The sequence below is a fragment of the Dipodomys spectabilis genome, unplaced genomic scaffold (assembly GCF_019054845.1).
Source record: "Dipodomys spectabilis isolate Male_0828 unplaced genomic scaffold, ASM1905484v1 ptg000098l, whole genome shotgun sequence".
Taxonomy (NCBI): domain Eukaryota; kingdom Metazoa; phylum Chordata; class Mammalia; order Rodentia; family Heteromyidae; genus Dipodomys; species Dipodomys spectabilis.
In genome coordinates this window covers 824,393-950,527 of record NW_024870775.1, presented here as the reverse complement: position 1 = coordinate 950,527, position 126,135 = coordinate 824,393, and the positions used below count along the sequence as shown (strand labels likewise).

The following is a 126,135-nucleotide window of genomic DNA, read 5'->3' as shown; positions in this document are numbered from 1 at the left end:
TTTAACGTAGCATCTAAAAGGATAAGATGCTGGGAGGGGAGTTTCAGTTCTCTTTCTCGTTGTAGTTTCTGATCTAGTTTTCATATTTATTATTTTTAATTTCTCTGTTGCCTCATCTAGCTATCTATGACCAGGACAGCCTATAACTCACTGCGTAGGCAGGCTGGCCTCCAACTCACGATCCTCGTGCTTTGCCTCCAGATATTCAGATTATAGACATGTGCCATCATGATTAGCTCCTGGCCATTCTGTGTGGGTTTTATGTTTCCTTTTCTATACAAGTTAAATATAGCTAATCCAAAAATGAATGGGATGAGAAAATTTTGAGATTTCAGATTTTTTTTCCAGATTTTGGAGCACTTTCCAATATGTAATACGATATTTGGGGTCATGAGAGCCAAGTCTCATGATTTTAAACATTAAATTCATATATTCTTCATATAGATCTTCTATATATTCCCTGTATGAGAAAAAGCAAATTTTCTATCAAAGTAGTCTGCTTCCTTTACATTAATCTTTTTTTTTTTTTGGTTGGTCGTGGGGCTTGAACTCTGGGCTTGGGTGCTGTCCCTCAGCTCTTCAGCTCAAGGTGAACACTCTACCAATTGAGCCACAGTGCCACTTCCAGTTTTTGAGTGGTTTATTGGAGATAAGAGTCTCACGGACTTTCCTTCCCGGGCTGTCTTTGAACCATGATCCTCAGATCTCAGTCTCCTGAGCAGCTAGGATTACAGGCGTGAGCCACCAGCGCCTGGCTCTTTACATTAATCTTGAAAGGATGGTTTTCCTGAGGGGTTCCTGCTTTGGCCAGGTGGCTTGGCCCTTGTTAATTACAGATGAATTATATATATCCTCTTCTTGAGAACTTTTTAAGAATCCTGTTAGAATTTTAGTTACATTCTGTCAATTAAGCCACATCCTTACAGCAAAGGACATAGCTAACAAGATAAAAAGAAAGCCCACAGAAGGGGAGAAGATTTTTACCAGCTATACATCAGACAGGGCTTCATATCTAAAATATACTGAAGAGTGTGAAAAATTCACCCCCCCCCCCAAAAATAAACCCTCAAAAACTCAAAAACCCAGTCAATGAATGAGCTAAAGACTGAGAGAGTTCTCAAAGGAAGAAGACACATCAATGTCTCTGACCATGAAAGAAATGTAATCAAAACATTGAGATTCTGCCTCACCCCAGTTAGAATGGCCATTATCAAGAAAAGTAACAAATGCAGGCAGGGATGTGTCCAAAAAGGAACTCTATTACACTGTTGGTGAGAATGTAAACTTGTTCAACCACTCTGGAAAGCAGTATTGAGGTGCCTCAGAAGACTAAACATGGATCTACCCTACAACCATTCCTGTGCACTTATCTAGTAGAACAGGACTACCACCACACTAAAGCAACCAGCACATCTATGTTCATTTTAGCATTATTTACTATAGCCAGGATATGGAATAAACCCAGATGCCCCTCAGTGGATGAATGGATTTAAAAAATGTGGTATGCGGAAGTGGTGCTGTGGCTCAAGCAGTAGAGCACTCGCCTTGAGCTGAAGAGCCCAAGGACAGTGCCCAAGCCCATAGTTCAAGCTCCACGACTGACCAAATAAATAAATACATAAATAAATACATAAATGTGGTATGAAGTCAGGCACCAGTGGCTCACACCTGTAATCCTAGCTATTCAGGAGGCTGAGATCTGAGGATGGAAGTTCAAAACCAGCCAGGGCAGGAAAGTCAGTGAGACTCTTATCTACAATAAACCATCAGAAAAAAAATGGAAGTGGTTCTGTGGCTGAGTGTTAGAGGGCTAGCCTTGAGCTGAAGAGATGAGGGACAGCACTCAGGCCCAGAGTTCAAGCCCCACGACCAACAAAAATAAAAAATGTGGTATATATACACAATGGGATTCTACTCATCCATGAGAAAAAATGATATTGTGCCATTCATAAGGAAAAGGAAAGACTTGGAAAAAAATTATATTAAGGAAAGTAAGCCAGAGCCAAAGACATATAGTTTGCAAAGCTTCCCTCATTTGTGGTAGCTAGAATGTGCCTATAAATCTATAAGTAAACACATTGGATGATTAAAGCACACACACAGATATAATAAATTATATAGATCTCTAGACATTCACACAGTGAGGCCAAAGGAAGATATGCATAGGAGCAGAACAAAAAGGTCCAATAGCTATGTGCATATGATCATATAAAATAGTATTTTATGAAATGAACTCTAAGAAAAGGAAACGAGGGTTTTTTGTTGTTGCTGTTTTTATTTTCTTTTCCTTTTGTCTTGTTTGTTTGTTTGTCTCTGGGAGGGCAAGGGGATAAACAGAAAAGGTGGAACAAAGGATGAACAAATACAACAGTGGTACTCACTAGACACTGTGGAAAATGAACTATACATCTTTTGGGTAGGGACTGGAGGGAAAAACTGGAGGAGAGTGGGGGGAGGGGAGACATGGTTCAGAAAGAATTGTACTCATTACCTGACTCATGTAACTGTAATCCCTCTCTATATCACCTCTACAATAACAATAAAATATTTTTTTAAAACTGCATACTTTTATAGATTGTAAAAACCTGAGCTCAGCCAATGTGAACAGAGGGGCAGGGCCTGCTATGTTATGGATAAAAAGGGAGCAGCCTGCCTGCTCTGGGTGTTTTTGCTTGCCAGATTTGGCTGATAGTGTGACCTTCTGCAGAAGTAAACTTTGTCGTGTGGAGTTCCTTTAAGTTGGTATCTTTATCTTTACATGGCACCCCAACATTCTGAGTGATTTCTAACACCCAAAAGTAATTTTATACAATGTTTTTTAGTGTACTTATATTTTGACTACTAATAGTTGGATGAAGCCAAGTATGGAATTCTCCACTTCTGTTATGTCAACACTTAGAATATTTTGTATTTGAGAGTACTTCTGATTTGAGATTTGTGAATTAAGGTACTCAATCTATATTATCTATGTGTGTGTATGTGTGTGTATGTCTTAAATTCTGTTTAAACAGACATTAAGTCTTGCTATTTTATGTGTTCCATCTTTACTCATTAACTGTCTCTTCAAATGTGTCTGATCATTATTAATTAACTCATTGTGGGCTTTATTTGAATGATGTTGATTTTTCATTTCTCAAAGTTCTTTTTCTTCTTTTTTAGATCTGGGCCTTTTTTTTTTAACTTTTTCTTTCTTTCTTTCTTTCTTTTTTGGTTGGTTGTGGGGCTTGAACTCTGGGACTGCGTGCTGTCCCTCAGCAATTCAGCTCAAAGCTACCACTCTACCACTTGAGCCACAGCACCATTTTTCTATTTATATGGTGCTGAGGAATTGAACCCAGGGTCTCATACATGCTAAGCAAGCACTCTATCACTGAGCCACCTTCCCAACCCCCAGTGAAATAATATTTTATTTTTTATTTTTATTTTTTGTTGGTTGTGGGGTTTGAACTCTGGGCCTGGACACTGTCCCTCAGATCTTCAGCTCAAGGTTAGTGCTCTATCACTTGAGCCACAGCACCACTTGCTGGGCCTTTTTTTCTTATAATGAGAGTCTAAAATTATAATCTACTTTGGACTTGTCCTTTATTCCCTCCCTTTTGCTCTTCTTTCTAATGCTTTTGATAAAGTGAGGCCCCACTTAAATTATTGAGCTATTAATCACTAAGCCTTGCTTGTGATTCACACAGTCCAGAATATCTGCCAGCTGGCGAAGGCTCCCTCCTTAGTTTTCTTCTTCTAAAAAATAGTACATATACAGCCAGGCACCAGTGGCTCACACCTGTAATTCTAGCTACACAGGAGGCTGAGATCTGAGGAGCACAGTTCAAAGCCAGACAGGGCCAGGAAAGGCCATGAGACTCTTATCTCCAATAATCCACCAGAAACCCAGAAGTGGCACTGTGGCTCACACGGTAGAGCACTCGCCTTGAGCTGAAGAGCCGAGGGATAGTGCCCAAGCCCAGAGTTCAAGCCCCACAACCAACAACAAAAAAAAAGTACACACACATCTATCTATCTATATGTATATGTGTATGTCTTTAAGTAGTTGTACAAAGGAATTTTAATTTAATACATTAGCTTTTGAGTACAACACATCCTGATCAATGTCACCGCTTCCATCTTAACTCTTTAATGTTTAGTTAACAGTCTGAAGAAGGTTGGAGTCCAAAGAGAGGATAGTGTACTTGGGTGACAAAGACTCAGCATGTATCATTCATGCTCAGCTCCTCCTTTCCCCCCATAAAAGCCCTTTTCAGCCATGAGCCTTTCTCCCTCCCTCCTCAAGAAGAACTTAATGGCAAGAGTCTCACTTCTTATTGAGTCAGCTTTTTCAAATAAAGTCCCCTTCCTTCAGTATCTTCTCTCTCTCTCTCTCTCTCTCTCTCTCTCTTTCTTTCTTTTTTTTTTTTTTTTTGGTCAGTTATGGGGCTTGAACTCTAGGCTTGGGCGCTATCCCTCAGCTCTTCAGCTCAAGGTGAACGCTCTACCGCTTGAGCCACAGCGCCACTTCCGGTTTTCTGGTGGTTTATTGGAGATAAGAGTTTCACGGCTGGGAAGGTGGCTCAGTGGTAGAGTGCTTGCCTTGCATGCCTGAGGTCCTGGGTTCGATTCCTCAGCACCACATAAGCATAAAGAAAAAAGCTTGAAGTGGCGCTGTCGCTCAAGTGGTAGAGCACTAGCCTTGAGCTGAAGAGCTGAGGGACAGTGCCCAGGCCCAGAGTTCAGGCCCCACGACCGGACCCCCAAAAAAATTTAAAAAATAAAAAATAAATAAAAATAAAAATAAGAGTTTCACAGACTTTCCTGCCCGAGCTGGCTTTGAACTGTCATTCTCAGATCTCAGCCTCCTCAGTAGCTAGGATTACAGGCGTGAGCCACCAGCACTGGGCTGTATCTTCTCTCTTGATTTCTTTTGTTGACCAATGAAGAGCAGCTGAAGTTTTAATTCTGGTAATAATAATCTGAAATCTGTTGCTTTCTCTTGTTCAGGTAGTTTCCATTCATGGTACCTTCTTTCCTTATGTGCTTGGTTGTTTTTACCTGTATATGTCTTACTTTGCTTGGAAATGTCTGTGTATGGTTTCGTGATGAGGCTATGTTCCCTAAGGAGGATCTGAATTTTCTTTCACTACATAGTGTTATCCTGTCCTAATCTTGTACTGCCCACTTGGCCTACTAGAATTGCCATTCAAATGATATTCTTTGTGCCTTTAAGGACAGGATACCAAAAGTAGATAGCTGAAACAAGTAGAATCTAAGATCTCTGCCACTGTGACTGCCAGACTTTCTCTATGTGACAATCTTCTGGCTTGACAGTTTTTTGGCTTGAGTGCCTTGAAAAGCTCATGAAATCTCTCCTGACATGTAAGGTTATCTGCTGGGAAGTCTGCTGTCTGCCAAGTTGGGACTCCTCTGTGTGTTATTTGTTTGTTCTTTTCCCTTGCAACTCTGAGTATTATTTTGCTATCTTAAATCTTTTCGTTTCTTGTTTTTTTTTTTTTTTATTAGCATGTATTAAGTATACAAAATAAGTAAATTTTGGGCTAGGAAGGTGGCTCAGTGGTAGAGCCCTTGCCTTGCAGGCATGGGGCCCTGGGTTCGATTCCTCAGCACTTCATAAGCAAAAAGAAAAAAGCCGGAAGTGGCAATGTGGCTCAAGTGGTAGAGCCCTAGCCTTGAGCTGAAGAGCTGAGGGACAGCGCTCAGGCCCAGAGTTCAGGCCCCACGACCAGACCCAAAAATAAATAAATAAATAAATAAATTTTATTATAACTTTTTTGTTGTTGTTGTTGGTTGTGGGGCTTGAACTCTGGGCCTGGGCACTATCCCTCAGCTCTTCAGCTCAAGGCTAGTGCTCTACCACTTGAGCCACAGCACCACTTCTGGTTTTCTGGTGGTTAATTGGAGGTAAGAGTCTCACGGACTTTCCTGCCTAGGCTGGCTTTGAACTGTGCTCCTAAGATCTCAGCCTCCTGAGTAGCTAGGATTACAGGCATGAGCCACCAGCACCCGGCTATATTTTACTATATGTATATAATGTACTTTGATCATATTTATACACTATTACATTCTCTTACAAAATGTCTCCTTTTTACTTTTATGTCTGTCTGTGTGTGTGTGTGTGTGTGCGCACACGCGTGTGAACACACCAGTACTGGGGCTTGAAATCAGTACCTGGGTACTGTCCTTGGGCTTTTATGCTCTAGACTAACACTCTACCTCTTGAGCCAGAGCTCCACTTCTGGCTTTTGGGATGGGGAAGAAGGAGGGAGTTAAGGAGATAAGAATCTCACAGACTTTCCTGTCTGTGCTGGCTTTGAACCTCAATTCTCAGATTTCAGCCTCTCAAATAGCTAGGATTACAGTTATTAGCTACTACCATTTGGCTTTATGTCACTGAAAACTCTAGTTTCTACAAATGAGAGAAAACATTCAATATTCATTTTTCTGAGCAGGTCTATTTTACTTAACATGATGGTCACCAGTTTCATCCATTTCCTCAAAAATAACATGACTTCTTTTTGCTTTTTAAGTTCAAAACCAGGACTTGACTTCAATACCTGACACTTTCATTCACTGGTTAGTGCTCTACCAATTGAACCACATCTCCAGCCCCTTCTTTCTTCTTTATGGCTGAATAAAATATTACATGCATATACATGTGTGTGTCACATTTTTTTCATCAATTCTTCTATAGTTGAGCACCTACGCGGATTACATAACTTGGCTATCCTATCTAGCCATACTGATTTGATATTTGAAGGAATCAAAGTCACCATACAATAGAGACACCTGAGGACCCATATTTATGTATATGCTACAACAATTGAATAGAATATTCTATAGGTATCTGTCAAACCACTTGATGTATAAAGCAACTTAACTCTGAGGTTTCTTTGCGAATATTTCTGTCTAGATGCTGTATCTATTGATGAGAGAGTGGGGATTGAAAATACCTAATATTATTGTATCTGCCCCTTCATATCCAGTAAAGTTTGTTTAATGTATATATATAAATATCTATAACGTATATTTATAATAGTTACATCCTCTTGATGGGTTGTGCCTTTTATTATTATGCAGTAACCTTTTATGTCCCTTCTAACTAATTTGTCAAGTGTGAACGTAGCTAGTCCTACCTGCTTTCAGGTTCTACTTGTTTAGAACATAATTTTCCATTCAGTCCATGTGTCCCTTTCCAGTGAGATGAGAGAGCAATATCTTGTATCTTACATACATGATGCTGTTCTTTAACCTACTCATCCAATTTACATCTTTTAATTGAAGAGTTAGGACCATTTTGTCATTTGTGGTAATCATTGAAAGGTAAGTACGAATCTTCCTCTCCTTTTCTTTTTATCTGAGAGCTTTACTGGTGTGCCGAGTTGATGCATGATTCTTTTCTAATCATCAGTTGTTCAACAGTCCTATGGAGATTTATACGTTTCCTTAGCTCTTGTGCTTGTGCATGTATAGCTTTTTTTTCTATGTATAGTATTCTTAAAGTATCTTCTGCAGTACTTCCTTTGTCATCATGAATTGTTTTAGTTCATGCTTATAATAGGAGGTCTTTATTTCTCCTTTGATTATAAAGAATAACTTTACTGAATATACTTAGTCAGCAGTTATTTTGTTTCAGGAATTAAAATACATCTGACCTTCAGGGTTTCTGTTGAGAGGTCTGCTATTACTCTGATAGGCAGAACTTGGTACTTTTCTCTTGCAGTTTTCAGAAATCTTCCATGGTTCTGTCATCTTGGTGTTTTAACTATAACATGATATGAGAGGTTCTTTTCTAGTAATATGTACGTGGGATTTGAAGTGACTCCTGTATTTAGATGCCCATTTCTTTCCCTAGAACTGAAGAAATCTTTGCTAAAATTCCATCGAAAGAGCTTTTACTAACCTTTGCTTTGTATCTACACCACAGATTCATAGTATTAATTTCATAATTATAACACAGAGAACTTGCATGTTGATTTTGATTATTTATTTTTTCTTTATTATTATCAGAATATAATACTTGACTTCATCCTTACCCTGATATTCTTTCTCTGTCTCTTTTACTATCAGTGCCTCTCTGTCTCTCTCACTCAGATTTCTTATGTACCTTGGGCTTCCCTAGAATGTTCTAGAAATGCCTCAAACTGGCTTTAAACTCAACACACCTGCTTTAGTCTCCCAAGTGTTGAGATGTACAGGTATGTGCCATCATACTTACCTGTATCTCTCTTTGCTGAATTTCCTTCCAAATTTTGAGTGAACCTTTCTATTTCATTCATCTGTTTATTTGAATTCCCTTTGAGAGTATTGGTTATTTTTTTAATTATCAAAGCTTATTGTTGGAGTCAGTTCCTATCACTAGGGAATACAACTATATCTTGTGTGCTATAGGAATTCTAGGTGAACAGCCTTTCTGCAAAACAGTTGCATAAGGGCTGTTAGGCATAGATCATAGTAAGGGAATGGAAGAGTGAGCCCAGAAGACCCTGACAGCAAAGCCATCACTCTAGGAAAGTTCCAGTGCTATGCAACCTATAAGGCATTATCTCTCAGCTGACAATGAGACTTGAGGTGATGTGGAATGAAACAGGAGTCAAACCCATTTTCTACTATTCTGGGCAAGACAACTGTGGCTCCCATGTAGGAACCTTAAATTAGATTTCATGACATCTTTTAAGCTCCCACTGCAAGAGAAATGACATGAAAAAGAAAGGGCTAGAAAGGACGCCAGTGGGAAGAAAAATTAAATAGAAATGGAATGGAAAATAATAAGGTTTAAATGCCACTTCTGGATGACCAAAGGCATTATAGGTAAAAAAAAAAAAAAAAAGCAAAGAGGGACTTAAATCAAACACTGAACAGCATTCAGACTCTAGAAGTGAAATTGCCCACCTTGTGTGTGACTGTGCAACTGGATTAAAAAGATCAGAAAAGGACCAACAGGAAAATGAGTACCTGAGTAGAAATAGGTGTTTTAGGAAGCCAAAAACATCTTATAAAATGTATGAGTCCAGTGTACAGGAAGGAGAAGTGGTTTTTGGAATGTTAATTCTAGCAATGGCTTTGTCTTTGAGGTTCTGATATACATTTTTTTTTGTAGCACAGACAGCTTTGAAGAAATGTTCTCAAATACTCAAATTATGTGGGAATGCATGTAATGCATGTAAAAATCCAATGGCCTCCTGTTCTTGGAGGTTAGTCATGAAACAGCTGGGGCTAAAACCTTCCACTGTCTCTGTGACACGAACGTTACAGAAATTAAAACAAGTATCAGATGAGCCAAAGGGCCTTATACCATGGAGACAAAAGAGAGTTCAGTGACTTCTGCAGGCAGCTTGAAAAACAGGACTTCAGTACTAAGTGCTTGCCTTATCATCAAATACAACAATGAAAAAAATAGGGCCATTAAACAAGACCCTAAAACTCTAGCTGCCAACCAGATTTGGAAGATAAGTAAAACAGCATTATTTGTGTGAATTCCATCTTCCACAGTACTGTTGTTTGTCTATAGAAAAGCCATCTTCTGGCACCAGGCCAGTGTGTGTTGATTTTATAGTTATCCTTAGTAAATCAGTTTCTCAAAAGGAAATGTGTAAGTAGCAGGTGTGCATAAGTGACATTTGTACAAAATCTTTTCTGTAGTCTTGATCCATGTAGGGGCAGGTTCTACTTTTGGAAGCATTTTCAAAGGCAGAGTATTGAGTTTGTTTGTTTGTTTGTTTTTACCAAAGGACACCACTAGAGCTGTATCCATAAGATGTCTCTTGGTGGTGGTGAACAGATGGTCTCTTCTCCAGCCTACATCTTTGCTGGGTAGTATTTACACATTTCTTTGATGGACAGATGGAGTCAGCTCCAAAAGAAGACAGGGGCCAAGTTTCATTTCTGTTTTAGTCTCTGGTGTGCCTAAAGGTCCGAGATTTTGCTGACATTTCACGGGCAGGGCATGAGGGGCTGTGCCCTGGGACGTGCTGGCTGCTGGTGGATCTTGACTGTTCTGAGCCCCACACTGCCTCTTCTGGAGCTCCCTGGGAATCCATACTTTCAAGAATGATCTTGAGGATTTTCCCCAACTGTTTCGACCATAGTGTCATTTGCTTGGTCCTTCAGTTGCCCTCAGTCATGCTCTCAGTATCACATTCTTTCGGTGGTTCTCCTCCTCCTGGCAACTCACTTTTGATTTCCCACAGTTCGTCATCTTCCTCCTCCAAGTTGCTGGAGATGTGGCACTTGAACCCTTGGACAATGGATTCACTTGAGATGCCGTTCCATGCCACCATGACCCATTCCAGGAAGAGACCCAGGGGTGACTTCTTGGCATTCCCAGTGGGGCTGAGCGCCAGGTTCCCAGCCAGAAGCCAGTTATAGTACTGGGCACGCACACTGTCATTCAGTGGCTTGTAGACCACCACATCCAGCATCTGCAGCTGTGGGGTTAGGCTCCTGGGGATGATCATGATCACCATGTCCGTGTTCAGACTCTCCATGGAGCTCTTCACAGAATCAGTGGCATGACCCCGGAAGCCATTCAGGATCAGCATCCCTCGTTGCCTGGGAAATGCTCCTGTCCTGCGTTTCCACACCACTTTCCAACCAGTCCTGCATCAAGTCTTCAGTCATCCACCCATAGCAATGGCAACGGATTTCCATCCCGCTGGGGAACTTTCCCGGGGGAATGTAGGTTCCCCTCAAAATGATATACGGAGGTAACTTCTTCCCATCAGCCAAGACACCAAGCATGGCCATGATCCTTAGTTTCTCCCTGCCTGGAGTCTTGACCAACACAGGCTTTTCACCCTGGTTGTCAACAGTAACCCTGGATGGCACCTCCAAGCAGATGGGTGTCTCGTCTGCATTCCCCATCTGTGTCACCTCCTAGTCATGCGCCCTGCGCAGAGATAGCACAGTCCGCTGGTAAGTGATGAGCTTCTCAGTCAGGTCTTCAGGCAGGTGCTGGGGTACAGGTACTTTGTGCCTCAGAGACAGGTCATACCTTCTCATCATTCTTTGACACCAACCCAAGCTTGCTTTGAACCCTTTCTCTGGAATGTTCATTTCTTGGGCAATTTCAAGAGCTTTCAGCTGCATTGCCTCCCTGGTTATGGGGTCCTCTTTGGCCTGCATGTATCTGACATTCTCAGCCACTAGTTGGTCCACCAGAGCAAACCTGCCATTCTTGGGGCCTCGGAATGCCCGTCGCGTGGCATGGGCATTCTGCAGCTGTGGCTTCACCTTGCGCCAGTCTCAAACTTTTTTTCGAATACTCCAAACTGCTTGGCAGCCTGGCAGTTGTTGGTGCTCTCGGCATACTCTACCACCATCAACTTGAATCCTGCGTCATAACTGCGGCACATCCCCGGCTGAACTGAAACTTCCCAGCTATGTCATCAGCCGAGAGGTCATATCCCGGGAAGCCCATGGCCATGCAGAAGGGATACCCCTCACTCCATTCAGGCAGCTCAGTGATGTCCCGAGGCAGGTGCAGGCCAAAGCTGTCAAGATGCTGAGGCAGAGGGGAGTGGGAGGTGGTATTCATTGGGGTTGCCCAATCTGGAGGCTTTACATCAGATTCTTCATTTTCTGTAACGGGTCCTCTTGTAGCTGCCACTAGTCAGAATTATGAGACTCTTCCTCCCGTTCCAAACGAGTGATCATGTCTGGCTTAGGAAATGGGAATTCCAGGGACAGAACAGTTTCATAATTCATCCTCATGACTTCCCGGTAGAGGACCTTTTGTTGGTCCGTCAAAACTTCCCACTCCTCATCAGAAAAATATATGGCCACCTCATCAAATAGGGCTGGAGGGTGGCCACTTCACATCCTCTCCAAAGCCTGAATCCAAATCCTGGGTCTGGGGATCCATTGTTTGTTTTGTTTTTGTTTTTGTTTCTCATCCCATCCACCTTCTGAGCAGATTCGTACTTTTTGCATATCGGTTGGGCCATCCTTCAGTTCCCGGCACTGAATCTCTTCTTCTTCCTCTTCTTCTTTCAGGGTCAAATTGAGAGGGTAGGTTGTAGACTCCATTTCTGCCAGGGGTGGAGAACCGGCGCTGCCCTCCGCCCGCCTCCCCAGGCGAGCTTGCAACAAAGGCAGCCGTGGCCGGCAGCTGCAACCCCGCCCCCCCCCCCCATTGGTTATTTTTTAAACTAATGTTTTGGATTTCTTTTAGCATTTCAGCTATTTCAATATCTTTGTATTCAATTATTGAAAAATGAATTTTTTGAGGCATCATGTTGTCTTGCTTCTCCATATTTCTTGTGTTTCAGTGTTAAAATATGTGTGGCTATTAGGATGGATATGTCTTCTACTTTTAGTGAGTAGCCTTCTCTTAAAGGCTCACTCTCCAGTATCTACATAAAACAAGTCAGATATAGGAATACAATAAAAATCATTAAAGACAAATACGACCCATAGTCATAGAAAAGTTACAGTATAGAGCCAGGTGCTGGTGGTTCATACCTGTAATCTTAGCTACTCAGGGGGTGGAGATCTAAGGATCGCGGTTCAAAGCCAGCCCAGGCAGGAAAGTCCATGAGACTCTTACCTCCAATAAACCACCAGAAAACTGGAAGTGGCGCTGTGGCTCAAGTGGTAGAGTGTTAGCCTTGAGCTGAAGAGCTGAGGGACAGCGCCCAGGCCCAGAGTCCAAACTCCACCACCCACCAAGAAAAAGAGAGAAAGAAAGACAAGTAACAGGATAAAAGTAATGTAATATTATGAAGTTAAAAAAAGTTAATAAAGGCAAAAGTAATAATAAATCATACCAGTCAGTTACTTCTGTAATCCTAGCTACTTAGATGACAGAGATTGGGATGATTGCAGTTTGAGGCCAAATCAATCAAGAAGTTTATGAAATCCCATCCCAATCAATGAAATATGGAGTATAAACAGTGTTACATGCCTGGTCCTCTCATGCTATATGTCATCAATTAATGCTACATGGGAAGCATTAATAGGAGACTTGCAGTCCGGGCTCATCCAGACATAAATGTGAGATTCTATTTGACAAATAATGAAGGTGAAATGGGTTTGGGGCAAAGTTTAAGACTTAGAGTGTCTGCCTAAAAAGCTCAGAGTCCTGGGGAGTTCAAACCTCAAAAGAAAACTGCAAAAGAAAAAACTTGAGTGAAACAAAGGAGGATAAAATAAGAAGTAGGGAAAGAGAAAAAAAGAAGTAAAGGAAAAGAACATGAAAACTAGTAAGAGATAAGTTATCCAATTATAAAGAAAACGTGCATATAATGAAACAAAAATTGGGATTCTTAGAATTATGTTAAACATTCAACTCATTTACAGTTTTTTTTCAGCATCTCCTTATGTTTTCTAAGTTCAAAAAGTATATTTTTCAGAAACTATTTCTTCTTTTTAACTTTGAAACTTACATTAATAAAAGAAGTAGAACTTCATGTGCTATTTTTGTTAAAATAGTTTTTTGTTTGTTTGTTTGTTTTTGGTCTGTCGTGGGGCTTGAACTCTGGGCCTGGGCGCTGTCCCTTAGCACTTCAGCTCAAGGCTAGTGCTCTACCACTTGAAAACCACAGCGCCACTTCCGGCTTTTTTTTTTTCCTGCTTATGTGGTGCTGAGGAATCAAACCCAGGACCTCATGCATGCAAGGCAAGCACTCTACCACTGAGCCACCTTCCCAGCCCATTAAAATAGTTTTTAGGGAAAATCCTTTAAAATGAATATGGAAATGGTCATGCATTATTCAAAATAGTCCAAAGGAGAGACAACTTAAATGTTTCATGAATGAATGAACACGATGTACTGCATCCATGCAATGGAATATTATTCAGCAATATAAAAGAAAGGTATCTCAGACATACAGTAGTTATTGCAAGTAAGGGAAACCATGGGACCTATGTTTCTTTGGGCCTAGCTTACTTCACCTAATATAATTTTTTCCAAGTCTTTTGATGTTGGTATAAGTTGTGGAGGGGAAGGAAAAAAACAAATTGTTTAAAGAGGGATTCAGGTGGACCCATTGCAACAATGAGATGTACAAGACGTTATGTCAAAAAACAAACTTTACAACTTTGGTGCAGGATGGGGAGAGGGAACTGGGGGGGGGGGCAGTAGGAAGGGATGGTAAGGGGAAAAACAAAGGAGGAGGCAAGGCTTGATAAGAAATGTACTCATTACCTTGCTCATGTAATTGTAACCCCTCTGTATGGTATTTTCACAATAAAATCTCTATTAAAAAAAGAAAACATGCATAAATATAATTAGATAAATCCAAGAAGAATAATTAAAAATAATCACATTAAACATTTGGGAACGCTTTGTCTCACATCTGTAATCCCAGCTCCTCAGGAGACAGAGATTGGGAAGATTGTGGTTTGAGGCCATCCTGTACAAAAAAAAAGTTAGAAAGATTCCCATCTCAACCAGTAAGTCAAACATATCTTTAATATTAGCAACATGGAAGGCATAGGTAAGAGGATCACAGTCTAAGGCCAATTTCAGGCAAAATGTAACCCCTATCTGAAAAATAACTAAAGTAAAAGGGGTTGAAGGCATTGTTCATGTTGTAGAGAGCTTATTAACAAATAGAAAGCCTTAGTTCAAACCCCAGTGCTGCCTAAATATATAAGTTTAAAAAGGAGTACTTAAGAATACAGTAGCTGGGCTGGGAAGGTGGGTCAGTGGTAGAGCGCTTGCCTTGCATGCCTGAGGCCCTGGGTTCGATTCCTCAGCACCACATAAGCAAAAAGAAAAAAAAAAGCCGGAAGTGGTGCTATGGCTCAAGTGGTAGAGCGCTAGCCTTGAGCTGAAGAGCTAAGGGACAGCGCCCAGGCCCCGAGTTCAGGCCCCACAACCGGATGCCCCCCCCCCCCAAAAGAATACAGTAGCTGGGTGCTGGTGGCTCATGCCTGTAATCTTAGCTACTCAGGAGGCTGAGATTTGAGGATCACAGTTCAAAGTCACCCCAGGCAGGTGAGACTCTTATCTCCAATTAACCACTAGAAAATCAGGAGTAGCACTGTGGCTCAAGTGGTAGAGCTCTGGTCTTGAGCTGAATTGCTCAGGGACAATGCCCAGGCCTAGATTTCAAGCCCCGTGACTGACAAAAAAGAACAAAAAGAATACAGTAAAAGAAGTAAGGTAAATAAAAGTAAAACAAAGAACAAAGGCAAAAAAAAAAAATTCAGAAACTTCATTCTAGGTCCTCTATGGTCCTCTAGTATTAGAATCTGGCAGGACCTGGGTAGAGGTAGTGGGTCATGTCTAGTGTCTATTGTAGTTCCCACATCAGAAAGTGGGAAAACCAGAAAAAGGAGTCTGCACTGGAGGGGACTTGGTACAAGGCTTGTCAATTTCAGCACTTCCAGATGCTATCCTGTTGCCTGCTGGGTTTTTGGTGTGTGTATGTGTGTGTGTGTGTGTGTGTGTGTGTGAGGGGTGGGTGGGTGTGGGTGTGTGGGTACTGTTGCTTGAACCCAGGGTTTGGGCACCGTTTCTTATTTTCACTCAAGGCTGGCACTTTACCACTTGACTGATAGCTCCTCTTCTGGGTTTCTGGTGGTTAATTGGAAATAAGAGCCTTACAGAGTTTCCTTCCCAGACTGATTTTGAAATAAAGATCCTCAGATCTCAGCCTACTGAGTAGCTAGGATTACAGGTATTAGCCACTTGGTGCTTGGCTTGTTGCCTGCTTTTATGGGTCACATTTTTATACACTACTGTTTCTTTGAGTCTCTTGGAATTTCTTGTTGAAACTAGCTGTTAGGCACTAGACCCCTCTTCACCTGGTGGTGGAGAAACAACAGTCTGTGTTGTTTATTGGCTTCCTGGAGCTGTATGACTTTAAGTGTCTCATTTAGGCAAAACAGGCACAAAGTCCCTAAGAAGAAAAGAGTGACAAAACATTCCATGGAATTTGTTTTGTGTCTTAGCTATATGCTAGACTGTTTTAGTAAAGTCTTTTCCCTCGGGTCTGGGAGTTGGACAGTGACACACTCTGTGATTGCCTACTTCCCTGATTTTTATTTTACACAACCTGGCTTTAGTTACCAGATAATTTGCTCCATTGTTTTTGATGATGCATAAATTGCTCATCAGAATGATCCTGTTAATTCAGGCAAATTATCTTCAGTTAATCAACTGAGGCCAATTCATTTTGACACTGAAACTCTTAGTTGTGCCTTTCCCTGGTTCCTTCTGGTAAACTACTTGGGCCTATGGTTTAGCTTAGTGCTTTGAAGAAAGTGTGAGTTTTCTTCATATTCTGGTTTAAATGAAGTGGGTTTAGCATCATCTTATATGGTCATATGTACATAGCTTTTGACCTTTTCTGCTTGTCCTAGACATATACTAGTTATTGAAGATAAGGGAAATCATGGGACCTATGTTTCTTTTGGCCTGGCTTACTTCACTTAATATAATTTTTTCTAAGTCTTTCCATTTCCTAACAAATGGGGTGGTGTTGTTGATCCCCAAGATAGGGACACAAGAAGTTTTATCTTTGTTGCTGCTGTTTTTAATGTACTTATAATGTACTATGTAATTTTTTATTTCTTTTGTATGTTCTTCCCCCATGGTATAACCCTTGTTTTCACTGTATTTGATTCCAGTGCCATGAATCTTATAGACATTTTTCTAATTTGGGGAGGAGAAGGGAAATAACAAAATGCTGAAAGAAGGATACAGGTTGAGCCATTGTAACAATGAGATGTACAAGACATTATGTTGAAAACGAACTTTACAACTTTGGGGTGGGGGAGGGAGGAGTTGGGGAGGAGGGGAGGGAAGGAATGGTAGGAGAAAAACAAAGGAGGGAGTAACAATGCTCGATAGGAAATGTACTCATTACCTTACTCATGTAACTGTAACCCCTCTGTACAATATCTTTATAATAAAAATATATATTAAAAAATGAAATGGGTTACTTTTCTTTTCCCTTCCTTCCTTCCTTCCTTCCTTCCTTCCTTCCTTCCTTCCTTCCTTCCTTCCTTCCTTCCTTCCTTCCTTCCTTCCTTCCTTCCTTCTTTCTTCCTTTCTTCCTTTTTTTGTCTGTAGTGGAGCTTGAAGTCAGGGCTTGGCTGTCTCTGAGCTTTTTCCCTCAAGGCTAATACCCTATCACTTTGAGCTACAGTGCCACTTCTGGTTTTCTAGTGATTAATTGAAGATAAGAGTTTCAAGGACTCTTAAGCCTGCCAATGCTCTGTTTCCCTTTACAACATCTTGGATTCCAGGGAAGACAAGTGTTATGAATAAACATATTGTGACAAAATTGGAGTCTATACCCCAGTAGCCAACAACACTTGACAAGTTTCTAACTGACCAATCCTGAGACAAGGAGCAATCACACCACTTACAATTTTAACTGAGTGAGACTATTTTATGATACAGTCCTTTCACCCCTGCCCCAATTCTTCTTTCCTTCCTTCCTTTCCTTCCTTCCTTCCTTCCTTCCTACTTTCTTTCTCTCTCTCTTTCTTTCTTTCTCTCTTTCTTTCTTTCTCTTTCTGTCTTCTTTCTTTCTTTCTTTCTCTCTTTCTTCCTTTCTTTCTGTCTTTCTTTCTTTCTGTCTTCTTTCTGTTTTTCTTCTTTCTTTCTCCTTCCTTCCTTCCTTTCTTTCTCTTTCTTTCTTTCTTTTTTTCTTTCTTTCTTCTTTGCCAGTCTTGGGGTTTGAACTCAGTGTCTGGGTGCTCTTTGTATTCAAAGCCAGCACTCTACCATTTGAACCACAGAACCGCTTCCAGCTTTTTCTGAGTACTTTATTGGAGATGAGTCCCACAGACTTCTCTACCCAGGTTGTCTTTGAACCATCCTCAGATCTCAGCCTCCTGAGTAGCTAGGATTACGGGCCTGAGCCACCAGTGCCTGGCTACTATTAGTCTCTTTATTTGGAGTAATTGGGATGAGTAGCTAGACCTGACATGGTGAAACTCATAGAGCTGAGTCTCTGGCCTAGAACTCTCATTACAACTTTGACAAGCCAGAGTCTGGAGAAAATCTGCCCTTTAGTCTTTAGGCCATCCATGACCAGCTGACCCTGGAGGGCAGAAAAGAAGGTTCCCTCTCAGAGAGGCAGCTGCCAAAATCACATTTATTTAGGAATTTATTTCTTGTTTTTTTTTTTGTTTTTTTTTTTTTTTACCACCACTTGCTGAGGCAGAGAAGTGAATACATAGACTCCACAGGCCTGAAGTCTGACCTTTAGTTAAACTTTTCCTCCCAACCAGTGCACCTGCACCTCAGGCTTGCTCTTCCTTTTCCTTGTCGTTTGGGACCTCTTCTCAATTATTTGGGAACTTTTGAAGTAACTAGGCGTTTTGCCATTTGACAGGTAACTGTGGGATTCCTTGTGGTTTGGCAGGTTTTTCTGAGCCAGTTAGGTTCATCTGAACTAATTTGGGTTTCTTGTTGTTGGGGGGGGGGGGGGGGGGAGGGGAAGTCAGTGGTGTTACTTTACTAACATAAATCTAAGTTTTGTTTCAAAAAGAAAAACTAAATTAGCAATTTAGCTGTGATACCCATTTTGTCTGGGTCTTTTGGATGTTAAATGTTTTCTTATGTTTCTTATGATACCCATTTTGTCTGGGTCTTTTGGATGTTAAATGTTTCTTATGTTAGAATGCAAATCTTGGCAGAATACTTTGCCAGAGCTGTGGCATTCAAACTAAAACTGTTAGTGGTGCTAACATTTTTAGGTCCATATTCCTAGTGATCCTAACTGTCATCTTTAAACACAGAGAATTAGACATGCTCATATTCCTAGTGATCCTATCATCTTTAAACACAGAGAATTAGACATGCCCAAACTCTGAATTCTAGGCACCCAAATAATTAAAATAATTGTGTATTGGACACCTAAAGGGTAGATGTGTAGACAAGTACATTCTACTTGAATTATTTTTTTCATTTATTCTCATTTTCTTTATTATTTCTATTTTTAGTGGTACTGGAGTTTTGAACTCAGGGCCTTATGCTTTCTGGACAAGCACTCTACTCCTGAGCCATACTTCCAGCCCTCATTTATTATTAAAAGTCAAATGGGGATTAAGTGGGAGTTTGTACATAAAAGTAACCTTTCATTGAACGTGTGTGTATGTGTGTGTGTGTGTGTGTGTGTGTGTGTGTGTGTGTGTGTGTGTGTGTGTAGAGTCATTCCTTACACTGAAATTTTAAGTGTATCTTTAAGAAAATGAGGATGATGCCGGGCACCAGTGGCTCACGCCTGTAATCCTAGCTACTCAGGAGGCTGAGATCTGAGGATTGAGGTTCAAAGCCAGCCCAGGCAGGAAAGTCCGTGAAACTCTCATCTCCAATAAACCACCAGAAAATGGGAAGTGGCATTGTAACTCAAGTGCTAGAGCACTAGCCTTGAGCTGAAGAGCTGATGGACGGATGGCACTCAAGCCCAGAGTTCAAGCCCCACAACCGACAAAAAAAAAAAAAGAAAAGAAAGAAAATGAGGATGGCTTGATGGTCCTGACATAATGGTATCAGTCATAACTATTATCCTAAAATTATGTATGCAATAGACAAACTAGGCTGTTTGGGCAATTGCTAAACTTCCTTCAAAATTCTAACTTTTTTAAGTACTAGGATTTGAACTCAGGGCTTTGGGCTTGCTGGGTGTGTGCTCCACTACTAAGCCATGACTCCATGACTTTGTTCAAAGTCTTTTTTCATCCTCAGTGTTAATCCTTTTCTTTAAAAAAAATTTTTTTTTGCCAGTCCTGGAGCTTGAAACTCAGGCCTGGGCACTGTCTCTGAGCCTCTCTGTGCTCAGGCTAGCACTTTACCACAGGTCACAGCACACTTCCAGCCTTTTCTGTTTATATGGTACAGAAGAAGCAAACCTATGGCTTCATGAATGCTAGGCAAGCACTCTACCACTAAGCCACATTCCCAGTCCCAGTTTTGATCCTTAAGCAATTATAATCAGATTTATGGCAAATGCCTCTAATAAATACTTTTCAAACTAATTTCAACTTTTTTCATGTTAATTTTCTTTTGGATTTTTCTTATAAAACTTTGTAGCTATTTTCTGCAGTATAATCTAACAAGGCAGCCTGAATACTATTTTAAGAATGTCAAAACAAACAAAATTAAACTTAAAAAAAATGGACTCCATGATAGCCAGGCTCCAGTGGTTCTCACCTATAGTCCTAACTACTTAGGAGGCTGAGATCAGAGGATCAGGGTTCAAAGCCAGACAAATCCAAGACACTCTTTCCTGCAACTAACCAGCAAAAAGGTGGAAGCAGTAGCTCGAATGAGAAAGTACTAGCTTTGAATGAAAAAGAAAAGGGAAGCACCTAAATCCTGAGTTCAAGCCCCTATACCAGAAGAAAAGAACCCACAGAAGCTAGTTTATCCTTAGCCAGAATACCTTCAAATTGACCAACACAATAACTAATCTTGAGGTAATGAACAACCAGACTACAACTTTGACCAGTAATTATGCATATCTTGCATCCTCTGCCCCAATCCTTTCTGTATTTCATCCTAAAACTTATGTCCATAACCTGCAGATGAGTCTCCCTCTGCCCTCATGTGAAGTTAATAATGCCTTCTAGGGTTTAGGCTCATTTTCTCTGCTGATTAAAGAATTAAAGGGCAGAAACGTGTTTAAAGCGGAATAGAGCAGATTTGTTTGGAAGAAAAAGAAGCAACAAAATGGAATCCTTGTGCAAGGAGAGGTCCTGGAGCCAGGTTTCTACAGTTTCTCTCCCAGTTTCTACAGTTTCTCTCATCCCACTATATGTGATGTGCCTGACTCACACTCCCAGGAGGTACCCAGGAATGGCTTAGGCATTTCTAGCTTCATGCTACTAACAGACATAGGCTTTTCTTTAGCATCTGAAAACAGAAGGGAAACTTCCATGGAATCTTCTGTTTCCTGAGAGGTACCACACAGCAGCTACTTCTGATTAGGTTAGTTTTTGGCCCTTGGCAAGTTCCAGCTGCCCAAATACATTAGCAAATAAATACACATGTCCATTCACAGAAAATGATCCCCAAGTCCAGGTAACCAAGCCACAAGAGTGAAAAAGACAAGGCAAAAGGAAAAGTAACTAACTAAATTATTAATAATTGTACCTTTGCTATTTTCCTGATGGTACAGAAAATATGTTTAAAAGAACTCTTTTCTAAACTAGGGCCTGTCCATAAGCAATAACCTCGGCTGTCAAAACAGCTACTATTTCTGTACTTGTGATACATTTAATGTATAGAAACAAAATTAAGAGTTACTTGCAATACCTTATATTTACATAATTCTGGCAAAAGTATACAAAATATCAAGAAATTAAATAAATTCTCTTTGCCCCTTCAAGTATTTTTGGTGTTCTGAGCTTGTTGTTTTTGTGCCAATATTGGGGCTTGAACCCAGGGTCTGGGTACTGTATTTTACCTTTTTCTCTCAAGGCTAGCACTCTACCACTTGATCCTCAGCTCCACTTCCAGCTTTTTTGGTGCATAATTGGAAATAAGAGCCTCATGAACTGCCCCAGCTGTCTTGAAACCAAGATCCTCAGATCTCAGCCTCCTGAGCAGCTAGGATTATAGGTGTGAGCCACCAGTACCCAGCCAAGTGTTTATGTTTTTAATGAAAAATAAAATCTAGAACCTTGGATTGCCGTGCATATTTCTTCCTTAGCCTCCTGGAGGCTTATAGATCCTTCTGTCACTGCTCTGCACCCAGCACACTAACTGACCTTAATTCAAAAGCAGGATTGTTACCGTCTATGCAGCTACAAGACTGCTCTTTGGGTGCCCTCTGCTGGCCACAAGTGAAGCAGGAAAAACTAGACTAAGAATTACAAGAAGAAAACTTGGAGCTAAAGGGAACACATTTTGAAAGAAAAACAAAGCTAGTTTTTTGTATTTCCCAGCAATTTTGGTCTCTGAATTTCAGAAAAGATGTTGCTAATAGAACAAAATGTGTTGAAAGTAGTTTGTAGAAGTCCCAATGCAGTGGTTCAGAGAAGTAAAGTGAAGTAATAATAATAATAACAACAACAGCAGCAGCAACAACCACCTAAAACCTAACAGCAACAAAACAAACAATATGATTAAGAAATAGAGAAGGGGGCTGAGCATGGTGTCTCAAGCATGTAACATGGGAAGCTGAGATTGGGGGATCAAGGTTCAAGGCCAGCCTGGGCAAAAAGATTTTTTTTTTGTCAGTCATGGGGCTTGAACTCTGTGCCTGGGTGCAGTTCCTCAGCTTTTCAGCTCAAGGCTAGCACTCTACCACTTGAGCCACAGCACCACTTCCAGTTTTCCCAGGAACATGGGAAATACAAGTAAGAGAACTGAAGTCCACATTGGCCTGGACATAAAGGAAAATACTAACTCAAAAATAACCAACAAATGTAAAGAAACTGGAGGTGTAACTAAGTGGTAGAGTGCCTGCCTAGCATGTACAAGATCCTGAATTTGATCCCCAGTGCTGCAAAAAATAAAACAGATGTTTCTAAAAGGAGATACACAAACGGCTAGAAAGCCCATAAAAAAAAAAAGCTCAACATTACTAGTGGGTAAATTAGGAAGAAGCAAAGCAATAAACAATACCTCATTAGAATGTCTACTAGCAAAAACAAAGACAAAACAGCAAAAACTAATGTTATCAATGGTGTAACAAGAAGTTAGAACTGTTGTTAGGAATGCAAGGTGGAAGCCATTATGGAAACAGTTCTGTATAGAAAGTCCTCAAAATTTAGAAACAGAATGTTCATATTTCTATATGAGTATATATCTTCTGAGTATATATCTAACAATAAACAACAACAACTGATAACTGTGCCTTTTTATTAAAGATAGGGTCTTGATACACAGCCCAAACTAACTTTGAACCTTGAGAACCTCCTACATCAGAGTCCTGAGTGCTGGGATTATAGGAAAGCCCTTGAAAACAGGGTCTGGAAATACCTGTACTCTCATAGTTACACTAGCATTATTCACAAAAATCCCAGTGACCATCAATGGATGAATGAATAGATACACGTGGTCTGTACATATAATACATTTGGACTTTAAAAGGAAGAAAACTTACCAGCTGTGGTAGGTTGTACATACCTATAATCCCAGTGCTCAAGAGGCAAGGGGAAGGAAAAGAAGGAAGGAAGGAAGGAAGGAAGGAAGGAAAGAAGGAAGGAAGGAAGGAAGACAGGCAAGCACTCTACTACTTCAGTCACACCTCCAGTCTTTTTATATTTGTTGGTTATTTTTTTGTTTGGGTTTTTTTGTAAACTGTATTTTTTGTCTTTTCTTTTTTTGGTACTGGGGATTGAACCCAGGACTTTGCACTTGCTAGGCAAGTGTTTTGCCACTGACTTACAACCCAGCTCTGTTGGTTATTTTTGAGGTAGTGCTTTCCTTGCTTTGCTGAGCTCCTTTTTAGTAGGCAGCCTTATTCCTATGTGACACCCCACTATCCAGAGCCATTTCCAACAACAATAAGATATTTATAGACAGGAAAGACCCTGACCATATTCCCCATTATTTTGCAGTTCTTCCTAACTTGAATCTTGAAAAAAGTTATCTAGCAGTTCCTTCAAGGTGGAATTTCTTTCTATACTGTGAATAACTGACTTAGTATTTTCTGCTTGTCTATAACATTACCTCCATAGCATACAGTGGAACAATTATTTATTTCACTCTGATGGTTAAGAAAGGATAGCAACATAGCTTAAGTCAAAGCTAACAAGTAACTACCCTGGCAGTTTTTTTTTAAATTAAAATAAACCAATGTTTATTTCAACTGTTGAACAAAAATGTTCTTGCCTGCACTTAGCTTTGGCTGGGACCTTGGAAATGAAGGCCAAGGTGCTGATGACACAAGTTACCAGTGTAGCATCACCCCCCCCCCCCCCATTCAGCCCCAGGGGACATTGCAGTATGTATAGGAGTACTCAGGACCCTACCAAGCAAGTCCCAATGGGTGGCTTTGAACAAACTGGCTGCTGTCTGGGAAGGCTCCACACAGTAGGTCTCCCAGGTTCCCCAAGGGCTCATGGCGCAGTGGCCTGTGAGGTAGTTCTCTTTGTATCTGAAGGCATCTCGGTGTGTGCTTTGAATGTCCCAAGTGTAAACTTCTGGCTGCACATTCGTGCTGGCCCCAGGCCAGATCTGCAATTCAGCTTCCCATCGAACTCTTCACATCTGCAGGGATATTCTCTTCATCCACCGGCTGCTTAGGTTTTAATTGGCTGCTTAGTGTTAAAAAGGAATATCTCAAACCACCTGCCATACTAGTAAGAGAAAACAAAGAAAGTGCAATTACATAACTGAGATTCCACAAGGTCTACCTGCCGCATTTGTTGATAGTCTTATAAATACAGCTTAATTTGGAGAGCAACATTCAGGCCTCTGCTGTTTTGTCCTCAAGTCAAGATTGTTTAATGAGAAATTTTCCTCTTATTCATAAACATTTAAGGGCAACTCTAAAATGAGCAATTCTAAAATAGAACCTCAGAAAATAAAGACTTAGTTTTTTGTTGTTGCTATTGTTGTTGTTGTTGATGATGAAGATGAAGATGATAGTTTTGATTTGTTTTGTGCCAGAAATGGGGCTTTAACTCAAGGCCTTACACTCTCACACTTGGCTTTCTTGTTTATATCTGCTGCTCTTACCACTTGAGCCATACCTCCAGTCTGGCATTTTGCTGGTTAAGCAGAGTTGGAATTTCCCTAGCTTTTCTTCCTGGGCTGGCTTCAGTGATCTTCCAGATCTCAGTCTCCTGGGAAGCTGGGATTATAAGCATGAGCTACCGGTACCCAGCTTGGGTTTAGTCTTTTGGTTTTTTAAAAAATTGAATAAACTATGTATAATTATCCTCTAAGAGTGTCCTAAAATGTGTTGCAAAAGTAGCCTTATTAATCCTTACAGCATCTAAGGGCACAGCACTTTGAAAGAAAGTTAATGAGACCCACTTGGCAAGAGGAAGACAGATAACTTAGGAGACCTTTGTGTGAAGTTGTGTGAATGGAGTTCAAGTCTTAGACATTCAGATGTTCATGATACATGATCCAGTGGGGCTACCCAGGAAATCGTCATAAAAATAGAGGAAAGGGCATATGCATATGCATACGACCAACCTGATTAAAGTATGATGTATACAGGAGTGAGATTCCATGAAGTAACCCTTTTGAACAAACAACAGACAGATTTTTTTTAACAAAAAATTAATTCCAGGAAGCTGAAACGTGTCTTGACTTAGGTGGATGGGGGCTAAAAGGAAGGAGGCAGACAAATGAAGAAAGGGATGGGGTATGAATTCCATTGGTGTTATCATATTCAAGTACATATGTGAAAATGGAACTAGGAAACTTGAGGAAACAGGTGACAGGATGGATGAGGAGAGAGAAGATGAAGGAGGGACAGACTCTGGTCAAGATGCATTGTATACCTAAACTGACATGTTCAGTTACTGTACCTATTAACTGATTTGTTGAATGGTAACTCCTTTATACAACTACTTGATAAAAACATAATTAAAAAAAACTTTCTACACTATTTGAAAATAATAATAATAATAACAGAAAAGCTGGGCTTATGTCTGGAATCCTAGCTATTCAGAAAGCTGAGAACTGAGGATCATAGTTCAAAGCCAATCTGGCAGACAAATCCAGAGATTATTATCTCCAATTAACGAGCAGAAAGCCAAAAGTAGAGGCATGGCTCAAGTGATGAGTGCTAACCTTAAGCAAAAAAACCAAGCGAGAGTAAACGGCTCTGAATACCACCCCAGCAAGTACCCACTTACTAAGCAAGGTCCCAGAACCAGAGAACGAGTTCCTATTTTGGAAAAAGAGATTATCCACACTATCACTCATTACATAAATACTTCATTTTTTCCCCTAAGAAGAACTGGTCCTGTGGTAGCATAAAAGCAAAATTTAGAAGACCAGAGGAACTAGGGTTGGTGAGGCTCTGCAGCTCAGTGCTTGCCCAACATGGTTATGGCCCTGAGTTCAATCCCAGCAGGGCAAAACTAGAAAATGTAACATCTTTCTTTGTACTTTTATCACTTTCATCAAATGTCTGATTTTCCTAAAATGAGTTCATTTAAACATTTCACTCACCAAATATTTAATCCTACAAAGTTTAACAGGGAGAAAATGTAGTCTCCACCTACTAACATCCCAATGTAGGCAACAGACACATTCTGCAGATAAAGAGAGACAACTTGTCAGTAAAAGGAAAAGGTTTAGGAGACAGCATATCGCATGGTAAAACCTAAAACTGGACATTTTAGTTACATTGCATGGTGAGTTTTAGAAGTTTGTGAAATGCTGAATAAGTAAATGAGAAGCCATTATGGGTAGCTTTCTAATGAAATGAAGTAAACGATGATATAATAACAGAACTCCCAAGCTGGACACTGGTGGCTCATGCCTGTGATCCTAGCTACTCAGGCGGCTGAAATCTAAGGATCATGGTTCAAAGCCAGCCTGGGCAAGAAAGTCTGTGAGACTCTTATCTCCAATAACCTACTCAGAAAACCAGAAGTGGCACTGTGGCTCAAGTGGAGCACTTGCCTTGAGCTGAAGAGCTCAGGGACAGTGCCTAGGCCCAGAGTTCAAGCCCCACAACCGAAAAACAAACAGAAAAATAAAAAAACAGAACTACCCCATTTTCAAGCAAAAACGGCAAAGTTGAGTTGTAATCAGCTTGCCCAATCCCTTCTTTTACTATCATGGGTAGCAAATTTTAATCATATTGACAGTAAACATCTACAGAGTAGAGACATCTAATAAATTCCAATCAGTGCTCGGTCCTATGGAATCTAGAAAGCCACTGGATAGCTGAAGCAAGGTTTTCTTGATCACTCTTGAGTTCACATGACCAGAAAAAGAAAGCTATGAAATGGTATTTGGGATATCTCCACTGTGTATATGTGGGGTGGAGAGGGGCGGATACTGTCTAGTGTGTAGCGTGTACTGTGTACCTGTGTGGTCAGATTACATACACACAAATACCTAACCTACAAGTTGACCACAGGCCTAGCTGAAAACAGTTTGTCACAGTAAGGTGATCATAGATACCATAGATATTTTGGGTCTTTTGTTCTTCTCAGTTTCTACTTCTTTTTCCCAAATAATTCCCTCCCACCCATCCCCAATTTGAAAGTAATAATTTGTCATTCCTTTGGTCCCCCATGTTTTCATGAGCGCATATTAATTGCACACTATGGGGATTCATTGTGATATTTCCATATATGTATATAGGCATTGTGATAGCTCCATGTATGTTTATCTCTCTTTGGTATTGAACTCAGGGCCTGATGTTTGCTAAACAGGCACTTTACCACTTGAGCCATAGCTCCAGCCCAATTTTGCCTTGGTTATTTTTAAAGTAGAATGTCACTTTACGTCCATGAAAACCTGGGCTGCAATCTTGCTACTAGTGCTTTGCTGTGTCACATGCCATAATACCCAGCCATATCGGTTGAGATGGAGTCTTGAAAACTTTTATGCCTCTGCTGGCGCCAATCTCTTGTTCTCCACTTCCCAAGTAGCTAGGATGACAGGCTTGCACCACTGTGCCCAGATACTTTTGATCATGGTTTCCCTCTCCATTATTCTTTTTTATCCCCTCCCCTCCACCCAAGACCTCCCTTTACTTACATATTAGGCTAGAAGAGGTAAGAAGGGGTTTTAGCCCTAGCTAAGATGGACACGTCTCCATTCTTACTTTTTGTTTGTTGACAACCACAATGAAAGCAAACCCAGTTTCTATCTTATAGTTTGGATTTCAGTCCCCCAGGCCTGTTGCTCATCACAAGGCTGTGTCCACTTACCTTGATGGCTCCAACCACTGCTGTGGTCAGGGCAGAATTGTAGTAACTGCACAGAACCGTGGCATACATCAACAGAAACCTGGAGCAACGAAATAGACTTCTGAGTGATCACTAGCCATACTAGATAGGAAGAATAATTAAGAGTGGCCTATGACCCAGTGAGGAAACACACATCATGCAGAAAGATTTCATTACCCAAACTTAAAGATATCTATCCTCATTGGGTTTATCATAGGAACATAGCCCAACTGTACATTAGTCAAACCACCTCACTCAGGTGCCTGGATTTCTCTATGCATTTGCCATTATGTTTTTGCCAAGTGGGTGTGAAAAAATAGTTGGCTTTCCTTTCTGTTAATGCTGTGACAATTGCTTTTTCTGAAAAGTTCCTATTTTGGCCAGGTGGCTTGGCCCTTGTTAATGATATTTTAGGCACCTTGATTTCCTGAGTACTTTAATTATGACATCCTATTAGAAGCTCCTTGAATTTTAGTTACATCCTGTCAATTAAGCCACATCCTTTTGCAGACTGTGGCCCTAAACTCAGCTCATCTGAGCAGAGGGGCTGGTTTGCTGGGTCAGGGAGCAGCCGGCCTGCTGTGGAGGCTTGCTTGCCAGTGTTGACCGATGGCACACCCTTCTGCAGAAGTAATGGTTACCTTGCCAAGTTCCTTTTGAGTTGGTGTCTTTATTCCTATGAGATATTCCATCATCCAGAGCTATTTCTAATATGGGGTAATGAAAAGGATTTTTTTTCTAATGACTTGAAATCCTTCACTGAACAGCTATGGTACAGCAGTGGTGTTTGATCCTCCATGGAGCAGAATGTCCCTCAGTGCCCAGCAAAAGCAAATGGTTTCAGGTGGAGCCCAGCAGTGCATGATATCAACTCCATACATGACTTGAGTGTGCGTAGCCAGCTTGAGGACACAAGTTTTAAAAGGGAAAAATCAGTGAAGGGAAAAATCAGTGAAGCAACTCTGGGCTTTAGACACAGTAATGCATTGCTTGTGTATGGAAGGTACTCCTGTACCCTACCAAAATTTATTCACACATTTAACTTGTCAATAACTACAGAACTCTGACCATGCACTAGACAAGAAAACATATGCACAGAAAAAAAGATGCAGATGCCAGCCAAAGATGGGGAAATGAGGCTAAAGGTGTGGCTCAAATGGTAGAGTTATAGCCATGAGCAAAAAAGCCAAGTGAGACCAAGGCCCTGAGTCCAAGCCCCAGTACTGGCACATACAAAACAAAATAAGAAAGTGAATGAATTCTTACTAATTCTAAAAGAAGTTAGCTGCAACTTAAGAGAGGTGCAAAACCCCACCCATTCAAATCAGGTGATTAAAATGTGGAAAAGATTTATCATTTAAAACAAAAATTGGCTGAGGGTGGCTGGGAATATGGTTCAGTATAAAGCACTTGCCTAACATGCATGGGGATCTGAGTTTGATTTCCATTGGCAATATTAATAATAACAAAAATAACAATAAATGGCCAAGAGTGAAATGTGAAAGACACCCCTTATCTCTTAATTAAATTATCTCAGCTTGCTTTCAGAATAGGTCAATGTGGACCTAAATCTTAGTAGCTGTTACCAGGAGTATGTGGCCCAACATTGCCTCCAACATGGTTGAGCTAAAATAAGAGAACTGTCTCTAACATTCTGGATTGGCTCTACAGGAAGCCCAGTCTTTTTTTTCCCTAACATCACATTATCTGACCTTTTCCACTTGACTCATACATATACTAGATATTGCAAATAAGGGAAACCATGGACGGACCTATGTTTCTTTGGGCCTGGCTTACTTCACTTAATATAATTAGGAAAATGAACCCTTAGATATGTATTTTAATGTTTTTTTCTTTCATGCATTTGTTTCTAACGCATTTATAAGATTATCTCTTTGTTGCTTTGTATGTCCCTCCCCCACAGTATAACCCCTGCTTTCACTATATTTGATGTCAGTATAACTTGTGGAGGAGATGGGGAAAAGCAAGTCGTTTAAAGATACAGGTGGACCTGTTGCAACAATGAGAAGTACAAGTTGTCATGTCGAAAACGAGCTTTACAATGTTGGTGCGGGGGGGGGGGCGGGGGGAAAGGGGGAGGATGGGGGGGAGGATGGAGGGGAGGATGGGGAGGAGGATGGGGGGGAGGATGGGGGGGAGGATGGGGGGGGAGGCTGGGAAAGGATGTGAAGGGTAAACAAAGGAGGAGGCTGCAATGCTTGATAAGAAATGTACGCACTATCCTGTCATGTAATTGTAACCCCTCTGTACAGTATGTTCACAAAAAAATAAATTAAATTAAAAAAAAAGGAAGCCCAGTCTTCAGAGATAGCTGTTAGAAAAGAAGATTGCACTTCTCAAATGCCCACTAGATGTCCTCAGAGAGGCTGGATAAAAACTAAGATCAAAGTGGTATACTCAAGTTATTTTAAAAAGTAATGTCATCTATTCCTATGTGCAAATAAGTACCTGTACATTGAATTGAGTAGGCCAAGACTCTAAACTAAAAAATGCTCCACTCATGCCATACAAGGAAATCCACACCACCTTTAATACCAAAACTACCAATCTCTGTGTCAATAGTTTTGAACTCATAAAATGTCACGGTATTTTTTAAAAAATGCTAAATTCTTACTAAATTTTGCCATGCTGTACTTTTACATTTTTGTTGTTATTAAAAAGGTGATGCAAGAAGAGTAACAATTACATAAGTTGGGTAATGAGTACATTTCTTTCTGTATGTTAAAATCATTATCTCATCTATGCATACTTGAAAAATAATTGCACATATATTTGATGGACATTTATTCACACAAAACTACTAGCTAAACATTCTGGCTTGCTTATAGGGCAAACCAGGGATGGAAGTACCCAGGAACAGATCCCTGGATCAGAACATTTGCTCAAAGTCTTCTTTCTGTTTCTAAATATAGCATCAAAAAGTAGTTGGTTTGCCCAAAGGTTATTTGGCATGGTTGTGGTAGTCACAAGAGACTCAAGTGACTCAGTTAAGTTCATATAACTGATTACAATGCTATATACCAGCACGCCTACAGAGAGGCACACAAGTGTGTATCAAAAAACCATGTTCTTCCCCCCCCCCCCACCTCCCCACCCGTACCACAACAGTGCCATATATGTTTTCATCCTTCATTTCAAGCTCAGAGCTCTCTCACCAGGACAGGATGTGGGAATGAGAGTGAGTTTCTCTTCCCCCAAGGCAGGTTATATACTCAAATCCAGCTCTACCTTTATGTCGTGGATCTGGTCATAGAGAAATTCTCAGGCTTTGAGCTGAGAATGGTGGTATATATGCCTATAATCCCAGCTAGTCCAGAGATAGAGTTCGTGAGATCCCCATTCTCTCCTCCCTCTCCTTCTGATTCTCACTCTCTCCCATTCCTTTTCTTCTCTCTGTCTTCTTTCTGGCTACCATGAGGTGAGTAGCCTCTGCCATGGCTTCTGCTGCCACGATCATTCTACCTCATCTCAAGCCAAAGCAATGGGTCTAGCTGATCTTGGACTCAAACTTCTGAAACCATGAGTCAAAATAAGGATTTCTTCTTTCAACTTGTTTATATTAGGTATTTTGTCACACAAGAGAAAAGCTTACACAAGAATGCCTTCTACAGTAGCCAAGTGTGATAGTGTCTACCTGTAATCAAGCATTCATGAGACACAGCAGCTGGGCACCATGGCTCATACCTATAATCCTAGACTAAGATTAAGAAGATCATGATTAAAGGCAGCCAGGATAAAAGTTTAATGAGACCTCCATTTCAACCAACAAGCCTAGTGTGGTAAAAAACAGATATAGAGATTTAGCTATATAGATATAAAGATGTTACTTATTAGTACTGTTTTATACTGTTATTGTTACTTATTATGTTATTATATATAATACACATATGTTACTTAACATCTGGGATTTCATCTCATTTTCTGTAATCAGGAGATAAGGTTACGTAAGGCCAACTTTATGGGATGTTGAGAATTAAACACAATCACAGACAAACACTTAAGAAGACTTTCAAGGTACAAGAAACTTCAAAAGGTATTAATAAAAAGCCAAGTGCTAGTGGCTCATGCCTACAATCTTAACTACTAAGGAGGTTGAGATCTTAGGATAGTGGTTCAAGGCCAACCCAAACAGGAAAATATATGAAACTCTTATCTCCAATTAACCACCAAAAAAAACCCCAAAACAAAAACAAAACAAACGAACAAACAAAAAACCAGAAGTGGAGCTGTGGCTCAAAGTGGTAGAGCACTAGCCTTGAGCAGAAAAGCTCAGGGACAGCACCCATGCCCTGAGTTCAAGCCTGACAACCAACAACAACAACAAGAAAAAACATCAATAAAACAGTCTAATTCCATTTTGTATTAAATCACTCTCTAGCACATAACCTTGTGTACATTTTAACCTCTCTGGGCTTCATTTCCTTCTCTGTCATGTGAAAATAGTAGAATGCTATCTATTCACTGGGGTTGTAGCAACGATTAAGATTTTAAAAATGCTTTGATGTCAGGTGCCTGTAATCTTAGCTACTCAAGAGGCTGAAATCTGAGGATTGCAGTTCAAAATCCACCCAAGAAGGAAAGCCCATAAACCAGAAGTGGGACTGTGGCTCAAATGGTAGAACACTACCCTTGAGTAACTAAAAGCTTAGGGACAGCACCCAAGTGAATTCAAGCCCCAGGACCAACATCAACGAAAGCTTGGAAATATAAATGTTCATTTAATAAAATGTTTAAATAGAGTTAAAAATATTATTCCTTCCCTGCCAAAAATAGAACAGAAATGCACAGATAGGTCTGGTCCTTTCTATAGAGGTCACATCCTTTCTATCCAGCCACAAAGTTCCATGACTGCCTATCTCTATACAATAAAGTCACTAAAAAAACCCAAAAAGATCAGGTGCTGGTGGTTCACACCTGTAATCCTAACTACTCAGAAGACTGAGATCTGAGGATGGTGGTTTGAAGTCAGCCCTGACAGGAGAGTCTGTGAGACACATCTCCAGTTAACCACAAAAAAAGCCTGTAGTATAACTGTGGTTCAAGTGGTAGAGTGCTAGCCTTGATTACAAAGCTCAGTGACAGTACTCAGGCCCAGAGTTCAAGCTCCAGGAACTAAGTCAGCCACACACTGGAAGCTCACAAATCCTAACTCCTGTGCTTCTCCACTATGTGGTCTCTTCATTTGAGATTATCTGCAGCCTTTAAAATGCCTGGCATGCTAAGATAATGAGCATATAGTGCTCCGTCTTAATTTCCAGAGCCATTCTAGCAAATTCCTCAAACCTGAGAAAGGATCATGAAAACCCTAACTTCTTTAGGTCAGTCAAAAGTCCTGGGCTTGTGACTGGACCTGAGCAGAGCAGTTTTGGGGACAGAGGCCCCCTCAACTTGTGGGATTTGACATCATGTCCACAAAGAGGCTCAAGAGCTGAACTGAACTAGAGGGTGCCCAGCCATTTGCTTAGTATACCTGCCTGCTCCCTGGTGCAGACACCTTCACAGTGCACAGGGGCCATTTGTGTTCTGAGTGTGTAGTAGCAGAAACTGAGTTTCAGTGTTCTGATTGTTTTCCTAAGTAGGACCCAAGCACGTTATTCTCTTAGCATTCCAGATTTCAAAGGATTTAGAGTAACCCAACCTTCTCTATCTCTGGGAAAATCTTGTGCCAACCCCAAGATGCTGTGATGTGCCGGAGATGCCCAAGGTCATGGATAAAATGTGGTACGTGTTCCTGAAGCATCCCTATAGCACTAAGGTCTACATGATGGGGAGGGAATGGTAGGCTTACACGCTTGATTCTGTCACTCTATACTCCAACAGCCAGGAGACTACTGGTCTCTCCTGCTTTTCCAGAAAAGCAGGACTTGAATCTAGGGAAGTTTTTGTTCTGTGAGTTGGGGAATTCAGTATTTTTCTGTTTCCAGTAAAGATTATTTACTGCTTCAATAGGATAAAAGGGCTTATAGCTAAAGCATAAACAAATTAGGATAATCCTTCAAACCTGGGGCACTGTTTCTAATGACTGGAAAACATGAACTAGAACTTGTAATTTCTCAGCAAGGTTAAAAAAAAAGACCTACAGAAGCCAGGCACAGTCCCTCTAATCCTAGTATTTGGGAAGGAGAGATCAGAAGATTCTAATTGGAGGCTAGCTTAGGTAAAAGAAGTTTGCAAGACTTCATCTCAACCTATGGCTAAGTGTAGTGGTACACACCTATCATTCCAGCACAAATGTGGGGAGGCACAAATAGGAGGATCATAGGTAGACAAGAGTATAAAACAAGACCACTAAAAACAAACAGAAAAAGGGCTGCTTGTGTGGCTCAAGTGGTGGAATATCTGCCTAGCAAGGATGAGGCTCTGCGATCAAACCCCAGTACTGAAAAAGAAACTGGCAGAGACAGCCAGCTTTGAATCCTTGCTTGCCAACCTAAATCAAAGTTTATATTTTGTCTCTGATTGTACCTCAGGGCTCATGGCAGGCCCATCCATCCCAGTGCAGGACTCCAAAGGAGTCCTCTGAAGGTAATCAATTTCACAGCTTTTAGGTTTGCGATCTAATCTGCTTTTCCTAACTGACAAACCTCTTTTCTGTATTGAAATAGAATTTTTTAAATGACTACAAAGTCAGTCATCAGTGGCTCACAGCTGTAATCCTAATTACTCAAGAGGCTGAGATCTGAGGATCCCAGTTTGAAGCTAGCTCTGGCAGGAAAATCCATGACTCTTACTTCCAATTAGCCACCACAAAAAAAGAGAAAAAAGTGGGGCTGTGGCTCAAGTGGTAGAGCCCTAGCCTTGAGCACAAACCCAGGGACAATGCCTAGGCCCTGAGTTCAAGCCTCAGGACCAGCCACGAAACAAACAAAACTTATACTTTGGCTGAATGTGGTGGTTATATCTGTAATCCCAGCTTCTCAGAAGAAGGTGACTAGAAGGATAATGATCCAAGGCCAGTCCAAGCAAGAAGTTAGCAAGACCTTCATCTCAACAAATAAGCCAAATGTGGCAGCCCAGGCCGTGGGCCTATGTGAAAGGCCATGGACAGATAGAGATCCAAGCCTCAGTAAGAATTTAAGACCCTGCCTTGTACAAAATAACCTATAAAAGATGAAAGGCATGGCTCAATCACTGGAACACTTGCCTAGCAAGCATAAGGCCCTGAGTTCAAACCCCAGGACTGCCCCCCAGCCAAAAATCGCTACTGATTTAAAAAGTAGACTAAGGAGGGAAGAAGAGAGATGGTGGAGAAACAATAGGGAATCACCCTAGCTCTCTCTAATCAGATATTTAGGGTCCTAACATGCATTTCTCCTCAAAAGATTGACAACAACAAACCATGATGAGCCCTCCCCCAACTCCCCATCCCACACTGGCAGCTCGACAAGCCACAAGAGGAGTCTCACAGGTGCCAGGGACTCCAGGACCTGACCAGAGACACTGCAGCATCCAGAGATCTACCTCAGCACCACTGGTCATCCCACAACCAATTCCAGTATCAGTGAGTACCCTGGGGGGACCTCTCCCCCCGCAGGAAATCAGCGCTGGCAGTGACCCACAGAGCTTCCCTCCTGCTTGAAGAGGACAGAGGCCAGAGCCCTTCCTCACCCCTCCCTACCTACTGGCTTCCAACGGGAGGCCACCACGACTCAAACTGGGTGGGTGTTAGGACCCTGCATCCTCCACAGCCCTGACTATCAGCAGAGAAACCCCAGACTGCTTGAAAACAATACAGACAAAATCCTGTGCATCTGTGCGAGCCTGCCCCTTCAAAACCCCCACGCCCATCCTCGAGGACTGAAGTTAGTCTCCCCAGCCCCCTGTAGCCGCTGCTGGCAGAGAGCTCCCTGGTCCAGACCCACTAAGTGAGCCCATGCACAAGTTAGCAGCCAAGTGCCAGCCTGGTGACAATCAACCCAGGGCTGAAATGCAAACTCCCACATACCCATTCCAAAGCCTCATGTCCATCGTGGAGGTCTTCCCAGGGCCCTATCCCTACCCCCTGCCGGAGATAGTACCAACTGCCTGGCTGCCAGGGGAGAGCTCCCTGGTCCAGAACCAAGGGGAATGTTCACAAGCTGGCTGCCAACTGCCAGCCATCTGCAGGACGAGAACCACCCCAGGCCTAAACACAAACTTCTGTGCACCTGTGGGAACTCACCCTTTCCAAAGAGCACACCCATCCTGCATCTAACTTTCTCAGATTCCACTGCACACTGGACCGAGCTCCTGTCAGCTATCCCAGGGCCAAGCGTGCAGACCAGGGCTTGCTGGCCCTCAGACCCAGTGTGGGTTAGTCCACCCAGTGTGAGCTAGCACAAGCTGCCAGGTTTGCTGTCAGGTATGAAAAGGCCAAGCACATGCCACAACCCTGACAATCCCTCAACCCAAATGTGTAAATCACAATGAAAGATTACAAGATTCATGAACAATAAACCAAATCCAAATGCAACCAACAGTCCAGGAAAGGACCCCAGTGAGAGTGAAGAAGAGATGGAGGACAAAAGAACCATTAAAGAAATAATGACAGAGTTGGTCAATAAAATGATAGGGGAGATGCAAAAACAATTTCAAGAGTACAAAGACAAAGAAGAAATGACAAAGAAAATCCTAAAGTATATGGAGATAAAAATAGAAATACTGCTGGGCGCCAGTGGCTCAGGCCTGTAATCCCAGCTACTCAGGAGGCTGAGATCTGAGGATCACAGTTCAAAGCCAGCTGGGACAGGAAACTTCGTGAGACTCTTATCTCCAATAAGCCACTAGAAAACCGGAAGTGGTGCTGTGGCTCAAGTGGTAGAGTGCTCACCTTGAGCTGAAGAGTGCAGGGACAGGGCCCAAGCCCAGAGTTCAAGCCCCACGACCGATCAAAAAAGAAAAAAAAGGAAAAAGAAATACATCTCATTCAAAGATAAAATTAACACTATGAGAACTGATCTCAGAAGTGTAGAAGTTCAATTTCCACCATGGAAACCACAGCAGAATTCATAGTTAACAGAATAGGTGAAATGGGAAATAGAATATCAAGAGTCAAAGATAAAACAAAGGAGCTAGAACAAAAAGCCAAATAAATAAATGTAATTTACCACATCAACAGAGCCAAGGACAAGAACCACATGATCATCTCAAAAGATGCAGAAAAAGCCTTTGACAAAATACAACACCCATTCATGTTCAAAGCTTTGGAGAAACTAGGAATAGAAGAAACATTCCTTAAAACAATAAAGGCTATATATGATAGACCAACATCCTACTGAATGGGGAAAAACTAAAATCATTTCTTCTAAAATCAGGAACAAGGCAACTCTTCTTCAATATAGTTTTGGAATTCTTAGCCAGAGCAATAAGACAAGCTAAGGACATAAAAGGGGTTCACATAGGGAAAGAAGAAATTAAACAATCCCTATTTGCAGATGACATGATCTTATACCTAAAGGACCCAAAAAACTCCATCCCCAAACTCCTAGGGCTGCTACTTCAGCAAAGTAGCAGAATACAAATTAACCCACAAAAATCAGTGGCCTTTCTATATGCCAACAATGTACAAGCAGAAAAGAAAATCATGAAAACAACTCCATTTACAATAGTTTCAAAACAATACCTAGGAATTAACCTAACCAAAGACATAAAAGATCTTTATAGCTAAAACGATAAAAATCTGAAGAGCTGGGCACCAGTGGCTCATGCCTGTAATTCTAGCTACTCAGGAGGCTGAGATCTGGGGATCTCAGTTCAAAGCCAACCCGGGAAGAAAGTCTGTGAGACTCTTATCTCCAATCAACCACCACAAAACCTGAAGTAGACCTATGGCTCAAGTGGCTAGCACTAGCTAGCCTTGAGCTAAAAAGCTTAGGGACAGTGCACAGGCCCAGAGTTCAAGCCCCACAACTGACCCACACCCCCCAAAAAAATCTGAAGAAAGACATCAAAGATAACACTAGGGAATGAAAAGACCTTCCAAGTTCATGGATAGGTAGAACCAATATTGTGAAAATGCCATACTGCCAAAAAATGATATGCAAATCCAATACAATCCTAAACAAAATCCATCCTAAACAAAAAAACAACAATATTTTTACTCAGATAGAGAAAACAATCCAAAAATTCATAAGAAACAAAAAAGATTTAGAATAGCCAAAGCAATTCTGGGCAAAAAAGAAAAATGTGAGTGGTATCACACTACCAGATTTCAAACTCTACTATAGAGCCATAATAACAAAAACAGCAAACTCCAAAGATATGGAAATAAAGGACTCTTTTCTTAATTTCTACTGCTGATGATTCTGTATTCTTTACCCTAGATACAGTATATTCACATACATATCTGTAGGAGGAGAGAGGGAGGGCACAGAGTCTGAGGAAAAAGAGTGAAAAAGTGCAGCAGTGGAAAGAGAGAGCACTAGACAATGATGAAAGTGAACTATGCAACTTTGTGGGTAGAGCTGGGAGGGAGGGGCTAGGAGAGAATGAGGGAACAGATGACACTGTAGGAAAGGGAATGTACTTACTACCTGATGCATGTAAATGTAACCCCTCTGTCTATCACCCCTATAATAACAATGTCAATTCATAAAAACAAAGTATGCTAGGGACCCATTGGTATAGTAGCAGTTGAAAAAGTAGCAGTTGGGTTTTCTTTTGCATTACTGTGAAGGGCTCAATGTCAGGAAGTAGTTGGCAATGTGGTCAGGAGTTTGCAGACACATTGTGGATGGAGTGAAATGCCTTCAGGAGTGTAAACTGGGTGGGAGTGCAATGAGAATCTAGTGAGATTTTAACAATAAGGTAACTGAGCTGGTAGGTAGTTCATGCCTATAAACTGAGCTTCTCAGGAGGCTGACACCTGAGGATCTCAATTTGAAGTTAACCCAGGGAGAAAAATCTGCAAAACTCTAACTTCCAATTAGCTAACAAAAAAGCCAGAAGTAGAAGTGGGGCTCAAGTGCCAGCCTTGAGGGGCAAAGGCCAAGCGAGAGGGCAAGACACAGAGTTCAAGTCTAAGTATTGGCACTAAAAATAATAATAATAAAGATAACTTAGATGAGGAGAGATTAAGTTGCCCAAGAATCCAGAATTATTTAGTGGCAAAGCTAGGACTCAGACCCAGGCATCTGATTCTAGAATTTAGGCATTCACTGTAGGTTTGATGCTGTGACGTTAGCCCCCACCCCACCCTTCCCTGCAGATGACCTGTTTAAAAAACTGGCCTCTAGTTGGATCTGGTAACTCACATCTATAATCATAATATACACAAGAGGCTGAGATTTGAGGATCGCAGTTCAAAGCCATCCCAGGCAAGGGAAATCTACAAAACTCTTATCTCCAAGTAACCACCACCAAAAGCCAGAAGGGGAACTGTGGCTCAAATGGAGGAGCACAAGCATTGAAAGAGCTAAGGGACATCACCCATCCCTGAGTCCTGAGTTCAAGCTCCAGCACTGGCACAAAAACAAACAAACAAAAACCTGGCCTCTACTTTTTTCTTCTTTAAAGTTGAAAGCCTTGAAGCTTTCTTATGTTTATGATTTTACAATGTTCACTGATTACTTTCCAACGATTGTGTTCTTGTGAGATTTTCATTTACAAAATGACTACTGATCATAAATTGATCTTGTTTTTCAACCAAGAAAATGGAGAGAATGCTGGGACTTGTACACAGACAGGGTCAAGCCCCTGACAAGTCCCCTCCCCCCCCTCCCCCCAGTGACAGTTCCCATCTGGGCTCTCCCTGCCCCCTCACTGTGGAAGACTGACTCCAGATGGCTCATTTCTGGGTTGCCTTCATGGGGTGATTGCATGTATGGAGCATGTGAAACACTGGAAACAAAACTATCACTTCAGCTTTACAATGACATGAGAACAAAAACCTGAACCGCTGCTTAGACAGGAAAGGGGCTGGTCTGAGTTTCTGTGGCTAGGGTTGATTGATTTTTTTTTTTTTAATCAAAGAGAAAGAAAAAAACAGACGGCTTGACAAAGGCTGACTCATAGATGTGGCCTAGATTTCTTTCAAGGTTAAATGTTCTCAGTCAACAAGTGGGAACATAACAAATATTTAACTAAGGCTTCAAAAAACATGTCTAAGCACTGTTCAGGGCCGTCCCACTGCAAGACATCCCATGCCTGGAAAAGATGCCTTACTGGTGACATTTTTGGTCCTGAAAGAGGCACAGGACCCTCCCCCCACCCCAGTCCCTGACTCCCGTAAGACAGGAGGGCAGCCCAGGACAGGGTCACCTAAGGGTGGGGATTGGGTTGGAAGAGCCCTGTCTGGAACCTGAGCCTTGGTCCAAACTCTAGCAGGGAGGGATACTGATCCAGGTCCCCCCAAAGACAAATTTTGCAATCCCTGGCTACGCCCAGAAGCAAAACCAACTTTCCCATGCAGGACAGTTTCTCAGATTCTCAATTTTAAGTCACAGGACTGATGAAGATGAAGTGATACTTTCAAGCACAGGTAACCAAATACAAGAATGCAAACCATCACATACCTGAAACAACAATTTAGCTTTTCAAGAACTAAAGCTATAGGAATAATCAGATATGGCCTATAAGATAGTGTGTGTATATGTGTGTAAGTGTGTGTGTGTGTGTGTGTGTGTGTGTGTGTGTGTGTGTGTGTGTGAATACTGAACTCAGGGCACAATCCCTTAGCTTTCTCACTCAAGGCTAGTGCTCTACCACTTGAGCCATACCTATAACCCCCCACTCCCACCTTTGGGCTTTTTAGTACTCAATTGGAGATGAAAGTTTCACCGAATTTCCTGCCTGGGTTGACTTTGAACCACAACCTTCAGATATAAGCCTCCTGAATAGCTAGGATTACAGGTGTAAGCCACTGCTGCCTGGCTTATATGTGTAACACTTAAGGAAATAAGATACAGCTTGATGAAGTGTCTCATCCTACCTACTCAGGAAGGAGAGATGGGGAAAAAAAGGTGCAAGGTTAGCCTGGGTAAAATGTTCTCCAGACTGCATCTCAACCAATAAAAGCTAAGCATGCTGGTTCATGCCTGTCATTCTAGTGAGGTTGGAAGCCATAATTCCAGCCCTTTTTGCTTTAGGTTATTCTCCAGATAGGGTCTCATTTTTTGTTCAGGTGCAGCCTCGGTCCTCCATATTCTCCCTCTACCTCCTTCTTCCTCTACCATCTTCTCTCTTTCTACCTTACTAGTAGCTGAGATTATTAGGTATGACCCACCACACCTGCTCTCAACTTTTTAGAAGATTTTAAGAGATAGAATTTGGGCCCTGTAATTCTAGCTACTTAGGAAACCCAAAATAAGCAGAAAACATCGCAGGCACACACCAGTGCAAAAACTTGTCCATATCTCAAAAATAACAGTGTAAAAAGAGCTACAGGTGTAGTTCAGTAAGGGTCTAGCAAGCTCAAGGCCCTGAGTTCAACCCCAATACAGAAAAAAAATAGCCAGGTATGGTGGTGCACCCTTGTTATCCCAGGACTAGAAAAGCTGAGGAAGAAGACTGAGTTGAAGGCTAGATATCAGCCAGCTTCATTTCCCATGAAGTCAAGAGGCAACATCATGTGACATTAGCACTAGTTCCAAAACACTGTTGTGCACCTGCTCCTGGCTTTGGGGGCTGAGCTCCCAGGTTTCATGGGTTCCAATCAGAAATACAGTGGCCCCTCCATATCCATGGAGTATTGGGTCCTGGGCCCTACAGACACCCAATTTGTGAATCTTCAATCCTTTATATAAAAGGCATATAGCCCCCCACATCTCCTGGACACTGTAGTTCATCTCTCCCCTTTACTATCTAAGACAATGCAAAGGCTGTGTAAATATTGCTATGTTGAGTCATTTGGGAAATAATGACAAAGAAAAATATCTGCCTGTGTTGGCACTGGCACTTCCGTCCATGTGAGGTTGAATACGCAAATGTGGTAATATGAATAAAGAAGTGACTATACTTCTGGGTCTGAGAACACAGAAAAGAAGACAGAGGTATATTTTGATTTGATTTGACAAGAGAATGGCATCATAAATCAAAGTGTGTCTATCTATCTGTTGTTTCTTACCCCAGAAAACAGGAGAGAAGAAATTGTATGACAAACAGGACATTCTTCCATTGGTTGAATTCAGTAGCCTATAATGAAAAAGAAACTAATGATTAGATTAATAATATTGCAGTTATAGATGGAATGAAGCTGGAGTTCACTGATGACAAGTGCAAAATGATGACTATTGCCGTTAAAGCTCTATAAATCTTTACTAATTTGTAGTCACCAAACCAGAGTTGAGTTGACCTTCTGATACATAATCTTAGAGGAAAGTTTATTGCCAAAGGAATAATATTGGCAAGAAAAGTTTAAGCTTATAAATGATTTCCAAGTTTATGAACATGAACTTTGAAACTTGAACTTTATGAACATGATGTTTATGCAACATGAATAAGCAAATCAGATATTTATTAATTTCAACGCAATTAAGTAGTTGGAGTGGATAAGATATAGATAGAGAAGTTTAAGGTACAGCTGCTCACTGAACATCGTGACTCATGCCTATAATCCCAGCTACTAACGAGGTAAAGACCAGGAAGATAAAAGTTCAGGGCCAACCACAGCAAAATATTAGCAAGCTCTATTTCAGTGAATGAGTTAGGTCCACTGTGGTCATAGCTATACTGGAGACACTGGTAGGAGGATCCTAGTCTGAAGCTAGCCAGAGGTAAAAACACAAGATATTACTTGGAAAATTACTAAATAAAAAATGGGATGGGGGCGTTGTGGTTCAAGTGGGTCAAGTTGCCTATTAGTGTGTGAAGTTCAAATCACAGCACTTTCTAAAACAAAGACTCACTTTCTGCTTTCCAAGAAGTTTATCCTCTTGAAATGGCAGGAAACAGTGAAAAGGAGTATTTTATTGATTGGTCCATTGCTTGCATCCAAATTCTATTTTAAGGTAACAAAAGACTGAATGAAAGTGCTTGCTCAATAATGGGATCAAACCAAAGTTCTTCATGTTTTATAGTAAGCAATACTTTATTAGCCAGCCAAATTTAAGTAATGCTGTACATTTAAAACTACTTAGATCTTTTACAACTCCAAATTTTTAAATAATTAAAATAGAATTCCCTCCTCCAATTAATATAATCTTGCTACATGTTGTTGCCATGGATTCATCAGTAATATTCACTCACTTCTATCAACTGTGTATTAACCAGATAGAGCGGTACATACCTGTAATCCCTGCACTCAGGAGGTGGAGGCAAAAGGATCCAGCCTGGACTACATAGTAAGACTCTGTCTCAAAAAGGAAAAATATGCACACACATATACACACACACATATACATACACACACAGCTATATATATATATATATATATATATATATAGTAATTATACATTGAGTATTGATGATTGTTGGAACTGTTGATGAATACTATTCTCTGTGTTTCTGGTTATATTTAAAATTTTCATCATTAGACATTGTACATGTGAGTGTGTGTGTGTGTGTATTGTAATGAGAACTTGAACACAGGCCTCACACTGTTGCTCAATGTTTTTGCTCACAGATAGTGATCTACCAATTAAGCCATGCCTCCAGTCCAGCATTTGTGCTGGTTAATTGGAGATAAAGTCTCACAGACTTTTCTATCCAGGTTGGCTTCAGACCACAATCTTCAGATCTCAGCCTCCTGAGTAGCTAGGATTGAGGGCTGAAGTGGTAACTGGCATCCTGCTTCTTTTGTTGTTACTTTTTAAAAATAGGATTTTGCTTTCTGTGTAGGCCAGCCTGGACCATATATTTACACTTCCCACATAGCTTTTGTAAATTAATTTTTGTTCCTAATCTATACCAAATGTACTTTGGACCTAGTGCCAGGATTTAAATGATGAAAGTTCACCCACTGAGTATTTTCCAAGGGCCTGACTGCTAAGAAAAGGAGCCGTCATCTCTGGCTTCACTCCAAGGTTAGAATCAAGATACTGCTCCTAACCCACTTCTGTGTAGATCCAAAGTCCAAGTCTGAATTACCAAAGCCATGAGTCACACACATTCCACACACTCTTTGTTCACCCCTGGTCTTCACCAAGCAGGAAAAATGACTCATTCATTTTCTCCTCATATCCATTTTCTTTCTCATAAGAGGGGTGAATATTCAGCTCTCTCATTGCAATTAATCCAAACTTGGCAAGTAACATGCAACTTTATACCAATGTAACTAAATTCACTTCCTTATCACAAGTAGCTCATAATCTAAATTCTACCATGATCAAAAGTGACCAAGGGAGAAAAAAACCATCCTGAGCCAAGGAACATAGAACAATGTGAGGAGGGAAAGTTTCACCATTCTCCTCTTCAGAGCTCCATCTCACATTTGTCTTACTCATTACAGTGTGCATCCTGTATCTGTTAGTATCTCTTGTAATACAAGAAACACAGTCATAGGCAGGCACCAATGGCTCATGTCTATAATTTTACCTATTCAGGAGGCTGAGATCTGAGGACCAGATCTAGTCAAAGCCAACATGGGCAAGAAAGCCCATGAAACTCTTATTTCCAATTAACCAGCAAAAAGATAAAAGTAGAGCTGTGGCTCAAGTAGTAGAGTACTAGCCTTGAGCAAAAAAGCTCAGGGACAGTACTTATGCCCTGAGTTCAAGCCCCAGCAATGGGCACAAAAATAAATTAAGTAAAATATAATAATGTTTTAACTTTGATTTCTGTGGTTTGTTATTTTATAGAAGGCTTTCTCTTATAATTGTAAATGTATTCTTTTTTTCTAATTATGAGTTTCCTTAATAATATATAGATTCATCTGGAATTTTTGTGACTAGAAGTCATCTGAGCTTAAGGTACTTACAGGAAAATCTGTTTGAAATCTTCAGAAACATTCAAGTGGTAGAGATGAAACAGGGTAAACACCGGGATATTCTAGCACCACATAACCAAATAGGAGGATGATATTCTTCCAGAAATTAGGAATTAATAAAGTAAAGTATAGGTGCTCTTTAAAAAAGAGCAGTACTGAGTTTTGAACTCAGGGCCTCACATTTGCTAGGCAAACACTCTACTGTTGAGCCATGTGTCTAGTCCTTTTACTGCACTAGTTATTTTGAGATAAGATCTTGCTTCCTGACTGGGACTTGTAGCTGGATCACAGACCTATTTTATACTTCCCATGTAGATAGAATGACAGGCATATACCATCATGCTTAGCTATTGATTTCAAAGGGGTCTCAAAAACTTTTTGCCCAGGCTGACTTCAACCCACAATCATTCTAATATCAGCCACTCAAGTAGGTGGGAATACTGACATGAATCATAACTGCGCAGCTGGTACAGATGTTCTCTGACTTCAGATAGAGCTACTTTCCAATAAACTGTAAGTTGGAAATACCATATCAAAAATTCAATAGGTATTCATCAAATTGTTACTCTGAGAAAATTTAATCCATGATTTTAGTTCAAATAATTTGTAAGAGCTTCTAGATTTCTTTTTTTTTTTTTTGGGGGGGGGGGGTCTGGTCATGGGGCTTGAACTCTGGGCCTGGGCACTGTCCCTCAGCTCTTCAGCTCAAGGCTAGCGCTCTACCACTTGAGCCACAGTGCCAATTCCGGCTTTTTTCTTTTTGCTTATGTGGTGCTGAGGAATCGAACCCAGGGCCTCATGCATGCAAGGCAAGCACTCTACCACTGAGCCACCTTCCTAGCCCTGAGCTTCTAGATTTCTATTCCTAGTAACTCTTTTTTTTTTTTTTGGTCCAGTTGCGGGGCCTGAACTCTAGGCTTAGGCGCTGTCCCTCAGCTCTTCAGCTCAAGGCTAGCACTCTACCACTTGAGCCACAGTGCCACTTCCGGCTTTTTTCTTTTTGCTTATGTTGTGCTGCAAGGCAAGTGTTCTACCACTGAGCCACCTTCCCAGCCCTATTCCTAGTAACTCTAAGGACAGTTATAGATAGATAGATAGATAGATAGATAGATAGATAGATAGATAGATAGATAGATAGATAGATAGATAGATAGATAGATAGATAGATAGGAAAACATCAGAATTTATGAAGGAATAAATTGTAGTGGTTCAAAAGACAAGGACATTTTTATAATAATGAAACAAGACAAATCAATAGGACCACTTGATTAAGAATATTTTGCTTGTGTCATATTTCTGATGGTCTCAGCTTAAAATGGATGGATAGTAGGTAAAAAATGAAAACTATTTTCATTTGAAAATCTGCCCTGCTCTATCCTATGGTGCTCTGAATTAGTAGTGTTTACACTAACCCGAAACAGAGGGCTCTTCCTACAAATTGGCGCTTCTTGGTGGTTTTTAATAAATACTGGGAATGACTGGAAATGGCCATTCACTCCTGGCAGTGCAACGGCCCAACTTTTTTGCTGTTCCCTCATGCAGGGAAGTATGTACAGATGAGAAAAGGTTGTCTCTACCTTGTTACATAGTGGTTGTACCTGCTGGGTAAACTCAGTCCCATCTGTGGCTCTTGGGATTTGAATACCTGTTACTTCCAGGGGTATTGTTATTGAATGGGGTATTGTTCTTCCTAAAGCTGTACTCTCTAGTTAGTTTGTTAGTTAGTTCATTTGTTAGCTAGCTTGAGACAAGCTCTCCCTTTGTTTCCCAAGCTAGCCTGGAACCCATGATCTTCCTACCTCAACCTCTCAAGTGCTGGCATTACAGGCATGAGTCATCACACTTGGCTTGGAGCACTTCTGATTCTCAGATGAGAGATGATCCACCTATACTAACATATCACTTTAGTTGTCTCTCACGAATGCACAGTAGCCACAGTAAGCAGAGCAAATACTTAAAAAAAATAGCTTCTTGCAATTCAGTTATGGATCCTGGGCTGACAGGTAAAATGGCATGCTGTCCATGACTTCTTTTCAAATGCTCCTGGGGAAGTTGGGGCAGATAGAAACTGATATAATGAGAAGAGCAATACACCAAAAAAGTATTGGGGTAGAGTGAAGGGTTGGACAGTTCACTGGGTTATCCTTGAGAAATCATATATGTTTCAAAATGTCCATTAAAAAAAAAAACAAGAATAAGTCAGTTTTTAAACTACCAAAATTCTCTCTCCAAGCTGGACAGTAGTGACTCACACCTGTAACCCTAGCTACTCAGGAGGCCAAGATCTGAGGATCATGATTTGGAGCCAGCCTAGGCAGGAAAGTCCATGAGACATTTACCTTCAATTAACCACCAAAAAAGCTGGAAGTGGAGCTGTGGCTCAATAATAAAGCACCAGCCTTGAGCAGAAAAAGCCAAGTGAGAGTACAAGGCCTCAAATTCAAGCCCCATTATTGACACAATTTTTTTTTAAGTAACAAATAATCAAAGTAGTCAAAATGCCCTTTCTCCCAAAGTATCTATTTCAGGGTCCTCTCATGAGCACAAAAGCCTCAAACTCAGATTTTGTTTATTGTTTTCCAAAATGTTCTCAAGTTCTTGTCATTACTCTGGCCTCTTCCCATGTGCCTAAAACTAAATGCCAATGTAAGGATGATGCCAAAGGTATGATTAGGGACAGCAAATGTTCCTTTGTTCAAAGTTGTTCTTAAACTCCAGGGCTCAAGCAACCTGGTATCAGTTTCCTAAGTAGCTGAGACTACAGAAGTATGCCACCAGGCCCACTTTGATTTCTAGCACCCATTCCAGCCATCGTCACACTTTCTATTTCAAGTGTGAAGTAGTAAATTCAATTAGCTTAAAGATGGTAAGACTGTACTGCTATGAGCTTACCTGTTGGAGGTCTCCTGTGGAGGCACTAATTATGAAAGTTGGGATAATCATGAAACAGGCATTGTAGAAGAGTACTCCGTATTTTCCAAGCTCCTGCAATAAACAAACAAAACTGCACTGAATTATAGAAATACAAAGCATCAGACTTCCTGGAACTAGTTGCAAACTATGTATTTGTACAAGGTTAGAACATGCATTCTGACCATGAATTCTGGAATATTTTTGGCAAATCTTTGCATGTAAAATGTTTTGCTTCAATCATAGTGTGATTTCAGAATAGACATTTGTCTTACACCAAAATACAACTACCATAGAGAAAAATGGAAGCCTCCAGGGTTCTACTACCTCTAGCATTGTAATTGTTTGAAGTTTTTATTTAAAAGCATAGTATTCAAAATGAGAAATCTGGAACAAAATTAATTAGATCAAATAGGTTAACATAAACAACTCCTTTAAAGCATCTGCTTTTTCATCAAAAAGTAGCAGCATTATATATTTACTTTCATTAAAGCAGTCACACCCTTCTCCACCAAGAAAGGGTGACATATTGTGATTTTTACAAAAGGAAACCAACCTGTTTTTGTAACACTGTCACCATTAAAAAGAAACAAATGGTCCTACTGGCAAAAATAAATAAAATAGCTCATGGAAATAAGCCTGTCTAGTCAGAGAGAACTCCCTCACACAGCACAAAGGACTTGGAACAAAGAACCATATGTTTGGCTCATCCTTGCAGCTTTCGACAACAGCTGGGGATGGGTGAGGGCTTGGGCACTGGGGGCTCCCCATGACAGGAAGCCACATGGAGCAAATCTCATCTACTGCAGTCCTTTGTGCTCAGGAGAGGCTGTTAGTGCTGGAGGAGCTCACAAATGATGCTTGTCATCTCACACCATAGATGAGAAAACAGGTTTGAACATGTAGAGTTCAAAGTCACTATGGCCAGGAAGTCAATAGCCTACATCCCCAGACTCCAGCTCTAGTGTGTCCTCAGAAGAAATATTTGGCCCTCTGGCTTCCATAGTAATTGATGATGCAGGTAAAAGAAAAATATATGCTTTGTAAGATGCAAAGGTCTGGTCAGAATATACCTTATATATAACATATTATATATAATTTACAATATATACAACATAATATACTATATATAACATAAACATATAGCATCATATAATGTATATATTAAATAACATTATATAATATATAACATATAATACATAATCTATAACATTACACAATATAATTTTGTATTATATTACATAATACACATATAATATATTGTATATTATTGTATGTAAAAATGACAGAATAAATATTCATAGATTTATAATATACTATATAATTACATAATAATTGGGTATATAACAATTACATATTACATGATAATATATTAAATGTATCTTTATGTAAACATTATGTGATGTATATATTCTGACTGCATCTACCAGTGACACCTTTTCCCTTCCTAATTTCCACAATTTTGCAAGATTGGAAGTAACAAAGCTAAGAAGAAATTAGTAAATCACATTACATAAGATAAGTTACATGCCAACTACACCATTTTGTTTTTCATTTTTCCTGTCATTTTGGGGTCACATGTGTAAGCTGTGAAACACAGGAAGGAAGGTCTGGTACCTTTGGGTCCATTTTCTGTTTGGTATAAACTCCATTTGCTGCTGTGAAGATGTCATTCAAGAATACAAAAATATAGCCTTCCAAGTTAAAAGCAAGGTCAGAACTGGCAGGGAGAACATAAAAGAAAAAGGATTATTCAGAAACTCACAACTTGGTCTCAAAGCATGTCAGCTTTTCCTCTTCCAAATTATGCTAGGACTAAGGCATCCACCACCCAGCACAAACCAGACCAGCCAAGCAGGTGGCTTCAGCTGGCGTAAGACCTAGACTTGGGGACATTAACTGTCCTTCAACTGAAAATCCCTTTCTGATTAGCAGCATCACAATCCCTGAGCCCTGACTTCTCCAAGGGAAATGACTTACCTGCCCAATCGCACTGCCTCTGCTCACTGTAGTGAACATAAGCTATCGGGTACAGCCCAAGAGGCACAACTGGAGGTGACCAGAACAAGTAGACAATAGGAGACAGTAACAACTGCACCTGGTGCCCAAACAGAACCTGTCCATCAAAAGGGAAAGGCAGATATCCCCAGATAAGGGGCATTGCTCCCTATGATTTTTGGAACACCTCTTCAACTTCCTTCCTTCCTTCCTTCCTTCCTTCCTTCCTTCCTTCCTTCCTTCCTTCCTTCCTTCCTTCCTTCCTTCCTTTTCTTTCCTTTTTCTTCCTTCCTTCATTTTTCCCTCCCTTCCTCCCTGTCTCTCTCTCTCTCCCTCTCTCACTCTTCCCCCCTCTCTCCCCCACTTCCCCTCTCTCTCTCTTTCTCTCTCTCGCTCTCTTTCTGTGCCAGTACTGGGGCTTAGACTCAGGGCCTAACACTCTTACTTGGCTTTCTTTGTTCAAGGCTAGTACTTTGCCATTTGAGCCATACCTCCACTTCTGGCTTTTTGCTGATTAGTTGAAAATATGAGTTTCATAGACTTTTCTGCTTTGGGCAGCTTTTTTTTTTTTTTTTGTGGGTCGTGGGGCTTGAACTCTGGGCTTGGGCACTGTTCTTGTGCTCTTCAGCTCAAAGCGAGCAATCTACCACTTGAGCTACAAGCTACTTCCGGTTTTCTAGTGGTTTATTGGAGATAGAAGTCTCACGGACTTTCCTGCCCGGGCTGGCTTTGAACTGTGATCCTCAGATCTCAGCCTACTGAATAGATATAGGATTACAGGCATGAGCCACCTGCATCCGGCTTTTGGGCTGCTTTTGAATTGTGTTCCTCATTTCTTCAGCCTCCTAAGTAGCTTGTATTACAGGCATGTGCCACCAGTCCCTGGCTCTCAACTCCCATTTTAAATAATACTGGTATAAAAACATTGAGTGAGACAGGACATAGGGTTGAGAGAATCATAACTGATTGACATATAGGTAGTACCAGACCTGTGACATAATTCATAAATACAACTTGTCTTTAATCTACTCTTAGATTCAATAGCTGTAGGTCTAGATTTTTTGGTGGGGCAGGGACGGGGGGGGGGGGGGATTCATTCATTTTTTTTCTTTTGTCTTTCTTCTCTGTCTCTCTCTTTCTCTTTTTTTCCTTTGACAATATCTCACACTACTTTGACCAACATGGACTCCAACTTCTAGGCTTAATTGATTCTCCTGGCTCAACCTCCTTAGCTGCTGGGAATATAGGTATGTACTACCACTTCCATCTAGTTAGGGTCTGCTAACATAACAGACAAAAGACAGATTAGTAGGAGAGAAGGGATACAAACCTCATTAATATTTTGCATGTGCAGGAGATGAGATCATGAGCTATAAAATAACATCTTAATGAAGGAAAAGAGAGATGGTCTCCAGAGACACATAACTCACAGAAAGTGACTAGGAAGCATGTGAAGGAAAACAACAGCAAGGTAATGTTATTTGGGTTTCATTTCAGGGACTAATCACAGTGCCATCTCTGTCTCCAGTGAAAAGAGCTGACCTCCTCTTCCTGGAAGATTTATATCCAGCACTGAGGCAGAGAAGAGACATGCTGCAAACTCTTAGCATCTGTTGATTCTCTGTTGCCTTTAGCTCAAAATAAAACTGATCTCAAAGTAGCATATTTTGGGGTGGTTTATCATTTTTCAATATCAAAAATAACATTATCTCTAGCCAAACAGAATAAGCCAAACTGTATCAAATCTTAATATAAATTAAAACATATTTTTCTTGAGGCTTCCATGTGTGCTTCCTATGCGCGCGCGTGCGCGCACACACACACACACACACTGTATATAGATATATGTGTATTAACATATGTATAACATATAATGCATACATTATACATATTTATAATATATTATATATTGTGTACATACAAATATGTTATGTGTGCATACAACTATATCTACATATATAGAGACAATCTACATAAGAAACTTACAAACTAACAGCCAACCCTAGGAGACAATCCTGCAGACAACTGCAGGAGGCTGATAGCTTCAAATAAGATGTCACCAGAGTCAAGCTGTCCCTGCTTCCACCAACCCCCATTTCCTGCCATTACAATTCTGCCTGCCAAATGCTGCAGGAGGGAGCTCTTGGAGTTTAACCAGGTTCTGTGGCTGCTAGGTTTGGGAATAATTCCTTATCTCAGTGAAGCTCTGTTAAACATACCTTGTCTGCAGTTTTTCTTTTAAGTTTAAATAAACAGAAAAGATCAAGTGGAGAAAAGGTGCCACCCAATCCCTGGGAGTAAGGGTGGAAAATGGAAGGAAAGAAGGAAGGAAGAAAGGAGGGAAGAAGGAAGGAAGGAAGGAAGGAGGGAAGGAAGGAAGAGAGGGAGGGAGAGATGGAGGGAAGGAGGAAGGGAGGAAGGAAGGAAAGGAAAGCAAAGGAAGGAAGAGGAGGAGAGGGAGGAAGAGGAGGAGAGGGAGGGAGGGGAGGAGAAGAAAAGAATAGGAGAATAGAATAGAATAGAGTCCTTCCCTTCTTGGAGATTGCATTCCAGGTGTTAAGTTAGACCAAAATAACCCCAACAAACAACAACAACAAAAAACCCTAAAAAAGTATTTTAAGATGCAGCACACTGATAGTGACAGATGTTAGCAATCCCTCCTCTCCCTTTCTGGTCCTAAGGTTTAAACTCAGAGTCCTGTGATTGTTAGACAGGTGTTCTATCACCCACCTTTTTTTTTTTTTTTTGATTTAGTTATTTTTCAAGTAGAGTCTTATATTTTTGCCTGAAGCTGGGCTCTGGTCACATTCCTCTTAAATATACCTTCTGCAAAGCTAGGATGATAGGCATGTACCACCACTGTCCAGTTTGCTGATTGATATGGGGTCTCACTAACTTTTTGCCTTGGCTCACCTCTACTATCCTCCCTATCTCTGCCTCCTGAGTAGCAGAGATTACAGGTGTGAGCCACAGACCTGCTGTTTATTTTTCTTAACTGTTGGATTCCCAACGCCAGAACAATGCCTGCATGCTAAATGCTCACTGTTCTTGTTGAGCTTGACAATGAACTTGTACCAAGTCCTTGTGTTAATTATCTCAAGAGGGTTTCACAATGCCCCTCTGAGGTGGATGCTATGTTAATTCCAGTATTACAGTCTAAGTAAAAGACACACAGGACGTTTAAAAGCATATCCCTAGTTGTAGAGATATGAATGAGGAAATGAAATAAAAAACAGGCAAACACCTTGGCGTCATAGCCAAACTCTTATTTAATATGCAATGAACAGTCTAGACTGTTGGGTCTGAATGATTTAATAAAACAAGTTAATGTTGAAATTCCTCCAATCTTTGTCCAAACAAACTTATTTTCTATGATCATCCTTATTTTACAGATGAAGAAACTGAAGCACAGAGAAGCTGAGAAATAAGAAGGCAGCAGAGCTAAGCCATAATAGGAGGAAAAGGAGCTACTAATACATTAAGCACCACACTATAAAAGACAGAGTCAGAATGCCTGCTTTCTTGCCCTCATATGTAAATAATTAAGGTAGCAGTCCTAGGTTACAGTGAGGGTTTATATCTAAAATACACAAACATATCTAATGGCAGCATTCCAGCACTGGAAATATCAAATACTAAAGTACTGCAAAATATTTAAACAAATACACAAAAGCTTTATAAATCTGTCATGGGTTTCTGGTACTTGAGGCGTTTGGGTGCTAGGACTTGAACACAGGGCACTGTGCACGCTAAACACACACTCTACCACTGACCTAAGCTCCCAGATCGTATCTGTTATATATATTTTTTTAAATTTTTTTTTGCCAGTCCTGGGGTTTGAACTCAGAGCCCGGGTGCTGTCCCTAAGCTCTTTCACTTAAGGCTAGTTAGCTCTACCACTTGAGCTACAGCTCCACTTCTGGCCTTTTGTGATTAATTGGAGATTAAGACTCTCATGGACTTTTCTGCCCAGGCTGGTTTTGAACCCCAACCCTCCTATCTGAGCCTCCTGGGTAGCTAGGATTGTAGAAGTGTGCCACCAGTGTCCAGTTAGATCTGTTCAATTTTTAATCAAAATTCTTAAGAGCTTCATAAGTAAAAAAACTGAATTGATATACCATAATAACAGTAAGTGGCGCATTGCATTCTGTAAGGCATAGCTACATTCATGTCCACTAACGCTTCTTGCTCTAGCCTCAGGAGTATTCAAGACAATGTGGGACCCAGTCAGGGCCTCAGGCAGATGCCACGGTCTTCAATAGATTATGGGCTCTTTGTTGCCCAATTCTCTCACAATCAGATGGAAAATGGAAAAGCAAGGCTGGGGTGTGGCTATTGTCAAAGACACAAGAAATGTCATTGGGCAGAAACAGTGCAAAGACTCACCCAGCAGCTATGAGGGCCCCAATCACGATGGCAAAGACACTGGTAATGATGCTCAGTGAGTACTGCTTCCTGAAAAAGACAAGTAAGGGAGACAGGAGAGGAGAAAGTTAAAATTATGTCGGGTTTTTTGTTTTCTTTTGTTTTTGGTGCCAGTCCTGGGGCTCGGACTCAGGGCCTGGGCACTGTCCCTGAGGGTTTTTTTTGTTGTTGTTGTTGTTATTGTTTGTTTGTTTGTTGACCAAGGCTAGAGCTCTATCACTTGAAGCACAGCTCCACTTCTAGCTTTTTGTTGGTTGTCTGGAGATAAGAGTCTCACTGACTTTCCTGTCTGGGCTGACTTTGAACTGTGAACCTCAGCTCTCAACCTCCTGAGTAGCTAGGATTATAGGTGTGAGCCACTGGTACCTGTTTAGGAGAATTACAGTTTTAACAGAAACTGACCGTGGACATTGGTGATTTCATTGCTAAAAATCTAACAGCCAATGCTTCATCAAATTTATTTAACTTCTTAAGCAGTTTTCTGCATCTGATTATCAACTGATCTCTCTAATCTCACTAGAGAGATGTCATGTGTGTGTATATGTGTGTGTGTGTGATTTTTTTTCTTCTCTATACCAAAACTACTATATTTTCTATTGAGCTCAGCAAAATACTTTAGATCTGTTAAGAAGTGGTGTTTTTCTCTTTTATAATTTTCTAATTATTAATCTATAATTTTCTAGGAACAGGTGGTATTTGTCTGACTTTAAGTAACAATTTTTTCTTTTACTCCCTTATTAACTCCTTCAGGGACTATGCAAACAGTTAACCACTTTTAAGTAAATGAACTATTTTTCTATTAGGTATTGCCACTGGCAATGTAACTACTATGGTAAGAAGACTAGATTTTAAGTGGAAGAAAATAACACAGTGAGTAGAGTGGGGAGATAAACACATTGGAGGAATGAAGGAAAAACAAGTTACCTGAGGATGATGGTTTCCAGCAGTAAAGTGAGTGGGATGGTGAATTTCCTGAGCACAGTGAACATTGGAAGACTGTCAGGGAAAGATTGGAGCATAGCATCAGAAGCCTAGAATTTGCTAGTATTTTGATTTACACATTATATCAATACAGATCTTATACAGATACAGAGATATGTAATGATCTAGAGATAGATATTTTTGTGTGTGCAGGTACTGGGGCTTGAACTCTGGGCCTGGGCACTGTCCCATAACTTTCGTTTATTAAATACTTTTATTGTTATTATAAAGGTGATGTATGTATAGAGAAGTTACCATTTCATAAGTCAGGTAATAAGTGAATTTTTCTTTTTAGACAGTGTTACCCCATCCTTCGCTCTCTCACAGGTTTTCACTCCTGTCCCTCCCCAGCCAAGTTGTATAGTTTATTTCCAACATAGTGTCTAGTGAGTTCCACTGCTGTATTTGTTCATCCTTTTTCATTTCTGAGCCCCCTTTCCCATGCAAAGATAGAAAAACAAACAAGCAAAACAAAAAGAAAAAATAACTCTTGCATCCATTTCCTGAAGTTCATTTTGGTAAATATTATTTTATATGATTAGGGGCACAGAGGCATTGTGCCTTTGTGTTCCTCCTTTGGTCTCACTATCCCTTAGCTTTTTGCTCAAGGCTGATGATTTATCACTTCAGTTTCACTTCCAGCCTTTATGGTTAGCTGGAAATGAGAATCTCATGGACTTTTCTGCTCATGCTGTTTTGAACCAAAATCCTTAGATCTCAGCCTCTTGAGTAGGTAGGATTACAGGTGTAAGCTATCAGTGCTAGGAGAGTAGGTAGGATTACAGGTATAAGCTATCAGTGCTGGTGTGTTCTATATTTTTAATTAGGCCCAATCACTTTCCAAATTAAATATAAAGCACTAGCCTTTATTATCACATTGACCACGAATAAATTAGATTAAATAATAAAAAGATAAAATAATGTCATACCACAGTCACATATAGATTCAACCTGAAACTTATCCAAATGCCAGTTGGCTTGCTTTGTCTTTCCCTTTGCAGAAACTGACACACTAATTTTCAAAATAAATGTGGAAATTCAAGGAATCCAGAAAACCAAAACAATCTTTCTAATTTCAAACTTACTACAAAACTATGATAATCAAGACTATCCAGCACTAGTTTAATGATAACCTTAAAACTAATGAAATAGAATTAAGAGTCATCAAATAAATTCTTATAATTATTGTCAGTTGGTTTTTCCTTAAGTGGTGGGATTGCACATGTATATCATTATGTCCAGATTTGACCACTTGACTTTTAGCTAGGGTACCAAGACTATACACACAGGAAGGAATAATCTTTTCCATAACTGGTCCTGGGATAAATGAACACTCATAGATAAAAGAAAGGATTGGGACTCCTACTCAAACCATATATGAAAAGTTAACTCAGAATGTATCAAAGACCTAAACGTAAGAACTTAAAACTATGACATTTTTGTAAAGATAGCAGCAAAGGCTCATGACCTTGGGTCAAAAGAAGTCTTCTTGTCTGTTGTATGGCTAGTGAAGATCTTCTCCCAATCCATGGGCTTTTCATTAATCTTGTTTGCTATATCCCCTAACAACAAATCCTCAAAGAAACAACTGCCCGATTAATAAGTGGGCTAAAGACTTGAGAGACTTCTCTGAAGAGGAAATAAGAATGGCCCATAGACACATGAAGAAATGCTCAATCTCTCTAGCCATAAAAGAAATGCAAATCAAAACAACATTGAGATTCTACCTCACCCCAGTAAGAATGGCTATAATCAAGCACTCTATTAACAACAGATGCTGGAGTAGATGTGGCCAAAAGGGAACCCTACTGCAATGTTGGTGGGAATGTAAACTTGTTCAACCACTTTGGAAAGCAGTATAGAGGTTCCTCAAAAGACTCCACATAGAGCTCCCCTATGACCCAGCAATCCCACTTTTAGGCATTTGCCTAAATAATCACAAACAAGGCCACACTAAAGCTACCAGCACAACTGTTTATTGGCAGCATTATTTACCATAGCTAAGATATGGAACCAACTCAGATGCCCCTCAGTAGATGAATGGATCAAGAAAATGTCATACACACACACACACACACACACACACACACACATAATGGAATTCTATGCCTCCATCGGAAAGAATGACATTGCCCCATTTGTTAGGAAATGGAAAGGCTTGGAAAAAAATTATACTAAGTGAAGTAACTCAGACTCAAAGAAACATAGGTCCCATGGTTTCCCTTATCTGCAATAACTAATATAGGTATAGGATAAACAGAAGAGGTCAAAAGCTACGTACATATGACTTGACACTAAGCGAAATGAACCCCAAGACAGAGACACAGATTTTATTTTTCTTGTTGTTCTTTTTAATATACTTTAATGTACTGTGTGATTTTTTTTTGTTTCTTTGTATGATCTTCCTCCATGGTACAACCCCTTTTGTCACTGCATTTGATTTTGATGTCCTGCATCTTGTATATACATTTTTCTAATTTAGGAAGGGGAAGGGAAATAACAAAATGTTGAAATAAGGATACAGGATGACCCATTGTAACAATGAGAGGTACAAGACAGTATGTTGAAAAAAAACTTTACAACTTTGAAGGGGGAGGGAGGAGTTGGGGAGGTGGAGAGGAAAGGGATGGTAGGGGAAAAACAAAGGAGGGGGTAACAATCTCGATAAGAAATGGACTCATTACCTTGCTCAAGTAATTGTAACCCCTCTGTATAGTATCTTTATAATAAAAAAATATTTAATTTTAAAAAAAGAAGTCTTCTTAATTACAATACTGAAAGCACCCTCAACAAAAGAAAAATAGACTGGGGATATAATTTTGTGGTAGAAGGCTTGCCTAGCATTCAAAGACTCTGTGTTTGATTTACTAGCGGGGGTGGGGGAGCACAACTAAAAATAGGTAAACTAGATTTCATAAAAATTAAATTTTTTGGGGGGGAGAGGTCTGGTCATGGGGCCTGAACCCTGGGCCTGGGTGCTGTCCCTCAGCTCTTCAGCTCAAGGCTAGCGTTCTACCACTTGAGCCACAGCACCACTTCCGGCTTTTTTCTTTTTGCTTATGGTGCTGAGGAATTGAACCAGGGCCTCATGCATGCAAAGCAAGCACTCTACCACTGAGCCACCTTTCCAGCCCCAAATTAATTTTTTTTTTTTTTTTTGTCAGTCATGGGCCTGAACTCTGGGCCTGGGCGCTGTCCTTCAGCTCTTCAGCTCAAGGCTAGCACTCGACCACTTGAGCTACAGCACCACTTCCGGCTTTTTCTGCTTATGTGGTGCTGAGGAATTGAACCCAGGGCTTCATGCATGCAAGGCAAGCACTCTACCACTGAGCCACCTTCCCAGCCCCCAAATTAAAAATTTTTTAAAGGCAGACATGATAGCACATGCCAGTAATCCCAGCCCTTGCTTATGGAAGCTCTAGGCCAGCCTGCACATCATTCACATTGTCTCCAAACGAAACAAAACAACTTTCTGAAACAATACAGTGAAGCCCTTTGGTGCAATTGATATGTATTTAAAACAATGAATCACAGACACTGGGTGCTGGTGGCACATACCTGTAATCTTTGAGGTCTAAGAATTGTAGTTTGAAGCCAGCCCAGGCAGAATAGTCTGTGAAACTCTTAGCAAAAATCCTGAAGTGGAGTATGGCTCAACGACTAGATTGCCGGCCTTGAGCGAAAATGCTAAGGGACAGTACCCACATCCTTAGTTCAAGCCCCCATGCTCACTAAAAAAACTTTTTTCTAAAAAAGGAAAAATTAGTTGGGGATTTAGCTCAGGGGCTCAGGGGTTCAACATCTGCCTAGCAATGCAAGGCCTTGAGTTCAGTCCTCAGCTCTTGAAAAGAAAGGGAAAAGAAAAGAAAAGGGAAAAAACTATGGGCTAATAATTTTTTTAAAGCTTAAAAAAGAAACAAAAAGAAAAATTAATGACAGGCTCAGAGGCTCAGGTGGGGAAAATATGAACCAGCAAGAAAGAGAATGCTGAGAAAGAGCTGAGGGACAGTGCCCAGGTCCAGAGTTCAGGCCCCACGACTGGACCCCCCCCCCAAAAAAAAAAAAGGAATGAAATTCTGATACACTCTACTATACAATTGCATTCTCCCTTCCTTTTTCCTACTTTTCAGTCCTATTTGCTGGGTACTCTACTTCTTCAAGAACATACTCTCATGCTCTGAAAAGCTCTCATCTGTGAGCCAGAGGCCTCAAATGCCAAGGCAGGCAGCCATGAGTGTTAACTAGAGCCTCCCTCACAGCTGCAGGTAAACACAGGGGCAGGCAGCACAGCAGCAAGAGAGACAACTACAGCAAGCCCAAATCCAAACCTAAGGTAATTAACCGTCCTAATCCTAGAAGGAAACTGCAAACCAACTAAAGTATATGAACGAAAACAGTATTTAGGATTTTGGTTTTCTAACCTCAATCCCTGTTATCCAAACAAAATAAGAGGCTTAACTTAACCCTCTCCTTTCTCTCTCTCTCTCTCTCTCTCTCCTCTTTCTACTCTCTCTCTGTCTGTCTCTCTCCCACACACACATATACACACATTTCCCATTTTATTTTTTATTTTCTGAACTTCAAAGGGGGGTTACAATTTACATTTCCCATTTTATATTTCCTTCTTTTCTGGTCTGTCTCCTACTGTCACTCTTTCCACAGACTTAATTTCCTCATTCTTTTATTTTTAATGAAGGTTTGAATTCAAGGCCTAGCACTTGCTAGAATGGCACTCTACCACATAAGCCACACCTCCAGCATGGCTTTTTGCTGGTTATTCTGAAGAAGGAGTATAGTAAATGCTCCTGCCTGGGCTGGCCTTGAACTTCTATCTTCCAGATATCATTCACCTGAGTAGCTAGGATTACAGGCATGTGCCACCAAAACAGAAAACTAAGCCCCCAACAATGAGAAAAGACATTTTCACACGTTCCACACACCTTTTCTGACAAACAGAATGTATTTGTTTGGGCTTTCACTGCACTTTTTCACAGTGACTTTCAGTAAAAGTGAATAGAGGCATAATGGGTGGACATGGGCGTTTTTCTGTTGCTGAAATAAAGACAGTTGCAAATTTCAGAAGTACATAGGTCACACTGTCTGTCATTTCTCTTTCTCTGTACCAAACCTAACCTACACCAGGTCTGACAGAATGTTCCTGCTTTTATAAAACTATGAAAATCCTGAGTAATCACTTCATGTTTCACCTTTTATCTCATGAGGATAATCCTTGTTTAGAAAGCTGTTGAGAAACACATTATTAATATTATTAAACAAAGTCTCACCATAAAATATATTATGAAGAAATGAAGTTACCAGAGCAGAATAAAGAAATGATAAAACAGCTATACAATGTGATATTCTGCATTCACTAAATAATGTATATTCTATACCAGCACATAAAAAAGCTTCTTCATTCTTATTTATAATATATGCCTATATATGTCAATATATGCCAATATATTAATAACTGAAAGATAAAAGAGCAAGGACAGAAAAAAGAACCAGAAAGAAGTTACACAGAAACTGTATTCTTATACACAAATGTACCCAGATAAATTCTACTTTCCCTAAGATCTCATATTCTTATGTTGAGACATAAACACATGTAAAACAGAAACATTTTTAAAACATTCCTAAAAATATTTCAAATTAATCTCAGAATTACACTTTACTTCCTTAAGAGTAAATATTTTTGTGTTGTATGTGTAGCACAAGAAGAATTTTTGGAAATCAAACTTGGTCTTTGAACTGCTGAACGCAGATGGGTGATGGACTTCCCATCAGCCATTGCCTTCACGGTACCTTAATTTACTGGTGCTCCATAATCCACTGATATGGTTCCCAACATACAGAAGAGGCAGCGGAAATAGCTTCAATAAAAAGAAAGACAGTATACCTAGTTAGAACACCAATAATGAACATTCCTCCACATACAAAAATGGTGATATACCCCATCAGTAGTCAAAATATTTTGTCCCTTTGCCTGTAATGACTAAATTTTCCAGAGTCCAAACATACCCTTAAGTTTTTCTACATGATCATTATCCTGGGATAGTGGTAGAGGGGTGATAGAATGTGGCTCACATCTATAACCATACCTACTGAGGAGGCTCAGATTTGAGAGTTATGGTTCAAAGCCAGCATGGGCAGGAAAGTCCATGAGACTCATCTCCAATTAACGACCAAAAAGCTGGAAATGGCACTGTGGCTCAAAAGTCATTGAGCACTAGCCTTGAGCACAAAAGTTCAAGGACAATGCCTAGGCCTTAAGCCTGAGTGCAAGCCCCAGGACCAACCCACACGAAAAAGAAACTGAAATCTTGAATTTGCCTACTTTAGTAAAATATTGTTATTGTCCTAAAGAAGTTGACCAGGCACTGGTGGTTCATGCCTTTAATCCTAGCTACTCAGGAAGGAGATTGAGACCTGAGGATTGAGGTTTGAAGCCAGCTTGGGAAAGTCTGTGAGACTTTTATCTCTAATGAACTTCCAAAAAGTGCAAATATTCCAGGACAATGAGCCATGATGTAATGCACAAGGCTCTACAAGTGCAACTACTGCTCAAGGTTATGGTGGTGTGATGTCTAGGGACCTGCATTGGACCTGCACAGGCAGGATGAGGGATGCAGAATGCTATAGAAGGGGACCTCCTCCTAATTGCCTAGCCAGATTGTTTTTCTGCTCTTTTTGTATCTGAAGGGTCCCATATAAGGCTTATTAGATAGAGGAGCCATATTTTCCCCAAGAGGGGGCACATGGCTTCTGTCACCATCCAGGTAGCAGGAGGGGTCTGAGGGTCGGAAGTGAGGTAGATGGGAGCCCAGGTGGATGTGGGCATAGAGGGAGGGGCCAGTTGTATGGCCGGAACTCCAGGGATGGGAAGGGCTCAGGTCTGGGTGGAGCTGAGAACAAAGGTGAGCATAATACTAACAGTATCCTTTCATAAGGAAAGCAGTATGGAGGTTCCTCAAAAGACTCCACATAGAGCTCCCCTATGGCCCAGCAATCCCACTTTTGGGCATTTACCCAAATGATCACAAACAAGACCATACTAAAGCTACCAGCACGACTATGTTTATTACAGCATTATTTACCATAATTAAGATATGGAACCAACCCAGATGCCCCTCAGTAGATGAATGGGTCAAAAAAATGTGGTATATATACACAACGGAATTCTATGCTTCCATCAGAAAGAATGACATTGCCCCATTTGTTAGGAAATGGAAAGACTTGGAAAAAATTACTAACTTTCTCTCTCTCTCTCTCTCTCTTTTTTTTTGTGTTGGTTGTGGGGCTTGAACTCTGGGCTTGGGCACTGTCCCTGCGCTCTTCAGCTCAAGGTGAGTGCTCTACCATTTGAGCCACAGCACCACTTCCAAAATTACTAACTTTTTATTTATTTATTTATGTTTGGTTGGTCATGGGGGCTGAACTCTGGGCCTGGGCACTGTCCCTCAACTCTTCAGCTCAAGGCCAGTGCTCTGCCACTTAAGCCACAGCACCACTTCCAGCTTTTTCTGCTTCTGTGGTACTGAGGAATTGAACTCAGGGCCTTGTGCATGGGAGGCAAGCACTCTACCACTGAGCCAACTTCCCAGTCCCCGACTTGGAAAAAATTATATTAAGTGAAGTAAGCCAGGCCCAAAGAAACATAGGTCCCATGGTTTCCCTTATTTGCAATAACTAGTATATGTCTGAGTCAAGCAAAAAAGGTCAGATAAGTTGATGTTAGGTGAAATGAACCCCAAGATATGTATTCAAATGTCTTTTCTTTCATGCAATTGTTTCTAATATATTTATAAGATGATTTCTTTGTTGCTTTGTATGTCCCTCCCCCACGGTATAACCCCTGCTTTCACTGTATTTGATGCTGGTATACTTTGTGGAGGGGAAGGGAAAAAACAAATCATTTAAATAGGGATACAGGTGGACCCATTGCAAGAATGAGACATACAAGTCGTTATGTTGAAAAATGAACTTTACAACTTTGGAGGTGGAGGATGGGGGTGTGGGGGGTGGGGGTGGGAGATGGGAAGGGATGAGGAGGGGAAACAAAGGAGGAGGCAACAATGCTTGATAAGAAATGTACTCATTATCTTGCCCATGTTATTGTAACCTCTCTCTATGGTATTTTCACAATTAACAACAACAACAACAAAAAAAGGTCATATGATAGCACAAAACTTTTCATTTATTTATGGTTCTGTCGGTCATGGGGCTTGAACTCTGGGCCTGGGTGCTGTCCCTGAGCTCTTCAGTTCAAGGTGAGTGCAAGTAAGCCACAACACCACTTCTAGTTTTCTGGTGTTTAATTGGAGTATCATGGACTTTCCTGCCTGGGCTGGTTTTGAACCACGATCCTCAGATCTCAGCCTCCTGAGTAGCTAGGATTATAGTTGTGAGCCATAGTTACCAAGATGAGCCCAACCTTACTTTCTCCACTGAAAAGAGATTAAGCACACAACTTAGACACTTCATTCTTTAAAGCAGTTTGAGATACTAGTATTATCTACCAAAAAATGGTCAAATTTTATGATCAGATTTGCTGTAATGTGCAGCAATGGTACTTAACTGGATACCATTGGAAATGAACTATACAATTTGTGGGAGGGGAAAATTAGGAGAGTATGAGGAAAGGGGTGACACTATCCAAAAAGAAATGTACTCATCTGATTTACGTAATTAAAACCCCTCTATACCTTACCTTTATAGTAACAATCAAATTTTTTAAAATAAGGATTTGCTGGAATAAGTGGATACAAAGAAGAGAGGATAATGGGCCTGGGACTTGCTCCTTACTTGATAATATTCTTGTTCACAGTCTCTAAATGACTCCATAATAACACAACTGATGCAGTTACAGTTTTAGGGGGGCTAGGTTTCAAAGAGAGCCAGTTGCTCCTATTTCTGCATGTGTATGGTGTATGTGTGGGTGGGTGGAGTGGGTGTATGTATATGTGGTACAGGTAGTCAATGGAATTTTACTCAACTATCAGAAATAGTAATATGCCATTTGAAGGGTAATGGATAGACCTAGGAAAAACTAAGTGAAGTCAGGCTCAAAAGGATAAACATATGTGGATGCTAGATTTAAAATATAAACATAAATCTATGCATATACATACAAAGAAACTGACTAAAGGGATAGCATATTTAAAGGAGGAGTCTGATGTATAAATCCTTAGAACAAATCATTTTAAAAAAATGAATACCAAGAAGCTGAAACATATTCTGGGGAATATGGACCACAGGACAGGAGGGAGGAAGGGTGGAACAAATGCAGACAGAAATCAGATTGGGAAAGATAAAGAACAACTTTGACCAAGATGCATTATACTACTAACTATACCTGACCTCTGGAATTGAAATCCCTTTGTAAATTAATATAAAAAATACTTCTTAGAAAGAACAATGACTTCTAGTTTCTATGAATAGTGAGCTAATTGTTTTATGCTAATCCCTTGCTGAGAACAATCTAGAGTGCTAGATAATGAAACCTTTCCTAAAAGCATGTAAAAATGTCTAGTGAGGAAATACCTGGCCAAAGATAAATGAAAAACAGAAACCCAGAGAGAAACAATGGCAGCCAGAAGACATTAACATTCTGACTCCAAATTGTAGCCAAATTTGAATTTTATGCCTAAAAAACAAAAAAACCCCAACAAAACTGTAAGGTCTGCACAGGGACACCTCCCTCCCTTTTGGCTAAGCTTCCACCTAGTATCTGTTACCTAGGTAACTGAAAGTAGTCACCTCCCCCTCCTGCTAGGTCACATCCTGGGCCACCTCTGGTCACATGCCTCCCATCTGACCCTAGGAGGGTCCCAGACCCTGAGGTCACATCCAGATTCAGTGTGGCCACACCTTTCCCCCACCTGGCCACACCTCTTCCTGTCCCTTGCCTAGATAAGTCCTGGCCCAGAGGTGGGTCACCCCTCTTCTCTCCCCCCCCCACCTTTGCCTTTTCAGCCATGTTTCTCCACCATACACGGCCCAGGCAGCAGTTCGGTAAATAAACTTCTTTTCCTGCCTGAATAGCACATGGCGTTCTCCTCATCGGCTACCTAGTGAAACCTACCTATTTAATATACCTTACACAAACAAACACAAAAACCAGGCTGGGTGCTGGTGACTCACACCTGTAATCCTAGCTACTCAGGAAGCTGAGATCTGAGGATCCAAATTCAAAGCCAGCACTGGCAGATATCTCCATGTGCTTCTAATGTCCAATTAACCACAAAACACAAAAAGCCAGAAGTAGAGCTTTGGCTCAAGTGGTAGAGCACTAGTCTTGAGCACAAAAGCTCAGGGACAACACCTAAACCCAGAGTTCAAGCCTATGACTGGCAAAAAAAAAAAAAAAAAAGATAAAACTGACTTTTGCAGATGTTAAATGACAAAACTACAACAAAACTGGTTTTGCAAATCTTTGTTGGCTTTATTTGGGTACTACAATTGGCAAAAGTCTGTCCTAATGCCTAAGGAAACAGAAACTAGTAGTAAGGTACAGGGATGGCTTGATTGGCTACAGCTCCAAACTACCCTATTTGGACACGGTTTGAGCAGTTATTCACTTGTGATGGGTTGAGACTTAATTACTTATTATAAGAGTCAGTTACAGTCTATTTATATATCATGTTAAATTGCAGAACACAGATAAACCTTCAGGCCAATATGTACAAGGCAACCTTAGGCCAAACTTAATTTTAATTCAACACAGTCAAAGAAAACCTGGGAACTCACTGCAGCCGATCAGCACTAAAAAAAATTTCCAGCCAGATGCCAGTGGTTCACACCTGTAATCCTAGCTACTCAGGAGGCTCAGATCTGAGGATCGAAGTTCAAAGCCAGCCCAGGCAGGAAAGTCTGTGAAACTCTGATCTCCAACAAACAACCAGAAAACTGGAAGTGGTGCTGGAGATCAAGTGGTAGAGCACTCGCCTTGAGCTGAAGAGCTGAGGGACAGCACTCAGGTCCAGAGTTCAAGCCCCATGACCGACCCCCCACCTCCACAAAAATTTCCAAAGGAAGAACTCTAATTAAGGAGAAAATGGAAAGTGTGAAAGGCCAAAAGGGAAGAAAAGCAAATCAAGTAACGATTATAGAGTATTATTTGATGACAAGAAAGTCACAATTGAAAGGAGAGGTCAATGGAATGCAAGTCCCTGTCCAGGGAGGGGGGTTCATTTATTCACCAACTTTAGAATTTGCTAAGGTAGGAATACCTAAAATAAGACCCCAAAAGACCCCAACAAACAAAAAGAAGAAAAAAACTGAGACAGAAGAGGTCTGTCCACTTCATATATAATTCACCCTTTAATTCATCAGGAAGACTTAATTAAAATTTTTAGATATGTAACCATACAATCTATCAATCAGCCAGTGTAGATACATAGATATAGATATATGGATGCAGATATTGATATGGAATAGGGAGAATAGAGATAGAAATAAAGAAAGATGAATATGGATATAGATGATATAGATGTAGATGATGGAGAGAGACAGAGAACTGACAGAAATACCAAGAAACAAATCCACAAACACAGGTACCAGCTGTGATAGCATTTCTATCTACTCTTTCTACAATGTGATTTTGGCATATCCCCCTTTTTTCCCAGATGTGGAGACTGTCTTGTCCCCTGAAGTTGGGTGGGGTTGACTTGACTAATGGAACACAGTAGAAATGATGCCATGTAGCCTCTGAGAAGGACTCAGATAACAAGTTTGAGCTGTCAGAACAAGTTTGCCTGTCAGAACACTCACTCACAAGCCTTCAGCCTCTATGTAACTGTTCCTCACCCGTAACTGCCATTTTGTAAGGAAGTCCAAGTGAGCCTACACTGGTGAGCACAAGTAGAAGTTCTATAGGGGGCAGAAGGGAGAGAGAGAGAGAGAGAGAGAGAGAGAGAGAGAGAGAGAGAGAGAGAGAGAGAGAGAGAGAGAGAGAACAGAGACAGAGACAGAGACAGAGACAGAGGAAAGAGAGAGACAGATAGACAGAGACAGAGGAAAGAGAGAGAACCAAACCCTAGATGCACTAACAAGCCCCTCTCTAATACAGTTCGGCCTCTGTTGTGTCTTCAGCCATGAGAGCCCTAAGGCAGAACTTCCCCCATTGAGCTCTTCTGGAATACCTTGCTGTGGAAGATAATAAAATGGTTATTGTGAGCCACTAAGTTATGCAGTAAAACAGAAATGGAACACCAAGAAAAGGTAGTGACAAGAATCCTACCTTATTATGATTTGCTAAACGATTAACCTTGGAAGCAAAGATACCCAGTATTGCCATTTCTATTGATTTGTGCTTTACAGTCGCTAAGGTGGGAGCATCAGGTATTTGGGCCATATAATAAGTCCTGGGAAACCATTTGACCTGGTCCTGCCAAGGCAGCCACAAGTGGGACTAGAAATTCACAAATCTAGGGCTTTCGTCAAAGTGAAATTGAATAAATCCAGGCCAGTGACTATTATAAATATTCAAATGAAAGAAGAACAAGCTTTCCAGCCTGCAAAAGTGTGAAATAAAGAAAAAATGTTAGAACAAAACTGTAATTTTTTGTAGGTGACCTGACTGTCTACATTAAAAAAAACTCAAAAAGGATATGTTATTAATATTCCATATTTTATAAGCATAAAAACATACAGAAAGAATTATAAAAAGACGTACCTCTGGCTGGGAATGTGGCTTAGTGGTAGAGTGCTTGTGCATGAAGCCCTGGATTCAATTCCTCAGTACCACATACACAGAAAAAGCTGGAAGTAGTGCTGTGGCTCAAGTGGTAGAGTGCTAGCCTTGAGCAAAAGAAGCTCAGGGACAGTGCCCAGGCCCTGAGTCAAGCCCCAGTACTGGCCAAAAAAAAAAAAAAAAGACTTAGCTCTAATTTCAATAATTAGTTTTGAAAGATGCATGCACAAATCTTACAAAGCAGAATAAGTCTAGTGAAAATGCTAGAACTCTACAGAGATGATTATGAAACTTTATTGAAGGTAACCAAAAAAGGGTGTTTTGTGGGTTGAAAAATTCAGTACTTTATAGATATCAATTCTTCCCAAATTGATTTAAAGCTTCAATGCAATCATTACGCATTCACTAGACATTTGAAAACTGGTTTCCACTATGATACAGAAATGTAAAGAGCCAATAATAAGAGAACTCACTTCCCCAGCTATCCAGGTTTTTAAAAAATATAGTAATTAGTGCTTAGTGGTTGAGTGCCCGACTAGCAAACATAGACCCTGAGTTCAAATGTGAATAAAGGTGTAGAAAACAGACAAATGCTAACACAAAACTAGTGCAGAAACAGCCCACACATATATTGTGACATACAATGGATAGTGCTTTTCTTTTTTTTTCTTTCTTTTTCTGTCAGTGCTGGAGCTTAAACTCAGGCCTGGGCACTGTCCCTTTTGCTCAAGGCTAGCACTCTACCACTTGAGACACAGCACCACTTCCAGCTTTTTCTGTGTATGCGGTACTGAGGAATTGAACCTGGGGCTTCATGCATGCTAGATAAGCACCCTACCACTGAGCCACATTCCAAGCCCCTGGCTAGCACTTTTCAATTAAATCTGTGACAAATCTGTCTGGGTAAAATATGAAGTTAGACCCTTACCTTACACCATTCACAAAAATCAATCCCAAGAGGATTTAAAACAAAACAACTAATGCTAAGCCAGCTATAATCCTAGCTACTAAGGAGGCTAAGGTCTGAGGATTGTGGTTTGGAACAAATCTGGACAGAAAAGTCTGTGAGATACTTATCTCCAATTAACCACCAAAGCTGGAAATGGAGCTGTGCTGTGACTCAAGTAGTAAAGTACTAGCAAAAGCACTCAGGGACAGAGCCCAGGCCCTGAGTTCAAGCCTCATTCCTGGTTAAAAAACAAACAAACCAAAAAAACCTTATGTCTCTTTTTCTAGGGAAAAAAAGAATAAAGCTCAGTGTAGGGAAGAATTTCCTAAATAAGAAAATAATTGATTATGCTCCGAGGCTCCAGAAATGGAGCTATGGCTCAAGTGATAGAGTGCTAGCTGTGAGCCAAAAAGCTTAGGGACAGAGCCCAGACCCTACGTTCAAGCCACAGGACTGGTTCCAAAACAAAAGCTAGAAGAGTGGCTTAGGAATATTGTGCCTGCTTACCAAATGCAAAGAACTGAGTTCAATCCTTAGTACTTCCAGGAAGAAAAAGAAAAGAAAGAAAACAAACAACCAAACCAAAATATATATATATATAAGAAAAGAAGCAGGAAATACAGAAATGGATATCTCAGATCAATTCATAGTTCTACAGTATTTGTATCACATACCTTTACAGGAATTTTCTTATCAAAATCAGGGAAGTGAATTAGCTTATTTAGCTTAGACACATACAGTATCATTATGGTGGCTGCCATCTGAAGGAAAGAAAAAAAACTTCAGCAAAATAGGAAGATCCTTGAAGTATGACATCATTAGAAGGAAATATTCTCAAAAAGCATGATAAAAAGAAACATTTTCTAGGTTCAGAAAAAAAAACACATAAGCATTTCATGGAGTATTGACTGCTTTTTCTGCCATTGCACACATTCTGTTGAAAGTGTAGACAAAGTGTCACACCAAATAGACACACACACACACACACACACACACACACACACACACACATACACACATGATCTCAGGGCTCTAGGTAAGGTGGCAGGGACAAAAACGAGTACTGTCCCAAGAATGACCAGAAACACAGGTGAGACTTTGCAGTAAGCCTAGACCATTATGCTCATGTATTAAGCTTAGACTCATGCTCCCCCATTAATGGCTAGCACAGGGAACAACTGAAGAAAAGAAAATCCATACATTAAAAAAAATATGCATAAGATATATTAAGAGAACAAAGACAAAAAAATTTTTTTAAATGGTCTTATTTTTCTCTTCAATCAAACCAGTGTTACAGCAAAGATCTACCATTCAGATCCTATATTACAGCCAGGCACTGGCGGCTCATGTAAATCTACTATAATCTACTCAAGAGGCTGAAATATGAGCATCACAGTTTGAAGCTAGCCCAGACAGAAAAGTGTATAAGACTCTCTTCTCTCCAATTTACTGCCAAAAACCAGAAGTAGAGATGTGGCTAAAGGTGTAGAGCATCAGATTTGAACAGGAAAAATGAAGTATCAGTGTCCAGGCCCTGAATTCAAGTTCCAGTACCAGCATACACACACACACACACACACACACACACACACACACACACACACACACACACACACACACACACACACACACACACACACCTCTTATATTACCCTAGGTAAGTTATATATAGCCAATGTACACTAGTTATGTTAGAAATAGTTTTAGTTAGAAATAGTATTATTATTTTCAAACTTTGGGCATCATTTTTCTATGCAGATTTTAGAAAAAAAATTGCTTCATATGATTGTAATCCTACTTCATGATTCTAATGAGTTTAAAAGGAATTACCTACCCATATGTTTACGTAATTCAGGCCCTTCATAAATTTTAAGTATGAATTATAATACATTATATACATTATAATACAATAATATTATTATTGTAGTTTTGCCTTGTTTTACAGTTCTTAAACTGTGTAATACCATTTATTTAAAATAAATATAATTCAGTCTTAAAATTAAACCTTACTAATCTGTGTGTGTGTGTGTGTGTGTGTGTGTGTGTGTGTGTGTGTGTATGTGTGTAGGTAGGTGGGTGTGTACAAGTATGTGGGTGTGCATACCCACATGCATGTGCAAGTTCCAGTCCCAGGGCTTAATTTAAGAGCCTAGGCTCTATCCCTGCCCTTTTTTTGCTCAAGGACAGCACTCCACCACTTGAGTCCATTTCTGGCTTTGTGGTGGTTAACTGGAGATGAGTTTCAAAGACTTGACTGCCAGACTGGCTTCAAAGGGTGATCCTCAGATCTTAACAACCTGAGTAGCTAGGATTACAGGTGTGAGCTGCTGGTGCCCAGCTGGTAATCTCCTCCTGAACCAGTTACAAATCAGAAAAGTTTATATTTACATAAGCATAACCCAATGGGTTAAAAAATTCAGTAAATTTGGAGATTACCTAGGACACATGATCACATATTCACTGAACTTTGATTATTTTTAAACTGATTCCAGGGAAAGTAAAGACCTCACACTTGTTCAGCTCTCTTGCTTCATTGGCATTCCACCACTTAAGCCATGCCTCCAACCAATGGAGTTTTGCAGACTTTTTTCTCTTGCTGGCTTTGAATCACTATCCTCCAGATCTCAGCCTCCTGAGTGGATAGGATTATAGGCCTATGTCACTTGACAACATCTTTTTTAAAGTGACTTTTATTGTATATATTTTTACATTAAAACCTAAAGATAATGTCTCCTGGTCATAAGGAAACATTCCCTTGTTATAATTTTTTCTTCCCTAAAATAATGTAAAAAGTTATTTCTTAACAGAACATTGAAGCAGAATAATGTTTACAGCCTTTTCTGGATTCACAATTTAAAATGTAGTTACCAGGTGTTGGAGGGTATAGCTCAGTGGTACACTTGATACTTAGCAGGTATTTAGCCAAGACCCTAGGGTTTATTCTTAGCACCAACATAAAAAGAGTTTCAGGAAACAATTTCCATAATTTTAAGCTTTTTGTCCATAAATTAAAACAATACCAAATCCAAAGTTATCTGCTATTCATTACTGTTGGTCTTATGAGCAGCACAAAGCAAAAGAATGAACAAACCATATTCATATTCATGAGAAACTCAGCAACAGTCAAATGGGCTTAGTTTGAAACCCATCCTTCTATTTAAAAGCAAAAAACAATTCAAACTACAGGGAACAAACTGGAAATTTTCTTCTTGATCCACAGAGTTTTATAAAAATCAGAATCACTGTGAGCACTAGCAGGCTCACACCTATGACCCTACTATTTGTGAGGCTGAGATCTGGGGATCCAAGTTCAAAGCCCGTTGAAACAAGAGTCTGTGAGATACTTACCAAAAAGCTGAAAGTAGAGCTGTGACTCAAATAGAACACTAGTCTTAAACAAAAACAAAAAGTTCAGGGACAGCACATAAGTGAGTGTGTGAGAGAGAGAGAGAGACAGACAGACAGACAGACAGACATAGAGAGGGAGGCAGGGAAGGGGAGAGGAAGGAAAACTGAATCCATTGCCAGCATGTACAGATTTGAAACTTTTATATAAAAATTCAAATCCCCTTTTCTCTTGAAAAACTAAAGTATGGTCATCGTGGGTCCATTCTCATCTCCTCAGCTGTTTGCCTATCAGTGCAGTGCCTCAACATAGGTATGTGAAGTAAGCATCTGAGGTAGGACTAGGATTATCGCCAGCCCACCCTGGCCTGAGCACACTCTTTTGTCACCCATTGTCCTTCAGGACTTCGGAGTCTTCTGGACCCTTGCCGTAGAGTAATTCAGTTCAATTCAATTAAAGAACTTAAAATAAGCAGCTGTTCTTCCCAAAATACAATTGTTTGCAGACTGTAGAATGAAATAAAATGCATCAATATTTCATGGATATCTGATCATATGGCCCCCTGCCAGTTGAACCAATTTATCAACCAACGTTTTCAATAAAAACACTTAAAGTATAAGGCACTAGTGGCTCTTGCCTGTCATCCTAGATACTCATCATGCTGAGATGTGAGGATTAAAGTTTGAAGCAAGCCCAGGCAGACAAATTCAAGAGACTCTTATCCCCAACGAACCAGCAAAAAGCTAAAAGTGGAGGTGTGGTTCAAGTGGTAGAACACTAACTAGCCTTGAGCACAAAAGCGAAGCAAGAGCATGAAATTCTAAGTTCATGCTCCAGTACTAGCATAAAACAAACAAAAAACAAACAACAACATTTAAAGTGTCATCATATATACCAATAACTAATTAAGAGACAGGTTTTCTTTTTTCTTACTTACCTGTCCAGTTCCAAGAACAATCGGTGATGGGAAGCTACAAAGAACACAGAATAACAAATCAGTTTAGTAACATATAAAAATTTGAAGAAAATATATAAAACATGATAGGAGACAATGGAAACTTAATGGCAAATTTACTCACTTGTCACTTGTGCATTTCTTTTTCATATTTTTAATTGATCATTGCTAAACTCAGAAATTTTCTTTTGCCCTTTGTGGGCAAAACAGATATGATTATGTATGTAGAAAAAATAATCAGATGATATACTATTAAAATTAATAAAAATAACTTTAGGAAGGATATTGAATATAGAAGAGTATACAAATGTAAAAAACTATAAAATGCATACGTACAGAAAACTATAAATTGATATTAATAAATAAAGGTCACAGGTTAGAAACTTAATAATCTAGTAATGTTTATTATCCTCAAATTGACCTATAAAATTAATCAGTGCAATCTCACAATGGATATTTTATTAAAACAAAACAGTTCATCTTAAAATTGAATGGAAAGGCAAAACCCCAAAACCACCCAAGACAATCTTTTTTTTTTTTTTGTGGGTTGTGGGGCTTGAACTCTGGGCCTGGGCACTGTCCCTCAGCTCCAGCTCAAGGCTAGCATTCTACCACCTGAGCACCACTTCCAGTTTTCTGGAGATAAGAGTCTCACAAACTTTCCTGCCCGGGCTGGCTTTGAACTTCAATCCTCAGATCTCAGCCTCCTAAGTAGCTAGGATTACAGGCGTGACCTACCACAGTCCCACTACCCACGGCAATCTTAACAAAGAACAAAACAGAGCCAGGTGCCAGTGGCTAGCATCTGTAATTCTAGCTACTCAGGAGACAGATCTGAGGATTACAGTTCAAAGCCAACCCAGGCAGAAACGTCCAGAAGATTCTTATCACAAAAAAGCCAAATATAAACCTGTGACTCAAGCCCTGTGTTCAAGCCCCAGGACTGGCACCAAAAAACAGCAGGAGAATTATTCTCCTGGGTATCAGGATTCATTTGCTATAATAAATGAGAGTGGCCAGATGCTGATGGCTCACACCTGTAATCTTAGCTATTCAGGAGGCTGAGATCTGAGGATCATGGTTCAAAGCCAGCCCGGGCAAGAAAGTCCTTGAGACTCTTATCTCTGGAAGGGGTGCTGTGGCTTAAGTGGTAGTGTGCTCGCCTTGACCTGAAGAGCTGAGGGATAGCATTCAAGCTCAGAGTTCAAGCCCCATGACCGACCAAAAAAATAAATAAATGAGAGTGTGTGATACTTGCACAATGACAAGCGAACGGACACCTGATTTAGGATAATGATGACACTGTGATGGGTAAGACAAAGTCATAATGTACACACAGACCCTGGTCCCTACCTCAGTCAACAAGGTCGCAGTTTACCTCAACTGACTTGCCCACTACTCACCCATTCTCAGGCTCCCATACATTCTCTTAGGCTACTGCGAAAAGCTAAAAATATCACCAAAACAGCAAAGAACAAAAGAAATATAGAAAGAGGAACAGGAAGGAAAGAAGGGAGGGAGGGGGAAAAGGGAAGGAGGGAGGAAGGGAGAGAGGGAGGGAGGGAGGAAGGAAGGAAGGAAGGAAGAGAGAGAAGGAGGAAGGGAAAGAAGGAGCAAGGGAGGGAGGGAGGGAAGGAGAGAGGGAAGGAGGGAAGGAAGGAAGGAAAGAGGGAAGTATGTTTTCCTAGAGGATGTTGAAGGAATGACTAGATATTATCACCCTGAGAAGAAAATAAACTCTAGTGGATTCTGGTAGTGCCACCACAAATCTCATTCCTGACCAAAGCACTCCTTCCCCAGATTGAGTGAAGATTGCCTGACAGTAGCATTCCAGCCTCCTAAAGCAGCCTGCATCCAATTACCAATTTATATGAGGCATAAAGGCCAAGACCCCCTCACCCCAGTTCAGGACAATTCCACAAAGCCATCCAGTTGAAGAGTCAATCCCTGGGCTGAGGCCTTTGTTGTGACTGCATCATAGCTCATTCTCTCAATCTTTCCACTCTTATCTCCCAGTAGGTCCATACTATACCACCTATGTTCAGCCTGCCACACTGAGTAAAAATTACAAGATGACCATCCAACAGTGCAACACCAACAACAAAAGGCTTACAGAAGTAAGACTAATATATCCAATAGAAGGAACACTCTCTATTTGCTTCAGTCTACAGAACACATTAGTAAGAACAAGGACAATAAAACAAGAGCACAAAATCAGTTAGAAAAGGGCCAACTGCGATAAAAAGAGAACAAACAGATCTCTGGAAAACCAGAGGGCAAAATGAAAAAATCACCACACAAATAAATACCTTTCAAAACCCAAGGAACTAGATGGCCATTGTTGAAATTGAGCTGCCAACACCAAGGCAAGTACAGTGAATCTGAAGGAGAAGACAAATTCTGAAAGACAAATACAGATAAGAGAGACCAACAACACTGACTTAGCCTGATGGCTTGGTCTGGACTAAATAACTCAACACAGAGAGAAAAGAAGATGGTTCAGCACAAAAGACTAGCTTTTCTGACATGAAGAGGAATCTTCAGAACTCAAAGCACACAGTGTAACAAAAAAAAAATCTGTTGAAGAATGTTCAACGATAGTAAAAGAACAGTCATGAATTCTCCACAAAAACAAAACAAAACAACGCTCTCCCCCCACAAAACCTGATAATGGAATCACAGCTGTGATCTGTGATGAGGGAAAATTATGCAAACTCTCAGGACTGGGGACACTGTGGTAAAAGGGCTTGGTGGTTATTTTATCCATTTAAATATACAACAGATTCAAAGAGCCTGGTGTAACTGGTGCAATCTGTAATCCTACCTATTCTGGAGGCTGAGAGCTGAGTATCTCAGTTCAGTCAACCCTGGGAGGAAAGTCTGTGAACCTCTTACTTCCAATTTAACAATAAAAAACTGGAAGTGAAGTTGTGGCTCAAGTGGTAAAGCTCCAGCCTTGAGTGGAAAAAGCTAAGGGATCTAAGGGAGGGTGTGAGGCCCAGAGTTCAAGCCCCAGTAGTCACTCACACACACACACACACACACACACACACACACACACACACACACACACACACACACATGCACGCACGCACGCACACACACATATACACACACACAAGCTAAGATTACAAAATAGTGCAATACACTATCAAAAAGACATGAAGGGTGGAAAGAGGATGTACTCATCTTCATGTCTCAGAGAAGAGAAGTTATCCATATCCATATACATATCCAAAATTGAAACACAGGTTTAAAATTTACATGGTAAGGTGAGGTTTAACTCAGTGGTCAAACTCTTGCCTACCCATAGACAAGGCCCTGAGCTCCATTCCCAGCACTGCCAAAATAATACTATCAATAGTGATAATAATAATAATGACTATAACTCTTTATGATGACAACTTCTTAACGAAGCTGTCTTGAATTCAGATCCTCCTGCCTCTTCCTGCTGGGATTACATGGCCTGTTTTTGTTTTTAAATGTAGACTTTCAATTCCCACCACTGGAGATACCCATTCAGTAGCTTTTACAGACACCTCCCACCATGATTCAGACTCCCAGGCTTGTTTGGAAGCCTAAAAGTAAACCACAGTGCCCAAATTCCTGTGATGAATCATGAAAGTAAATACACCGGAAATACTGAGCAAATATTTGTTGATCTAAGTGCAACTAAGTCCAATCATTTTATTAAGCATTACTAGTAATGCTTAACTACATTCTTGCACATCAGAGAAAACAGTATTAAAATGGGATAAAGAAAAAGACAAAAATAAAAATCCAATGCAGACCACCTTTGCCATCCTTTTGAGTCTGATTTCAAAGCACCATTAGTGGAATGGACTGGCCACAAACACTGGGATGATGTTGCCTCTTCCCCAGCCGCATCTGGGTCTTGTATTCCACTTCCTTCTTCCTAGTCAGGCAAATCTAACATGACAATGAACTAAAGCCAACAAGTAACTAAGACTACTCAACTAGAAATGAGAAGAGTAAGAGGAAAAAAAAATCCCCTGAGCTACATTCCCAGGACACTATGAATTAAGAAGCTATCAAAAAAAATCACTCCTTCTGTCCTCCAACACAAGATTCTGTGCTCAAACAGCTAATACCAGGATCTGATTTCTAATCATTTATTGTTGTAATTAAATCACCCCAACATCCCTACCTTCAAAAATGTATGCCTCAAGCATTTTGAAATGGGACAATGAACAGTATCCAAGCAGAGCTCTCAAACTACCTAACATATAACATTACAGAAATGTGAAGAAATGTTTATTTATAAGGATTATAAGGATTGGTGCCTTATTGGGCATGCATAAATAAATAAATAAATAAATAAATAAATAAATCAAAAACTTTCATTTCCTCCTTCAACCCTGGAACTCTTTTTCAATGTTAAGGATTGAACCCAGATCTCCCTCATCCTTGGCAAGTACTCTATCACAGAGCTACAGATCCAGCCCTGGAACTGAAATTTTAAAGATGAAAGGATTCATCCCAATGTTTCGTGTTGGGATATTCTTTATCTTTAATGCACTGATCCCTGTCTACTGGTCCCTCTCTAACAAGGAGAAAGTGTATTTAAAGGTATCAAGTATAGTGGCCAACTGTTATTATCAGCCTTCCTATAGCATAAGTACTGACTCCTCCCATGTTCTGTTTCTCCCACCCCCTCCATACCCCCAATACTGGTGCTGTCACTGGAGGCTAGCACTCTACCACCTGATATAAAAGTCTCTTGGACTTTCCTGGGCAGGCAGGTCTGATCTCCTCAGTAGCTAGGATTACAGGTATAAGAAACCAGCACCTGGCTCCTTTTTTTGTCCTTAATTGTAGATGTTGAACCTTTCTTTTTCTTTCATTAGCTTGCACTGTTTTTGCTAAACAGTTCAGACAAGTATAACCTTCTATTTCTCTGATGCAGAATTTATTGTTTGTGAACACCAGGGAGTCTGTTGCAATCCCTGTTGCAGACCTGCAAGTCATTTCTTCCCTCCAGATCCCCTGTCTTCTCTCATTACTCCATACCATCTTTACCTAGGACACTTCAGTGGCACTGGCTAGTCTCCCCAATGCCAATACCATCAGTTCTTCAGTTCTCAGTTCTCCATCCACCCACCACCTAAACATTTTTTTTTTCCCCAGACCTGGGGCTTGAACTTTTTCTTTTACTGTCCCAGAGCTTTTTACTCAAGGCCAGCACTCTACCATTTGAGCCACAGCTCTACTTCCAGACTTTTTTTTAAAAAAGCTTATTGGAGCTAAGAGTCTTATGGACTTGCCTGCCCATCTGGCTTCAAACCTCAATCCTCAGATCTCAGCCTCTTGAGTACCTAGAATTACAAGCGTGGGCCACCAGCACCCAGTCTAAAACTTCTTTTAATCAAAAAACTTATGTTAGCTGGACACCTGTTCAACACCATCCTGGGCAGAAAAGTCCCTGAGACTCTTAGCTCCATTTAACCACCAGAAAACCAAAGTGGCACTGTGGCTCAAGTGGTAGAGCACTAGCTTTGAGCACAAAGAGGCTCAGGGACAGTGCCTGGGCCCTAAGTTCAAGCTCTCATGACTGACCAAAACAACAACAACAACAAAGTCATGTTATGTCACTCCTAAGTTAAAACCTTCCAAGGGACTCCCAATTACACTGAGACCAAAATTAAAACTATTCATTAAGGTCTTCCTACTTCTTCTAATATATGCTCATTGGATGAACCAAAATGATTTAGATACTCTTGCTCCTCAGCTGACACCTCCACCCCAGGGCTCCGACCTCATTCAAAATGGATGCCAAGACCTCACCTAGGTATCATCCCTACCTAAACTCTTCACTTTTCCAATCCTACAAAATATTCTTTTCTCCCTCTCCCAGAGTGGCTCACTCCCTCACCTCTCCACACTAAGTACGGAGGTCTCTGTAAAAACTCCACAGGGTTCAGACCAATTCTGAATAGCTGGACACAGAGATTTCTGGACCATAATGTACCAGAGAGGGAAGTTCTGTGCCCTGTCTCTCATACCACACCCTATCTGTGTCTTCATCCATTAGTACCCCTGGTAATACACTTTGTAATTAACCAGTAAATGACATTTGACATTTGACAAATGCCACACTATCTAAAACTACAAGTCTCTTTCCTGCCTTGTATTTTTCTCCAGAACCCTATAAATGTTACTAGTTTATTATTGTTCCATTAGGAAGAGGGTGGGCTTTTTTCTGTTCTGCTCTGTTCATGCGTTACCCCAGTGCCTGGTACAGAACCTGCTACATTGAGGTTTCAGGGGGAGGTTTATTGGACAATGATCTGATTCTTGCCACCTACCCACTTCTACCTGGGTAGTCTGGCTTACTCCATTCCAGCCAGTGGCTTTCTCTCTACTCCTCCAGCGGGGCAAGCTCATGCCCACTTCAGCACACATTCCTTGTCTGGAATTTTCTGGGGCTAACCCCTTGGTTTCAAGGTATATCTGAAACTGCCTTGCTTGTTCTTGAACCTATAGCAGGTGTTTTGGGCTGTCCACAGCTGGTTCTAGGTGCGCAATAATATCTATTGCACGTATATGGATCTCATGTGAGTCTCAGTTTTCCACTCCCAGCTGTCTCTGGGCTCTTGACAGCACATAGGAAACCCCAGGAGGTCATTCATTAGCAGGCCTGTGATCATACAGTTTTCACACCTGAGGAAAATGCTGACTGTGGAACTAGTTCCGAGTCACAGATCTCTAAACCAGCAGGGCTAGCTTTAATTCTCTTCTTTCAAGACTGTCACGACTCTGGCAGAATTCAACAGTACAGTCCTTACAAATCTGTTCCAGGAAGCCCACATTCGCTAATCTTATACTTTACACTAATTGTTTTCCATGAACATGCTGGTTCCTTAAGAATGAACGGTCAAGGGGTCCAAACCAATCTGTGCGACATCTAGCATTGTTTAGAGAATGGTTCGCTTTAAAACGCACGTTTAAATCACTCTCAGGTGCATATTCAAAGGCATGCACCAAGCAGCTCTCCAGGCAAGGTTGGGCGGCAATAAGGAGTTCAGGGAGAGTGTGACCTGCGGGAAGGGGGGGGAAGGGGGAGACCCGGCTTCCTGGCCCCACTGGCCCCAACAGTCCCACACAGCCTGGACGCACGGAGCGCGGTGCCGTCACCTCACACCCAGGCCCCTCCCCAGGGACCTTCCCCCCCTGCAGACCCCGCCTCACCCATAGGTGGTCAGCAGTGCTTTGTTGACCAGCACGATGAGGAAGGAGCAGATCCCGTAGAAGAGCGCCGACAGCAGCTTGACCGCCCGGGAGGGCAGCCGCGCCGCGTCGAGTTCCGCACCCTCCGCCTGGCCATCGGTCCTCATATCCTCCCCCGGCCCAGCGACTCCCCGGGCCGGCCCCAGCACTGGCTTGGCCCGCGGTGCCCGGCACGGATGGGTCCCCGCCCCCGGCCGGCCCGGGAAGAGGGCGCGGCAGGAACAGGAAGAGCCACCGAGCGAGCCCTAGATGCCGGTCCGCCCCCTGCCAGCGCCCCGAGTGTTTCTGGACCCGAGCCTCGGAAGCACCCCAAGTCTCCGCTGCTCCTCTAACGCTCTGCAAGGGCGTTGGGGAAAGTTCCAGACTGTTCTGCAGGGACGTAAAACTTCATGAAGTTGAGGCTTCATTTTGCTTTTTTTTCTTAAACTTGCAGTTAGCATGCAGTAAATGATGAGAATGTTTCCATCTTTCAAACGTCCCTCTGCGACCCTTGGGGATTAATTCTCCCAGCTCATCATTCTCTGTTCCGTGAGCTGCATTCACCTTTTCCAGAATTTCATGTAAATGTGCAGCTTCTCTCGAATTCAGGTAAAGGGATGCATACTCCCAAGGCTCGTTCCTCACTCGTGGAGGGTTCTGTGTGACCTGGCCGGGGTGAAACGTTAGGAGTCGGTTTGTTTCTACACTCACCAGGGGATTGGCAGATTTGGTGTTGTCAATTTTAGGGCTATTATGAAAATGGCTTTCATGAGTATTGGTGGGCAAATATTTTTGGTGTCATAACTGATAGATTTGTAGGAGTGTACCAGGTAGGGGGTAAGTCTCAGGGCTTTTCTTGTCTCTGGGTGTTTGGGGGTAAGGGGCAGATCTGTTCTCATTTCAGGGCCTTTTTTTTTTTTTTTACCACGATAGCAGTGTAGCAATGAACTGCATACAGTAAGCAGAATCCACCTGCTCTAGCTTTTCTTTCTTTTTCAAGTGAATGTCCCATGTTTTCATCTCAAACTATTTTTAAAATCTGAAATTTAAGCTGTTTAGAAATGCTACAATTTCCAGTTATATGACGTTGAAGCCTAAATACATAGACACCAGGACAAATGTTTTCCTATTTCAAGTCCCAAACAACCAAAGGATGGAAAGAAACACTTTCCACCCTAAAACAGAACTTTTGAAAGCAACTAGCACTAGAAAGGCCAAGAGTCCAAATTACTCAAACAGAAAACAAATGTCCTTGGGCTGGCAGTGTGTCTCAAGTGGTATAGCACCAGCTATGATCAAGCAACCTGATTGAGAATATTAGGCCCTGTTCAAACTCTAGTGAGAGGGAGGAAGAAGGGGGAAGGACATAGGGAGTGGGAGAGAGGGAGAGGAAGAGTGAGAGAGGGAGGAAAGGAAGGAGAAAGAGGGAGAGAAGAAGGGAGGGAAAGAGAGAGAAAGGGAGAGAGGTATCGAGCTGGGTGCTGGTGGCTCATGCCTGTAACCCTAGCTACTCAGGAGACTGAGATCTGAGGATCACGGTTCAAAGTCAGCCGGGGGAAGGAAAGTCCGTGAGTCTCTTATTTCCAATAAACCACTAGAAAGCCAGAAGTGGTGCTGTGGCTCAATCGGTAGAGCACCCACCTTGAGATGAAGAGCACAGGGACAGCGCCCAAGCCCAGAGTTCAAACCCCACAACCAACAACAACAACAAAAAAAGAGAGAGAGAGAGAGAGATCCATTTAAAATAGAAAGTGAATTCATACTGCAAGTTCAGCCAAGAATCTGAATCACTTTGGCTAATTCCCTCCAACAGTTCTATTATTATTTAAAAATACTGCATAGCAGTATTTTTGAAGCCATTTTTATTGCCTTACATACATGAGATCCTAAGCAGTTCCCAGCAACACATACTTTTAGTAGTGGCTTGCTTTCCTTAGTTTCCATTCACTTTAAAAATCCCCATTTTTACACTGGCTTTTTCTTTTTTCTTTTTTTGGTGCTGGTCCTGGGGCTTGAACTCAGGACCTAGGCACTGTCCCTGAGCTTTTTAATGCTCAAAGCTAATGCTCCTCCACTTCAATCACAGCTCTACTTCTGGCTTTTTTTTGTCTGTCCTGGGGCTTGAACTCTGGGCCTGGGTGCTGTCCCTCAGCTCTTCAGCTCAAGGCTAGCTAGCAGTCTACCACTTGAGCCACAGCGCCACTTCCGGTTTTCTGGTGGTTTATTGGAGACAAGAGTCTCCCGGACTTTCTTGCCTGGGCTGGCTTTGAACTGTGATCCTCAGATCTCAACCTCCTGAGTAGCTAGGATTACAGGCATGAGCCACAGGCACCCAGCTTACTTCTGGCTTTTTTTTTTTTTTTGACAGTTTATTGGAGGTAGGAATCTCGGACTTTCTTGCCTAGGGCTGGCTTCAAACATCTTCAGATCTCTGCCTCCTGATAGGATTTACAATGTGCCTTGGATGTTCAGCATTTTTTTTTTCTTTTTCACCATTTAAATCACAACTCACACTAAAAAGATGCTTGGGAATTTTTTGCACAATGAAGATCAGGATGAGAGATAACAGATGGAAAAAGAAAGCCAATTTATAGCAATAGCAAAGGAAACAGGCTCTATCAGTGGATTCTTGGTAAAGTGATTCCAGATTCAATATATGCTGAATGTAAGTGAAGTGAAATTCCAGTTCCTTATTACCTAATTTAAGGTATGGGATAGAGCTGGCAATAATTTAGTATCTACCTACACCAGTGCATTTCTAACACTGTATTGATGAACCAGATAATGAAGTTAAGTATAATTTAAAAGGTTGTAATTTTAAAGGAACTGTAATTCCCAGAAATGAGATGGTAATGAGATGTATCAAAATAATGCTGTTAGAATATAGTAGGTTATGTTTCTTATTACTAATTTTTTTTGGGGGTAGGAGAATTGGGGAGTTCCTGGAATTTGAACTCAGGACCTCATTCTTGCTAGGAAAACATACTGCCACTTAAACCCCACCCCCAGACCTTTTTGCTTCCACTATTTTTTGAATAGGGTCTCACTTTTTGCCGATGCTGGCCTGGATTGTGAGCCTCTTATTTAAGTTCAATAGCTAGGATGACAGTATGCACCGTGTCAGCATTTTATTGGTATGGTAGGGGCTCATATCATGAGCTTTTCACCCAGGGTGGCCTGCAACCATAATCTTCCCAATCTAGCTTTCTGAGACGGTAGGATTACAGCAAGGGCCACAAGCCAGTTTATTTTTTACATATTTCAGATAATATGGTTACTATATTTTTGTAGGAAAATAAATTGCAAAATCTTTAAGAATGATACTTTAAGCTTTAAATTAAAATAAATTTTTATTCAAAGCATCTTTTAAAATTACAGCATATTTATTGATATGCTGCTAACTCTGCCAAACTACAACTTTGCCATATGAAACATAAAACACTTCCAAAATTTGAATGTAAACCACATTTTTAAAACAAAAAGCAGTCTGAACACACCTCAAATTTTAGATGCCAATATATTTTGTCCAAATGTATCTTATATCAAAAATGAACCTCTAAAAATGTATCCATAGTGAAGTTATCATCTCTTTAATTGTTCTAATTATACAAATTTAAAAAAATGTTTCTGAAATAACTAGTGTGGTTGACAAAAGCTGACTGGAAACTAACAAAAACCCTTCCTTTTAGGTCTTAAATTTTATCATCTGGCAAATACTTGCATTTTCAAACTTTGTATTGCCCTTTCTTCCTTAAGTAAAATTTCAGACTTTAAACTTCCCAAGACTGATAAATGTTGCTTTTCAATTCATATATTTATGTTCACTTAAGAGGAAAAATTCAAACAGAAAATTCAGATGCTATGCTCTCTCTCACCACATTTTTAAGTGCTCCAAGTTAAAATTCTATATACCAGATTACAAACAAAATTCTTCGACTATTACAAATATAAATTTTTTTCTTACAATAAACAATCCCTAAATATTTGTAATTTACTGTACAGAGGAATTACATTTTTAAAGTATGTCCTCATCATACACATTATTTGCAACTCTTATATTCAGTTTCATACTTTTGCTTCTTTCAAGACAATTACATACCTCTTCCCCCATGGCTATTCATTTTAAACTACCTGTATACTACAATACATTGGGATTTTTGGATAAAGAAGCCTACATTCTAGATAATGTGTGAACTACATTTGTAGGATACCACCTAAACTCAAAGTAAAAAAGGCTCTGAAGAACCAATCTTTCCTTCTACTACTCTGTGGTTTACTCTAAGCAATTTTTAAATTACCATGCTATGCATGTAATTTATTTCAGCTTATAACTAAAGCTGAAGTAACAGTTTTATGCCTACATTGGGAGGTGGACTGCTCAGATTTTCTTTTTTTTTCTTTAATATATAAGGTGGTGCTTAATAATTTCATTTATTTGGAAAACAAGATTTAAAACCACCACACAAGTCAATACACTTGCAGTTCAAACTATTCCAGATGCCTATATATTTGAGTAGCTAATATTCTTCTGCTGTGTTTAATTGACAGCTAAATTTAGTGAACACAAAATAGTTTGGCATGTTATTCTGAAGTAAAGCAAGAAGGTGGCTTTATGCACTGAAAATATAAATATGGAGGCTTCCATCTGCTAAAAACGCTAAACAAGCAGTACAAATAAAATTTAGTGTTTACTAACAAAAGATCCAAAACATTTCACTATACAATAACCCTGTAGAAGTCCCTTTTATTAATACAAACACAAGTGCCAAATCTCATTACAGGGCCCATAACAGATGTAATTGGTATAGATATATACACCAATTACCATGTTACCTAGACTTTGCAAGATTAATCACTCAATTTCAGCGAATGAGAAATGTGAAATGTGCAAAAATTACCAAGTTAACATGTAAAGGGTGACAAGTGTTTTTCAAACTTAAACATTATAGTGAATTATAAAGCCCCTGAAAGATAAAGACAGACTGATTTTACTCCACTTTTGAAAATTCTGAACTGTGGTGCAGCTTACCAAAATCTTCAACTATCTACTGTTTGACAAGTCCATGACTTAGAGCATCTTCCCATTTTTCCAGCTTATTGGGCATGCTATTTTGCAACTTTGAAACATTTACCTTATACACCCATCTTATATCGTTAAAACATACAAATATACATTGTTAAAAAAGATCTTTCAAATAATCTATTTCAACCTTCTTTGGCTATTTGTACCATTCTTTTTTTTTTCTTTCACACAAATGTCTTATTCAGAAAGTGCCTCCTGTGAGAACTGCTTCCAATGAATGCATTAAACTTGCAAAATCTAGCTTCCCACAATATGTAGTTTTCTACCCTGTACTGTGCAGTCCATATTTACAAAATATTTTAAACTTTACATCAAATCCATTTCCATAGAAAAAAAGTGCAATTCTCTCTCACCCCATATTCTGGAGCAATGACATTCTTCATAAATTTCTACAGAATAGCAGCCTATGACAAGCAAATAAGGTGCTTAGCTTACGCCCAAGGATCTACTTTGTAAGTACGCTGGGCAGTACTTTTGTACAGTGCAGTCTGTGTGCAGCCTACTGGCGGAGTGGCGCCCCAGTCAGATTGGCAAGCTCAATGAGCGCCAGGGCCCCATGCAGGCGTTCCCGCTGCTCTTGTAGCCGGCGCTGGGCACCACTCTTTTCATCTTCTTCCTCATCAGACTGAAGGTATTCCAGAGGGTCCTGCTGCTCCTGATCCGCCTTCTGAACCAGCTTGGCTTTTAAGGTGGGGGCACGCTGCTCTTTCATTTCCCAGTATCTGTGTGAAAGGTGGACACATCAATTATTTGGAACACGTCGAATTCCCAAATACTGACTTTTCTTTTTTTCAAAAAGAAGTTCCTGCTGGGCATCAGTGGCTCACATTTGTAATCCTAGCTACTCAGGAGGCTGAGATCTGACAATCGTGGTTCAAAGCCAGCCCGAGCAGGAGAGTCCGAGAGATTCTTATCTCCACCACTCAGAAAACCGGAAGTGGCACTGTGGCTCAAGTGGTAGAGCACTCGCCTTGTTTTGAAGAGCTGAGGCCCAGGCCCAGAGTTCAAGCCTCATGACTGACAAAAAAAAAAAAAAAGATGTTCCTTAACACAGGATAGCTTTTAAATCATTCCCATTTACAGAGGGTAAAACTCAATCAACCTCAAAGAAGTGAAGACTTCTGTTCAGGCTTCTATAACTAAAACCCAGCAGTTTCAAATTCCATACTCTAATTGTGTGTTTTTGCCATTAAACTTATTGCACTGGGGCTGGGGATTTACATCAGAACTGGAGTGCTTGCCTAACCTACACAAGTCACTGGGTTCAATCTCTATCACTACAAAAGAAAGGGAAGGGAGGGAGAGGAGGGAAGGGGGAAAGGAGAAGGGAAAAGGGAAAAGGAAAAGGAAAGGAAGGAGGAAGGGAGAAATGAACAATGTAATGTACTAAACCACAATGTATTTGAGAGCTATAAAAACAGTACTTATTATTTCATGTAAAAACGTCCATGTAAAAATGTCCATACAGTTTTACATATAAATGTTTATAATTGCTTTATTTGTAGTAGCTTAAAATAACCCAATGTCTGTCAAAAATTGACAAATATCCTCGTAATTGATTACTATCCAGCAATAAGAGGAATGAATTCTTGACACACTCAAAATGGATGAATCTTAAAATAATGATGTTGAATGAAAGAAGCCAAACAGGATACATACTGTTTAACTACATCTATATAAAATTCTAGGAAAAGCCCAGCAGTGGTGACTCATAGCTGTCATACCAGGTATGTGGTTAGTGAGATCATGATTGTGGTTCCAAAGCAGCCTGGGTAGAAAAGTCTGAGAAATTACATCTCAGTGGAAGAAGCTGAGTATAGTAGGATATGCCTGTCATCGAGCTATGGTGGGAAGCAAAAAACAGGAGGATCACAGTCCAAGTGCATGCCCAGGCAGGAAGTGAAATCCTATTTCAAATATAAGGAGGTGTAGCTCAACACCAAAGCCACTTCTGAGCAAGTGCAGGATCCTGAACTTGATCCTAAATGTAGAAACAGCATGTGAAGCTGTGGGAACGCATGACCAGGTGCTGCTGGCTAGTCTACAGCAGGTAAGTTCTTAATGTTTAAGAGAAAAAAAGTTTATATTGACTCCCTCCATTGCAATATGGCATGCAAATTCTTGAAGCATTCTGTATTTTTTCAATGAGTCACAGAAGGCTTTGAAAAAGTTTATTAAGAAGACTTGTGGTTAGGGCACTACTGTAATTTCCTAACACACATTAGAATCTAATGCCACTCAACAATTTCACCGGAAATAAAGGACTTTTCAGGGTTATTTTTACAAAATATGCATAGAAGCAACTTATTTGGAATGAGAGAATCCTCAGTCCCTACCACAACCATAATGCAGACAGGAATCTTCTAAGGCGAGAATAGAGAAAGGACTTACTTTGCCAGCCACTCAGCAGCAGCCTTGTTGTCCACCGCCTGGTGTTTGCTCAGTGTGTCCGTGGGCTCCTCTCTCTTCAGCCTTGCATAAGGGTGCTTTGGACAGTGGCGATTTGCATGGGTGAATCTACTCAGGCAACCTTTAGGACATGGAAGGAAACACTTATGAGAATCCAGCCAGACAGATAGTAAAAATGTTCAGTCTTGTTATTATCCAAGCAAAGTAAATTCAGGTAGAGATTCAACATTTTATAATGAAACAAGCCTCTACATGGTCTTATCAATGTTAATAAAAGGGACAAGAAAATTTTCTAACACAATTTGGTCATCACCAACAAATACAAATGATAAACATGTTCAAAAACTCTGACCTGGGAATTCTGTTCTTGGAGTCAATCATAAAGATACATCTCAAAAGATGAAAAAAGTTCCAGATGTGAACAATATTCCTCTCAGCTTGATTGGTAATGAGCATAATTAAAAACATGCTACATATTCAGTAGCTAATATTTGCTTAAGCAAAAATTAAGTAGAATGAGGAAGTCTGTTGAGCTTCTGCACAGTACAGGAAAGAACATAATGAAAAGACAACTTACAGTGGGAGAATAGCTTTGCTATCTACTCATCAACGAAGATTAATACCCTAAATATATAAAGAACTAAAAAATTACCAAAAGCAACCAAACCAAACAATGGATAAATGATCTGAATCAATTGTATGTTCTTCCTTCAGGGTATAACCCCTGTTATCACTGTATTTGATTATGGTGTCCCGCATCTTGTATATACATTTTTCTAATTTGGGGAGGGAAAGGGAAATAACAAAATGCTGCAAAAAAATAAGGATACAGGATGACCCATTGTAACAATGAGATGTACAAGACAGTATGTTGAAAACAACTTTGCGGGGATTGGGGGGAGAGGGGGGAGGGTAGAGGTGGGGAGGAAAGGGATGGTAGGGGAAAAATAAAGGAGGGGGTAACAATGCTGGATAGGAAATAGACTCATTATCTTGCTCATGTAACTGTAACCCCTCTGTACAGTATCTTTACAATAAAAAATATATATTACAAAAAAGTTTTCAAAAGTGCAAAACATGAAAAATGTTCATTATCTTTAGCCATCAGGGAAATACAAAAGCACAATGAGATCCCATCTCATCCATCACAACAGTAATCACTTAAAAAAAAAAAATCTTGGTGCGGATGTGGAAGAATCTTTATTAATAAGAATGTAAATTACGGCAGCACCTATGAAAAACAGTATTCAGGTTCCTCAAAAACTAAAAATAGAACTATACAACTCTTAATTTAGTCAGCATACAAAAGAAGACACCTGCACACCTATTTACTGTGGTACTGTTCACAAAAGCCAAGGAAGGAGCCAGTCTGAATGCCAGTCAGTAGATAAGTGGATTAAAAAAACTATGGCATTTGCAAATGGAGTGTTATTTAGCCATTAAGAAGACTAAAGTTACATCATTTGCAGAAAAATCAAAGACATCAAGTTAAATAAGCTGGACACAAAAAGGTAAGTATTAGAAGTTTTCTAAATATAAAACTAAATGTTAAAAAAGTCTGTAATCATATGTAACATAATAAAAACTATAAAGTAACAACTGTACTAAATTTTATAAAAAATATAGCAAAAATCTATAAATTGTGATAAAAGATTGGTTAATATGCTTATTTCAGTTTAGTATTTGAAAAGTTTAACCAGACACAATAGCTTCTGCCTCTAATTCCTACTCAGGAGGCAGAAATTGAGGACAGTAGTTCTAGGCCAGCCTGAATGAAAAGTTAGCAAGACCCACATACCAACAAATAAACAAGGAGTGGTGGCTCACACTATAATCCCAGCCATGCAGAAGGTATAAGTTAGAGGACTGTGGTCCAGGACAGCCCCAAGGAGGGGAGGGAGAGATAGTAAGACTCTATCTGAAAAATAATTAAAGCTCCGGATACCTCAAATGGTGAAGTTAACTGCCAAGTAAGCACCAGACTGAGTTCAAACCTCATAACCCCTCCCCCCACAACACACAAAGTTTAAAACTTAAAACCAATGTAAAAGATTACTCTGAAGGTTGTATTTACTTTTATAGATATTTTTATCTCCTCCTCAAAATTAAATGTAGCATTTTGAATTTTCTTTTAAGGCTTTCATATAAAAAGAATAATTTATTTAGAACTCAAGACATTTCCAAGAAATTAAGCATGGATCACAATTAACAAGAAAACGTGGGCCAGGGTGAAGCAGAGTGGTAGGATACCTGTCTAGCATGCATTCATGCCCTAGATTTCATACTCAGCACTTGGGGATAGTGGTGGAAAGCTTATATGGTGTTTTCTAAAATTGTAACCAAAATTTTCTTCCCTGAAAAAAATCCAAGTAAAACACACTTTACCTATGAACTCACTATTTTTCCAGAAACTTAACGTTAAGTACCATACCATTTTCTGAACAAACAAAAGGCTTCTCTCCAGTATGAAGACGCTGATGAGTTTTGAGCTGTCCACTTTGAACAAAGGCTTTTCCACAGTCTGGATAGTCACACAGATAGGGTCTCTCACCTAAAAAGACAGATGTTACATTATACCTGAGACAATAAGGCAACAGATCACAAGTGCACAATAAAACACATCACTGTACACAAAGGGACAAGTGGCAAGGTCCCCAGCATCATGTGGGTGGTATCAAAAGAGGAAACACAGTATCCTCTTTAGGCTATGGGCTGTCGAGAATCCAGGCTTAAATCCTTGAAGTTTTCATATTTACCTTGCCTATATTTTTTATTTCCCATACTTTAAATCCTAAGCTCTTGCTGATTCTTTACAATGTCTACCACTCTTGTTTTCCATGGCTATTTCCTCTACCATGGCCTCCAATACCACCCAACCTGAAGGGACCCTCCCACACCCTCCTAACTGGCCTCTAGACTCTTCTTGCATAGCACTTCCATAGTAGCTGGCATAGAGCTCTGTTTGTCATACCATCTACCTCCCAGATCACCCTAAACTCTACTCCATTCTTTGGACAACTGAAAATTACATGCTGACTTTTATATGTTATGCAATCTTAGCTACTGGAAGGGGTCAGAATTTACCTGTATCTCCCCCAGGACAGACATTCTAGCCTGGAGGCTATTCTTTCTCATCTTTTTTTTTTTGTTTGTTTGTTTTACTTTGATTTAGGAGTGGCCTAATTAATTTTTAAAATATAAGAGTCACCAAAATTAAATTACTTCACAAAGTAATAGTTTTAATAATAGTATCTAAAGTTAACAATGGTAATCTAATATAATAGTTTAATAATGGTATCTAATATATCTAGTAAGCTTACTTTGTAATGATTCCAAATTTAAACTTTACCGCTTTTTAGGGATTTGAATAAGAAGGGTATACTTCTGTAAACACCAAAAGAAAGAAAGAAATAGAAAGCTTGTGTGTGATGGCCCATGCCTGTAAACCTAGCTACTGGGGAGGCAGAAACAGGAGGATCAAGGTCAACCCAGGACAAAGTAGTGAGATCCTGTCTCAAAAATCAGGGCTAAGGACACAGCTCAAGTGTAGATTAATGTTTTACCTTGCACAAGACCTCTAGATTATTAGTTCAAACCCCTGAACTGCAAAAAATTAAAAAACAGGGGTGGAGGGGCTGTCAGTAGACTGAGAGGTAAAAGTGCTATCCAACAAAAATAAACTGTAACAAGTTTCATTAGAAAGGAAAAAGGCAGCCGGTATCAGTGACTTAAATCTATAATCCTAGCTACTCAGGAGGCTGAGATCTGAGGACCATGGTTCAGAGCCAGCCCAAACAGGAAAGTCTGTGAGACTTTTATCTCCAATAAACCACCAGAAAACAGGAAGTGGCACTGTGGCTCAAGTGGTAGAGTGCTAGACTTGAGCTGAAGAGCTGAGGGAAGCACCCACGCACGCTCAGAGCTCAAGCCCCACGACCAACAAAAAATAAAATAAAAGAAAGGAAAAGGGCAGATTCATTTTAGTGTGATTTCAATACATAATAATTACTATTAGTATCAGTCTTATTTATTCTTTTTCACATTAAGTACATTTCACACTTACTGAACATCTTGATTTAGACCTCTACATTCCAAGTGCTAAGCGTCACACATCTGGTCAGTGTAGCTCTCAATTTAAGGGCCAAATACATTGTAATTCAGTGGTAATCCATGTTTTGGCACTTAAGTTTTATGTATAAATTAGAGGAAGACAGGCAATAGTAGCTCACGCTTATAATCCTAGCTACTCAGGAGGCTGAGATCTTCAGATCACAATTTCAAGCCAGCATGGGCAGGAAAGTCCATGAGACTCTTATCTCTAATAAACCACCAAAAAGCTGGAATTGGTGCTGTGCTCAAAGTGTTAAAGCACTCCAGCCTTGAGCAAAAGAGCTCAGAGACAGTCAAGCCCCATGACCAACAATACATACATACATACATACATGCATACATACATACACACAAAAGAACTATAAGGTTCATTCCCCTGGGGCCAACTTTATGGAGAGAAAAATGGTCCTCTATAAATTAAGTTTGGGCTCAGTGCTACATGGAATATTTCTACATACAAATAAAGATGCATGAATAATCTTGGGATAGCTACTTAAACTACATTAATTCTGAAAAATCAGTTAAACATAAAGTTAATGGTTTGGTTAAACACTCTAATGGCATACTGAACACTCTAACTATTCTATTAATAATTGATGATTACTCTGGAAAATATACTTATCTCCAATTGCTCAGCAAACAAGAACAAGAATTGACAGATGAGATTACACCAAATTAGTTTCTGTATGCCAAAATAATGACCACAACCAAGAGACAATAGAGGAAAAAAAATCTTCACCAGCTATTCAATGAAAAATTAATATCCAGAACATAAAAAGAGCTAGGAAAGTTACACAGTGAAAGAACAAAGTAATCTAAGTGCAAATGAGTTGAATACTTTTCTCAGAAGAAATACAAATAGCTAATAAATATGTAAGTGTTCAACATTGTTAACCATAAAGATACAAATTGAAACTGCACTAAGATTTCATCTCATCCCATCAGAAGGACAATCATTAAGAAAACAAAAATAAATGCTGGCAAGGATGGAGAAGGGTTTTATGCACTGTTGGTGAGAATGTAAACTAGTAACAACCACTATGAAAATCAGTATGGAGATTCCTCAAAAAATTAAAACTTACAACTCTACACCACTCTTGGGAATATATCCAAAAGACAGTAACTCAATATATAAAAAACCTGTATATCAATATCCATGTTATCGCAGCTCTATCTATCTATGCCCAGTATAATGAAATCTACCAAAATCCATTTGAATTAGAATATGGCAGAGGACATGAAATTTTTTCAAAGTACTATGTGCACATCTGGAAATACCACAAAACAAAAATATACTATAATATATGCTAATTAAAAATAAAGTGTTAAAAATTAGTGATTGCTGTTTTCATATTTGGCCTACAAATGAGTTTAGTAATTAAGTCATCTTGGGGCTGGGAAGGTGGCTCAGTGGTAGAGCACTTGCCTTGCATGCCTGAGGCCCTGGGTTCAACTCCTCAGCACCACATAAGCAAAAAAAAAAAAAGCTGGAAGTGGCGCTGTGGCTCAAGTGGTAGAGCACTAGCCTTGAGCTGAAGAGCTGAGGGACAGCGCCCAGGCCCAGAGTTCAGGCCCCACAACTGGACCCCCCCACCTCACAAAAAAAAAAAAATTAAGTCATCTTAAGAGCATATCAAGTAAAATTCAGGTAGGCACAGGGTAGAACTCATTTTACAACAATATGACCATGACATCTAGCTTAATTACCACAGTAATTTTGGAGGTCACATGGAACAGATGTTCCAAATAAACTACCTCAACAAAAGGCAACTGACTACACAGTGCTTGTTTTTAAAACTTCAAAAACAACAGTGAACAATGTAAGAAAACTTAAAGGTACCAAAAATTTTTCCACTTACCTGTATGAGTCCTTTTGTGAGCCTGGAGTGATTTCTCCCTTGGAAATACCCTATTACAGATGTTACAACGGATCCTGCTAGATGAATGTTCTCCTTCATTTATTAAATCCCGAACTGTATCCGCTCTGGGTCTACCACGCCGGATTCCATCCTGTAAACAATGTTTACAAATCTTAATATAATTTATATTCACAAAAGCAATATATTATAAAAGATAAAGTAGTCTTTCTTGAGTGACATTAGCAAAAACAGTGGGGTAGATAGTTCCAATAGCCCATCCCTCAATATAAACCATTGAAAAATTTAGGAAAAACTATCCAAATTAGCCCTGCGGATACTCAGCAAATATTGAATAAGGAGAAAGCTTTGCAATTTTTACTAGTCTGTTCTCTTTCCCTTGCCCAGTGTGTCATAACAATGCCTGTATTCCTATTGTAGGAACTTAGTCCCACCTTCCAAAGGAAACAGAGCAGACTTTATTCTGAAATAAGTGTTTACCTAAGAACTCTCCCAGAACATATAATTGATTCTTCAGAGGACAATGCTCAAAAGTCTTGCAAGGCAAATAATCTGATGCCAGATGGGCAGTTAAGAATTGAGACAAAAAGACACATTAAAAGCCTGTACGGAAGAGCGGGGAGAAAGTGGAGAAAGTTTCTTTGAAAAATTAGAGCATTAACAAATGTTCAGGGCTGGGAAGGTGGCTCAATGGTAGAGCGCTTGCCTTGCATGAATGAGGCCCTGGGTTCGATTCCTCAGCACCACATACGCAGAAAAAAAAAGCCGGAGCAGTGCCGTGGCTCACGTGGTAGAGCGCTAGCCTTGCGCTGAAGAGCTGAGGGACAGTACCCAGGCCCAGAGTTCAGGCCCATGACCGGACCCACCCAAAACAAACAAACAAACAAACAAAAAAACCCCACAAATATTCAAATACTTAAAAAGCCACACATGTTTCATTTTCAGGCTAGATAGGATGCTCAGAAAAGCCTTCATAGTCTCTAAAATTTTGCCTCTGCTTGATCTTTAGGCTCAGTACAGCAAAAAAAAAGGAGCATAGTGTGGCTAAGCACTAAAAGTGTGCCCCTAAGCTTATAGCCCAATTGTAGAGTACAGAGCTCAGCTCTTACCACTACCATCATGAAAACAACAACAACAAAAACTATTCTCCAAAGACTTGGAAAATCTCTCTCTTTTTTTGGTTGGAAGGTGGGAGAAGAGAGTTTCAGGATTTAAGGAAATCTCTCAAAATCCTAAATGGGCAGGATGCTGGTGGCTCACATCTGTCAGCTACTCAGGAGGCTGAGATCTGAGGATTGCAGTTTGAAGCCAGCCCAGGCAGAAAGTCTGTGAGACTCTTGTCTCCAATTAACCACCAGAAAACTGAAGTGAATCTGTAGCTCAAAGTGGTAAAACACTAGTATTGAGCAGAAAAGCTTAGGGACAGCACCTAGGCCCTGAGTTCAAGCCCTATGACAACAACAACAAAAAAATATCCTAGATGGACATAAACTATAAAAAAAAAAAAAAAAAAGAAGAAGAACATAAGACTCCAGACTGCCCTCTATAGATCACCTCTGTATAATAATAAAGTAAAAAGTAAAAAAAAAAAAGGACTGGCAGTGTAGCTCAGGAGGTAGAGTTCTAAGGCCTTATTAAGCATGAGACAGTGTTCAATCTCTATCACCAGACAAACAAAAATTTGAGTATACAAATCCTCTGCCATGAAAGGATCACTTTCTCATGGGGGTGGGGGTGGGAGGTCCTGGAGCTTGAACTCAGGGCCTGAGTCCCCCTGCGTTCTTCAGCTCAAGGCGAGTGCTCTACCTCTTGAGCCACAGAACCACTTCTGGTTTTCTAGTGGTTTATTGGAGATCAGAGTCTCACAGACTTTTCTGTCCAGGCTGGCTTTGAACCATGATCCTCAGATCTCAGCCTCCTGAGTAGCTAGGATTACAGATGTGAGCCACTAGCACCCGGCTCCCTGAGTTTTTTAGCTCAAAGCTAGTGCTCTATCACTTGAACCACAGCTCCACTTCCAGCTTCTTTTTTTTAGTGCTTAATTGGAGACAAGAGTCTCATGGACTAAGAAACGTATTTATTGCCTGGCTTATTAAATAGTAACCACTCTATACAACATCTAAACTGTGTGTGTGTGGAAAGAGCGAGAGAGACAGTTTCAGAGCTCTTCCTGCCCAGGCTGGCTTTGAACCACAATCCTACAATCTTAGCCTCCTGAGTGGCTAGGACAATAGGCATGAGCCAACCATCCCTGGCTTTTCTAACATGTTATTGACTCGACTCTATGCAATTCAGAATAACTGATTTGCTATTGAATATTTAAAGAGTTATAAATGAGGTGCCAGTGGCTCATACCTGTAATCCTAGCTACTAAGAAGGCTGAGATCTGAGGATTGAGGTTCAATGCTAGCTAGAGAAGGAAAGTCTTTGGGACTTCTATCTCGAATTAAACACCAAAAAGCCTGAAGTAGTGCTGTGGATCAAGTGGTAGATTACTAGTCTTGAGTAAAAAAGCTTAATGACAGCTCCCAGCACAGATACAGGCACAGGCACACACGCACACAGAAAGATTATATATGTAACATATAAAAAAATATATATAATATATAAAATACATATATATGAAAAAAGCATGTCTAACAGAGAAGAAGACACAAAACATTAACCATACTGCTATATTTCAAATAACACTTCAGTTCTCCACAAGCAAACTAGGTTTTCCAAAGGAGGAAGTGCTGCAAAATACAATACAATACAATACAATACAATACAACACAACATACTGACCACAGACAGGTAAGGTTTCACTAAATACACTCTTTTATCTGAGTCATCTAATGCCCTAAGGAAATGAAGGATCTTTTAACAATACATTTTTAAATAAGCCATACTACTTACTTAAAAAGTACCATTTTCATTTTGCCCCTAACAAAAACAAGAAAACTATGTTTCTAGGCAAGTTTTGACAATTACAGCATGAACTCATCATAAAACAACTGCATCTGTGGCCTAAGGAACAAATCTTACCAAGATTGTTGACAGTTCACAAGAAAAAGATATGCCAGCAAGCAATTTCAAGAAGCATGATTTTTTGCTGGTCGCTCACACCTGTAATCCTAGCTACTCAGGAGGCTGAGATCTGAGGATCTCGGTTCAAAGCCAGCCCGGGCAGGAAAGTCTGTGAAACTCTGATCTCCAATAAACCACTAGAAAACCGGAAGTGGCGCTGTGGCTCAAGAGGTACAGGGCTCACACAGGGACAGCGCCCAAGCCCAGAGTTCAAGCCCCATGACCGACCAAAAAAAAAAAGAGGCATGATTTCATTACCAAAAACTTCTGCATACTTTAGTAAATGTAATTTTTTTTTCTTTTTTTGGTCCAGTCATGGGGCCTGAACTCTGGGCCTGGGTGCTATCCTTCAGCTCTTCAGATCAAGGTTAGTGCTCTACCACTTGAGCCACAGCGCCACTTCCGGCTTTTTTCTTTTTGCTTATGTGGTGCTGAGGAATCGAACCCAGGGCCTCAGGCATGCAAGGCAAGTGCTCTACCACTGAGCCACCTTCTCAGCCCCTAGTAAATGTAATTTGTGTGTACGTGTGTGTGTGTGTGTGTGTGTGTGTGTGTGTGTGTGAGAGAGAGAGAGAGAGAGAGAGAGAGATTGATCCTGGGGCTTGAACTCAGAGTTTAGGCACTAATCCTGATCTTTTTTTTTTTTTCTCCAGGCTACTAGCACTCTACCACTTGGCTTTTTGGTAGTTAATTGGATATAGTCTCGTGAACTTTCCTGGCCAGGGTGACTCTGAACTGCAATTCTCAGATCTCAACCTCTTTGAATAGCTAGGATTACTCAGTGGTGTGAGCCACTGGTGTTCAGCTCCTTTACTAAGTGTAACTTAAAAAAATAATAATTTGTGTATCTCCAGAAGGCAATTAGTAATTTTGAAAATGTTTAGCCATGTGATGACTAAAAAAACTTAATTCCTTGATATTTTTATACAGTGAAATACAAATAAAGGGAATAAACATAACCTAGAAGATAAATTAGATCTTAAAGTATTCATACCTAGATGAGAAAAACTATAATTGATCCTATTTCTCTTCTCTCATTCAGATCTAGATCCAAAATTCCTATAACCTTGTATCTGCCTCCTAACCCTTTCATCTAGATTTATCTTCACAATTTCCCAAATCCTAACGCTAATTTACCTCTGGCATTGTGTATACCCTTGCATAAATCAACTGAAAGTGATATGCTATAATATTTCATACATATTCTATATCAGTTGCTACTAAACAAATTAAAATAACTCCCTTAAAGTCAATTTATAGTCAGGCACTGGGGGCTCACACCTGTCATTCTAGCTACTCAGGATCTTAGGTTTCCAGTTCACAGCCAGTCACAGGAAAGACCATGAGACTCTTATCTCCAATGAACTACCAGAAAACCAGAAGTGGTGTTGTAGCTCAAGTGGTAGAGTGATTGCCTTGAGCTGAAGTTCAGGGATAGCGCCCAGGCCCAGAGTTAAAGCCCCGAAAAAAAAAAAAAGTTCTGGAAGGTTCCTCAGTTCTATCACCTATAAATCTTAATCTCAAAGACTCTTCTCTACTTTCTCCTTCCTCATCATGCAAACAAGATTAAATGAATTTGAAATGTCAAAAATATCCAACACAGAGCCAGGCAGCAGTTTGCTGCTAACATTATGAAGTGCTTACTCCATGTCAGACAGTAAATGGCAGCTACTATGCCACCTGACACAAGGTTTAACATGTTACCAAAAATTAGCATGTACAAATTTCTGTAACTGAGTTGTATGACTACATGCAGTCTAGATGTTATGTTAAAGAAAGAGGACTTGAGAAAGACAGTGGCAGGTTATAAAGGGTGCACAGTACTTAAAAAAGCCTCCACAAAGCAGTATGGAGGTTCCTCAAAAGACTTCACATAGAACTCCCCTATGACCCAGCAATCCCACTTTTGGGCATTTACCCAAATGTTTACAAACAAGACCACACTAAAGCTACCAGCACAACAATGTTTATTGCAGCATTATTTACCATAGCTAAGATATGGAACCAACCCAGATGCCCCCCAGTAGATGAATGGATCAAGAAAATGTGGTATATATACACAATGGAATTCTATGCCTCCATCAGAAAGAATGACATTTCCCCATTTGTTAGGAAATGGAAAAACTTGGAAAAAATTATATTAAGTGAAGTAAGCCAGGCCCAAAGAAACATAGGTCCCATGGTTTCCCTTATTTGCAATATCTAGTATATGTATGAGTCAAGCGGAAAAGGTCAGATAATGTGATGTCAGGAAAATGAACCCTTAGATATGTATTTTAATGTTTTTTTCTTTCATGCGTTTCTAACGCATTTATAAGATTATCTCTTTGTTGCTTTGTATGTCCCTCCCCCACAGTATAACCCCTGCTTTCACTATATTTGATGCCAGTATAACTTGTGAAGGAGATGGGGAAAAACCAGTTGTTTAAGGATACAGGTGGACCTGTTGCAACAATGAGAAGTACAAGTTGACATGTCCAAAACGAGCTTTACAACGTCGGTGGGGGGGGGAAGGGGGGGGAAGGAGAAGGATTGGGATTGGGGGGGAGGGGGGAGGCTGGGAAGGGATGTGAAGGGTAAACCAAAGGAGGAGGCTGCAATGCTTGGTAAGAAATGTACGCATTATTCTGCCCATGTAATTGTAACCCCTCTGTACAGTATGTTCACAAATAAAATAAAATAAATAAAAAAAAAAGCCTCCACAACACAAACATAAAGTCAAGGGCATGGGGAGGCTTGGAGTAATGTTAAACCTGAAGTCTTCTCTCCCAGAATTTTACCAAACAGAAGATATGCTAATATATAATTATACACCAATAGGGGCCCCAGTAAGTTGGCAGATGGATATCCTCCTAGACAAGGGTGGCAGTGTTGGACAGCAACAAACAAAAAGCAAGAGGAAGTTGACACAGGGTTGTAGGCATAGATGTTAACTCCTCCCTTGGGAGCAGTGGCAACAAGACAGTAAGTGAACACAAATGTGCTCAAACCCACAGCTGTCTTGACAGTTACAGCATATGCCTCTAAGAGGCATACTGAAGTCATAGCAGGAGTATGTTACTGGCACTGCCTATATTACAAACCTGCCATCCATCTTCCTAGGAAGATTTAGCATGATTCACAGGATTCAACAATTATCACAAGTATTTTAAAAAAGCAAAACAAAATAAAGGAGTTCAGGACTCCCTCTTAAACCAGCCTACCAATCACAAATCAAACTGGCTTTCTTAAATAAAGATACATTCCAGATCTTTCTCTCTTAGGGTAAGGAGGCTAAATGAATAAACTTCTGTAGCTATATTTGGATTGCTTCACTAAGAAAAAAAAGACAAATTAAAACCAGTATCAGAGTTAAAGGTATAAGAGCATCTCCTAGCAAGCCTAAGCCAAATTCAAACCCTAGTATCACAAAAAAGAAAAGGATGAATCGATTTATGAAAGTTACAGTATGAAAGACTGTAAATCTTAATCTCAAACTCTTCTCTACTTTCTCCTTCCTCATCATGCAAACAAGATTAAATGAATTTGAAATGTCAAAAATACCCAACACAGAGCCATGCAATAGTTTGCTGCTAACATTATGAAGTGCTTACTCCATGCCAGACAGTAAACGACAGCTACTATGCCACCTGACACCTGTGAAAAGGAGAATAAACATAAATAGCCTTTCATTCTACAAGTTCTCTGTAACATCTGGAATATTTTACCTCTGAAAGAGTTGGACAATAGAAATAAAAGTCAAACCTATACTTTGTGCTAACAACATTTATAAAAGATTTGTGTGAAGCCATAAAGAATGTACCTATAGATTTTACTTATCTATAACATTATACTTCTTGGATAATTCAAATTAGATGCAATTAAAATAAAGAATACACAAATACAAAATCTGATAAGTATTTGTGCATGTACACCTCCATATTGCTTAACAATATAATAAAAGGGCCAAAACATGGAAATTATCCAGTTTCCTAAAATATCTACGGCGCATTCTTGGCCACTTATAGCCAGAAACAATTGTCTTCTTCACTAACACCCAATATTATGACTCCTACTGCCTTTCAGTCTGAAGACTTGAAGTGTGTCAAAGCAGTTAATGTTACTTTATAGTTCTTTACACTAGTAACACAGTGTATCAATTTTCTCAACCCAAACAACATGGAGTTTCAACAATCTTGTTACTTTAAGTGAAACGACCAAACTTACTTCAATTTATACAGTACATACCAATACATACTCACTAGTCCACTAGGTGACTTGTTGGCACTTAAGATGAACAAATGCTTACATAGCCACTTAATAACGGCAACCTAGTTATTAACCTTACAACAGCACCGCTAACTCATCAAGAGAATTCTTATGGACTATCTTTATTGAGTATTTACAGAATGTAAAGTACTGAAGTCCAATCGTGACAGACAAAATGGTTTCAGTATTCCTGGAGGTTTACAGGTGAGAAGCATAATGCTTCTCCCACTGGTAGCTCATCTGTCTGTACTGGTAACTTTATATGTCCGTAAACGATGTTATAAATATGCAAATAGCCCTTGGCCCTGCCTCCGAAACAGAGCCGAATTCAGCGCAAAGACACAGTGCAGGGCTAGGGGCCATGAAACCGTGACCAACAGTCCGTTTGCTGTGTGATCGCAGGAAGGTCACTTTATTAGCATCTGTAAGCCAGAGCTGCCTGATCTGTAAAGCACAGGTTTTAACCTGATGGTCACATCCTTCTGGAGTAATTCAGGGTTGTAGGAAACAAGTGCTGCACCTCTGGGTGCGCTTTCCTCACTTAGCAGTGTGCGTACGAATGAAGGGCAGTAGACCCCATTTTCGCTAGGGAAGACGCCCCAACGCCCCTCTTTGCTCTTTGGCTGTCTCTGCCAGGCAGCTGTAGCCGTAACCGGGAGCTTCATAACATGACTGGAAAGACACTGAGCGTCCCCTCCCTTCCCGCACTCCAAGGAACCCGCACAACGTCTCCACTCCTCCGACTTCCCTCACCGGCCAGGCGGTGCAGCAGTAGCCAAGCCGACGGCAGAGGCGGTTAAATTTGGGCTCCCCGGTGCCCCGAGAGCGCGCTCCCGCCCACTGCACCTGCTAGCCAGGCGCCGCTGGGAACTCTGGCCGCCAGTCTGACGCGTGATTCCCTCCCTCCCCCCCCCCCCCCCGCCCCGCCACTCCACCCCACCCCGCGGGGGCCGGTTTTGGCGCGCGACAGTGACGTCAGCGTCCTGTCAGCCGCTGCCCTCGCCGCGGCCAGAACAACCTCGCATTTTAAACTCGGCCCCGCCCTGCCCAGCGCGTCGGCGGGGGCAGCTGGCTGCCGGGCTGCGCCGTTAACGGGCCCCAGAGGCCCCGCGCCCCATCCACCCGCGCTGCTCACCTTCAAGTGGCCGCTGTCCGGGCTGCTCGCTTCTTCCTCGTCCTCACCTCCCGAGGCGGCGGCGACCGAGGCAGCGGGCGGGGGCGCGGCCCGGCCCCGCAACCCCGGGTGCTCCGCTACAACCGGCAGGGAGGCCGAGGCGGCGCCCCCGGCGGCCCCGGGGCTGAGCGTCACGTTGTGCGCGTTCTCGCCCCAGCGCCACGGGTACACCATAAAGTCACTGAAGCCGGGGCTGGTGGGGATGAGCGGCGGCGGTGGCTCCGGCTCCCCTCCGCCGCCGCACGCTGGCTTCATCGGGGTCGTCCTGATGACAGACACCAGCACCCGCTTTGGAGAGTCGTGGCAGAAGATGACCGGCGGTGGCGGGTTGTCCCCCATCGGCGCCTCCACGCCCCGTATCATCACCCGGCCCCGATCCGCAGTTCCGGCAGCCTCGGGCTGCACTCCTTGAGTCCCGGTTTACCCCAAGCTCGCCGGCCCGCGCTGCCCTAGATCTCCAACTCAGGCCAGCCGGCTCATGGCAGGCGGACGTTTCCCGGAATCTTGCGCAGCAGAATACCAAAGAAGCTGAGGGACGCGGCACTGCCGGCTCCCAGCGGGCAGGGTTGAACCCCAACCCTGGGTCGAGCCCTCCCTCCGCTCTTTGTACTCCCTTAGGCAGGTTGCAGTGGCGGGAAGCAGCGGACGGCCTGGTCCTGGCGGTGACTGGAAAACAGGACGTGCGGCGCCAGGCGCCCGAAAATAACAACCTGCCACGGCGGTCCCAGCTCCGACTTTTCCCGCGTTACATTTCGCGCCTGGGCGGAGCCAATCACGGCGAGGTCACAGCCCGCTGGCCACAGCGGAGAGTGACAGGTCGAGTGAGCCAATGGCTAGGCCTGGACTGCTTGCTAGTCGAAAGGGGCGGGGCCATGCCTGCGCGCGGGTCCTTACAGACTTACGATTGGCTGCCTCTTCCCTCCCACCCCCTGCCTCGGGAGCCAACTGTGTTCGAAACTACTATGGAACGCGAGCAGTATATGCCGGCTCAGGCACACCCGCCTGGAGCCACGCCCCAGCCTGGGACGCCGGAGTGAGGCCGAGAAGGGGCCAGAGAAGTTGTTGATTGGAGAAGCTGTGAGAGGGTGGAGCCGGGGGCGGTCGTTGGCCAGCGGTGGCGCGCGCCCCACTCGGCCCCGCCCCGTCCGCTGTGGCTGTTGGGCCGAGGTTCCCGCGCGCTGGAATTTAAAGGGCTATGGCCCTGCAGCCAGCCCCGCCCTCCGATCCCGGAGCTCGGCTCCTTAGAGCGCTTCATTGTGCTGCACCGGGTCCTGGTGGCAGCAGTAGTTTCCTAATGGAGTTCGTCTCCGCAGTTGTTGTGCTCGCTGCGAATTAGACCTAGCTAAAGGTCATCCTCTACCCGCTTCCCTCCACCAGTCTTACGGGGGCCCTGTGAGGCCAAGGCCGTGTTGGGCTACCGCTCCGCTCTTCTGCGACTGGAGGAAAGGGTCTCTAGGGTCTGGGGTGGGCGACTCGCAGCACGGGGACACACAGCTGCCTAAAGGAACCCACCACCCCGCTGTCTGCTTGCTGAGCCTCCGGACGCCCTCCTGCCAGCGAGCACTCGCCTTTTGCCAGCTCGCGCTCCACTCGGGGCCCTTGCCAGGGGCGAACTGCAAAACCTGAGCCGCCCACAGAACCCGGACCAGCCAGGACTCAAGCACACCGCGCGCAAAACAAGCAAAACCCCAAAGCACAGCATCTGGCTCCTCCCTGCCAGGTAGGTGGAGGGACTGTCCATTTATTCTGTGCACTCTCTCCCTGAGCCCAGCGTGACTCATGTTAGGGGATCCATAAATATATGATGAATTAAATGGATAATGGGTGGATGGATGTCCAATGATTAAGGGTTAAAATTGACTATTGCATGACTGCAGAATATGCATAATATCACTTTACATACCCACCTACACCCGCGCAGCTATGCCAAAATTTAGCCACAATTGTTTAAGAACAAGGAAAACTTTGGTACTCATACATTCCAAGGTACACTTTTTCTTTTTTTGGTCAGTCGTGGGGCCTGAACTCTGGGCCTGGGCGCTGTCCCTCAGCTCTTCAGCTCAAGGCTAGCGCTCTACACTTGAGCCACAGAGCCACTTCCGGCTCTTTCTGTTTATGTAGTGCTGAGGAATTGAACCCTGGGTCGCATGCATGCAAGGCAAGAGCTCTACCACTGAGCCACCTTCCCAACCTCCTCCCCCAAAGATACATTTTTAAAGGATAAAACAGGCAATAGCGTGATACTTTTATGTAAAAATTTGTCAGAGGATGCACGTGAATGAGAGTGTGTGTGTTTATGAGGCGTATAGCTAAAAATCAGTAGTTTAAGCTTCATTAGCTTCAGAAAAACAAATGGTAAAAGTTTACATCCAAGAGTGCTTAAAGTTCCTAGGTGCAACTCAAGAAGCTGAGATCTGAGAATCTCCATTCAAAATCACCCAGGCAGGAAAATCTGTGAGACACTTATTTCTAATTAACCACCAAAGAGCCAAAAGTGGAGCTAAAATGGCTCAAGTTGTAGAACACCAACTATGAAAGAAAAAGCCCATGGACAGCACCTAGGTCCTGAGTTCAAGCCTCAGTACTGGGCACAAACACACAGACACATGCAGGCGCTCTCTCTCTCTCTCTCTCTCTCTCTCTCTTTCTCTCTCTCGCTCACTCGTGCACTCTCTCTCTCTTTCATATATACACACACACATGAAAAGAAAGCTGCTTAAAGTTATAACTATAAATATTTGTCTATTCTTGTTTTATAATTCTAGTAATTTCTTCTGATTAAAGATATTAAAGGCTCACTGAAACACAAAAGTTTACAATTTGGCAGGAATGAAAAAGAAATTTAACGTTTTTATGTGTTAATGAAAGGGGAGAAAGTATAGATATGGATTTGAACAGAGTGTTAATGTTGAGAGAGAAGCAAAAATTGAATGCAAGACTTTAAAAGCAGTAGCATACATGGTCTCTGAACAGTAATACCTTGGTCACAGATGAACAAATAGGAAAGCTCTTCTGTGTAAATACACAACATGAAGAAAGAGTAGAGCTGGAAAATGGAGCAGCAGAGTTAGGTAAAGAGCTCTGCTGTCTGGCTGGTTAGAATGGGGGTATCGGCACAACCTCTTCTGAATGCCCCAGAAACCCATAACTTGGCCATGCTCTGTGATACAGGTCTGGGATTATAGTCAAAGCTATGCCCCCTCAGGACTCAGTTGCCTTTGGCACTCATGTATTTCAGATCATGGAGAATATTCTCACTTTTCTGAATAGCTGCTTGAAGCCATGGTTGAGCTTTGGCTCATGTCTCTTAGATATTGACACCAAGTACAGCCTTCTGGGTGCTTTAGGTAAGGGAGTATGGGAGAAACCCCATGATCTTGTTGGAGAAAGAGTTCTGTTTCCTGAGTATGATGTACTCGTGGGTGGGAGGAGGGAGGATTAAAACTAGGGTTGAGGTGGGAAGGGCCCACTGAGAATTTGGTATATAAGAGAAAAATCAGCTCTGGGGCTAAAGCCATCCAGCAGTTTCTATCTGATAGAATAAGTGAATCTGAATTGTACTCATTTCCTTACTTATGTAACTATAACCCTTCTGTACATCACCTTTACAATAAAAAAAGAGTGAATCTGATTGCTTCACAGAGACATCTAACATAGAAAATTGAAGCAGATGAAGCAAAATCACTATTGTAAGGCATGACGCCTGACAGATTGGAGTTCATGTAAGACTAAGGTTTCCATCTGAAACTGACAGGTTACCTCCTTGTGCTGAGGGTTCCAGGCAGAAGGAATGAATAGTGACTTTGTGGCCTGACTGCTTTAGTTACACATGGTGGGTGCCCTCAAGAACAATTTTCGCTGACACTTGATCTGACTCCCAACTCCAGGAAGCAGTGCTGACCCCTGTGGTCCTCTGAGCAGAGATTGGAGCTCTGTCCACAGGACATAGGGAGCACACATCAGACTGCTGCCTGCACCTTCTTTGCTTTTACAGACAAAATTCTCCTTTGAGGTTTTTCAATAAGAAAAATTGAACATACTTTACCACCTTTAAGAATTAAGCAAGGCAGAGAACAAATATTAAATGGGCAGCATTTTACTCCTATAGTGGATATCCTGAGCTTCCTATACAGAGTTCTAAGTCCTTAATTTTACATATTTTCTTCTTAAGAGACTGGGAACGTTTTATAGAAAAAAGAAGAGGAGGGAGTTGGGTGCTGGTGGCGCACGCCTATAATCCTAGTTACTCAGAAGGCTGAGATGTAAGGGTTCCGGTTCAAATCCAGCCAAGGCCGAAAAGTCCCCTTGATATTCTCATCTCCAATTAACCTGCTCAAAAACTGGAAGTGCAGCTGTGACTCAAATAAAGTGGTAGCCTTGAACAAAGGAGCTCAGGACAATGCACAGGCTGAGTCTAAGCCCAAGGACTGACCAAAAATAATAAAAAGGAGGATTTAGATTGTTGGATCTGTTTGGTCTGAGCTTGCCAGAACTGAGCCCTCTTTTTTCCTTCTGGAGATATCAGGCTCATTAGGACATCAGTTGCTAGGCACAGACTCCAACAGAAAATGAGGCTGAGGAGAGACTCACAGAAAGACAATCAACCTGTGATAACTGAGTCCCTGCTTCTACTAGAATGAAGGATCTGAGTGGGTAATGAGTTGGATGCTGCTCAGTAGGTGGCCAGGTGAGAAGTAATAAAAGGACTAAATGATGCTGTGATTCACCATACCTGTGTCTTGACATTGTGCAAAGTGCTTTGCTCCTGGGTCTGTACTCATGTCTGAGGTGTGCAGACACTTCTGTATTTCACATGGTAGTTTGATATTTGTATTGTACAGGTTGACACACAGGTCTGTGAGAAGCCACATAAACAAGCAAATAATATTACATTATTGTTGCACTTTTGACTTTGTCTTCTAATTGTTGGAGGTTTCAGACCTTTATACTTAAAGCAGTCCCTATCCTAAGAGTTGTTATGCTGTAACATCCCTGTGTTTCTACCTTTGTTGTGCATAAGCCACATCCTGATTTTACAGGACAGAGACCTCTGAGAAAAGAAGCTGAGGAGGAGCAGAAGCTGCTTTCTGTGGTGCCAAGGTGACTGGTCACTTTTTTCCTGTTCCCTTCTTTATCATGTTCTAGGCATACCTGGGATTAAGTACAGCCAGCCTGAGTCTTGAGACAGATAAAGTAATGGCTATGATTATGAGGACAGGCTAGGGAGTGCATGTAAAAGATATATTAAGAGGGTAACTAGATTCAAGAGTTCCCTTCTCCCCACCCCAACTGCCCCATCCCACCCCTGTACTGTAGGCCATCAGGCCCTCTATTCGTTGGGCTGGTCCTAGTTACAACATTGTACTTTCTGTTACCTGTAGCCTCCTAGACAAGCATCCCAACACTACTTGCTTTCAGAAACTGCTATGTCCAGATCCTCTCTGTCAGATGTGTAGTAGGACAGTTGCAGAGGCCAGTCACCTGCTATCTCAAGCATCCATGAAAGTTGTCGCCTCTTTTGGGTGTCCATCTGTTTTCAAAACTTCTGTGAAAAAAAGTCATTAACTTCACTGAACACTCCTTTCTCAGAAAACCTACCAGAAAATGCAATTCCAGCCACAAAACCCGAGTCTTCTCCAACTCTACCCTCCACAGGCTCTCTTAACCAGGTGATCTTACCACCAGACCATGCTCTGCCATGAAAGTATGTCTCCCTTGGAAACTAAATTTCCAGTGGACCATTACCATCCCAATGACTTGCCTCAATTCCTCTTCCCTAGAACATCATACTTGGGGAATAGGACCTGTTCTCCAACATGATTCCCTTATGGAATGACTGGCAGCCTTTCTGGCTTGTCCACTCATGACTCACTAACCAGAGACATTGGCCCTTCCAGCTTGACAATGTCAGCATTGTCCTGCAGGGAGCTGGGTGTGAGGAACTGGCTCCCTTAGGGGTTAGTAGAATGTGAGGCCAAGCAGGAATCCCTTGCCCTCCATTCTTCAGAGGCCTCTTCTGGAGGTGTCGTGCATCCTACCACATCGAGCCGGGTAACCTCTCATTTGTCAGACTTGATGTTCTGGCATTCTTGGAGACCCAAATCAAGAAGAGAGGTGGCTGCTTGATGTGGAAAGAAGGAAAGTAAAACTGATTCTTGTGTCCAACAAGATAGGCTAGAGTGCTGCCTGAATTCTGTACGGAAGTGTTAGAGTCTGTTGCTGAGCAGCAGGACTTGGCAGTTTCCCTTCCATTTTAGAGCTCCAGTGGCAAGAAAGGGGAGCTGCACAAGTACATGCAGCCCTAGGTCCAAATCTATATGAGGACCATTCTTAGCAAAGTCTACCCAGCTCTTCTGGGGTCTTCCATCTCTACACAGAAATCCTCTGAGCCTTACTGTCCCTGGCATAGGTGACTGTTGCATGAAATTTGTCTTCTTCAATATAATCTCCAGTGTCTTCACAGCCCATAAATCCTCAGTGAGTCATAACCCTAAGCCTCTGCCATTACCTGAGATGAAATCTCAAGACTTGCCTGAAACTTAGTGTCAAGATCTTCTAGGAGCCCAGGCCTAGCTTCAATCTCTACTCCTAGTCCTGCCTGCTTTTCCCCATAATCAAGGGTAGCACCTGTGGAGTCAGTTTTATGGATCACAAAATAAACCATAGCAGCTTATACCATCTGGAATGCAACACCTGGAGCATAATATATACCAGAAAAAATATATAATATTAATATATGACATACACGTTATATATGTAATATTAATATATGATATAATATACTGTAGGAGAGTATGTGGGGTTTACCCTCTGGGGTCCAGAAATATCAGGAAGACTTTCATTCTCTAGCTCCAAAGTTTCCATTGGTCAGACAGTATTCTCAGGCTAAAGTTATTGTCTCCATCCTTCCTGGTGATTTGCCCCTCACCAGTGACCTGCAGCAAAACCTATAGCATCACCTTCGAAAGAGGCTCACCCAGAAGCACTGGGGCTTTCTTTGCAGGATCCAGGAGTCATTGCCACTTATAAGTCCTAAGATAGAAATTCCCCAGAGCTCTGAGTCTAAGAGCAGTGAGGGGCTCTCATGGATTTCCTCCTTTAAACATCAGAAGAGCAAACATCCAAACTTTGACTCAAGCTGACTTGAAAGCTTTAATGAGAAGAGCACAGAGATATGTCTGCTAGAGGAGGAAGTAGGGAAGGAACAGGGACACAGTCCAAAGACCATCTGTCCAATGACTCAGGAGGTTCCACATACTGGTTCAGGGTATCATTCTGACTCACATGCAAGAAGTGTATCTCAGTGTCAGAAACAACTCAAGGATGCCCTGGAAGTACATTGGAGCAAGAAATTTTGGAAATCAGTCAAGGTCAAATCCCTGGCACTGTGTATGCCAATCCAACAACATGCACTTGTTATTGTATGAAAAATCTCCTAGCCAAATGAAGCAGAGAGATTTGGCATCATTGACAAGGAAGCACAACAGTTTGAACACACCCCATGGTATTTCCTTCCATGATTCCAGCAAGTCAAATATTGTGGCATGCAGAGCTAAATTTTTTCAAAAGAAGACAATGCATAGCCTTTCCCAGAAGTTCCAGGAATCTAGCTCTGGGGAATTTCTATCTTGGGACTTAAAAGTGACAGAGACTCCTGGATCCTGCAGGGCAGGTCCCAGTGCTGCTGGGTATAAAGGTAAGTCTATCCCAGGTCTATGTCAGCTTTAAACTTTCCTCTCCATCACCCTCCACCATTTCTAGTGTGGATACTAAACTTACCATCACCCAGCCCTTTAGACAAAATTATTTTGCTAATAGCAACAAAAGAATGGAAACAACAAATTCAGCCCCATTCTAGACTGTCCTGTTCCTGCCACCTCACCTGTCAGCAAGAAAGGACAGGAGTTTCAGAGACAATCACTCTCTTACACCAACCACGAGTACATTGAGAACCTTCATAGAATGAAGGACTGCAGATGGCCTTTTTTTTCCCTATTCTTTTTTTTAAATGTATTTTTTTTATTGTGAAAATACTGTACAGAGGGGTTACAATTACATGGGCAAGATAATGAGTACATTTCTTATCAAGCATTGTAGCCTCCTCCTTTGTTTCCCCTTCCCATCCCTTCCCATCCTCCCCTTGCCCCCCCCCACCCAATCTTTCCTGCTTCCCTCCCCCGCCCCCCCAAAGTTGTAAAGTTCATTTTGGACATAAAGACTTGTACATATCATTGTTGCAATGGGTCTACCTGTATCCCTATTTAAACGATTTGTTTTTCCCCTTCCCCTCCACAAATTATACCGACACGAAATACAATGAAAGCAGTGGTTATACTATCGGGGAGGGACATGCAAAGCAACAAAGAAATAATCTTATAAATGTGTTAGAAACAATCACATTAAAGAAAAAAATTTGAATACATATCTTAGCGTTCATTTCCCTAACATCACCTTATCTGACCTTTTCTGCTTGACTCAGACATATACTAAATACTGCAAATAAGGGAGACCATGAGACCTATGTTTCTTTGGGCCTGGCTTACTTCACTTAATATAATTTTTTCCAAGTCTTTCCATTTCCTCACAAATGGGGCAATGTCATTCTTTCTGATGGAGGCATAGAATTCCATTGTGTATATATACCACATTTTCTTGATCCATTCATCTACTGAGGGGCATCTGGGTTGGTTCCACATCTTAGCTATAGTAAATAGTGCTGCAATAAACATAGTCGGGCTGGTAGCTTTAGTGTGGTCTTGTTTGTAAACATTTGGATAAATGCCCAAAAGTAGGATTGCTGGGTCATAGGGGAGTTCTATGTGGAGAAGGCAGAACGGCAGACCCAGCCCAATTGTATCCAGGGCAACCACCTCAACAGCAAAGCTTCCTGCTCTAAAGTGACATGTGTCAAGTCCCACAAATGAAGCTGCTTGTCCTGGACAGAATTACCTTGAGAAAAACAAGCAGGGCACAGCCTGGCAGGGAGACCTAACAAATAGTGTACTGTTTGCTGACTACAAGCATCCCACAGCCCCTGCGCACACGGAGCCAGTGCTCCATAGTAGAATCATCTGCAAACATCAGGTGCTTCTGGCTGCCCCTAATTCCTAATAGCAGTGTGTTGGGAGTGTTTCTGTTGAAAGGGAGACTTTTCCTCCCTCAAAATAATTCATTCCTTCCCCCCAATAAACTTTCAATACATTGCCTTCTTCTTATCTCCAATAAATGTCCTAACAGCAGTCCTGTCTTCTGCATACTGCTTTGTGTGTATGGGTTTGGGCTAGTTTCTAGGGAACAAGAAAATTAAGTTAGCTCTTCCTGATTGATTGCCCCTATTGTCTCTATAAGATGATAACTCTGTTGAAGCTCCGATTGGGTAGATGGCCCTCCTCTCAAATCCCTTTCCCTACACAGTGAAGTTGGAGAAGGTGGATCTTCTACCTCCTAGCTTAACATTTTGTCAAGTGCATGGCATCCCACCAAATTTCTTTTGCATTGATTGGTTCCCAGTGTATAAGCAGTAGAGAAATATTTTTCTGTGCAGAGGACTGAAGGTGTATAAATTTTCCAGAACACACGCGGTTACTCATTTCTTTATGAGAGTTGGCAGTAATTCCACATAAGTAATGCCCCTGCCATGGGAGTGTTTGATGGCATTGCTGGGGGTGGTATGGAATATAAGAAGGGAAGAGTCCTTCTGAAGAATCATTTGGGGCACATTTTTAGGAGCAGTGTTTGATTTGCCATGGAGATCTCTCAACTACCAATGAACCAAGAAAAGTGGTTTTCTCCCTCTGAATATTTCCTTACTATGCTTGGAAAATTCAAGCTGTTGAAGGTCGGAATGCCACACTAGTTAAAATAAAGGCAACTGTGAGAAATGTATCTTAGAGTGACAAAGAAAATCATGAAGAGAGGAAAAACGACCAGTGTCACAAAATCTTGTCCCAACACCTCATTATTCCCTTTACTAGTATGATTCCTGTCAGCCCTTGTTCAAGGTTGAAGATACCAAGGGCTTAATGATCTCATAGGGGTTGAAGTATGCTATATATAAAGTTCTCTGAGCACTGAACATTTAAAGAAAATTAATTGGCATGAATTCCTCTCTTTAGGGAAGGTGACTCTGATGCCTCCCGTCCATACTCAAGGACAACACACAAGATCTGCCTTTAACGTTTACAAGTTGGCCTATCAAAATAAAGTTGCCATCCTTGAATCTGCATGGGCTTTGTGGAGCTAGGGTAGACCTCTTTCATGTCATCTGCATCTGATGATCCAAATAGGAGTCCTAATAGAAGTGCTATTGGGGTCACATATTTTGGAGGACACACTATGGACTTGTATAGAATATTTTCATTGTTCAAATATGTGCACATACTCATCCTGAAAGAAGTTGAATGTATCTCCTCTAAACTACCAAAAAAGCCAGACGTGGAGCTGTGGCTCAAGGGGTAAAATGCTAGCCTTAGGCAAAAGATGCTCTCAAATGGTGACAAGGTCTTGAGTTCAAGCCCCAGGAGGGGCACAATAAACAACAAACTTGACCAGTACACACTGACCATAGAAGCAGAGAATAGTTGAAAGCCCAGGTTTTTATAACCAGATAAAACACCATACCCAGATCTATATTTTAGAAAGATAATTGGCCAACAAAAGCCAATGAGTGTTCATGGGGAAAGTATAAAAATTAACTACAGCATCACAAAGGACATTCACCTGTTAGAAAAGCAGCTGAATTCTATTTATACTTGCCTAGATTTCTCAATAGCATAGAGGAGATGCGGCTTCTTGTTCATGTTTTTCTTATTCCTTTTCCTTGATGCTCCCTCATCCTCATACCAGATCTCTTCTGGTCCAAGAAAGAAAATAAGAGAGAGAGAGAGAGAGACAGACAGACAGACACATAAAGAGAGAGATAGAGAGACAGAGACAGAGAGACAGAGACAGAGTTTTGTCAGCATTCCTAATGATCATGTTCCTGGAACCAGTTGGGTCACATGAACATCCCTGTGATCCATAATCCAGAGCTTGACACAGGTATTTAAGTCCATCTACAACAAGATAAAATCCTTCACTATCTACAGAGGACCAATATTCTTTATTTTTTTGGTCCTGGGGCTTGAACTCAGGGCCTGGGCACTGTCCCTGAGCTCTTTTACTCATGGCTAGCGCTCTGTTGATTGAATTCCAGAGCCACTTCTGGTTTTCTGGAGATTTGTTTTCTGGAGATTCTGTGGTTTGTTGGAGATAAGAGTCTCATGGACTTTTCCTGGGCTGGCTTTGAACCACAATCCTCAGATCTCAGACACCTGAGTAGCTAGGATTACAGGTATGAGCCACCAGAACCCAGCTCCAACATTCTTTTTTTATTGTGAAAATATCCTACAGAGGGGTTACAATTATATGGGCAAGGTAATGAGTACATTTCTTACCAAGCATTGTTGTCTCCTCTTTTGTTTCCCCTATCCATCTCCACCTGCCCGCCCTCCCCCCCCCCACCCCCCCTGTTATATCCTATATCGACATAATGACTTGTACATCTCATTGATGCAATGGGTCTGCCCGTATCCCTATTTAAATGATTTGTTTTTGCCCTACCCCTCCACAAATTATACCAACTTCAAACACAATGAAAGCAGGGGTTATACCGTGGGGGAGACACACACAAATCAACATAGAAATCATCTTATAAATATGTTAGAAACAATCCCAAGAAAAAAAAACATTTGAAACTTACCTTGGGGTTCATTTCACCTAACCTCAACTTATCTGACCTTTTCTGCTTGTCTCAGATACATACTAGTTATTGCAAATAAGGGAAACCATGGGACCTATGTTTCTTTGGGCCTGGCTTACTCCATTTAATATAATATTTTTCCAACTCTTTCCATTTCCTAACAAATGGGGCAATGTCATTCTTTCTGATGGAGGCATAGAATTCCATTGTGTATATATACCACATTTTCTTGATCCATTCATTTACTAAGGGGCATCTGGTTTGGTTCCATATCTTAGCTATGGTAAATAATGCTGCAATAAACATAGTTGTGCTGGTAGCCTTAGTATGGTCTTGTTTGTGATCATTTGGGTAAGTGCCCAAAAGTGGGATTGCTGGGTCATAGGGGAGCTCTATGTGGAGTCTTTGAGGAACCTCCATTCTACTTTCCAAAGTGGTTGAACAAGTTTACACTCCCACCAACAATGCAGTAAGGTTCCCTTCTGTCCACATCCCCTCCAGTATCTGTTGTTATTAGAGTTCTTGATTATAGTCATTCTAACATCTCAATGTTATTTTGATTTGCATTTCTTTTATGGCTAGAGAGGTTGAGCATTTCTTCATGTGTCTATTGGCCATCCTTCTTTCTTCTTCAGAGAAGTTTCTCTTTAAGTCTTTAGCCCACTTATTTATTGGGCAGTTGTTTCTTTGAGGATTTCTTGTTGGGGGATTTAGTGTTTTGACTTCCAGGTATAATTTAGATATGAGACCCTTGTCCGTTGTATGGCTTGTGAAGATATCCCATTCCGTGGGCTTTCTATTGATTTTGCTAGCTATGTCCTTTGCCATGCAGAAGCTCTGCAACTTCATGCAATCCCATTTGTCCAACCTTTCTTTGATTTGTGTGTTTCTGGGTCTCTATTAAGAAAATTTCGGCCTGAGCCAAGGAGACCTAGGGTTTCTCCTATTCCATCCTGTAATGTTTTCAGAGAGTCTGCTTTGACTCCGAGGTCTTTGATCCATTTGTAGTTGATTCTGGTGCAGAAGGATCTAGCTTTAGTTTTCTACAAGTGATTAACGAATTTTGCCAGCACCATTTACTGAAGAGGCTTTCTTCCATTCTATTTTTTAGCTTCCTTATCGAAGATTAGATGGCTATATGTCTTTAGGTTCATTTCTGGGTTTTCAATTATATTCTATTGGTCCTGGGGTCTGTTCTTGTGCGAGTACCAAGCTGTTTTGATTACTATGGCTTTACAGTAGAGATTGAAATTTGGTATTGATATTCCTCCAGCACCATTCTTTTTGTTAAGGATCCTTTTTGCTATTCGGGGTCTTTTATTGTTCCATATGAATTTTTGGATTGCCTCTTGCATTCCCTTGAAGAATGATGTTGGAATATTGATAGGTATTTCATTGAATTTGTAGACAGCCTTGGGAAGTATTGCCATTTTCACAATGTTGATACTTCCAATCCAGGAGCATGGGAGGTTTTGCCACTTTCTAAGTTCTGTTTTGATTTCCTTTTTCAGGTTTTTAAAGTTTTCATCATAAAGGTCCTTCACTTCTTTGGTTAAGTTAATTCCTAGGTATTTTATTTTTTGTGGGGCTATTATGAATGGAGTTGCTTTCCTAATTTCAGCCATGCTTTTCTCATTGTTGGCATACAGAAAAGCCATTGATTTTTGAGGGTTAATTTTATACCCTGCTACTTTGCCAAAGTTTTGAATCAGCCTGAGTAATTTGGGAGTGGAGTCTATGGGATTCTTTAAATACAAAATCATGTCATCTGCAAAGAGGGAGAGTTTTACATCATCTTTCCCTATTTGGGTCCCTTTTATGTTTGCATGTTTTTTATGTTTGCATATTGTCTTATTGCTATAGCTAGGCATTCTAATACTAGATTGAAGAGCAGTGGAGAGAGTGGACACCCTTGTCTCGTTCCTGAGTTAAGAGGAAATGGTTTTAGTTTTTCACCATTAAGTATAATGCTGGCTGTAGGTTTGTCATATATACCCTTTATTGTATTGAGGAATGTTCCATGGATTCCTAATTTTTCCAGAACCTTCATCATAAACGGGTGTTGGATCTTGTCAAATGCCTTTTATGCATCTATTGAAATAACCATGTGGTTCTTATTCTTGCTCCTGTTGATGTGATGAATAATATTAATTGATTTGCGTATATTGAACCAGCTTTGCATCCCTGAAATGAATCCTGTTTGATCGTGGTGTATGATTTTTTGGATGAATTGTTGAAGTCAATTAGCCAAAATTTTGTTGAGAAGTTTTGCTTCAATGTGCATCAAAGAAATGGGTCTATAGTTCTCTTTCTTTGATGAGTCCCTGCCTGGTTTTGGGATGAGGATTATGAAGGCTTCATAGAATGAGTTCGGTAGTGAACTTTCTCTTTCAATTTCATTGATGATTTTGAGGAGTATTGGTGTGAGCTCTGCTTTGAAGGCCTTGTAGAATTCTGCTGTAAAACCATCTGGTCCTGGGCTTTTCTTAGATGGGAGGTCTCTTATTGCTGTTTCTATTTCAATGCTTGATGTGGGCCTGTTAAGATGGTTTAACTTATATTGGTTTAGTTTCGGCATGTCGATATTTGCTAGGAAAAAGTCAAGTTCTCAAACTTATTAGCATAAAGTTTTGAGAAGTATTCCCTTGTAATGTTCTGAATCTTGGTTGTTTCTGTGGTGATATTTCCATTCTCATCTCTGAGTTTATTTATTTGGGTGTGTTCTCTTCTTTTTTGGTAAGATTTGCTAAGGGTCTGTCAATTTTTTCGAAGAACCAACTCTTTATTTTGTTGATTCTTTCCATGTTTTTTTTGGATTCTAATTCATTTAATTCTGATTTAATTTTAATTATTTCTTTCCATCTACTGGATTGGGGTTTATCTTGCTGCTCTTTTTCAAGGAGGTTCCAATGTCTCATTAAGTTGTTGGTTTCAGATCTCACCAATTTTTTGATGTAGGAACTCAGAGCTATAAACTTGCCTCTGAGTACTGCCTTTGCTATGTCCCAGAGGAACTGGTAATTTGTGTGTTCTTTTTTGTTGAATATCATGAACATTTGAATTTTGTTTTTAATCTCTTCCATGACCCACTAGTAATTCAACAGTGTGTTGTTCAGCCTCCATGTGTTACAGGACTTTCTTTGGTGGCTTTTGGTGTTGACTTCTAATTTTATTCCCTTGTGGTTTGAGAGAATGCAAGGTATAACTTCAATGTTTCTGAATTTGGATGTTTGCTTTGTGACCTAAAATGTGGTCTATTTTGGAAAATGTTCCATGTGCTGCTGAGAAAAACGTGTATTCTGATGCTGTTGGGTGAAATATTTGGTAGATGTCTGTGAAATCTAGTTGATCTATGCAGTTGTTTAGATCTGCGGTTTCTCTGTTGAGTTTTTGCTGAGTTGATCTATCTAGTGGGTCCAACATTCTTAAGAATACCAAAATCCAATGATACTCATTTACATTAAATGGCCTGTTGTTTCATATAGCAATTCTCCTATATATTTTAAACCACTATGAATCACTTATACCTAATACAATATAAACATTATGTCAAATGCGTGTTATACAATGTTGCTTAAGTAATCATTACAAGACCAGGTGGTGGTGGCTCCTACTTGTAATCCTAGCTACTCAGAAGGCTGAGATCTGGTGATCAAGGTTCCAAGCCAGCCTAGGTAAGAAGGAAAGTCCCTGAGACTCTCATCTCCAAGTAACCAGGAGAAAACCAGAAGTAGAACTATGGCTCAAAGTGGTAGAGCACTAGCCTTGAGCAAAAAAAGCTTGGGGACAGAGTCCAGACCCTGAGTTCAAGCTCCACAAAACAACAACAACAAATGACAAGAAAAAAAATGTCCATGTTTATTGGTTGAAACCATAGATGTGGAAACCACTGAAATAAAAGAACAATAGTACAAAATTAAAAGAAATTTGTAGTTTGACAGGGTAATTTAGTCTAATATAAGAAACTTAAATTTGTTCTTGGAATGTAGTTAGGTCATAGGCCAGTTGTCTAGCATGTGTGGTTCCCTAAATTTGATCCTGTATATAAACTTATAGAGAGGAAAGAAAATTAGAAAATAAAAAAATTCAAATTAAGCCTTGTATTGATTATGCCTTTAATTTCTGTGACATTTTTTTAGTGGTTTATTCTGAATGTACATTATAAAAGTATTGGAGAGCTAGGTGCTGGTGACTCACAATTACTCCTAGCTACTCAGGAAGCTGAGATCTGAGGATGGCTGTTCAAAGCCAGCAGGAAGAGAAAAGTCCATGAGACTCTTATTTCCATTTTAACCAATTAAATCAGATATCTGTGGCTCAAACTGGTAAAGCACTACTCTGGAATAAAATAGCTCAGGGACAGCACTCAGGCTCTGACTTCAAGAGCCACAACTGACAAGAAAAAAGGAATTTCCCAATTAACCCTTTTGAAAAAGGACTGTATGCTGAGTGTCATCAAAGCCAACACAGGGGACTTTCTTTTGCTCATTTGTTCAGAGTGTATGTCTTTGATGCCTACTCTTTACTATTAATTTTCTCATGTGAACACGGAGTTTAACCTCTCTTCTCTCCAAACCCTGCCGTCTGTATTGATTCTGTACCTATGTATCCACTGTATTAAAGGTTCTGGCTCCAAATATAAGCTCAGTCCTTTCACTGCCTAGCTAAGAAGTTTAGATATGGGCACTGTTTTGAATAATTTGTGAGTTCCACTTTCTTTCTCTGTGAAATGAAGGTAACTAATATATATATATATATATATATATATATATATACATACATACATAGAGTAGTTGTGAGGGTTACATAAATGAAAGAATTCATGAATCTGAAACTTGATCAAGTTTTTTTTAGTTGAAAATCATTATTCCATTACTCCCACTAGTGAAGATAGCGCAAATCCATTTTACAACATCATTCAAAATTAGAAGTATCAATAGCTCCTATCTCCCTACCTTACAGGGCCTTCTGCGGAGCTCATTGTTACTCCAGGTCAGGGTTTTCCATAGCATGGTCTGCTCAAGAGTTGTTCTGCAAGTCACTGTTAGGGAAAAAAAATATTCCGTGAGAAATAATGCATGTTATAACTTCAATCTGATATACACAGACATTAACATGCAAGTTTCTGAACAAGCCTCTCAATAGACAAGGGCATCAAATCAAGTATTATATGCAGTTATTTTACAGTGTGCCACTTTTTTGTGGAAAATATTCTAGTCTGCTCACGTGGTCCTAATCATCTCAGCCTTCTTATCTCTCTTTAGTAATAGTTCATGATTTGGAAGTTTGAATTAGAAGTGCATCCAAGGCTAACATAGATTAGACTGACCTTGTTTATGATATATCACACATGCAAAGCAGAGAAGTCAGCTCTGTAAACAGGTGGTCAAAAATAAGGCCTGGTAAATGCATAAAGTTATTGAAGACCATAGATCCTCCCACTCTAGTGAGTACAGCTTATCCTAACCCTCTAAGGGTAGCTTCAAAAATATAGGTCTGGATTTTCTGGTCAGAGAGGAAGTCCATGGGTATAGAAAAATCCTCCTTTAACCCCACATTGCCTCAAGAATGGGCAGATAGACTTTTGGTTCCCCAGGACCCAGCCAGGGAAGGTGCGTGTCTCTGAATCCCAAGTCCCAACCATTATCCACTAAATGATGGGGCTCAGAGGTCTAGGATAGTCGGGCAATAAAAGCTTTCTTATAGGGGCTAGGAAGGTGGCTCAGTAGTAGAGTGCTTGCCTTGCATGCATGAGGCCCTGGGTTCAATTCCTCGGCACCACATAAGCAGAAAAACCTGGAAGTGGCTCTCTGTCTCAAGTGGTAGAGTGTTAGCCTTGAGATGAAGAGCTCAGGGACAGCGCCCACACCCAGAGTCCAGGCCCCATGACCAGCATAAAACAAAACAAAACAAAACAAAAAAACCAACTTTTCTTATAGTTGAGGATAACTTTGATATAATTCTTTGCTTACATGAGGATACTGTGCATTTACTATTAAAAAGACAGTTTAAAGATTTCTTGTTTTCCTTATAGAGAGTAATATAGAGTCATCATATATTTCTAGTATATTTTCTTAAATTTTTACCTTCAGATTCAAATGTTTGGGGCAGTTTAGCTGACCACTGTCTGAGAAATGAATGTGTGAATGAGGGCATATTATCTTTCAGGAGAACAATATTGCTTTGTAAGAGTGGGGTCTGCTTTCTGAACCCTAACTATGAACCAAAAAATGGGATGAGAGGTGCCCCATTCCTCCCATGGAGCTATCCCTGTTTGTATACAAGCTCCTCTTTCAGGGCGTGTTTATGCTAACCAGGCTGCAGGTGAAATGAAGTCCTAAGCCATGGGCTACTTCTCTGTAGAATGAAAAGAACAAGGCTACCCCAGGGAAACACTCCTGAAGAGCAATCAGCCTTCCACTCAGCTTATACTTGAATGAGTATTGCATTTGCAGCTTCCAAGGGCAACATCTACTCTTTCCCCCCTTATTTCCTCCAACACTTACAATAGCAACTGGGGAAGAAATTGAATTGCAGGGTTCAGATCCTTTTATAAGTGCCAAGTGATGTTGGAGGAAAAACATTGTTAATAGAATAGGCAAATAGACAGTCCAGTAATCTCCAGGCCAAATAGCCCTGGTTAAATATAGATTCTGACTCTTCCCTATGGCTATTTTATTTGGGAACTCTAGTGTAGTAAATGGTTGGCTCTGGGTTTCTAACAGGCTAAATGTGATCATCAGGAAAAAATGGATATTCTGGGCTAGAAAGTGATTCCTGTGTCCCTTTCTGGATTGGAGCAAAAATCCAGCTCTTGTGGGTTATAGACAACCAGCGTGAAGTCACTGTATTTGCTCTGCTATCTGTAACTCCTGCACTGTCCCCAGCCCTAGAGCCCCACTTCTGTAACCATGGTTCTTATGATGACTGCAGAGTAAAAACTTCAGCATCCTCAGAAAGATGTAAATGACCACCTGTCTCCTATTGCATCCATTTCCCATCATGCATTCTCCCTCATGATAATCAGGCTATAAGAAACAGTATACATTATAATGCCTTTTCTTTTTGCAATAGTTTTATGCTCAGTGTTAAAAGGACACTTTAACATATTTTTGTTTTCTTTTGTAGCAGAGGAGAATATATGTATTATGTTTTAATATGTCTTTCTAGATCTGTGTGTGTGTGTATGTGTGTGTGTGTGTGTGTGTGTGTGTGTGTGTGTGTGTGTGTGTGTGTGTGTGTGTGTTGGTTTTGGGGCTTGAACTTAGGGCCTGGGTGCTGCCCCTGAATTTTTTTGTTTTTGTTTTGCTCAAGACTAACGCTCAACCACCTGAGCCACAGCTCTCCTTCTGGATATTTTTTAAAAAAATTTTTGGTGGTTGATTGGCAATAAGTCTCCTGATCAGGCTGGCTTCAAACCACAATCCTCAAGAATAACTAGGATTACAGACATGAGATAATGGCCGTGGGAACTCATGCTTTTTAAAAATATTTTGCCTTCAGAGCCAAATGATTTGGACCCACTGACTTATCCGGGCTTGGAGTAGCAATGAAGTCCACCAGCTTATCAAATGACCTTTGCATGGTCCTCCTGTGGGCAACCAGGACCCTCAGACATGTGCCTTATATAAATGACCACACAGTAGTGATCCCCAAGTCTTGCAATTTCTATTCTTGTCTTTCTAGTCCTTCAACTTCCCCCCAAAGGCAACTTTCTCAATTGAGTATGAGTAGTCCTTTTATGAGTAGTCCTTTATGAGTAGTCCTATTTAGTTTATATGTACAGTTTCATTCTTTAATCTTGAAACATCACTAGTATTAGACTACATTAGACTTGCCAGAATACCATGCAAACATCCAGGCACTAAAGAACAAAGAACAGTTTATTACCAGCAAAGGGACCGGCAAGACCCCTTCTCACAAGAGAGAAGATGTGCCAGCTATTGTCTGAGGTGACCTATATAACCTACAGGAGCTAGGAGGCAGAGACCTAGGTGTGGACATGTGGACCATGGGCTTTATCATGGCAGCTAGGATTTATGGCTGTTGCCCAAGTAGCATATAAAGGGTCTTACAGCTGCCCAGACCTGAAGGTCACTCTAAGGGATCTTGCTGCTTTACATGGTTATAGCTGCCCCAAAGGAGTGCCCCCTCGAGGTAAAGGGGGTGGAGGCTGATATTATTTACTGCCTTTACTAAATAGGCCTAGTTTGCCTAGGAAAGGAGCATGCTAAACTATGAGAGAAGAGGCTACTAGGCCAATTGGTATAACCTGACATGAGTGCTATGTAAAATCAACCATCTATAGTGTGTTTCTTCGCCTTGGTTTCATTTCCTTTATTTCCAGTGACCTGCACTTAACCAGCATCTGAGAGGATATTACAATACAATTTAGTATTTAGAGAGACCACATTTACATAACCCTTATTACAATACTGCTGTAACTATTCTATCATTTACTTTTAATCTCTATAAATTAAAATTTTATCATAGGTACGGATGCATGAAAACAGTGTGTGCAGGCTATAGTAGTATTTGCCCTTTATGTATCCCTTGAGGGTCTCAGAACACATGTCCTAGAGTATGAGGGGACTACTATATCCAATGCTCATCTTCTATGCATGATTGCATCTTACTTACTAAGAGAACAAGCATTTGACTCTAGAGTTGAGAATGCTGTGTTTGTTACAGAGTGAGGTATCTTAGTTGTCTCTTTGTGTCATTCAAATGTGGAAGAATAGCCATTGCAGATCATGGCAGATACCTAGATTCACAATAAGGAGAGCTCTTCCCTGGTCTCCCTAGTCAGCCTGTCATAGGCAAGGGGACTGTGATCATACTCTGAAAAAACCCAGAAAATACTAGAGCAAGGAGTGTTGTGTTATATCTACTTTAAATGCTGCTAACAGGAGAAAAATGAATGGCATCAATAACATAATGAAGTCTTTAATTTGGCCAGCACCAAGATGAATTAGAGCAAGTGTATGCAATGACCTAAATACAGGTAGGCAGTTATTTCATTGATGTATAAATTCTACAGGATTTTGTCATGATTGCAGAAAAACATTAAAGTGTTATCAGATATCTTTATAATCTAAATTTGGAAGACAGGGAGTTTGATGTTAATATATAGAATAATGTAGATTCTCTACATAGAATAAATTTACGTGACTAAAAGAAAAAAATACAAAAATCTTCAAATGTTATTATTCTTAGACTCAAAGAATGGTGGATGTGAAGGGTAAGAGACAGAAGGTTATATGGGAAAAACATGAGCACCATTTACTGAATACTTGCTGAGAAGATTTGAATAGTTCTCATTGAAATGAATGGACTTAAAAAATAAGAAGAGTTCTCTTGGTTATACCCTCAAATTTAATAAACAAGTGAGAATGAGACCCATCATGAGGCAAGTTCGTTGATTAGGAGTGGAGACATAGACTTGATCACAACCATGGAGATTGCAAGAGTGACACCAACAGGCCAAAAGATCTGGGAAACAGATGCTACTAGTCAATGGGATTTTATTCTATTTTGCTCTCAAATTCTTTCATTCTCTCTCTCTCTCTCTCTCTCTCTCTCTCACACACACACACACATGATATTTTTTTTTAAAAATCTGTCCCTTAGTAGATAGTTCTAAAACATTTACATAGGAGGAAAGCTGATATCTCTCTTGGTCCAGATTTTCCCATCATCAAACACATAAAAGAAGAGTATGTCTAAAGACATCAGTGCTACACTCAGAATATGTGCATGTGATTTCTCACTTTGTGATATTATATATATATATATATATAATATATATATATGTATATATATATAATATATATATATATATACTTGGCTGGTAGGTCTGTTGCAAAATCCAGGGAAAAGCAATTTTCAATAGAAATAATGGAGTGTCTTTGACTTGAGTGTTCTAGGACACTGCAAACATTTTGCGATAATGCCTGAAATAAATACCAACCATCTTGATGAGCAACAGGTTCAGCTCCTGGCAGAAAGTGTATTCTTATTGATGAAAATGACAAGAAAATTGGGGCTGACACTAAGAAGAATTGTCATCTGAATTTAACTCTGAAAATAAGCTTCTGCTACAGCAAAGATCAGATGCTAAAATTACTTTTCCAGGTTGTTTTACCAATAGTTGTTGTAGTCATCCATTAAGTAATCCAGGCAAACTTGAAGAAAATGATGCCATTGGTGTGAGACGAGCAGCCCAGAGGCGTCTAAAAGCTGAATTAGGAATTCCCTTAGAAGAGGTTCATCCAGAAGAAATTAATTATCTAACTCAAATTCACTACAAGGCACAATCTGATGGTATCTGGGGTGAACATGAAATCGATTACATCCTGTTCTTGAGGAAGAATGTAACTTTGAATCCAGATCCCAATGACATTAAAAGCTACTGTTAGGTTTCAAAGGAAGAACTAGAACAACTTATGAAGAAAGCAGCCAGTGGTGAAATTAAGATAACGCCATGATTTAAATTATTGTAGAGACTTTCCTCTTTAAATGGTGGGATAACTTAAATCACTTGAACCAGTTTGTTGACCATGAGAAAATACATAGAATGTGAATGTGTAGCTAAATGATGATGGAAGATTTTCCTTACCCAGTAAACTTTGGGGGTTTCTGTTGTTAATTTAAGTTGGGTTTCCTTTTTGGAGAACTCATGGATACTTTACAACCAAAATTTGAATGGCAAACATCTACTGACTGACTTAATTTTTTATAATGTACACCAAAATATATGCACTAATATTTGCAAAAGACGTTTTTGAGAGATTATTGTAAAAGGAAAGCAAAACTTAATTTAACCTGTCCAAATACATTGAAGAGGTTAGTGCTCTTCATTCTTTATGCTTAAAAAAACATTTCAAAACTCATGTTTGCCAGGTGTTTATATACCATTAAATTTTATTATATTCCAGAAAAATGGGCAGAGGAACCTAGTTTGCTACTTATATTCTAAACAGATCAGTCAAAGAAGGACTGGGGAGGTAGCTCAGTGGTAGCTTGATTGCCAAGCAACAGGAAGCCATGAAATCCTCAGCATCACAAAGGAAAATAAAAGTGGCAGAGCAGCTTCAAAGGAAATTAAACAATATACAGACATCCTTTCAGGACCTTCTTACCAAAATCTGAATGTTCATGTCTTTTATGAAATTACATAGTATTTCTTCATCCTTGTGTATACTTTAAATCATCTGTAATACCTAATACAAATAGTGATGTATTATTTAGGGACGTGGCAGGAAATGTCTATACATAGTATATATAGATGCACTGTTTTTCAAGTATTTTTAGTTCGCAGTTGGTTAGATCTTTGGATGGGTAACCGCTTAATTTCTATTATTTAAGTTGATATTTATGATTTGGTCACTTTTGCTACCTAAGGTCAACTGTTAGTTTTGGTGATGGTATTGTTAAGTTAAATCTTTTAAATAGTATATATCGTGGCAAAGTCTGTTTATAAGAATTATAGTGGAAACAGGCTACTCAAAAGAGGCACTAAGTCCTCTTTACTGGAGTTAAGAAACTCTTTGGCACTATAACTATTTGGTATGGATAGTTCATTGTGCTTACACAATGAGCTGTGTGTCTGCCAACTGTTGTCTGCCACAACAACCAAAATTACACACCGTATTAAAAGCCCCCTGGGCCAGGAGCCACTATTCTATAGCCACGTCTTATTTTAGGGGAGTGGAGTGGGAAATAATGAAGACCAATGTTCAGGTTGAATGTATATTTAAATTGCACTTTTTACAATTTGCCGTAAGTTTCCAAGAAATCTTAAGACAGTTTTATTATCCTTAAATGTTGTAGGATAATGAATAATGAAAAACAAAAACTTCTTACAAAGCTAAAAAAATAGAAATAATGCTCCAAAGCTCTTCCTTTACCTAGTTAGACCTAAGCAAGTCTATAAGTAATCAGTAGTTTCCTCAAATAGCATATGTTGATATTGACAGGGTCTGCTCTTATACATTAGCTATGTTGAGTGAGAGTTTTGCTTCTCTGCCCCTGATAACTCATCAAATTGGTGTCATACCACCTATGTCATAGTACTGAGAAGATTAAACCATCATAGAAAGCACCAATTAACTAAAATATACTTGGAACTCAAAAAATTAAACCACCCAACAACAAATCCTCAAAGAAACAACTGCCCAATAAGTAAGTGGGCGAAAGACTTAAAGAGAAGCTTCTCTGAAGAAGAAAGAAGGATGGCCAATAGACACATGAAGAAATGTTCAACATCCCTAGCCATAAAAGAAATGCAAATC

The 126,135-nt window shown here is 40.7% G+C and overlaps 2 protein-coding genes and 1 pseudogene across 3 annotated transcripts; 1 reads left to right on the top strand and 2 right to left on the bottom strand.

Annotated features, from left to right (window-relative positions):
- Window positions 1-23,699: 23,699 nt before the first annotated feature.
- Window positions 23,700-80,319, bottom strand: Slc35d2 (solute carrier family 35 member D2). 2 transcript variants are annotated; one of them, XM_042686786.1, is made up of 12 exons: window positions 80,115-80,319; window positions 72,888-72,921; window positions 69,279-69,365; window positions 60,767-60,834; window positions 54,905-54,976; window positions 53,942-54,010; window positions 49,175-49,277; window positions 47,540-47,632; window positions 41,849-41,916; window positions 27,769-27,847; window positions 26,051-26,133; window positions 23,700-24,216 (listed from the first exon to the last, which is right to left on the bottom strand). In XM_042686786.1, exons 1-12 carry the CDS (start codon window positions 80,258-80,260, stop codon window positions 24,102-24,104), a joined length of 1,017 nt encoding a protein of 338 aa, XP_042542720.1. In that variant the 5' UTR covers window positions 80,261-80,319; the 3' UTR covers window positions 23,700-24,101. The 2 variants fall into 2 exon arrangements, with proteins under 2 accessions (XP_042542720.1, XP_042542721.1); XM_042686787.1 differs by lacking the exon at window positions 69,279-69,365.
- A 3,144-nt stretch (window positions 80,320-83,463) lies between these two features.
- On the bottom strand, window positions 83,464-102,803 carry Znf367 (zinc finger protein 367). Its single transcript, XM_042686963.1, has 5 exons — window positions 102,064-102,803; window positions 93,594-93,744; window positions 90,056-90,175; window positions 87,607-87,745; window positions 83,464-85,937 (listed from the first exon to the last, which is right to left on the bottom strand). Exons 1-5 carry the CDS (start codon window positions 102,463-102,465, stop codon window positions 85,715-85,717), a joined length of 1,035 nt encoding a protein of 344 aa, XP_042542897.1. The 5' UTR covers window positions 102,466-102,803; the 3' UTR covers window positions 83,464-85,714.
- Window positions 102,804-123,752: 20,949 nt separating this feature from the next.
- Window positions 123,753-124,618, top strand: LOC122113625 (annotated as a pseudogene).
- The last annotated feature ends 1,517 nt before the right edge of the window (window positions 124,619-126,135 follow it).

Coding starts and splice junctions, on each gene's coding strand:
- Slc35d2 (XM_042686786.1), bottom strand. CDS start 80,260: ATGAGGACCGATGGCCAGGCGGAGGGTGCGGAACTCGACGCGGCGCGG. Junction 54,977..60,766: donor TGGAGCACCAGTAAATTAAG/GTACCGTGAAGG, acceptor TTTCCCTGACAG/TCTTCCAATGTTCACTGTGC. Junction 49,278..53,941: donor GGGGCCCTCATAGCTGCTGG/GTGAGTCTTTGC, acceptor TCTCCCTGCCAG/TTCTGACCTTGCTTTTAACT.
- Znf367 (XM_042686963.1), bottom strand. CDS start 102,465: ATGATACGGGGCGTGGAGGCGCCGATGGGGGACAACCCGCCACCGCCG. Junction 93,745..102,063: donor CGGACAGCGGCCACTTGAAG/GTGAGCAGCGCG, acceptor CATTGTTTACAG/GATGGAATCCGGCGTGGTAG. Junction 90,176..93,593: donor TCACAAAAGGACTCATACAG/GTAAGTGGAAAA, acceptor CTGTCTTTTTAG/GTGAGAGACCCTATCTGTGT.